Source organism: Lissotriton helveticus, chromosome 4_1 (genome assembly GCF_964261635.1).
Source record: "Lissotriton helveticus chromosome 4_1, aLisHel1.1, whole genome shotgun sequence".
In the NCBI taxonomy this organism is placed as follows: Eukaryota; Metazoa; Chordata; class Amphibia; order Caudata; family Salamandridae; genus Lissotriton; species Lissotriton helveticus.
Genome location: NC_136063.1, coordinates 2,072,453,725 through 2,072,597,903, shown reverse-complemented (window position 1 = coordinate 2,072,597,903; position 144,179 = coordinate 2,072,453,725).

Sequence of the window (144,179 nt, the reverse complement as noted above, 5' to 3'; positions counted from 1 at the left end):
CTGAATTATGATATGTGGAGAGTCCTTGCTGAGACTGCAACGCAGGGCGTATTTTTGTTTAATTTATTGCACTGAAATCTGTGTCTTTTATGTCAAATATTGTGTGGTCTGTGCTCTTTTAAAATCAATAGACACAGAAACGATCATTTATCTAAACACTACCCTCTCCTAGCTCAAAAGAGCAGCCTTACCTCAGTAGCTCGACCTTAGCCAGTCAGTCTTTCAGCTACAGTCTGTAAAATATTCCATGAATTCTACCTTAATAGTGTCCCAGTATTTTGCAATCTTGGGTTTTCTAATAGTCGCAGTTCATTTATTTTGCGGGTTTGTAGAGCGCTAGAATAAACTCCCAAGGGAGTATCTCCGCGCTATCTGACTGCTGAACCTGCAGGAGATCGAATTCCCTGGCTCCAAACTAGTTCTTAGACTGTGTGGTTAGACCTGAAAGAAGAACGTCTTCAGCTTTTTCCTGAAGGCCAGATGGTTTTCAAGCTGCCTAAGCTGGAGAGGGAGACCATTCCATATCCTCGGTCCCCTCACAGACAGAGCCTTACCCCTTGCCTTGCCCGCTTGATCCTAGGAATCGTGAGAAGCATTTGGTCACTGGACCGTAGAGCACGAGAAGGAACATACGGCACAAACTTGTCTGCCAGATAGGAGGGACCCAAACCATGAAGTCCTTTGTGGACCGTACAACAGATCTTAAAAACAACTCTCTGACGGATGGAAAGCCAATGAAGCCTGGCAAATAGAGGTTTTGAAGGTGTTCTCGGAGGGGCATTTAGAACCAACCTGGCTGCGGTGTTCTGCACAACCTGTAACCTATCCAGGTCCTCCTCATTAGCTGACAGCAAGAGACCATTACAATAGTCAAGACGACTGATAATCAAGGCCTGGACCAGGGTCTTTCTGATGGTGTCTGGAAGCAATGGAAAAACTCTGCGCAGCAATCCAATGGTCCGAAAGCAAGATCCAACAATGTTGGTAACATGCTGCTTCAAGCTGAGTTCTTGTTCCAGACGTACCCCTAGGTTCTTGACTGTTTGCTTAGGCTCGGGGACTGGTCCTAGATCTAAAGGCCACCAGTCAGGAGCCCAGCTGATCTTAGCCTCACCGAAAAGCATAACCTCTGTCTTTGAAACATTGCACTGCAACATATTCAAAGACATCCACTGGGAAACTGCTCTCATCCCCTCAGAGAAAGAATGTAATACCTCTGGAGTAAGATGGTCAAAGGGAAAGAGCAGCTGGGTATCGTCAGCATATGACACTGGGCAAAAACCAAAGGCTCTCAGGATATTAGCCAGGGGGGCCACATAGATGTTGAATAAAGTAGGGCTCAAACAGGAGCCCTGTGGCACCCCCTTAGTAATCCTGGTCTCCTCGGATCGGAAATTGCCCATGGTGACACATTGGGTCCGATCCGAAAGAAAGCTCTTTAGCCAAGCCAATGCCATGCCCCCTAGTCCACTCCCAGTCAGACGCTCGACCAAAATCTCATGTGAGATGGTATCAAAAGCTGCCGATAGATCTAGCAGCACCAGGACAGCTGATGTTCCTTTGTCCTGGAGCATGCGTAGATCATCGGTAATCGACAGCAACGCTGTTTCCGTGCTGTATTTTGGTCTAAAGCCCGACTGAGATGGATCTAGGGCACCAGTATGTTCCAGGTGATTGGACAAGTGCTTATTGACGTGCTTTTCTATGAGTTTTCCCATGAATGGTAAAAGGGAAATGGGTCTCAGATTGGTCATGTCAGCCCATGCAGTGGCGGTGTTCTTGCGAATGGGTCGCACTTGGGCTCTCTTCCACTCCAGTGGGACACAGCCTGTGTCCAAGGAGAGGTTGACCAAACTTTGTATTTCTGGTGCTAATATGCTCCTCACTGAAACCATCACTCTCGGTGGAAGCTGGTCTATAGGACTCCCACTCTTTATAGTTGTAATGAGTCCCTCCACTTCAGCCAAGGTGATGTTAGAAAAGTTTGACAGAGTGGAAGCGATGATCTTTTTACTCGCTGGGACGACAGTGGGAAGAGTAACATGTCCAATGGAAGCAATGGAGGCATGAATCTTCTCATAGATGGTTTCAATCTTGTTCGTAAAGAAACAGGAAATATCATTGCAAAGTTGTTGAGATGAAGTGTCAACACTCTCACACGCTGCCGGCTTCAAGAAGGAGTTCAGTATTTGGTAAAGCATCCTCGGCGCATTTCCTACCGCCTCTAACTGTGAGGTAATATGCTGTTTACGAGCTGTTTGAATAGCTTTGTGATATGATTTTAATGCCCTCTGATACTCCAATTTATCTGACTCCAGATGAGATCTACGCCAGGTTTTCTCTAATTTTCTTGTTCTATGCTTCATAGATCTCAGGTCCTCTGAAAACCACACCTCCTGATTTTTCGTCGGGCGGGTCTTAAAGGTTTTCATAGGAACTATGTGCTCAATGGCAATGGTTACGGCCTTTTCATATCTCTCTAGCGCCGCATCAATGTTATTGGTTGTGGCATAATCTTGGATAGAGAAGGCATCCCTAAAAGGTTCATTGGTTATCTTGTGCCATTGTCTCCGTTTCATGGGGATCTGAATAGATCTCTTGGGAGTTGGTCCTATCTCAGGGATATAAAATTCTATAGTAAAATGGTCCGTCCATAGATTTACAATAGGGGCAGAACACTCAACTCCAAGGAGCCTGGACAAGATGAGGTCCAGAGTATGTCCGGCCCTATGAGTGGGTCCTTTATTACGTAGCAAAAATCCCAATGAAAACAAATCATTTAGGAAGTCCTGAGTCTCTTTTTCCTCCTTTAGCTCTGTGTGTATATTAAAATCCCCCAATAATAAAAAGTCTTTCTCGACATTAACATGGGGGGCCAATAATTCCATCAAAGTGTTGGAAAAATTGTTCATAGGTCCAGGAGGCCGATAGACCAAAGCACCGTTCATAAAACATTTAGGCGAGGTACTGATTTTAAAAACCAACATCTCCATCTCTGCTGAGCAATATTGCTCGAGAGTGGAGACCATGATATTGTCTTTATGCACGATGGCAAGGCCACCTCCCTTTTTTATGGGTCTGTCCTGACAGATAATTTTGTATCCCACCGGTATTCCCAAGGTAATAGTAGGTGCAGTGTGGGGTTTTAACCAAGTTTCAGTAAAGAAACATAGGTCAGGTTCAGCCTCCGAGATAAGATCCCATATCTGCATGTGATGTTTAGGCAGTGATCTAATGTTACATAGAAGGCATTTATTACGGGAACCGGTGTTGATAGGGGCAGGGGAAGCGGGCGTGACTAATTGCTCCAGCCGGAGCGGTGCATTCATACTCTGAAAGCGGCAATTTTTACATGAGAAGTGGCCTTCTAGAAATTGAACTTGGTTGCACACACAGTCTCCACAAATGGGTGTTTGTACATGGCGTAGTTCGGCAGCAGTGTATGATATCTTGTGCATGATGTTATCACTTACTGGTGCAGGGATCACCATCCTGGCCCCTGGCCCCGTCCTGTCACGGACGGGCAGCGCTTCACTGCGCGCGACCGCTGCGCGCTCGAAGTGACGAGAGGGCTAAATAGGCCCTCCCACTGAAGAAGATCAGCAAAAATGGTCAGGCAATTTAATCGATGTCTCTTCAGTAATTTTGCCCGGCGTTAAACGCCTCTAATACCTTACAAAGATTATCAAATAAAGAGGCAGGCGCTGGAGACAGGAAGACAGGAAACACGTTTTATTCCGACGGAGCAGAACACATCAGATCGGACAACAAGGTATCGTCTCGAGGTGCTCTCTGACAGCCTCTCTGAGACCTGGTCTTTTATACACTGGTTTATGACATGTGACCGTTCTTTATTACAGCAAAGACATTGTGAAGTATGAGGATGACATCCCCGGCACCCCCCCAGTTCCGGCCCACTCCAACACATGACAACAGTAGAGGCCCTTACCCCCCATACAACAGGAGGGGGCTATCACGCAGCTGAGTGTTTCGCCGATTCCTTTGGAATGTGTGTGCCTGATCGAATCTCAAGGGGTGGGGAGGTCATGATCAATAGTAGCTCCTTTGAAAAGGGTCGAGTGCATGCAGTAGTGGGCAATAAACTGTACCCTCAGTCAAAGGGATGACCAGCGGTTCGTACAGACAATCGGGCTCAGAGGAAGGGGTCATCAAAGGAGAGGTATTCATGGAAGGAAAGGATCAGTGTGATCAGTGTGGATAATCAGAAGGAGGTGTTGGTCAGGCGCGGGGTGTGATTCCTAGAGACAGAGTCATGTGGAAGAGGAGGGTTCATGACTTACGCATGTGGATGCGGGGTCAGCCAGAGTGCATGGGGGAGGCTTGCAGGGTCAGGGAAGTGCGCTGAGGATCGATCGTGAACAGGGAGACCATGGTACCTAAAATGGCTGTCGTGTATGTTCATACGTGAGTTTGCAAGATGGCGCAGATGATGTTCAGTACACGAACTAAAATTCCACAGTCCTCCCTTTTAACATGTCTCGCCAGCTTGTCAATTCGGATCTATCCCCATAAGACCACGTATTTCTATCTCATAGAGGGGGCTCATGTGTTCAGTTCGAAAGTCCAAAGTCTTAGGGCACATATAGTTAGAAATGAGTGAACACAAAGGTGGCAGACATTGAATACCTAAGCAGCATCCACACAGTACCACAACTGGTATCAGTATAAATGTAAACAATCTCCATCCCCAGTCCTTCAAAGTGTCCCAAAATCAGCTTCCAAGCGACCATCCTTCTTGCTCTTGGTGAACCTCTGAGGATAGTCTGTGGAGGTGTTCAATTGCTTTGTAGACTGAAGGCGAGTTATCTGGCACGTAGGTGCAACAGCTGGAGCCGATGATGCGGCATGCTCCTCCACGGTCGGCCAGAATCACATCTAGAACAAGGCGGTTTTGGAGAGCCACCAGGCGGACTGCCTGAAGCTCAGCCGTGTTGTTAGCAAGGATGCCAGCCGTGATGTTAATGGTTGTTTCTATTGCCTAAGTTAGGTGTCGGATAGCGCGGCTGTTTGCCATTGGTCCCCACAGAGGAACAAGTCCCTTTGCTGCATCCGGGAACTGTGCTCCGGTGGAGTCGGCTTGTTCAACATCTCCGGCGCGCTTTTGCCGGTGATGGTAGGCTGAGGCCACATACGTGGGAGGAAGAATGAAGGCGATGTAGCACGTACCCCTCCAACCTTTCGGGAGCCAGGTGTAAGCTTTGGTGCCACAAACAAAGTACATATTCGGAGAAGCAACAAAGGAAGGAGGATCAACTGAGACCAATGTTCTGGTGATGCGGCAGGAACTGTGTCCCACCAGCTGCGTTCCCTGGCCTTCGAGACAAACAAGTCCTGTGACATTGATGACAGACAGAGCCACGGTCAGGGTGGCAGCTGTTTGCTTCCGCAGGTGGGAGAAGGTGGGTCTGGCTGGATTGTGGAGTACTTGCACTTCAACTCTTTCTTTGGCAGGGATGTTCATAAGGAAGGCGGAACCTGAGACCGCAGGACAAATGGGGGCAGACGTTCTTCCTGTTTTGTTCAGCCAGAACCCATAGTAGAAGTGTGATACTGTCTGACCAGAAGCGGCGTTGTCCTTGTTGCTCTCCTGCAAGAGGATCAACCAGGTGAGGCAGGAGCCATGAACTGAGAAAGGAGAAGGGATGAAAGGTATAGAGTGTTCAGTGGCATGCGGGAGCAACCCACAGATCCAGCAGTTCGTGGCATTTGTAGCAAGGTTGTGCTGGTGCAGCAGTTGCACGAAGGAATTGTTCCAGAACTCCCTACGCCTCTCTCGGAGCTGATGCGAAAGGGGGATCAAGTGATGCTCTTTCATGGTGGTTGGCTGTACAGTGGCCAGCAATGTCTGGTGAGCGGGTGAGCTGTCCTCCAAGATCCAGAAGGAAGTCATGAGGAGGAGGCAAAAGAGGAAGACAATGAAGAAGGCGATTGTCTTTGATTTGTGCAAATTGTCAGTCTTTGGGTTCCTGTAGTGGGTATTTCCTGTTGCTTTCATTATCTTCTTATCTGGCGCTTCCATCATCTTCTGATCTGGCGCTTCCATCATCTTCATCTTCAAGGTGCTCGGTAGTGGGCAGAACCACAGACTTTGTTTAGCTTCTCTCCGGGTGACCCTTGGTTGTTTTAGGTCACCGTTCTGAGATTTTAACTTAGTCAGTGGCCTACTTAGCCGAAGCTCCCTCCTTTCGACGCAGGAAATACCCTTCCCGGGATGGCACAGTGGGATCAGAGAATTTTGCAAGTTCAAGTGCCTCGGTATCAGGATAGCAGTTCAGTGATGGCCGATCTTTGTTCAGGAGCTCTTCTTGGGTGTCGACGTTTTCTGTCGTGGCCAGGGTCGAGGAGACCTTCTTACAATGATGGGCGTGCAGCCAGTGCTTCTTTCCCTCCACTCGAAGAGCCGTCCGAGTGGTGATCAGTACTTGCCAGGGGCCCGTCCACCGGGGTTCCAGACTCTTCGCTCGTTGAACGTTCCGGACTAGGACGTAATCTCCCGGTTGGATATCGTGACCAGGGCCCCTGGAAGCATAGGGGATAGCCTGCTGCACCTGTTGATGAATGACAGTCAACGTTTTAGTTAATTTGCACAAATAATCTGACAACAGGACGTCGGGGACGTCGTGAATGGAGGTTGGTTTGGGGGCAGTCCAGAGGTTCATTGGTCGTCCAAACAACACCTCGTAGGGGGTCAAGTGGTGCTTAGTGGGAGTGGAGCGCATCGATAGCATTGCCAGTGGGAGGGCATCTGGCCACTTAAGCCCTGTGGTGGCCACTATTTTTGACAGTTTCAGCTTCAGTGTAGCATTGTGTCGCTCAACTAGGCCAGCGGATTGGGGATGGAAGACCGCATGGAACCTTTGTTTTACTCCCAGCCCCTTCAGGATTAGTTGGATAACTTCAGCTATGAAGTGGGGGCCATTGTCGCTCCATAAAATTCGGCAAAGGCCGTAGCGAGGGAAAAACTCTTTCAGTAGTACTTTGGCAGTAGTCATGGCTGTGTTATCACGGGTTGGATAGGCTTCCACCCATTTGCTGAAGGCGCATACAATGACTAGTACATACTTCAAGCCTTGGCATCTCTCCAGCTGGATGTAATCCATCTGAAGGACTTCGAAGGGGTGGTCGGGGGTCCCAAACCCTCCCCGGGGTACCACAGTTCCTTTCCCGGGGTTGTGTTGTAGGCAAATAAGGCACTGCTGGACCAGGCGTTTGGCTGAGTCGGAGATTTTGTTGTTGTGCCAGACTTTGGAAATGAGTTCAATCATGGGGGCAGAACCTATGTGTGCAGGGGAGTGTGCCATAGTCAGTATGGGGATCAAGTATGAGTCAGGCAGCAACCATTTGTTTGTGTCTTTTGTCCGCCAGCAGCCTTCGTCGTCCTTCAAACCCACCCGTGCCCACTCAGTCAGTTCGTGAGGTGTGCTGGCCGACTGGATGTCCCTAATCGTTTCCCTAGTGTCAGTCCATTTTTCTGCTTGTGACCAGGTCACATACATGCGGGTCGTCGTCCTATTCTCAGCTGTGGTTCGGGCAGTGATGTCGGCCAATGCGTTTCCCTGTCCAACTAAGTCCGTCACCTTCTTGTGTGCCTGGCATTTGATCACTGCTAAACGTTCGGGGAGGAGAACTGCTTCAATCAGGGCGGAGACTAGATCTCCGTGGAGAATGGGTGTGCCATGGGACGTCAGGAATCCCCTTTCCCTCCACAAGAGCCCAAAATGATGAACCACCCCGAAGGCGTACTGGCTGTCCGTGTAAATGTTTGCCGTGGTTCCTGCCGCTATGATACATGCTCGTGTGAGGGCGATTAGCTCTGCCGCCTGTGCGGATCGTTGTGTGATGCGGGCTGTTTCAACTACTGTTCGGGCTGTCGTCACCGCATAGGCAGCTGAGGTGGTGCCGTCTGGGAGTTTGATACAAGAACCGTCTACCCATAGTTCTCCATCAGGGTCTGTGAAAGCAGTGTCTCTAAGGTCAATTCTACTTCTGGTCTGTTCGTCCGTGAGGGTCACACAGTCGTGTATAGGGGGCACATCAGGGTCATTTTCAGGCAAGGGTAACAGTGTAGCAGGGTTCAAAGTCGTGCATCTCTTAAGAGTGATGTGGGGTGCAAGTAGAGTCAATTCGTATCCCGTCAGTCGTGCACTAGTCAGGTGTTGGGTCTTGGTCTGGTTCAAGAGGGTGTCAACTGCGTGGGGTACTAACACCGTGAGAGAGTTCGAAAGTACAATTCCCTCACTCTGACGGATAGAGACAGCAGCGGCGGCTACTGCTCGAAGGCAGGCAGGTAAAGCTCTGGCGACTGGGTCAAGAGTGGCAGAGAAGTAGGCACAAGGGCGTTGTTTGGAGCCGATGGGCTGAGTTAGAACAGACAATGCGCATCCCTCCCTTTCGTGAGTGAAGAGAGAGAAGGGCTTGGAGTAATCTGGTGTTCCTAGGACGGGTGCCGAGCAAAGGGCATCTCGCAACTCCTTAAAGGACGCTTGGCATTCGGGGGTCCAAGGGAGTGGGAAAGGAACATCTTTGGCCAACAGGGAAAGTAGGGGTTTTATGATGAGACTGAAATTTGGCAACCATTGTCGGCAAAAAGAGGTAAGGCCCACCAATGAACGGACTTGCTTCTGCGTTTTTGGGATGGGGGTGTCTAGGATGGTCTGGATTCGGTCGGGTGTAAGTTTCCTCCCTTCTTTGGACAGGAGATGGCCTATGTAGGTTACTTGAGGTTGACAGAACTGCAGTTTCTTTTTGGAGACTTTGTGGCCATTCTCCGCAAGAAAGTGCAATAGTTGGATAGTGGCTGTGATTGCAAGAGGAGTGGTGTGGGCCGCCAAAAGAATATCATCGACATATTGGATCAACACCACTCCATCTGGTAGCTGGACGGCGTCCAGCTGTCTTTTGAGGGCCTGGCTGTAAATGCTGGGACTTTCTGTGTAGCCCTGAGGAGCTCTACAAAATCGGTACGAACGGTTTTTTAAGGTGAAGCCGAAGAGATAACGGCTGTCTGGATGGATGGGGATAGAGAAAAATGCATTCTTGAGATCAATAACGGTGAAGGTGGTGGCAGTGGACGGGATGAGGGGCAGAATGGTGGTGATGTCTGAGACTACGGGGTACTGTGGCACTACCACTTTGTTGGTTTCTCGCAGGTCGATGATGAAGCGGTACGCTTTCTCATCTCCCTCACCTTGCTTCTTAACAATGGGTAGGATAGGGCTGTTGCAAACATTACTAACCACTTCCTCTACCACTCCTGCATCTACCAGGGACTGAATAATCGCTACCAATGCCTTCTCGCCTTCGGGCGATATCCGGTACTGTGGGAGTTTCGGGAGTATTGCATCTGGTCGAACAGTTATGTGTACAGGATCGATCATCATTCGTCCTACATCCGAGTCGTTTCTGGCCCACAGGTACAGGGGTAGGGTGTCAAGCAAGGTTAGGTCAGCATCAGTGATAGAGTACATATGTCGTGCGGGGCAGGATCTGGACATGCTTGGGTTGTCGTACAGGATGACTCGGACTCCATCTGGGGAACACCTAATAGTAGCTCGGAAATGTTTTAGTAGATCAATACCCATAATGGCGTCAGGGGAGTTGGAGGAGAGCAGAAATGTTGTGTCCGTGGGGTTGTTTCCTAGGTCAAAGGAGATAGGTACCGACAGGGGGTTAGTGGAGGGTGTTCCATCGACACCTATCGATGTAATGTGTGAGCCAGACAAGGGTGCCCTTGGAATCAGTCGTTTTGATAATACACTACGTGTCGCTCCAGTGTCTACCAAAAATGGAGACTTTGTACCCAGGACCTTAGCGGTGACGTAAGGACCTTGCTGGTCAACACAGAGCTCGACTGGATCCCTCCCTCGCCCTTGGCAATCCTATGCAAAGTCGTGAGCATTGTCGCAGCCGGACTGTTGGCACTGATTCTGTCGGGGGCGGTCAAATGTGTTCGGTCTGTCAGGTTGGTTACTGTTGGTGTCGTGGGTGTGTCCTCGTCCCTGCCCTCTTGTCCTGGGGCCATTTGCCATGTCCCTTGTCTCGTTATTCTTAATCGCTTCTCGGAGGACCGGGCATTGAGACTTCCAGTGGCCAAATCCTTTGCAAAACGCACACTGGTTCTCATCGAGGTCTGTTCGTGGAGCGCCAGGTGTGGGTGTACGGTCTCTAGGGGGTGGATTTCTAGGGGCATTTGACCGGTAATTTCTCCTATACTGCTCCCTTCCTCGAGTCACTCCCTGTAATTGAGCAATCATCACTCGTTCTTTTAAATCCTTTTTCTTTCTTTCAGTTGCCCTCTCGTTCTCGTTCTTTTGGTGTTCGTAATACTGAGCCATCTGAAGGATAGCTGCAGGTTTGGAGGCCCCCCAACTACTCTCGCTTGTCTGTAACTTCTGGGAGACCTCCTGTAATAGCCCCTTTACGTAGTTTTGCACGAATAGGTGTTGTCCGGTTGCGGTGGTCATGTCTTGGCCACTGTAGTCGGAGAACACTGTCTCAAATCGGGAGAAATATTCTGATACGTCTTCCTGGGGTTTCTGACGGCAAGCCGTGACTATCGACCAGTCTACCTTTCTCTCTGGGATCAATGTCTTTAACTTCTGCACTATTTTGTCCGGGAGTTCCAGTATGTCTTTTACAGGTTTCTTACCGGGCTCTCGCTGCCTATCTAGTTCACCGAGTTGATTCCAGGTATGTCCAAACAGATCTGTGTGGTTGGCCTTCCGGATTTGCTTCCACACGTCAGCCGGCAGACATAACCCAAAAAACAAATCAATGTCCGCTAGAGTCATTATGGTTGAGCCCAAGGCTGTACTTAGTTCGGTATAAAAGGCTGTCGGGTTCTTTCTTAAATCGGGCAGGGTTTGCCTAAAGGTTAAAATATCTTGTCGATCCCATGGTTGATAAACCCAGTTGTACACAACCCTCCCTTTTGCATCTGCGTGGTTAATATCGTCGTTTGTTCCCTGACCTCTTGGGGGAACCCAGTAGGGGGCGGCTTCTCTGATAGGCATCATAGTGTTGGCTACTTCTAATGGGGGCTCATCCGGGACTGAGACAGTGAGCTTAACCTCTGGTTTCTGTTCAGTGATGTGGCGGAAGACCTCAAGCGTTTGCATGAAGAGGTCCGTCACGTCATGCTCAGTCCCATCTCCAACATCGATCTTTCTATATAGAGTCGTCAGCTTAGCAGGACCCTTAGTTTGATACCTATCCTCATATGTGTTCAGAGTGTGGAAGCTGAACCGTAAAATGAAATGCCGTTTGTGGCTACCGGCATGTGAATTGCACATATCCATCGCATATTCTTCGCTCTCTTTCCGTTCTACCAGTGTCTTTGCTATCTTATCAATCCCATCCCGTTCGTCTTTGCTCAACCTATTTGGTCTTGCCGTTAGTTGCTTGCTAGTCTCAAGTTCATTTGATGTTGTTACCGATGTGGCTGGTGCGAAGGCCGTAAGGGCCGGGGCACTAGCGCTAGAGTCACCCTCGCCCGTGCTCAGGACTGGTAGGTGCTGTGCCAGTGGCTGGTAGGGGGAATAAGGAGGGGGCATGTAGATGATCGGAGGACCTAGCAGTAACTCGTCGTTCGCCCGTTGTTTGGAGGGCATCTCTGGGTAGAGCGTAGAGGGGGTCCTAACAGGGCATTGGCCTGTCGACCCTAATTCTTGCGTTTGTCTAACTTCCTCTCTCCTTTTTATCTCTTCATCTAGTTCCTTCGCTGCCAGGTGGGCTGCCTTTCGTAATTCTTTCCCTATTTTTGTTTCTTCTCTTTTTCTTCGTTGCTCTGCTTCTTTGCGCCACATGCCGATACTATCGAGCATAGTGGGTGTTGCCTTATTTATTCTAACAGCTGCTTCTAGCGCTTTTATTCTATGATCATCAAAAGAACCTATCAGTGGCCACTGATTTTTGGGGTCCCTTTTCGTATATTTATGCCATAGCTTACTATAAGCTATGGCGACTAGTCCTTTTTTAGTGAACATGTCCTTATTAGGGGTGCCTTCCAATGGAGCTGGATGGTTCATCTCTAATAAACGGTCCGGGTTGATCCAACTACTGACCAATGGGGAGAAGATAGGCATGACGGGTTACAACGGGGACAAAAGTCTGCACTACCTATCCCTCACTACTTCGCGAAGACTAGACAGAATATTTTTATTCTGCAGTATTCGCAAATAGGGAATACCCAAAGAGAGAACCAATATCGAACAATTAATGTTCGTTTAATCAAACAATCAGTGGCGAGAAAGAAATAGGCGCGACGGGTTACAACGGGGCAAAAGCCGGCACTACCTATTCTTCACTATCCGCAAAGGAGGACAGAATACTTTTTACCCTTCCCCGTTTGTAGACAGAGAATTCTCGAGAAAAACAATCCTCGAACAAACAGTGTTCGGGCAAACAATCAATCAGTGGGGGAGAAAAGATAGGCACGACGGATTACAACGGGGGCAAAAGCCTGCGTTACCTACCCTTCACTGCATGCAAAGGAAGAGAGAATACTTTTATCCCTCTCAGTTTGCAGACAGAGAATCTCCAAGAGAACCAACAATTCGAAGAGTAATACTAGTATTTTCAATCAAACAATCAAATATTTCTTAGTTTGTCGTGTTACACGACCTTACCCGGACCGCATGGACAGTTTCTTGTCTTCCGCTTCCAGCGCCCGATCGTCCTCTACTCTCTGCTGCTACCGTGGCACTCCTGATGGTTCCCAGTCAGGACCGAAGATCACTCGGGGAGAGGTCTGCTCGGAACCAGTGAAGTTCAGATGATCGGCTGTCAGACGAGGGTCTATTGGACAGGAGCTCTTCCAATCGTTGCAGTCGTTCACTCTGTCGTTGGGACCTCTCCCACCGGATCCACGTGTCACTGATGGGCCCCACACGTTGGGACGCCAATTGAAGAAGATCAGCAAAAATGGTCAGGCAATTTAATCGATGTCTCTTCAGTAATTTTGCCCGGCGTTAAACGCCTCTAATACCTTACAAAGATTATCAAATAAAGAGGCAGGCACTGGAGACAGGAAGACAGGAAACACGTTTTATTCCGACGGAGCAGAACACATCAGATCGGACAACAAGGTATTGTCTCGAGGTGCTCTCTGACAGCCTCTCTGAGACCTGGTCTTTTATACACTGGTTTATGACATGTGACCGTTCTTTATTACAGCAAAGACATTGTGAAGTATGAGGATGACATCCCCGGCACCCCCCCAGTTCCGGCCCACTCCAACACATGACAACAGTAGAGGCCCTTACCCCCATACAACAGGAGGGGGCTATCACGCAGCTGAGTGTTTCGCCAATTCCTTTGGAATGTGTGTGCCTGATCGAATCTCAAGGGGTGGGGAGGTCATGATCAATAGTAGCTCCTTTGAAAAGGGTCGAGTGCATGCAGTAGTGGGCAATAAACTGTACCCTCAGGCCAAGGGATGACCAGCGGTTCGTACAGACAATCGGGCTCAGAGGAAGGGGTCATCAAAGGAGAGGTATTCATGGAAGGAAAGGATCAGTGTGATCAGTGTGGATAATTGGAAGGAGGTGTTGGTCAGGCGCGGGGTGTGATTCCTAGAGACAGAGTCATGTGGAAGAGGAGGGTTCATGACTTACGCATGTGGATGCGGGGTCAGCCAGAGTGCATGGGGGAGGCTTGCAGGGTCAGGGAAGTGCGCTGAGGATCGATCGTGAACAGGGAGACCATGGTACCTAAAATGGCTGTCGTGTATGTTCATACGTGAGTTTGCAAGATGGCGCAGATGATGTTCAGTACATGAACTAAAATTCCACACCACCCTCAACTGGACCGCTAACCGCCTCGGCGGAAGTGTAGGCGGCGAGTATTTCCTGTCCCACAGCCTATCGGTGAGTGCGTGTCAGTGAGCAATTTCAGTTTCTAAATAACAAACAGCTTAAAACGCTGACGCATCAACATGAAATTAAGTGTGCCTGAGAAATCAACACTCTGAAATCAACACATCCCGTGTCATATATAGCCCCAATTTAAAAAAACACTAAAATCGCTAAAGTTCTCGAGTAACAGATTTAAAAGCACAGTTTGTAAAAACACAGTTTGTAGTGTTGGAGCAATTCGGCTAGCGTCAAGCAGTGTAAGAGAGCACTGCCACTGCCCCCTCTTACCGCAATCGGCGGCCGGCTCCTCGCTGCCTAAATAGGCCCTCCCACCCTCAACTGGACCGCTAACCGCATCGGCGGAAGTGTAGGCGGCGAATATTTCCTGTCCCACAGCCTATCGGTGAGTGCGTGTCAGTGAGCAATATCAGTTTCTAAATAAAAAACAGCTTAAAACACTGACGCATCAACATGAAATTAAGTGTGCCTCAGAAATCAACACTCTGAAATCAACACATCCCGTGTCATATATAGCCCCAATTTTAAAACACTAAAATCGCTAAAGTTCTCGAGTAACAGATTTAAAAGCACAGTTTGTAAAAACACAGTTTGTAGTGTTGGAGCAATTCGGCTAGCGTCAAGCAGTGTAAGAGAGCACTGCCACTGCCCCCTCTTACCGCCTTCTTATTTCACTTCTCTACTTCCAAATATCACTTTAAAAATGATAAACGAGTAAATTGGCTCGAGCTGGGGAGATGTTTCTTTCTGAGTTTCCTAGCTAACTTAGTGGGATGTTGTAAGGCTTCATTCAGCAACCATAGGCTGCCCCTCAAGACAAGAGTTTGAAGCCCAGAAGGAGTCTTGGCTTACAAAACAAGGGATGCACGCATCTGTTGACTGGGCCACTATTTCAGTCCTGTGAGCCACTGACATGATGAAATAAGGCAACACAGTAATGTCACCACGCAACCATAGACTTTAATGCATCCACAGCCACAGATCCACTTTTGAATGCAGGCGCAGTGGTGAAGAGGGTATCTTTGTCTATGAGGTCATTATGGACTCTGGGTCAAGTTATTTCTTTGTTACCGAAAAATTAGTTCTGTATGAGTGAATGTGCTATTTTAAGACCTTTTATACTTTAGTGTTGGTGGTGTATTCTTGGGGAGGAGTACCCTGTCTCCCGCCCCCGCACAGTTTGCCCTGCATCTCTTTTTTAAAGTGCTCTTCAGAAGTTAATCTTTCCAAAGGTCTTTCCTGTTTTGCTGTCAATACCCTGCCACAGGAAACACAGAAGGTTGCTTTCACAGCCCAAACACATTAAAGAATGGCATGTCTACCACTGAATCACTATAGATTCAGAAGCAGACAGGTGAGACTGGGGTGAAAGGTAGGAGTCATATTATATCCCTGGGGGGCCCATGATAAGTGAGAGGCACTTAAGAATGGGTGGAACAGCTCGTAGGGTCAAGTGCATGAAGCTTTTGGCTAAAGATTGGATGAATTATTGCATTTTACTAAGGATGGATAGTGTTTAAGCAGCTAGAATTTAACAGGGCAAATAATTTGGCAGATTTGGTAAAATATGATTTTGATGTTTGACAGACTTCACAAGTCAATCAGGATTCAAGCACAGTACCTTACAAATCTATCTAATTGGAAATTGAAGTGTATTTAGACCAGTATTAACTAGACATCTGTGCCAAGAGAGTTTAATCAGACCCTCAGGGCCTAATCCAAGTAGAGTGGTGTTTGAAATTTGCTGTTTCCGAGGGGCCACCCCAGGTTTTTGTCTTCTGCTGCTGAACCCATTTAATGTTGGCCATAGAACTCTGTGCACATTGCCCCTGCTTAACAGTGGTGAAGTGTTTGCACACTTCAATTTAAACTTGGTAGAATTGGCATGCACATCATTGATATATTTTCATTTTTGTATATGTCTCTAGCATATGGTACTACCTGTATCAGGGGCCTGTTAATGAAATGCTACTTAGGGGCTAAAGCACTCATTATGCCACCCACTAAAGTAGCTCCCTAAAACATGTCTAATACCCGCCATTGCAGCCTGTAGGACAGTTTTAAACTGCTATTTCGACCTGCAAAATAAACCTTTTGCCAGACGTAAATCTTCCTTCTTAATTCACATAAGTCACATGAACTAAACCACATTAAGATAACTAAAAAACAATATTTTTTACAACTATATAATTGAAAACGATTTTAACAACAATGACATTCTTAACAATGATGTTAGTTACCTGAAACAATTGATATTCTTGACAACTATAATTCTGTATCACAATTTTTCTGTCTGACAATATTTATTCTCTGATGTTACTGTATCCCGATACTTACAACTTGATATATTGTCCAAATACCACTTATGCTTTAGTGGAGTTGCTCTGTCTGACCTATACCTTTGATTTAACAAACTGCTCTGCTTGTCCTGTCTAAAATATGCTGCTAATGGAAACTCATGGTTTAGGAAAGCTTGCTTACTGGTTCCGCAGGTGTGGTTTAGATAAGATGTCTCTTTCTGGCCTAAACTGGTGGTTTAGAGATGCATGCATTACTTGTCATACAGTTCAGGGAAGACTGCTGCTCTGTCCTGCATTTAGGGCCAAGCACATATTATATTTTGTGCTTGTCATTTAGGCCACATTTAGACCTGCCTACTCTGTGAATAAGAGAAGACCTCTGGTCCCTCTTGAAAACTCTGCTCTCTGAGCACTGTTACAGGCAGTACCAGTGTGTGTTGGTAGGCCTGGTTGGCAGAATGCCAGGCGGGGGCTGTAACTTTCCACCATCATGTTTACTATTACTGTAGTGAATACACATGCTGCCTGTCCCATGCTCACTGTGCCACAGTACTCAAGATATAACTCACTGAGGACCAACTACACCACAATCAGACTGGAGTTATTTGTGCTCCCATTCAGAGAAGAGCTGTGGCAACAAATGATGAACGGAATGCTGAATGAATCCATTGTTCTTTTGCTCACTACACCACCCTAGTGTGGACCCAGCCATATGCTAGTTAGTCTTGACACTTGTCCTCATGGGAACTGTACAGCCTGAACTGCCAAGCCAGGTCCTCCCGGGACCGAAAACAAGCATCCTGGGACCGGTTACGGGGTAACACCCCTCGTCTGCTAGGCTAGCCTGAACACGGTAGCACAGTGAGCAAGATCTCTATACTAGGATGAATGTTTGGCGTTGTTTAACATTCTGTCCATCAATTGTTCTTTTTGCATTTGTCGCCCCAAGTGGGATAGTTATGCCCAGACATGGGTCCTGTACTTTCCATGCCACTTGAGTCAAGCCAGCCTGGCCAATGGGGTGAAACCCTGAAACCGGTCCCAGGATGCTTGTTTCTGGTCCAGGGAGGACTTGGCCTGGCAGTTCAGGCTGGACTGTTCACATGGGGAGCAGGGCCAAGATTGATTTGCATATGGCTGTGCTTAAACTGGAATGGCATGGGGAGCGAAACAACAATCAACTTAGGCCCAGATCTCTGTACTGGGGTGAATGTTTGACATTGTTCTACATTCTGTCAATCAATTGTTCTTTTTGCACCCATTCAGGGGAGGCCTGGCTTCCCAGTTCCTGCTGGACTGTTTTATTGGAGCAGGCCCAAGGCTAATTTGCATATAAATGGTCTCAGTCTGGGGTTGCATTGTTGGTGAAAAATGATGGGATTGAAAAGTGACCCTGTGTAATTGCCAGTGGATGAGAGATTTTGCTAGCATTTCACCCATCACCTTTGTGTTTTCCTTAGTGTAATGCCCTAAGTGAGATCGGTATGCCCAGACGTGGATTCCATGCTCACCATGCTATAAGCCTTTAGCTATAACTCACTCAAAAGACTCAAGTAGGCCACAACTCCTCTGAAGTTGCTTATGTTCCTGTTCAGATGGGAGGTGGCATGTGAGTTTAGGCAGGACTTTTCCTACTAGAAAATGATCATGGTTGATTATACAGATAAAAGCTTGTCAGCAACCCCCTCTTCTGTTATTCTCTCTCTATTTTATTCTTATTCTTGCTTTCTGTTCTGTGAATACCATTCAAACCTCCGACCATTTCCCTCCTGCTTTTATAGTATAACAAGTAGAAACCATATCCTGGGGCTCTGATGACTGGCAATGAAAGAGGGACGGGCCTAAATGAGTAACACAAAGTTTCATAACAGGCCTGAGCACCTGAAGGACAGACGTGGCAGGGGGAAACTTTTGTTATATGACTTTCAGGGCCAGTATCCTGTCTGTAAGTTTCGTTTTGCCTTTACTGTTTAGGAAGGGGTAGTTTTGTCATAAGTGCATCAGGTGCAGTAGCACCATGGCTGCAGCATGCGAGGAGCATGCAACTCCCTAATCACAGTTGTCCTCTACTATTCAGCTGGAGGGCCAGAGGACATATTTCTTTCTTGCACTGGGGCCCATGGCACCTTGCTCAGGAACTGCTTCACTTTTGCTCTAAAGCGCATCTGTAGTACCAACACAGATAATAAAAAACAACAGTAGGACTCAAGATTCTACTTTTGACCACCCCTCACTCTTCTTTCTTTTGTCCAGCACCCCACAAAAAAGGTACACTACGACTTCACGTTATATTGTAGACTTAAAGTAAGAATCAGATAGAGAAAGTGCATTCTAAAAAGTCTTGAAAAGGTGCACAAACAGGACACTATGATCTATGGTTGTTACAGTTAGAAGTTGCACACTGGTAAGGAGAACCAGGAAGTACACAAGAACAAGTTACATGAATATGAACCTAACCAGGAGCTCAGCCCCCAGCTGGAGCCCTAAAATTCAACACACAGGGACACACCACTCACACCATTGACCACAACCACTCTACATACCTCACAACATTTCAAACCAGGGTAGGAGAGAAAACATGGTACCATACATGGACCCCCTCATTAAGGACAGTAGAACAACAAAATTAATTGGCGTAAAACGAAGTTACGAAACAGAACATAATGGCCAATCTAAACGAGGACAACTTATTTAACCCATGTAACACTGGAAAATAATTATTGCAAAATACTTATAAACCAAGTATACATTGTACTTCACTGTGCTCAAATCTAGATTCACAATACAGCTCCCGTCCTACCATACGGGGCACATCACTGCACACTCACACATGAAAAACGCAACAAATAACCCTAACATCAATAGTCAGCATAGGAATAATACCAAATGGAGTACTCACACTTTATGTAAAGAATGCAGGGGCAATCATCAGCCCTGTAGAGAAAGCACCCTCAATTCAAGCACCACAAGCGCATTCATCTCAGTTGACTAGGCGCCTGCCACGAAACAGCACAATGGTCATCACACACCCTAACCATAATAGCTGAAAAAGTAAATAAGCAATGAGGTGTATTGAAAACGCACCACACACTCTCTATTATTAACATGAAAAAGGCTCTCCCAATAAAATTAAAAAATATGCATTCAAACTTCACCTACAGCAAATGTTCTACCTCACATTAGTGGTGCACCATGCACAGTCTCACTGCATTACAACACAATTAACACAGCACACAGCAGTACTCTATTTGTAAAGAGCACATAGAAAATACACAGCAATGTCATAGTGATATATAAACACATAAAAAAGCATTGTGCGTCAAACATTAAGCTCTGCAAGTTAAGTGGTCATGTGACACTAAACTAAACTTGGCTTTGTACATGTAGAGTAATAATGCAAAAACTGAGGTCCACATATACCTGCAATTGCAAAACTACTACATAGTTTGTTTTTTTGGTAGCTTTATATAGCGCGAACTCGACCCAAAGGTATCAGAGCGCTTTACATGAGCTCATTCCCCTCATCAAATTACAATGCCATCACAGTAAATCCATTCAATCAATCAATCAATCAATCAATCAGGGGTTGGTAAAGTGCAACTACTCACCTGTAAGGGTCCCAAAGCACTGGGGGGTGGCGGCTCTGTTGAGTGCTGGGGTCACCCGAAGAGCCAGGTCTTGAGGTCCTTCCTGAACTGGAGCAGTGTGGTGCTTGCCGGAGGTGGAGGGAAAGGTTGTTCCAGGCCTTGGCTGTGAGGTAGGAAAATGACTTAATTCCTGTTTTGGTCTTATAAATATGAGGGACAGAGGCCAGAGGGAAGTCAGCTGATCGGAGGTGTCTTTTGGGTGCGTGGAAGGAGAGGCGGTTGTTGAGGTGTTAGACCTGTTGGCCCTTTGGGTGGTCCCTCCTATTATTTATTTATTTTGTTCCCTTTTTGCCTCCTAACCTTTTTTTTTTTTTCATGTCCACTGGAATTTTTAGTGTCGCCTTTTCAGGGCTGGGTGCCATTTTTATCCTTAAGGATTATTTTTCTGAGGCCTAGGTGCCTTTCTGACTGAATCCACAGGACCCACAAAATGGTGGCTTACAACTGCCACCTGTCTGGTTACCTCAGGATCTAGGGCCATAGGACACTATTAGGAAGTTCCAGAACCTTCTGGCTGGTTCTAGTAGCCAGAGGCCAGCCTATAAAAGACCAGATCCAGGGCGGCCATTTTAGGAGAGGAGAAGAGCTAGGAGTGGTCAGGAGTGGAGGCTACCTGTAGGGAGGGAGGTGCGCTGAAAAAGGAGAGTTGTCAAGTTCTGGATCCTCTTGCCTTTTCCCCTGATGCTACCCCCTACTAGTTGACCGAGCCCTGAACCCTCTAACCTGTTTGGGAACACTCATTCCCATTACGCTTTTTGAGGGAAACCCCGTGACAGACCTGATGGGAGGGACCTCTGACCAGAGAGAAAAGGAGGGTGGAAAATAGCCGGATTGCTGTGGGCTAAAGTTTTTACGATTCCCACCCGGGCTCACCGTCACTCGGTTGCTGCTCGGAGTTAGAGGACTTTAAGTCTGTCAAGTTATCCCCCTATGCCCTAACCTGAATGGAACTGCTGACATTGAGCGAGTCAAGGAAAGGTGTGTGCTAAGTAATCACCACCCATGCCCCCGGACTGTGCTTGTCAAAACCCGGAGAAGGTGTAACCCTACCTTAGGTCGATTGACCCGCTGAGGTCTCCCTGCTGGGCTGTGCCTCCGGTGTGGACTGGCAGCGTCCCCGGACCCCGCTGGGAAGAGCTGGCGATAGATGAGGGGGCCTGGTTCTAGTGAGCAAAGTGTCAGTTCCCCCTGAGAACGCAGCGCAGGAGTCCGTGTATTCTGACACCCAGCGAGCGCCGGAAGAAGGGGGTGGGAAGCTGAGGAGGCCAGACCGCGTCGCACCCGCCCTCTCTGACGAGCGAGTGGCGGGCGGGACATCAGGCCGAGAGAAGTGCTGAGTGAGGCGGTGCAACTTCGGCCCAGTCAGCTGTTAGAATTCCGCAGCGTGTGGGCTGGAGACGAAGCATCGCTACAGAAGTACGAGTGGAGCTAGCGGACAGGGAGTTACCCGGCCGAACTCCGGTAAGACTGTGAAAGAGTGGGAGGGAGCCCAGGCGCGGAGAGGGACTCGCTGCCACCATCAGAGTTGAAAGGTTCGGCTGGAAAACACGGAGGAGTGTAACAGAGACTGGGGGAAGGTGTTATTAATTGTACTCCTTTTGCCCCGGTTTCTTAAAGGAGGGAAATCATTTGTCAGGGTAACGCCCATTATGTGAGAACTGCCGAGTACATCAGGCTTGTTGGCGTAACTGAGAATAACTGTCCGTTGGAGTTAAAGTCCTGGAGGAAGCAATTACTAAAACAGCCTAGTAACTGGAACTGAGCTACTTCAGTGTGTGTAGAACTTGTGCATGTTAATGTTAGAAGTCTAGGCATGGTAACAGAGTTCAACAGAACTGTCTAGAGTTTAATTCTCTTTCAGATAAACAGAGGGGGACTTGCGATGTGAGTTTGAATATATCATTCATCTGTAAATGAAATGTGTTGAACCAGCAAGGTTATTCAGAAAACTAAAAATTAATGAAGCTGGGAAAAATGATAAAAACAAATACCTCAAATGTACTGTTTGATTTCTACGCAGGATATTGATTTTGCAACCAAGAAAGATACAGGAAACTGACTAAAAAGGAAATATAAAGATTTTCTACTTTTCTAAACATGGTGTGGTGATTCATTTTGAGTGAACGGGCATTGGGTTACTACATGGGTGTGATGCAAGTGTACCACTATTGCCTTGGAGAAGGCCTTGTCCACTTAGTGCCAGGCTACCCTATGTGGACTGAGAACGCCAGGTCTAACATGAGGTATATAGGTTCGGTGTTGTGAAGGCCCTTGTATGCTTGTGTGAGGAGTTTGAAGGTTATTCTTCTTTAGACTGGGAGCCAGTGGAGGTCTCAGAGGTGTTGGGTGACGTGACTGCAACGGGGGATGTCGAGGATCAGTCTGGCTGCGGTGTTCTGGATAGTCTGGAGTTTGCGAAGGAGTATCTTGTTGATTCCAGCGTAGGGGGCGTTGCCGTAGTCCAACCTGCTGCTGATGAGAGCGTGCGTGACAGGTTTTCTGGATTCGGATGAGATATATCTTAACGTTTTTCAAAGCATGTAGAGGGTGTTAAAGCAGGTTGAGAATACGACTTTGATCTGGCGGTTTATTGTGAGTGATGAATCTAGTATGATGCTGAGGTTTCGTGCCTGTTCCGTCAAGGTGGGAGGATTTCCTTGTGCTTCGGGCCATCAGAAGTTATCTCATGCGGAGGGAGTGGAGCCAAGTTGAGTTTCAGACAGCTGTTTTTTATCCAGGTGGCAACGGCTTTCATCCTTTCTTGGAAGTTGTTTTGGTTGATTTTGGGTTTGTTGGTGAGGGAGAGGATGAGCTGGGTGTGGTCAGCATAGGAGACGATGTTGAGCATGTGGTTCCGGACAATGGTTGTGAGGGGGGCCATGTAGACGTTTAAGAGGGTGGGGCTGAGGGAGGAGCCCTGAGGCACACCACAGTTGGTGTCTGTCGGTTCTGAGAGGTAGGGAGGGAGTCTGACCCACTGAGTTCTGCCGGTGAGGAATGAACATATCCAGTTGAGGGCTTAGCCTCGGATGCCGGCATTGTGGAGTCTGGTGGCTAGGGTGCAATGGGAAATGGTTTTGAAGGCAGCTGAGAGGTCCGGGAGGATGAGAGATGCAATTTTGCCCTGGTCGAAGAGGGAGCGGATGTTGTCGGCGGCGGCGAGTAAGGCGGTCTTTCATTAAACTGAACGATTAGTCTAAAACTAATAGAAACATCCAGCAATATTAGCACTGCAGAGAAGTAAAAGCTTTTAAACACATCTGTTAAATAAAATGGGGAAAAAATCCTTTTGAAACATGTAGCCTGGCAAACAACAGCACATTGCCACATGTGAAGGAAATGAAAATCCGTTACCAGCAGAAAATGAAAACTGATGCTATCCAAGCCCATGTTTTTAGAGCTGAACAAAGCGGTTTTCTTGCTCTGATGATGACAATCTGTGATGATAATGTAAATGAGTAGTCATTCTGTGAGGACAACAAGGTTGTTCAAATTTAATTTCTCAATGAGGCCTAGGAACAGGCAACCCTTCTCACTTTCACTGGCCCTCTCTAAGGAAGTGATTACAGGGAGAAGACATATAGAAGCATCAAAGCACTGACCACTCCCTGCAGAAATCCTGACAGGGTCGTGGCAAATTGTATGTTCTGGGTGTCCATGCACAACAATAAATTGCCCTTTCTCCAGGAACAGGTGAGAAAATCATACAGCAGCTGGTCCAAACTCTGCAATTGCACATTTGAAAGATAATTGAAAAAGTACTCAAAAGAACGCTTGCACCGCCCACCAGTGTTCCTAAATGCCTGTGACTCAATTTCAGCAACAACTCCTGGTCTGGCCCCAGGATGCATCTTCGTCTTTATGGGCCAACATTCATGCACAGGTAAACAGTGCCCGAGATTTCAATGAACAGCAGCACTTTTCTTGCAGAGCAACAGTGTTGTTCGCTTCTTCCTAGGTGTTTTCATACCTGCCTAGGTTAACCTTCTCTATGCTGATAACATATATATGTAAAACTGATGCCTAGTCTGGAAAAATGTTGCAGCTTGGCGAGCACAGGTTCCAATCTTTGAAGCTGGACAGAACTGACGTGCTTAGTGATCTTGGGTGTATTTGAGCTTTCCACTCTCAGCATTGTTTACGAATCCCAACACAGCACAAAACTCATCTGAACTCCATTGCCACTCCTGAGTCCCTGCAACACACAGGACCTCCCTCTGCATTGTTTACATCAGCACTCTCTTCCAAACTCACTCATCACGCCGATGTGCTGGGTCCTGGGCCTGATGTACACTCTTGACACAGAAGCTGGACCAATTTGGGGCTGCCAATTCATGTGTCCCTGGTAAAGTTCCTTCTTCAGCTTGGCAGTTACATGGTTCTCCAATTTGGTCTCCTTTATACCCCTTTAGTATTCACTCATCACATCTGTGACATTTAGATGTTTTAGCACTGGTAAGGCGACAGAGGAACCAGGGAGGGGCAGGTATACCTAGTTCAAGTTCAAGTTCAGGAATTTGTATAGCGCACTACTCACCCAGAGGGTCTCAAGGCGCTTGAGGGAGGGAGGGTGTATTATCTATCGAAAAGCCAGGTTTTTAGCTGTTTTCTGAAGGAGAGGTGGTTCTGTGTAAGGCGGAGGTGAGTGGGGAGAGAATTCCACGTTTTGGCCGCTAAGTAGGAGAAGGATCTTCCTCCCATGGTGGATTTATGGATGCGCGGAATTGCGGCGAGGGCTTGATTGGATGATCGTAGTTGGTGGGCGGGTGTGTAGAAGGACAGTCGTGTGTTGAGGCATTCGGGTCCTAGGTCGTAGAGGGCCTTGTGTGCGTGGGTAAGGAGACGGAATGATATTCTCTTGTTGACGGGGAGCCAATGGAGGTCTTTCAGGTGATCGGAGATGTGAGCTTGACGGGGAATGTCCAGAATGAGTCTGGCTGAGGCGTTTTGGATGCGTTGAAGTTTTTTCTGTAGTTTTGCTGTGGTTCCGGCATAAAGGGTATTTCCATAATCCAGTCGGCTAGTGACCAGTGCGTGGGTGACTGTTTTTCTTGTCTCAGTGGGGATCCAACGGAAGATTTTTTTGAGCATGCGTAGGATGTTAAAGCATGAAGATGATACGGCATTGACTTGTCTGGTCATCGAGAGGGCGGAGTCAAGGATGAAGCCCAGGTTACGTGCGTGATCTGTAGGTATGGGAGCTGTACCCAGGGCCAGTGGCCACCATGAGTCGTCCCAGGCAGAGGGGGATAATCCTAAGATGAGGACTTCTGTTTTGTCCGAGTTTAGTTTTAAACGGCTGTTCTTCATCCATTCGGCTACTTCTTTCATTCCTTCGTGTAAATTGGTTTTGGCTGTGTTTGGGTCTTTGGTGAGGGAGAGGATCAGCTGGGTGTCGTCTGCGTAGGAGATGATGTTGAGGTTGTGTTGTCGCGCGATGGATGCGAGGGGACTCATATAAACATTGAAGAGGGTGGGACTGAGTGATGAGCCTTGTGGTACGCCGCAGATGACTTTGGTGGACTCTGATATGAATGGGGGGAGGCGGACTCTCTGCGTTCTTCCGGCGAGGAACGAGATGATCCAGTCCAAAGCTTTTCCTATTATTCCGACGTTTCTGAGGCGATGTATGAGGGTGCTATGGCAGACCGTGTCGAAGGCGGCGGAGAGATCAAGTAGGATGAGGGCAACTGTTTCTCCGTTGTCCAGTAGCGTTCGGATGTCGTCTGTAGCAGCGATGAGGGCGGTTTCGGTGCTGTGTTTGGCTCGGAAGCCGGACTGTGAGGGGTCGAGGGAGTTGTTGGTTTCAAGGAAGGCGGCGAGCTGATTATTGACGGCTTTCTCGATGACTTTCGCAGGGAATGGGAGGAGTGAGATGGGGCGGTAGTTCTTAAGTTCAGAGGGGTCTGCTGTGGGTTTCTTCAGAAGGGTGCTGAGTTCGGCATGTTTCCAGCTTTCCGGGAAGGTAGCGGAGTTGAGGGAACAGTTGATGACATCGCGGAGATGTAGTGCGATGATGGAGTCTGCTTTGTTGAAGATGTGGTGGGGACACGGGTCGTTTGGTGAACCTGAGTGGATGGAGTTCATCAGGCGGATGGTGTCTTCGGTAGTGATTGGGTGCCAGGCGCAGAGGTTGTGAGAGTGTTGTTTTGGTTCGGGGGTGGATGGAGTGGTCTGTTCTTCGGACTGGTTTTCAAAGCTGTTATGTATGTCGACGATTTTGTTGTGGAAGAAAGAGGATAAAGAGTCGCAGAGGTCTTGGGAGGGAGTGATGTCGTTGGTGCCGGCGGTGGGGTTGGAGAATTCTTTGACGATGTTGAATAGTTCCTTGCTGTTGTGGGCATTGTTGTCGAGTCGATCCTTGAATGCTGATTTCTTGGTGGATCGGATCAATTGGTGGTGTTTGCGGGTGGCGTCCTTGAAGGTGGTCAGGTTGTCGGTGGTTGGGTCTTTTCTCCAGGATTTCCCGAGGGTACGACATAACTTCTTGGATTTCTTAAGGTCATCGTTGAACCAGGGGGCCTTTTTGCTACCTTGTTTGGTCTGGTGGATTTTCAAGGGTGCTAATTCGTCAGCGCTGTGGGTGATCCATTGTGTGAGTTTGGTGGCAGCTTGGTTTAGGTCCGATGATAAGGCGGGAGGGTTTTGGTTAAGCGATGTGAAGAGTTGGTCAGCGGTGATTTTGTTCCAGTTTCTTCGAGGAATAGGTTGTGGGGGGTTGTGGGTTGTGGACTTTTTGTAGTTGAAGTGAACGCAGCTGTGGTCCGTCCAATGGAGATCTATGGCATGATCGAAGGAGATGTGTTTGCTGGAGGTGAAGATAGGGTCTAGCATGTGTCCGGCTAAGTGGGTGGGGGTGTCGACAAGTTGTTTGAGTCCGAGATTGGCCAGGTTGTCCAGAAGGGTGTTGGTGTTGCTGTCGTTTTTATTTTCCAGGTGGAAGTTAAGACCTCCCAGTAGCATGTAGTTCTCGGATGTGAGGGCATGTAGGCTGATGAAGTCAGTGATGTCTTCGTTGAATTGTGTGCGGGTCCCTGGTGGCCTGTAGATGAGGGTGCCTCTAAGTGTGGTCCTGGGGTCGGTGTGGATCTGGAAGTGAAGGTGTTCAGCGGTCGCGAGGTTATCGTCAGAGCTGGTTGTGATGCGGATGGTGTTCTTATGGACGATGGCGATACCTCCTCCTGTTTGGTTGATGCGGTCTTTTCGGATGATTTTGTAAGCGTTCGGGATGGCTATGGCGATGTCGGGTGCTGATGAGGCGTTCATCCAGGTTTCTGTAAGAAAGGCGACGTCTGGCGATGTAGTGTCGAGTAAGTCCCAGAGTTCAGTGGCGTGTCTATGGACCGAGCGGGTGTTCATCAGGATGCATTTCAGGTGGTTAAAGTCGGAGTTGTGTTTGGTGGAGGTGGATTTGGTGTGGGTCCTGATGCAGGTGAACTTGCAGGAGTGGCAGGCGAATGGTCCATGGGTGAGTCCTGGGGTAGCTTTGCAGCATTGTGGTGTGCGGCCGGGGTTGAGGGCAAGGAGGGTACCGGCGTCATACATTATGCGGGTGGAGTGGGTTTTGCGGGGACCAGGGGGTCTGGCTCTGGGCGTGGTCCAGGCGCGGACGGGCGTAGACGGGCTTACCTTTGGCGCGCCTTCGGCACGCTTGGGGCGCAACCGCTGCGCGTTAACACTGCGCGCAAAGGCATCTGTCATAAGTGGATAGTGGAGGGCGAGGGGCGAGGGAGGAGCAGCTGGGAGGCGGGGGCGGGGCGGAGGGCCGGGCTACGATACACAACAACAACAAAATGGCTGAAAATGAAAAACGAAACAGGGCGAAGTTGTAATGGGCAGAGGCACAATTGGGCACAGAAGAGTTATCGAGCAGTGCGATCAGTGGGGTGCAATGTGCTTCACTGTTCGTACCAAGCAGCTCCTAATGATAATAGTATGGGCAATGAGAGCACAACAATGCAGCGCTAAGATCTCGGAAAGCAAGCACAAGCAAATTACAATAATAGAATTTAGATCCAGGCAGAGCGAGCGATGCGATGCGCAAATCAGCTGATAGCAGACAGTAACAATGCAGCGTAATAGCGCTACGATACCAGGGTCCAGGGAGCGTGGGGAGCGACCGCCTCTGAGCGACTCAGGAGGGTCACAGGGCAGGCAGGGACGGCACGAAACTACCACTATCTGTGGGAGGGAGGAGCAGCTGGGAGGCGGGGGCGGGGCGGAGGCCCGGGCTACGATACACAACAACAACAAAATGGCTGAAAATGAAAAACGAAACAGGGCGAAGTTGTAATGGGCAGAGGCACAATTGGGCACAGAAGAGTTATCGAGCAGTGCGATCAGTGGGGTGCAATGTGCTTCATTGTTCGTACCAAGCAGCTCCTAATGATAATAGTATGGGCAATGAGAGCACAACAATGCAGCGCTAAGATCTCGGAAAGCAAGCACAAGCAAATTACAATAATACAATTTAGATCCAGGCAGAGCAAGCGATGTGATGCGCAAATCAGCTGATAGCAGACAGTAACAATGCAGCGTAATAGCGCTACGATACCAGGGTCCAGGGAGCGTGAGGAGCGACCGCCTCTGAGTGACTCAGGAGGGTCACAGGGCAGGCAGGGACGGCACGAAACTACAACTATCTGTGGGAGGGAGGAGCAGCTGGGAGGCGGGGGCGGGGCGGAGGGCCGGGCTACGATACACAACAACAACAAAATGGCTGAAAATGAAAAACGAAACAGGGCGAAGTTGTAATGGGCAGAGGCACAATTGGGCACAGAAGAGTTATCGAGCAGTGCGATCTGTGGGGTGCAATGTGCTTCACTGTTCGTACCAAGCAGCTCCTAATGATAATAGTATGGGCAATGAGAGCACAACAATGCAGCGCTAAGATCTCGGAAAGCAAGCACAAGCAAATTACAATAATACAATTTAGATCCAGGCAGAGCGAGCGATGCGATGCGCAAATCAGCTGATAGCAGACAGTAACAATGCAGCGTAATAGCGCTACGATACCAGGGTCCAGGGAGCGTGGGGAGCGACCGCCTCTGAGCGACTCAGGTTATTCAGGAACAAGTTAGAGGTGTAGGAACTCCAGCAAGAGATATGATATAACCCACTCAGCTCCCAGCTGTAGACTGTTACTTCAACTGACAGGGATAGAACATACTTGACAACAAAGGGAGAGGTAGGGAGAAGGAGACACTCTCTCAGTCCCCAATCAATTGCGTATAAACAAGAAAAGAGAGGTCAAATCAATCACTCGCTCAGGCTAAGTGAGATTTCTAGAAACCACAAATTAAGGAGACAAAACAAGATTACCACACCCGGTTTGGGTGGTAAAGAAAGCCCTCACACACTGACCTGGTCAGTGTCATGCTTCATCATCGGGCCCCACCAAAAGAGGCCGAATGCCTCTTTGGTGTGCTACGACGCCAGAAAGACTGCGGAGCTGGTTTGTGTGTGGAGGGCGTGTTCTAGTTTACAGTGAAAAATTAAAAGTGCCTAAAAAAAGGGTATCAAAAACAAATTTTAATGAATGATCCCTAAGGCACACAGCAAAGAGTATTATGTGTCTGTATTTTAAAGCCAAGGTTCAGGGTTGGTTAGATACAGAAAATACTCAAATATCTCATAGTCAACATGTTTCAGCCATAAGGGTGGTTATTACCAAGGCATTCGTCAGGACTAAACCCCGGCGGTATGGGCTCTCTAATCACCCACCCTAACCTGGGGACGTGAAAGTGAAAATTACAAAAGTGAAAAAAGTGCGTAAAAATGTGGATAGAGTAAAATACTCATTCCAAAAATACTCCGTAAATTTGGAGTGTCACAGCACCTGTAAAATGGAAAACAAAGACAAACAGAAGACAAACATGAACATTATTGCTATGAGCCTTCCTAAGTTGTCAAAGTGCTCCAAGAAATGTGGCTCAAGTGGTGTTCCCAATATAAACATAGATTTTATGCACCATCCAGCTAGCCCCTAGAGGATGATAGCAAAAAACATTGGGAAGTGATGTGCTAGAGGTGTGCTATTTACAAGAAAACAATATTGAATGGGGGGGATTAAAAACACGAATGTGTGTACTCCTTATGAAGGGATCAATGGACCTCAAAGGTCTGTGCCCCTCAAGTTGATATTAAAAGATATAGCTCTCACTTTCAAAAGGGGCGCTACTAGCACCATGGGTCTCGGGAGGGGGTCGGAGCGACCTGGCACATCCTAAAAGAAAGAAATGGTACAGTTGCAACAGCCTGTGCACAAGCGGGTACTTAGCTCTGTTAGCAGACGAAGCATCTTCGTTTCCAGTGGTTACTCACGCCCTCAACGCTCACGACCCGCTTCAAACCTAGTTGGTGCCTCAATACCAGACCCCGTGGATGGAGAGCCGGGGCCGGTAAGCTTGTTTTAAAAGAGGGTCGGTCGCGTATGCGACCTGCTTCCGGGTGGGCGTGTCCAGCCGAGAGCGAGGCTTGAGACGCAACCGCCCACCACGGAGTGCTCCGTCTAAAGTCACAACGAGGCTTGGATATCGGTGGGCATAAGTCCCTCGGGGTACTGAGAACAAACTGTTTTTACCGCGCTATTGCCACAAACAATAGTTGTTACAAAAGCGCCAGATTGTTATAATATTTTAAATATTCAATATTCCGATATTCCCAATAGTTTGATATTTTGAATATTTTTAATGTTTTCAATATTCCTTAGATTTAATTCCGTAGGCATAATTCACAAATCACTATGTGGAAGGTTCACAGCTCTACCTTCGGGCAGGCGCTAATGACACTGTGATGATATATAATCAGGCTCTGACTGTTAGGACTGCAATCACCAGGAATAGCCAGCTACAAATGAAAGTCTTAGGGAATACAATTGCTCATTCAGAATAGATGGACCATTCCCAGTACTTCATGAGATAGTTGGTCAGAATTGGCAATACTATTCTCAAGATAGATTTAATTCCGTAGGCATAATTAGCAAATCACTATGTGGAAGGTTCACAGCTCTACATTCGAGCAGGCGTTAATGACACTGTGATGATATATAATCAGGCTCTGATTGTCAGGACTGCAAACACCAGGTATAGCCAGCTACAAATAAGAGTCTCAGGGAATACAATTGCTCATTCAGAATAGATGGACCAATCCCAGTACTTAATGAGATAGTTGGTCAGGATTGGCAATACTATTCTCAAGATAGTATTGAGCTCCAAGGGATGTCATCATTAAGCCCATTAACATTGGTGCCCAAACGGTACACCCAACGTTGCTCCGAATGACATGAGGTGGACGGTAATCGAGGTGGTCAAAGGCACAGCCAACTTAACCAGTAGACTTTTTGAAAAGGAGCAACGTTGGGTGTACCGTTTGGGCACCAATGTTAATGAGCAATTGTATTCCATGAGACTCTTATTTGTAGCTGGCTATACCTGGCTATACCTGGTGTTTGCAGTTGCAGGTTAGGGTGGGTGATTAGAGAGCCCATACCGCCGGGGTTTAGTCCTGACGAATGCCTTGGTAATAACCACCCTTATGGCTGAAACATGTTGACTATGAGATATTTGAGTATTTTCTGTATCTAACCAACCCTGAACCTTGGCTTTAAAATACAGACACATAATACTCTTTGCTGTGTGCCTTAGGGATCATTCATTAAAATTTGTTTTTGATACCCTTTTTTTAGGCACTTTTAATTTTTCACTGTAAACTAGAACACGCCCTCCACACACAAACCAGCTCCGCAGTCTTTCTGGCGTCGTAGCACACCAAAGAGGCATTCGGCCTCTTTTGGTGGGGCCCGATGATGAAGCATGACACTGACCAGGTCAGTGTGTGAGGGCTTTCTTTACCACCCAAACCGGGTGTGGTAATCTTGTTTTGTCTCCTTAATTTGTGGTTTCTAGAAATCTCACTTAGCCTGAGCGAGGGATAGAACATACTCACTAACAGGGTCAGACTGGCAGGTCCACTGGAATCATGTGATTGTGCAAGTTTGGCAAATTGCGCATAATTATAGATTTGCCGCATTTGTCACCCAATCTAGCATCTGCGACACAATCTGCAGGTTTTAACCTCAAAGAAATATGTTTCTAGCTGAAACGGTTCACAAGTTACTAAAAATGCAGCGACAAGTGTTGCTGCGCACTGGAAGAATGTTTGTAAAATTAGACTGCTCACCTCTCTGTTGCTTATTGCTATATTTGGGTGTTGAACTAATACTATTGCGGTGTAACCAATGCACAGACAGTGTTAAAAAGTTGACCAAGCATTAGAAATGCAATATGTCTTGCATTTTTTAGAGTTACAGCTATTGGCATAGCTCAACAGCTAACGGACAGAAATTGCCACTTTGCTGGTGCCAAACAGATCATTGCTCAATGAAACGGCCTGAAAGCTTAAAACAATGCTGATAGCCTACAAAATAAAAAGGCAGATCACGATGACCATGAGGAACAGAGGATGTATTGGGATGGCCAACGCAAGCAAACAATGAGTGAAATCACCTGAGCATGACCCAAGCATGCAAAGATGGGAGAATCAGACCCAATGCACCAATAAAATAAATCAGTATTTCTAAATGGCACAACAACGAACAAATGGTAATTCATGGGCATGTCAAAGCTCATAGAGGAGATAACAGCAGGTCTTGCAGATAGCGCATGCACACTGCATAGGCTCGACCTAAAAATGACTAAATATTAAAGTAATACTATTAAACCCCGAATTTATAAAGTACAAACTAATCCCTCTTAAGGGTCTCAAGGCGCTGGGGGCCGTTGGGGAGATTAAGAAAGCTATTGCCAAGAGTCACATGATACTGAGCTGAGCAGCCGCCCATGCTGGGGATCAATCTACGAGCCCCGCACTCCGTACTCAGCCACTATGGCCGCTGCGCCACACCTCATTTACAAAATGTGCTACATTATGCAGCATTATTTCCCTTTTCTTGTTGCATAATTTGGCCGTATCCTGATGCATAATTTAAGTGACCTTGCCTATAAGGCAGTCAGGCAATGTCCAATGGGCTGGTCTGACAGATCAGCAGTTGGGCTGTTTTTTAGCAGTTTCTGGGTCTCTTTTATGGTCTGCTGGGTTGGGGTTTACTGTTGATTTCTCTGATATTATCGCAAACATTGCATGCAGCAAACACAAATGCATGCAGTCTCCCATATTTGCAAAATACCCATACAGCCTGTCTTTATAAGTTCAAAACTGGACTGATTAGGCAAATGTAGGGCACTTTACTAACCATCAGGTTTGCTAATGGGAACACTTTTGATTTGAATCACTGGCCTATTTTTGACCCATTCCGATCCTACACACTAATACCATAACCCATTCTACATGATTCACAACATTCTACATCAGGCTAGGACAGAAGTCAAGATACCATAATAGACAGATAATAATGTTTAATAGCAATGCAGAGACAGTATATGCAACAAGTTGAATTACCATACAGTGCCCCTTCTTCCTCAGCCCATGCAGCTGTCAACTGACTCCCAAATAATCTAATGCAAAACAACAGAATGATGGAATTCTTATCTTTTCTCATTCCTCCCAGAACATGCCCATATCACAGGAGTACTGAAGAGAAACAGCGATGGGGAAGATGGGCAGGAATTGGAACAAGTATTGGCATAACCAATAGGTCTCGCCTTTGGGACCTTATAAGTGTTTAGCCATGCAACAGTTAATGTTGTTGCACCAAGGATATTGTGCTGGATAACTAAACACTTATAAGGTCCCAAAGGCGAGACCTATTGGCTATGCCAATGCTGGTTTATTTTGAGAGGGAGACTACCAGCACTTCTCAAGAGAGATGTAATACTTTTAATTGAAGAGCACTGCCACTTCTCAGAAACAAGCAGGTACTCTGTTACACTTATATTTTTCCATTTCAAGCCCTTGTAACACCTATTATATACTGTGTCTGGGAAATGTGAGGCAGGATATTAGCCAGGTGATGTTGTGTGAGTTGAAGAGTGTGTGGTTACTTCCAGTTCTACAAAAGTGCTCATTTAGGGTGCTTTTCATGACTGGATTGAAGGAAAAGCAAGCATTGTTTTAAGTGCATCTTTCTAGAAAGGCACTCTACGGACTGCCAGATTCTTAAATGCCCTAAATAGAATGTGCTCAATAGTATTTCTCTGTCTTCCAGGAACCTTCATGTTGTAAACAAAGTCTGCATTTCCAGGTGGTTGTCAGGCAAATGGATGTGCGCTTTTAAAACCTATTCTGAGAAGCCTTCGCCGGTTGCCCATGGCAGCAGTAATTCCATTTTAAGCTCTAATCTTAGTGAATAAAGGACGACAGGAGAAAAGTCTTCATGTAAAAGAACAATGCTCTCCCTACTTGATGAGTGACAACCTAAACCTTGCCACCCAAATACCCTACGTCTTGTGTAGTTTTATAAGGGGCTGCGTGCATGGGTTGTGTTTGGAAACCAGGAATGTCTTCCCTCCTGTAGCCGACGCTAGAGAAAATGGCATTGATTTTTCAAGTTATCAAAAGCGTCTACTTATTACAGTGATGAACTGTAGACTTATTCATTAAATCGTCAGCATGTGCATAAAGCCAATTACAAATCTCTGTGGGTCTGTGCAGAGCTACTTCGTTGTTCTAATACACATAATACTGTTTCTATGATAATTCAACATCTGCTTTTGTTTCATATTTAAACTTCTTATTCCTGTCACCTAATAGATCACAGAAAGCTTTATTGGAAGTTTTTAACCCATTTTGTCACCACGAAGTCGGTATGCCACTTTTCGAGATGGTGCCTATATTTGAACACACAGGAGATTATATTCAAAGTCTTCTATGGCCTGTGGCCCACATAAATGGATGAGTGGTTTATATCTGGTTAGAGCATGTTTGTTTTCCAGCAGCAGCAGCGGAATTCTTGTGTGAATAGAATCTTGAGTTTTGGAGTGAACATTTCCTCAAAAGAGGGTTTGGTCCTTGCTTAAATGAGAGCTACCATAAAATCGAAGTTTTAATATATACCTGCATTTATATCCTCTCCACAGTATTGACTAACAGCATATTGTCAAGCGGAGTTAAGAGTAGTAAATCAATACTTCCTTGTATGTGCTTACTGCTGATAGGTTGGAAGTGGACATGTGCATGTTGATATTCTTGACCTTGATGCTGGGACATGCAACCATTTAACATCTCTGACTATTGTGCTTATGATGACCTTGATGCCCTCCCTTTCCTTTTTATAAACACACATACCCATTGAAACCCATTTCCTACAGACACAACCCACACACACCAAAAATGCACACATGGTTAACATGAATTCACAGTACTGCGCAAGCATGTGACCATCAGACCATGCGTCTAGAGGAGCAGTTCAAACTGCTCAGGTCATGGAGTTGTAGCGTCTGAGTCTTTGAAACCATTTGCACAAAACTGCCTTACAACATGAAAATCCTTTACGAGCATTTTCACAAGATCAAATCTCATTGCACATATGAAAATGCACACCTGCTTGATGAACTTTTCCGCATAAGTAGGTCTGGGTTAGAGGAGGAAGACATACTCTTAGGAGCGTTGTATTTGATCAGCTTAAGTTAAAAAATTAGAAGTGCACTCAAGTTTAAAACTTACTGGTATTTACAAAGATCTTCATGGCGTTTGCTATCCTGGATGCATATGCGATAATATTCCTTCAAAGAGCACGCAAAAAATATTTATAAGGTGGACATTAAGTGATGGTGGGCGCCAATATTTCATAATGAGGTGGCCATAGAGAACAAGCATTGACCGCGCGGCCGCAAAAGTAACGCCGCTCGGCAATAAAAAAAATAAAAACCGCGAGTAGTGCGCACACGAGTGGTGTGCACGTGAGTGGTGAGCACACGCACACGATGCGCAAAAGTGCTGTGCAAGTCGCACACTCTTGTGCTCATTCTAGAAAGTTGGTGGCCGGCAAGGTAGCGCTTTTTTAAGCAACTACTAAATGTATCGCAAGATCAGCGCATGCGCTGACTCTAGCGAGACCCAAAAAGGCCTAAGGCCGGCAGGCATGAGAACAAAGTGCCATGTACATATTTCTGCTAGCTGTTGATTTTCCTATGAGCAAATTAATAAACGGACTCTGCAGCTGTGAAGTTTGTGGTTTAGCAAGATATGTTTTTGTGAGAGATAAAAAAAAAAGTTAGGGCTACAAGGAGGAAAAGGATGACCTTAAAATGACTCAGAACTGGAAAGACAGGAGGTGGAAATTGCATGAGTGGCATGTCCTGTTCGCATGTTGGAACCACCTACTTTGAGTCCCTTTCGACATAAGATATGCAAATGATTGCCTAAAGATATACTTCAGTTGAAAGAAAGTTCAGACACTACCGGCCTGATTCTGAGTCGGACAGAGTTTTTTTTTCTAATGGGAGGAGCACACAGTGCTCCAACCTGATGGAAAAAAAGTTACCTTTCCTACACCTATTCCCCGCCCGCTCTTCCTCAATCGCCAACTCACCCACATGCCTGCGCATACATTTCCAACATGCTTAGAGCAGATGGCAAATGTATGCAGCAAAACCCCATGACATGGAGCATTCTAGATGTTTTTTTCTGGAAAAATGGGTCCCACACGTTAATTCCCATTCCAAAAAAAGTGGTTCATGCAATAATTGCTGCCCCAGCTCCCGTAAACAAAGAACAACTCATGCCCATCGTCGGAATACTATTTCAAATGTATCAAACATTTTTTAAACAAAACAAAAAGGTTTAAATGAAATGAAATAAGAAGAATATTGCTTTTAACTTGGGTAAACATAGAAAGAAAGAAAGAAGGAAAGAAAGAAAGAAAAAATGTGGAAGGGAAGCAAAAAGGGAAGAAAGAGAGAAGGGAAAAGGAAAAAGAAAGCATAGGAGACAGAAGGAAAGAAAGAAAGAAAGAAAGAAAGGATGAATGAAAGAAAGAAAGAAGGAATAAAAAAGGCTAAAGTGAAATATGATAAGGGAACAAAAGAAAGAGAGAATTAAACAAAATGAAGGAACACAAGAAAGAAACAAGCAAACAAAGAAGGGAGGATGAGAGAAAGCATCTAAGAAAGATGACAAGAAAGTAAGCAGACAAGAAAGAATGGGAAAAAAAGAAAACAGAAAGGAAGAAAAAGAGATAGAAAAGAAAAAAGAAGGACAGAAAGAAAGAAAATGAAAGCAAAAGAATGAAAGTAAAAAGAAAGATGAAAGAAGGAAAGGGAAGGCAAAGAAAGGGAGAAGGGAAGAAAGGAAGAAAAAAGAAAGATAAGGAAACAGGGAAGGAGAGAAAGAAAGAGAAGGAAAGGGGAACAAATAAAGAGAGAAGGAAAGAGAAAAAAGAAGGAACGAAAACAGACAAGAGTGAAACAAGACACAGGAACAAAAGAAAGAAAGATGGAAAGAGATAGAAAAGAAGCGAGAAGTAAAGAAAAAGAAAGAAGTTAAGACAGAGAGAGGGAAGGAAGGTGAGGAAGAAAGAGAAGGAAACAGAGAAGGAAAGAAACAAAAAGAATAACAAAGGCAAAAGTGAAATGAGATAAGGCTGCAAAAGAAAGAAGGAAAGAGAAAGAAAGAGATGAGGAAAGGAGGAAAAAAAAAAGATGGAAGGAAGGAAGGAAACAAAGAAAAAAGAAAGGAAGGAGGAAAGAAGGAAGGAAGGAAGAAAGAAAGGAAGGAAGGAAGAAAGGAAGGAAGGAAAGAAAGAAAAGAAAGAAAGGTAGCAGAGAAGCGAAGAGAAAGGAAGAAGGAATAAAAAAGGCAAAGGTGACATAAGACAAGGGTGCAAATGAAAGAAGGAAGGAAAGAGATAGGAAGAAAGACAGTAGGAAAGAAGAAAAGAAAAAGAAAGAAGGAAGAAAAGAGGAAGAAAGAGAGAGAAAAGGAATGTGACAGAAAGAGTACAGAAAAAGAATGAAAGACGGTAAAAGAAAGAAAGACACCAGAGGATAATTGAACATAGAACAGTTTCTAATGGACACAATCTGGTATTGTGTGAAATAGCTGCAGTCAGAAAAGCAAAACACTGCAAAATGAATTTACAACAGAATTGGCAAGAGATAGGTTCTGCTAAAGATGGAATGCACATTAGAAGGGTCCTGCTATCACATCAGGCTCTAAACACAAAGGCAACACTAAAGTAATTCTAAAGTTAAAAGATAAACAATAGAACTGAAGGGAACTAGCTTGTGTGCCGATGTGATCTTTCTGAGACAGCAAAATGCAGTCGCTCAAAGGGAAGTTAACTAGAGGCTTAAGAAAGGCTCACCCGCTGCCTCATGCTATATGCTGTAGTGGACAGAAGCAAAATATGAATGACACAGTTAAAGACCAATGGATGAAGACAAATGGCAGAAAACCCCTATATGTAAGCATATTATACATATTTTAATAAAATCAAAAGGTATTGGCTAAAATGGACACCCATGTTAATGCATTAGTTTCATTTTGTTAAGTCTCTTATAACGCTGCAAAGGTCTTAGGACACATGGAAGCCCCTTAAACACCATTCTCTGCAAGCCTTAAGATATGTTTGGAATTGTTTTTTGTAAGTGTGTCTGCATTGCTTAAACCTGAATTTAGATACATTGTTGCCCTAACCAATTACTATTCAAAGTGGTTCAAATGGAAATTTATTGGTGCAGCCAACACTGTTAATGTTGTTAAGTTTGAGCAACACACTTTTGCTAAGAAAGTATGTCCAGCAGTCATCAATGGTTTTAGACTTGGCATTTTTGGCATGGTTCCCTGGACTTTTTGCCTCTACCGCCTGTATTTTTGAAGCTGTGCTGGATTTCATCTTTGATGGCTTAGATGCTTTGGGAACTTTGCCACTGCTGATCAGTGTCATAGTGCAAGTGCTCCCTTTGTAAATTGTTAGTACAATTGGTTCTCCCAGATTAGCATATTTGAATTACTGATAAGTCCCTAGTGAAGTGCACTGCGTGTGCCAGGGCCTGCAAAATAAATACTACTAGTGGGCCTGAGCACATGAGTATCCCTTAAAAGGTATCTCAGACCTGCCACCGCAGTGTTTGTGCACAGTTTTAAACTGCCATGTCGACCTGGCAAGTGCACCCACATGCCAGGCCCTGACCTTCACTTTTCTTTCCTGTAAGGCACCTCCTATGGTGTGCCCAAGGTATCCACATGGGCAGGGTTCAGTGTTTGTGAAAGGTAGGACAAGTACCAGTGTGTGTTAGACATGTCCTGATAGTGAAGTACATTGTATTTCGTTTTTCACTATCGAAAGGCTACCTGCCAAATAGGATAACATGGGACCTATTTTCCATTGGGACAAGATAGAGAAATAAAGTTTCGGCTCTCTGAACTCGGAATTTAATAACCCATCTTTTAGTAAAGATGGTTTTTAAACTGCGTGTTTGAAAATGACACTTTTAGAAAGTAAAAAGAACAATTGAAGGACAGAATGAAGAACAATGTCATACATTCACACCAGTACAGCGATCTGGGCCTAAATCCATTGTATTTTTGCTCCCCATGCCATTCCAGTTTGAACCCAACCATATGCAAATCAGTCTTGACCCTGCGCCCAATGGGAACAGTACAGTCTGTACTGCCAGGCCAGGTTCTCTGTGGACTGGAAACAAGCATCCTGGTACTGATTTCAGGGTTTCTCCCCTCATCAGCCATGATAGCTTGACTCCAGTGGCATGGAGAGCACCGGACCCATGTCTTGACATACCCGTCCCGCTTGGGGTGACAAATGCAAAAAGTACAATTAATGGACAGAATGCAGAACAATGTCATACAACCACCCCAGTACAGAGATCTGAGCCTAAATCCCTCACTTTTTTGCTCCCCATGCCATTCCAGTTTGAACCCAGCCATATGCAAATCAGCCTTGACCCTGCGCCCAATGGGAACAGTCCTGTCCGAACTGCCAGGGCAGGTTCTCCCTGGACTGGAAACAAGCATCCTAGGACTAGTTTCAGGGTTTCTCCCCTCATCCGCCATGATAGCTTGACTCCAGTGGCATGGAGAGCTCCGGACCCACGTCTGGTCATACCTGTCCCGCTTGGGGTGACAAATGCAAAAATAAAAATGAATGAACAGAATGCAGAACAATGTCATATATTCACCCAGTACAGAGACTGGGCCTAAATCCATAGTTTTTTTGCTCCCTTTCCATTCCAGTTCGAACCCAGCCATATGAAAATCAGTCTTGACCCTGCGCCCAATGGGAACAGTCCAGCCCAAATTGCCAGGCCAGGTTCTCCCTGAACTGGAAACAAGCATCCTAGGACAGGTTTCAGGGTTTCACCCCTCATCAGCCAGAATAGCTTGACTCCATTGGCATGGGGAGCACAGGACCCACGTCTGGGCATACCCGTACCACTTGGGGTGACAAATGCAAAAAGAACAATTGATGGACAGAATGCAGAACAATGTCATACATTCACCCCAGTACAGAGATCTGGGCCTAAAGCCATCGTTGTTTTGCTCCCCATGCAATTCCAGAGAGGGCCTGGCTTGGCAGTTCGGGTTGGACTGTGCCCATGAGGCAAAGGTTTGAGCTTGATTTGCATATGCTGGGTCCAAACTGGGGTGGCGTGGTGAGCAAAAGAATGATGGCTTAAACCCAGATCCTTATGACTGGGGGTGAATGTTTGCATTGTTCAGAATTCTATCGATCAATTGTTTCTTTTGCACTTTTAGAAAGTAGGCATTTTCTTGTCTAACCATTCTGTGTGCCTCTGCGTGTTTGTATATTGACTGTCTGGTTTTGGAGTGGCAGGGACTGGGGATGTGCATTCACAGTAGACAGCCACGTGGGTGGTTTGTGGTGTGCCTGGCCCTTCCTAGATAACTCAGAGCTGAGCTGGATGGGGCTTGGTTGCATTTAGAGTAGTGGGAGGAGTTTTCCTTGCACCCGAATAGGCCTGTCTCCCTTGTACATTGCTGTCTCCCCCCCCCCCCGTGGTCATATTGCACCACTTAGGACAGAACTGGTTTGGACTGGGCTCAGAGACCCTTGCACAAAGAAGAACAAAGAGAAAATGGGGTATAGGTAGTGGACCTTAAAGCCCAGAACGTTAAGTCACTTTTGGACTCAAGAGGAACCGTTGCCAAGGAGAAGAGCTGGAGAGCTGTGAGGAGGACTACTACCCCTTTGCTGTGTGCTATGTGGGGTTTGCCCGAAGTTGCTGCTTCTGCCAAGGAAAGGACAAAGACTGGAACTTTGTTGTGAACCTCCTTGAAGAAGATTGTCCAAGGGCCTGTGTGTGCTGGCCTTCTGTTCTGAAGTGTCAGGGACACAAAGACTTCACCCCCAGCTCCCCTGAACTCTATTGCTGAGGGTTTTGATGTGACAGGAGGTACCTATTCTAGTTTTGGGCCTCTGGAGGTTGTTACTGCTGTTGGGAGCTGGAAGAAACCTAAGAGAAGCAAGAAAACCTGTCCCCGACGCCGTCAGTGACGCCTACTGTGACGCCGCGACCTGCACCGAAGCCAGGGGCACTGCTCATGAAGTGCATGATGCAACACCCAGCCTGCACCGCAGCTCCGACGAGCGTGGATACCTGCTAACACCTACAGTTATTGGCATTTCCCAACCCCAGCACTCGCACTGACTCCATCATCACTAGCACCTGCATCCTGTTATTGCGGCGAGATAACCACTGAGAGTGACTCCACGAACTCGGCGACTAAGTATCGTCACCGGAACTGATGCGTCACCACCAACGCAACCGACTTCGACTGTCCTATATTCAACACGTCGCCTCATCGCGGACACAACGCCTTTCCTCCACGCGGCAGCCAGTGAGCCGGCCTCGACCTCGGTACCCACAAAGTCGGCACCATACTATAGATTTACTGCTGTCACATCGAAATAGTCCCAGTTAGAGCTACTTGTTTTCTGCAAGCTTTATTTTTGCAATAATTGTTCTAAAGTCATATATTGTTACCTGTGTTCGTTTGGTACTTGCACACGTTACAAACTCACATACAACGGGGTAAACAACATGCCCACCCACCAGACACAACAGCACAACTAACTGTGGGAACCTGGGTTAGCCATTCACGCAAGCCATCAACGGCATGGCACCTCAGCCACACAATAGCAGAATGTGGGGAGAGGTGGGAACCAGGCATGTGCGAAGGAGGCAAGTGACCGATGAATGGGAATGGGCACAATTCCAAGTGTGTTGTGGATGTGAGGGCCAGACTACGCTCGAGTAGGTCACACATTTGGAACTGAGTCTTGATTTTTCTATGGCAGAGTACATAGCATTGCACGCAAGGAGAGGTGAAAGAGGATGATGTGTGTCAGTCAGGAGGAAAAAAGGATCATCGTTACGGAGGTGATCGAATACTACCGACAACTGCCCTGGTGTCACTAACTCTGTGCATCGCGAGCCAATGACACGTGACTGTGGGCCACTGCTGACCACTGCTCCAGCCTACACTGCGGTCGAGTAGGTCACACATTTGGGACTGAATCTTGATTTAGCAATGGCCGAGTTCATATCATTGTACCGGCATCATCGCAGACTGCATCCCCTTCCAGCCCCGGTGCCACTAAATCTGTTCCCCGACATTCATGGACACTCTATGGTTGGACTTTGGTGGCGTCTGAGTCTATGGACCAGGGGGTTGTCTTAATCCTCATGTAGCTGATACTGAATTGGTGGTGAAGACAAGGCTGTAGCATTCCACTCCTCAATTTGCTGCTTCCGGACAACTTCTGCCCTCTGCATCATGATCTGGAGGACACCTTCCACTGTCCCCCGCAACCCTCCGCCACATTCACCTCGGACATCGATGAGGACCTGCTCAATCCGAGTGGCCCTACCTCAGTGCACCGCAAGTCACCGTCCTGTGGCCGTGTGCCGGTGCCGGTCGCAGTGCATCCTGGGCCACTAACTCTGTGCAGCTCAAGTCAGGGACCCTGTCTTTTGAGATATTCAAAGCGTTCTCTAAGACAATGGCCTTGGGGTTATTGATGCCATGTGTGTGTAGCCCTGTGCTGTCCGCTGCCTCCAGCCTCAACTGCGGTCCACCACGGCTCACACATCAAATCGAGTCCTGACCGGCCCATACGTTGACTCACCGCAGGAGGCACACGCCACCACCCCCAGGACCACCTCCAACTGCCAACAGCCAGAGTCGAAACAGTCATACTGGTAGACTAACGGAGTCGCTCACACCTGTCATGGATGCCATCATCTGCCTAATACCCTGCTTAGCACTCCAGGTGCTACTAACTCAGGGCACCACAACCCATGGACCGTTACAGATGGATTTTTTTGCTGTAGAGAGGTTACGCAGCAATGTCACCTCAGGCAGTGTGGGAGACCTGGGACGATGATGAGGAGGATGATGCAGGTGTAACACACCCCACTGCAGCTGCATCAGGTATATCCCGCAGGGACACAATCCTAGACAATTCATTCACATGAGCACACTCATCTCAAGTGCCCCAACCTCAGTGCACAGCAACTCACGGACTGTTTTGTTTGCATATTGGGTGTCCTCTGTGCTTGCTCCGGCTACCACCATGATGCTTCGCAGTTGTTTATGTTATGCTGGTGTTTTCTGTTTCCGTTTTAATAGTAAACACTGTTCAAGTTGCTGCCAGCACCAACCACTCCATGAGGGCTGGCTTACACTCACCCCACACACATCCAGCACAGGCGACACTGTACATGTGGCCCTGCCAATAAAGGAGCAGGGCACACATGCCCGTAGCCTGTTCCACATACTATCTGCGTGTGTCCGTGTGGTCATAATGTATGCATGAGGGACCCGGGCCCTAAAACATTACTATGTGCCGTGTACAGCGGATGCAACCATGTCACTGCAGGCAGCGGGTTAGGGTTCGGACATTTAGCTTTGTCGTCACCCATGCAATACTTAAGAGTTGTGGGCGGTGCCGTCGTTCACAGGTCCAGCGTGGGTGTGTGACTGATAATTGCGGGGCTCTGAGCATGGTTCAGTACAGAAAATGTGCACATGCATGTGTCTCTGTCGCAGTATGCGTCTCCTTTGTGCTGTGTAGGTGGCTCATGAAGGGAATTAGATACCACGTATGTGATCTAGTTAGTCTTCCATGGGTTTGTACCCCACCTGCACCTGTTCGGCCACCTCATTTTGGCATTATAACACCTGGCATTGGAATGCGATGTGTGCCTCGGTGAAGTGTTGGGAGTCAGCCGTGCTGGCGGGTGCTTCCTGCTGAGTGGTCTGTTGCAGGGGCTGGGTTCTCCTCTATGTTGCTTAGCTGCCCTGGTCCTGGTGGTGGGTTGCGTGGGGTGTCCATGGGCTGTTGTAGGGCGTGGTGTGGTGGTTCACTCCAGCATCACTGATGAGTGGTCTGCTCTGCTCTGCTCGAGGTGTTGTGTGTCCCTCTGTAAGGTGAAGGGGAGATGCATGTGGACATTGTGTTGACATGTATATTGGCGCATTGTTCTTGTTTACATGCAGATTGTATGACAGTGTACATTGTGACTGTTTGTGAGGGGCTGGATTTTGATGAGGGACAGTGGACATTTGGACTACATGACGGATGTGAGGTTGTACGCGTACATTTCCATCTCACAGTTTCCAGCTCTGTCAGATGTAGTTGGCCTGTTTCTGCGCCTGTGCGGAACCAGGTGTGTCCTCTGTTCTGCAGTGTCGGGGTTGCACATTGAACCTCATTGTCGTCAATGTGGATGTGCTGTTATTGCTATGTGTGTGTGCTGCAGTGTGCTAAGGGGATCAGGGACATGATCCAGGGTCATTGTGGGTGTGCAGTGTGCTACACATCATTGTGCATGTGTGCCATTGTGCCCATCTCCCCTGTCCCCCGAGTCCCTGGTCATTACTCACCCTGTTGAAGTTGTGTCAGGTCCTCTCGAGCTGTGTCCAGACTCCCAACTCCTTGCACAGTGTCCACACAGATGACTGTGGCCTCTGTTTCCTCAAGCTCCTCCTTTGGCACTGGACTCCCACCTCCTGTCGCCGTTGCTGCCTTCCTGTTGGCAGCAGCTTTGTGCTTGGTTTAGATTTTTACATCATTCCAGCGCCTCTTGGCTTCCTCCATTGACCTCCTCGGCACTCGGACTGCATTCACGGTAGTCTAATTGTGAGTCAGTTGAAGGTAGTGTTCTGTCACCTCCGTGACGCTGATCTGGTTTGCCTGCCGACTACACCCGTCTTACTCCCCCTCTTCTCCTTGGCCTTCCCTGACCCTGTTGTTCCTTGCTGGTGGTCTGTGAGGCTTGTGCGATTCGCGTTGACCTCTGCACTCGGTCCAGGTGCATCCATGTTGCTACGCATTTTGAAATGTTTTTGGTGTGTTTTTCTGGTTGCTTTTATAGTGCATTTTTGCCACCTAACATGTGGGATTTGTAGGCCTGTCGCTGGTTTTCGGTGCTTTTTGTATCACGATTGGCCTCATCGCTACTTTTTCTGCATTCGCGTTTTGCATTTTTGCGGTGTTGCGTTGACTTTATTGCAGACATTTGACGTGTTGTCGAGGGCCTATCGCATGGTGCCTCCGTGTTGTGAATACTTAGTTAACATGGCGTTATTTTCCCGTGATAGACTGCGATGTTGAAAGTTGCTTTAAGCTAATTTTGCGATGGTTATTACGCGTTCTCGAGAATATCCCCCTCAATTTTTTTAAACTGGTGAGGTGTCCATTTGGGGTGGTATTACTGAATTAGTGTGTGCTTTGAATGCAAATACTTTACACATTGCCTTTGGGATAAGCCTATCTGCTCGTGCCAAGCTACCAAGGGGGTGACTAAGGGTTATCTAAAGTGTGTATCCCCCTCGCCCTGACTAGAAACAAGACTCCCTACTTGAACAAAGGTGTATACCTCTGCTAACTAGAAACCTCCAGTTCTAACAATTGGTTACAACAAAGTGGAGATGATATCTTTCTTAACACCTTATGACATTGTTAATAAACACATTTCTTTATATCATCCGGAGGTCAATGGCATTGTTGGAAGAGTAGATAGATGTTCAAATAATGCATTTGGCTGGCTGTTTTATTTAAACTGGGTGCATATCATTCTTTGGAATCCATAACTTTGGCCTACAGAACACACCTACTCAGTTACTAAATGTTATTCCTTTTCTCTAATGAGTGGTAGGTTGCCAGCATTTTCAATATTGCCAGCCTGAATGCAAACTAAGACTTGCAAATTGATCAATTTGAGACGCTTTGAAATTAAATGTCTTGTCAACGGGTTAAATCTAATAACAAACTGTATTATGTTAAAAATATCTTGGAAAGCTTATGCATTTGGAACTGGCCAATGTTGTGAAAGCTAAAAGAAATCTCAAAATTATACCAAATGGGAAACATCGTTTTCTAATCCCAAAATGGCTATCAAAATTGGAAAGAATTATCTGTCCCTAGATGATGGTAAATGGTGGAATATCAACATAGTTTGCAAGTTACATGGTCAGTCTCATGTCAATTTAAATGATTCAAAACAACATGATCAATATTATTTTTCTTGTATTATGTAAGCACAATGGCATTAGTGTTGCTATGAGAGAGCACGACTCAGCACAGAATTTAAATATAGATGTTCATCTGCCTACACCTACTGTTTTGAAATACACTAAACAAAAATACATATTCTTACATGAGCGAATTCAAAGATGGTTTTACTAATCCATATTACCTAGCCCAATTGTCTTATATTCTGTCCTTAAAATTTCTGTCATATTTATGGTACAACTTGTATTAGTCACCACAGCACTCCACGCAGGCAGATTTTATTCACCCCAATAATATGCTGCTATGAATGGAGAGTGTCATTTAAGTATAAACACGACCGTATAGCTCTAATTGTGATGTCATTTTAAGGTTTTTCTTTTTTTCTAAGTTGTATGAGTTGGCTATTTTTCTCTTGCTGTTAAAATTTTCAAAAAGGTCCAGACTATCAGTGTGTGCAAATTGTGCTTGTAATTATATGCTGAATAATAATGACAAAGTTTATTCAGAGAGCAGATTCACAAATCTTTACAACCCACGTCACTGTAGTAATATTAAATAAAAAAACGGTTTTAAAAAAGAGTTAAACGTTAAGCAAACTTACTGCTTTAAAGGTTCATGTATCATTTGTGTGCTGTTGTTACATCTTTTCATGCATGTGTTACTAGTTAACCAAATATGGATCTTACTTTAGTAGACTTGGACTTGACAAGTTATTTTTTAAGTCCAAGGTTCACCAAAGGATCGGACAATAATGGTCAATCAAATATAATGGTATTTATAGAATGTATTTGTTTATATACAACTATGTTTATTGATAGTTATTTAAAACCATACAATAAAAATTATCATACAACTGAACAATTATTAGCTCATCTATATGTCAGCTATTTTCTTGTTTTAGTTAATAGATTCATAGTTAGGGCCCTAGTATGACTTTGGCGGTCGCCGCCCCGCACACAGGAGGACCGACAAGGCCATGGTGCACCCACCAGCCGGATTCTGAGTTGAATCCAGGGAGGATTGACGGTGCGGCGGCCTTCTCACAGTGGTGGTATGTTAGGCTAATAGGAAATGAAATGAAAATGAAATGAATTCGTACTTGTATAGCGCACTTATACCCTGAGGTGTCTTGGCGCTGTACGCATACCGCTGTGGAACCCTTCCTGGCTTTTCCCTGTGAAATGCCCACTCCTGGGCACCCCCAAGGTGAAGCCCGGCATCCCAGCACTGTTGGGGCCGTTGTGGAGATTAAGCAAGCTATTGCCCAGAGTTGCAGAGTGGGAACAATGATTAGAACAGGCACTGAGGCGAGAATTATCAGGTCCGAGGAAATTGAGCCCAAGACCCGCCGAGGCTGGAATTGAACCCTGGTCCCGGGCCAGGCCTCTGCATCAGGGTCTGCCGCTCTAACCATTGAGCCACACTTCTCCACAGGAGAGTCTAACATGGAGACTGCCGCCGTGAGAGCGCCTACTGCTCATTCATTCACGGTGTGGCATGCACCATGTTATGAATGCCACACCGTGCAGGAATAAGGGTGAATGTTTAGGGCGCAGAGTGTGTGCCCTCTGCACACACCCTCATGTCCAGATGCAGCCAGGGGCCCTGTCAGGCCCCCTTACCTGCATCTCTGCCACACTTTTTATTGCAGGCTCCCCGCCATGAAAAGTGCAGTGGACAGACAAGTCATAATATGCTCAGCAGAGCCGGCATATGTACACCCAGTATATTACTTCCCCCTGCCCTGTGCCTCCGCCGCAGGATCCTGGATCTCAGCGGGGGTCCTCTGGCAGTCTGAATGCCACACTCGAAATACTATGGAGGAGAAATATCTTCATTTCTCTTCATTTTTCCTCTTTCTATGTGTGATTGTTTTTGTGCAGGAAGGTTTCCCTAACTGCACAAAAATAATCATCACCGCAACACAGGCATCTTTGCACCATGGTGTAAAGGTGCCTGCGTTGGCACACAACAGTCCATTGTGTGCCGGAGCAGGGGAAAAGGACAAGAAAGCGCCATATTTAATAGATACAGTGCATTTCTGACCTCTTCTTTTGCCGTAGGGCAGCGCCGCAGGAAGGCCTGCGGCGCTGCCCCATGGCAAAAACTGATAAATGAGGCACCCAGAGTGTAAACTCCTCATTATCCAGTGCAACTTTTTAATGCAAATGCGATATAAAGTGGCTGCAGTTGGCACCTTGTTGCCAGAGTTGGAAGTTTTACAGATTGTTGTTATCCTTGGTAGCCAACAAAAGACTGAACTTTATTTTCAGGAGGAATCCTCTGAGGATTTGAGACTCTTACATTTCCACTTTGACTTTTTCTACGAGAGGAGTGAAAATTACCATCACCTTGTACAGACTTTGATCTTTTTTCCTTTTGGACATGTATGGAATTAAGGTATGGACTTAGGTGAGGACATGATTGCTTATTCTTAGTTGAACTCTATAATACAAATATGCAGTTCTTATGTTGCAAATTATGAACCTGGGTCATGACCATATTGGTGCATGCAAGTGAAGAATGTTGAGGTCAGTCCTTCTTTCTCCCCATGCATCCCCTCATCTCCTTCTCTACAGCTCAGAAGTGAACCCATGTGTAAGGGGAAAAGAGAAGGATGCAGTGGTGGCCGGCATTGGTAAAAGCGGTGGGGGGCGGAGCAGGGTGGGGGGAGTTAACAGACGACGGGATAGGTAAAATTAAATAAAACCACTTAACTTTCGCTCGCTAGATCGCCGACTTGGCAATGTGGCAAGCACAAGGTAAGTGGTTTTATTTTTTTTTTTATTTAATGTTACCTATCCCGTCATCTGTTGACTTCCCGCCACCCCGACTCACCTCACTGCTCTTACCTGTGCCGGCCGCCACCGGAATGATGTGAGAGGGAAAGGGAGAGATAAACTCATTCCACCAGGTAGCTGGTTGGAACATCCAGGCTGGAATGACAAGAGTGGCAAAACCAATGATGGTGGCACAAAGTGTTGAACAGTAGTTGAGGGACTGCATCTTTCCTGCCGAAAGATAAGGATTCCTGTAAGCAGGAAAAGTGCAGTAAACATCCACACTGAATTGTTCGAAGTAATATGGCATTTGACGTGCACAGTGCAGAGTGCAAGTATACTGTGACTGGCCTCCGGCACAACAGGAGTGCAGCCTAAAAAAACAAATGATTACGAAAGTACACTGCAGAACAGGTACTGAGAAGTCTAAAAGCAAGGATATAGAGAAGTAATAGCACAAACAAATATCAAACTTCATGAGGACAGGGACTTAGGGAATCTTGGGCAGAGAAATCAATAAAGGTGATGGGATGGAATGCAGGGTGCGCACTGAAGCATAAGCGAATGCATAGCTATAACAGCTGTTAACAGACACCTGATTATGCACATAGAAGCTCTTTTTACAACTGAGCCTGTACTTATCTCAAAAAGTTACTGTAGGAAAGTAGGATCTACTTTCATGGTCATCTCCACTTTTTGCTGGTGTCATTATGTTGTATTACTAGTCTGACTGGGAACCTGCTAATCAAAACCCCAGTATCTGTGCTTCTTCCCTAAATTGGACATGGTGAGCACTTCGGTACCCCCCCAGACAGGTTACTAAGGTAACCTTGTAAGTCCCTAGAATATGGTAATAAGTTACCCAGGGCATAGGTGCATCAGGAGTGCCCCATGGGCTGAAGCATGTATCAGGCCACCCCTGGGAAAACACTCAAATTGTGATTACATGCCTGCCATTGCAGCCTGTGTAAGCTGGTGATAGCTCCACTTACGACAGATATACGTATCCTTGTATCTGGGGTAATCGCACTTAAAACCTATATGTCATACCTAAGGCAGGCCTTTCAATCCTGAAGGCAGGGTGCTCGATTATAAGTATGAGGGTGACCCGGCATGAGCAGGACACCGCTACAGCCGCCGGAGTCCATTCTCCCAGGTTGTAAGTGCATCAGCCATTACGATATATAGAGTGGCCATGCATCATTACATAATGGCTATCTCTAAACTGGCTGTAACAACCCTTGTCGTGTTTGGTATCAAACGGAATGATACCCCAACACAGTAAACAGTGTTGGTGTTATGATTCCATGCACTGTAAAGCTCCTCCGGGAGCCCCTCAGTGCTCCCAGTACCAGTGCTCTAGACCTAGACAGCAAACTGAGGCTCCTGCCAACCAGAGACACGATTCTGCCCTCCTGCTGCTGAGCCAAGCATGAGCAGGAGAAGGCAGGACAATAGGTTTCCTGTCACAGGGAGGTGACCAACTTCCAGACAGGACTTAGTGTATTGGGACAGGGTGTGTGCACTTGCCAGCATCATTAGACTGCTTCGAAGGGCACATTTGGTGCCCTCCTTGCATACACCAGTTGGAACAAGTTCAGAGTGCCATAGGCTCCTGCTCTGGGGCAAAACTGGACAAAGGACATGGGAGTATCCTCCCCATTATCCAGCCTCTCCTCTTGGGAGGGACCCCTGAATCATCCCAATCCTTTTCTTAGGGTACTTAAGGGCGTACCAGATTCGTCATGGGACAAGATTCAGATACAAAACAACGTCTTCTTCATCCGTCCGGGCACTTTGAACTTCTCTGGACTTCACTTTGGGAACCGACACTGCAACTGAGAAGACTCCTGTTGCTCCTGGTCTTGTCGTCCTGCCAGTCTTCTGCGTTGTCGGTGCCAGTGCTCCATACACGTTCTTCTACCTGTTTGTGGACATCCAAGACACTCTAAGGAATCTCCCTTGAAGTGAAGGAGTCAATTACCTCCATCTGCAGGTATCACAATGAAGCTGTCCATTCTTCTGTCCATGAGCTCATACGGTCTCCAAAAGGTTCAGCAACACAGGTGGTGGTTCTGCTACTTTCTCGAGGCCTGCACTGTCTTCACAGCAAGTTTGAAGCCAGTATCCCTCGTCAGAACCACTGTAGCAGTATCCCTGAGCACCACATCAACTTGCTGTTGCCAAGGCTTGTTGACTCTTTTCCCCAGAGTTCTTAAGGCTCCAAGAAGCTCTAGCCTCAGGCATCTCCTGCGGCCAAGATCTTTGCCTGCACCACATCCTCTTCACCGTGAACTTTATCCTTTGGTGAGTTGCTCGAGGTCCTCTTGCGACTCCTGTGCCTTCAGCCCGTGGGTCCTCATGAGGGTCTTCTTTGGCTCCAGTGGGCTCACCTGCTTGCTCAGGACCTGCTCTGACCTACCTGCACATGGTGAGTCACTTGGATCTTGCTGGTCCCAACACTGCACCTTTTTCGACTACTATGCTGGATGCCGTTGGCAAGGCTTGTTGGTGCTCCTGTCGGACACTACCCCCTGGCTCTTGATATCCGATGTGGGAAAGCTTGTGAATGGCTCTTGGTTGTCCATAGCATTTCCTGGTCCATACAGCTGCAACTTCAAGGGCACTGCCAACTCTCCTGTATCTCTGACATCGATGAGCATTCGTCCACAGTGCCTCCTGGTCACTCCTGAGTGGCATAGTCTCTGTCCCTTCTGCTTGCAGGTAATTCTCACCTTGAAGCCACCTTTGGGTTCCACTGGACTCCTTTGGCTTCTTCGCCAGTGGCATCTTCATTAAAGTCCTGTTGACTTCCCGCCACCCCGATTTCCAACCTATGCACCCGGCTTCCCTGGTGTAGGTATCCTGGTTCCTGGGGTATCCACAGGTGGGGTGACTCTCCAACCTTCCATCTTCCACAGGGTCTCTTCAGGGTCCACTGGGAAGGATCCGTCTTCTTTAAAACAGCAACCACGACTTACCCATTGCCTTGTTTTGAGCATGCAATTGTGCTCCCACTCTGCACACGGCCTCCGTGGGGTTCCTTGGTACTTACCTTAATGGTTCCTTGGGTCCCCAGCTCTTCTACATCTTCTGGGTCCAGTCCCGACTTAAGTGGTGGTTCACATCCTACTATTGTAGTACATGATTTGGTCTCCCCCTGGAGACCACTGTGTATTTGTGATACTTAGGTGTTCTATTATCAAAGTAATGTGTGTATTGTGGTTAAATCTCCAGGTAGTAGATATTGCAATGTGGTTGTGAGTGTTTATAGGAAATACCTATTTTGATAACTACACTGTGTGTTTTTTTTTCACTTAACCTACAGCAGAAGAATAAGTACTAGTAAAACGGGAAACATCCATTACAACTCAGTCATTACAATGATGTACCTTTACAACGCAACTGCCTTTACATCGCATGCCATTACAATGCATGCCATTACAACGCATACCATTAGAATGCATTATAAGGTAAGTAATGGAGATTTTTTTAGTATTAGGGTGGCTATAGGTTTTGGGGTACATGGGAATATAGTTTTTACCCCTACACTATCCAACACTTTCCTTACTGTTGCACTCACTGGAATGGTAATAGTAATTTTTGCCCCTACACTATCCAATACTTAGTACATTTTACCCATACACTATTCAACAATTACCCTACTGTTGCACTCACTGGAGTGGGGATAGTATTTTTTACCCCTAGACTACCCAATACTTACCCTACTGTTGCCCTAAAAGTATTATGCATTGTAATGGTATGCATTGTAATGGAATGTGTTGTAATGGAATGCGTTGTAATGGTAGTTTAAAAAAATGCGCTGAAATGGCATTCGTTGTAAAATCATGCAAATTAATGGTAGTTGCGACGTAAAGACTGCGTTGTAAAAGCATGCGTTGTAATTGCATGCGTTGTAATATCATATATTCCTGTAAAACAAGCTGCTTTACACTCCTGGACAAAGCATAAAGGCTGCTGTTCTCCACAACTACAACTTAGAGAGCTTTCTGAGGTTGTCTAAGACCACTAAAATCGCCATAAGTGTTGTCTGGATTAGTGCAGGTTGCTACACTTAAATAAGTGTACACCATATACTAAGTCAGCCTCCTGCAGTTACGCACTATGGCCGGCCCAATCAATGTTGGTGTAGTTTAACTAATCTATGGTGTCCTGGAAGAACTAGTCCTATATGCATGTATTTTCCACAGCTCTATTCCCCAACCTCTCTATGCATGATGTCATTGAGGTCTTTTCCGGGCTACTAAATCTGATGACCTGACAACCTGCTATGACAGTAAACTATTGGAACCAGTTAGATGCATTTTCAACGGAAACCCCACCTGAAGAAACTGGTACGAATACGTTTATTATATGAAATCTTTTTTGTCAAATTTTTCTGCAAGAATGGCTTTCACCAAGCTGTCAAAATTAACTTGGTGAAAGTCCTTCAGACAGAAAAATGCATTTCTTGTGGTTGGTTTTGTTCTCTTTTGCAGGGGAAAGCCTTCCCCTTAACCCTCCTCACCTCCTTTTCCCATTAATGTGCCTTGCACTGCTGCACTTCCCTTTCAAATCTTTTTCTAAGTTCTGTATCAAAACCCCACCATACAACTTTCCCCATCCCATACATGCACCGCCATCCTTAGACCCTCCCACCTTTACGTTTTAAATTGGTCTCGCTGTTCTTTTCTGTCTTCAGCATCATCTTCATCTTTGCTTTTTATTTGTATTTACCTATCGGTTTGCGGTAGACATAAGCGAAAGTCTACTGTAATAGGTGTAATTTTCCACTAAAATATTGTATTTTTGTGTAAACTATATTTTATAATTTTTACATTTCTTCAAAGTGATGTGCATAAGCCTGATTTCATGTGGCTGACTTAATTCGACACATGATGGAATTCCATTGAAATCACAAAATGAATTCCTGTAGAACTGAAGGTAGTGGCTATAGTAGGGATCCATCATCCACAACTGAAAATTGTTTCTTGTTTATGAGGCTGTAACAACCAGAACCCATATCCGTGAATATCCGGTAGAATCACTGGGGTTCCCTTCATCCAGCTGAGCCATTCATAATAAACCAATTGTCAAGTCGTGGCTCAGAACATCGTGGGTCATTTTTCACAGGCTTGAAACTACAAAGCGGAGCGTGCTCTGACCTGGGGTGGCAGCCTTGTGCATTGCTGCGAGTCTCGGCTATGACTGGACCTGGCCGGAGGAGGCGAGCAGCTTGATATCCTTTACTGCTGTCGAGACTGGTCCCACAGCGCTGCTGGGCCGAGGGATTGGCCCTTGGCCTTGTGAGTGGATTGACAGCCAGGGGCCATGCCGCGGCTGTACTGCACAACCTGAGACCTCCTGAGTGGAGTAAGTCCTAGAAAACGTGCACCAGACTCAGGTAGGGTTAGAGGCAGTGCTCGGCCCGAAATGGATTTTTGCATGGTGCTTGCACTGCGGCATTAAACACAACAGCCAGGACCTGAGAGGCAATAGGTGATACTAGATACTAGGCAAGCTCATATCCTTGTGAAAACGGAGCGAGTGAGCGAGCGAGCTGAGCCGAGCAAGAGCCGCTTCAATCCTTTCCACGCCCTACACGAGGCCGGAGCCGCTGGGCAGTTTCGTTGCGGCTGGAGCCGCCAAGAGCCTCCAAGGAGCCCCGGGAGCGGCTGGAGCTGCCATAGATCTTTTGGCCCGGCTAGTACCCGGCAAGTACCCGGCGGCGCCTTCGTCTGCTACCGGAGCCGCTGGGCAATCCTGAGCGCGGCTGGGGCCGCCATACGTACAGAGAGAAAACAACACTGGGTGTGGGCTTCCCACAGTAAGGCCAAGCCTCCTTATCAATAAGCAACAACACAAAAGCCAATACTGCCAACTCTAATTTACGCAAGGATTTACTCTACACCAAGAACTAAACTGAGTGCGAGTGTAGACAGGTTTGTCAGGAATAAATCTTATTTATTATTCACCAATTTTTCAACATACTTGTTGGTTAGGGTTCACCAAACAATTGACAACAATTTATCAAAAGACAGACACTACAAAATACAAATTGTCCACACTCGCACTCAGTTTAGTTCTTGGTGTAGAGTAAATCCTTGCGTAAATTAGAATTGGCAGTATTGGCTTTTGTGTTGTTGCTTATTAGCCATACGTACAGAGGCACGGAGGGGGAGCCGCTGGGCGTTTCTTCGGCATTTGGAGCCGCTGGGTGCTTTTTCCGCGGCTGGAGCCGCAGGTCAATCCCAGGTGCAGCCGGGGCCGCAAAGTGTCTTCAGGCAAGGCGGGGGAGCAGCTGGGCTGTTCTCTTTGAGGTTGAAGCCGCTGTGCACTTCTCTTGCGGCTGGTGCCGCCTGGTGGTGTAGGGTGCGGCCGGTGCTGCCAGACGCTTCTGGGAGTGCCGAGGAGCCGCTGATCGTTCCCCCCTGCGGCCAGAGCCGCCATACTTTCTTTTGGCGTGGCGAGGAGCCGCAGTACGTTTATCTTTGCGGATGGAGCCGCTGGGCTGTTTAGGGTATGGCTGGAGCCACCAAACGTCTCCTGGCGCGGCGAGGAGCCGCTGGGCATTTTTTACTGCGCCCGGACTCGCCAGGCACTTACCTTGCCGCCGGAGCTGCTAAGCGGCTTTGGGAGCGGTGCAGTGAGGAACCGCTGACCACTTCTTCTTGCAGTCGGTGCCACAGGCCATTTTCCCAAACTAGCTCTGGACCAGCAAAGAGTAAAGGAAAGGAAAGCACACCCTTCTTTTTTCCTACCTAAAAAGACAGAGGTAAGACTGAGGAGACAGTACCTTACATCTATCCTCTTCCTACTTCCACCTCACTATCAAACATATAACTTATTATATTGTTATATCCAGGTCATGTTCCTCTATAACTGTACGAACAGTATAAATTGTGTTAAATCTACTGTACTTGCCAGATAATATAGCCTTCCTCTCCTGCAATGCTGGAACTCCCCCCAACAGCAACACCTATCATAATTTTATTGATCAGTAACATGAGGCGGTGAGAAGTCAAAGGCGAGGAGTGAGAGTCTTGAATCCAGTCCGAGGTCTGCTCCCACAGCCACAGTTCAATCTTACTCAGGCCCATTACAGTGAGAAAGGGTCACAGACAGACCATCTCTCGCAGTATGGCTTACAAAAAATTGAGAGCACGTACAATATTTATGAAAAGACTAGGAACCGAACAAGCAATAAGAAGGAGTGCCAGAAAGATGGTCTGCCCTAAAAACACCGAATCGCTATCCGGAATAACGAAATATTTTTCAAAACAAAACACAAAGGAGCTGAAACAAACTCAAAGTTCTCAAACAAAAGAAGAAAAAAAAGAAAAACTGGAGGTCATCAACAGTATGGTGCGAGAAAAAATTTCAAACAACAAAAGCCTGGAAGAATCAAATATTAAAATCTTAAACACAGAAGCAGAAAAAGTAGATGATCAACAAAACTTGAAAAATTTAGAATTTGATATCACTTGCCCGACATAAGCTTGAAAGACCTGGTTATTAATATGGTACAACAAAAGGAGAAATCCAAAATTCAGAACAGCACCCCACTAAAACAATTTGACCCCGAAGACTCTTTTTCACAAACGCCGGATTTCCTATTCTTAAAATCTATCGATCCTTCCAATGAAAAAACCCCGGTGTCCAAAGCCCTAGTCACACTGGAAAGAATCTTAGAATCAGTTCTTTCTCATCTAGGGAACATCTTGGAAAACTCCGACCAGATGTTGGACACCCAAATAGGAGTGCTAAAATATCTGGTAGAGAAAAAAAGGAGGAAACAACTATTAAAATTACCACTAGCTGGAGAAGTCGAAGAACGACCAACAGAGGGACAATTCCCCACAATACAACTCCTTCCTCCATCAGAAGCAGATCTTCCGTGAAAGGTTGATACTGCAACTCAAACCGGTCGATGCAAACAAAAAGAAAAAAATGAAAAAAAACTCATACAATCAAACCTACTCATTAAAAAAGCTTTTTAAGGAACCAAAAGAGTCCAAAACCAAAGTACAGACCACAGCATACTACCCAACTTTTAATAAATTAAATTTAAAAATCCCATCAAAAGGATTAAACACGATCAAACAAAAAACAATAGAAACCTCAAAAAATATGTCCCCAGCCTCCTCTACCCGAGAAACAACAGTAAAAAAGAGGAGATCAAATATAAACAGCCGGAAGCGGGCAACGAAAAGGGAAAAAAGAAGGTTTGCTAAAACAAAAGATTCGAAAAACAAGATTTCCAGAAATGCTACCATCTAACCTTATGACCTTAGAAAAGAAGGAAGGACAAGTAATTAACCTCATCATGCAAGAGAGTGATCAGTTTTTGACCTTAAAGGCACAAACGGTAAACTCTTTATCTCTAAATCCCACCACTCCAAGTTTTGTCCCAACAAACACAGAAAGAGAAACAAGGACGCAAAAGGAAACCCAACTACAAGCTTTACCGATTAGGAAGATTACTGATCAATCGCAGAAAAATCTTACATGCAGACTGGAAATTACAAACATATTTCCCTCGGGCGAAGATCGCCCTAAATCGAGAAAGAATAATAAATCTTCTTCATAGGATACAAGCATTAAAGGCATTAGCAAGAAACGACATAAAACGAATATTTTTTCCAGAAAAAACAAAAACCACGACAGCTGTAGCAGAATTTTGGTCGCCAGTCATTCCGGCAATCATATTAAAAGAAATAGAGACCCTTCACAAATGCGGATTCGACGTGGCCCCAGAAAAAGGGATAAAAGGACAATCTTCATAAACCCTATTAATTGGACATCAGCAAGTAGAAACAATACAAAACTGCAACAACTAGTCAAATCTTTACAAAGAAGGCATTTCAGTCTCAATCACCAACGGAGTGAGGAGAAGCTGGACCAAGTATTCCTCAAAGCAGGAAAAAACAGCCACCGAAAACACATGGGCATGGATAGCAGAGAATCTTAACAGCAAAAAACAGGGACAGGAAATTAAGCGCCCCTTTTAGCAACGGTTTAACCATCTATTCCTGGAATATGGCAGGGAAAACCCATGAAAAATTAGCAATAATTATGCATGATCGTCCAGGGATAGTGGCTCTACAAGAAACCTGGGCAACCACAAATTTCGACCACCCTGACTATTTCGTATATGACATCCCAGCGGAACCGGTTGCCCACGAGCATGCAAAAGGCGGGATTGCAATTCTTCTATCCGAAGAATACTATTGGGACCAGGAAATCATCTCTATGTACTCTAAGAATATCCAATGCATAAAGATCAAAATTGGGTCAGATAGGACCAAAAGTTCGAACAAAATGCTCATCTTTAACGTCTACATTCCCCCAGGAGCAAAAATGGATGCATTAGCCCTAAGCATTCTTGAGGATATCGAAAAGGTGGTTAAAGAACAGGATTTCTCGCTAATGTTCCTAACAGGCAATCTAAATGGGCACATTTCTAACGACTTATTGGGGAAAACGGGAGTCAAGAGAAAAAGAACAAGCACTGGCAATACCCATACCACAATTTCCCCCAGGATGCAAATCCAATAAGAAAGGAAAAATTATTCTAGCAAAGCTTGCTATCCTGAACGGAGTTATTCTAAATGGTAACACTGAAGGAGACATCGCGGCTTCCTATACAAGAAAGGGTGGCTTGAATGCTTCAATTCTCGACTACATGATCTGCAGTCTAGGCCTCTTTGGATCAGCCCATCAACTCAACATCAACTTCGAGACAGGAAGCGATCATGCAATTTTACAATTAACAACAGATTTAGATTTGAAACAAACATCTCCAGTGCATATAATGGAAGTGCAAAGTACAGCACTGGTAAACCCGGCTCAAGGACGGGCAATGTGGAATCCCAGAACTTTCGATAGAACTATTCAAATAATTGAGAAATTAAATTTATTAAAAAATATCCACTTTACAAATCCAATAAAAAACTTCGAGGCAGTGGTTAAGAAACTGGTTCAACTGTTGCACGAAAGCACAAATCATCGAAAGACAAAAACACAAAACTGAAAAAGATGGAATCCAGATTCCAGGGCAACGGAATTAAACAAACTAATCAGGGCACCATTTTTGCACTTCTCTAATACAAGAAAACTGGAAATTAACAATCTAAAAAACCGGCGTAGAAGAGAAAAAGTAAAAGAAAAACAAAAGATACAGGACAAAAAATGGGTGGATTTACAGATAGCAGCGAAACAAAATGACAAACGTGCCTACTGGACCATAATAGCGCTAGAAACGGGAACAAAAAAACGACTAAATGCAAATCCAGTACCACCTTCAGAATGGAAAACATATATAACCAAACTATACAAAACAAATCAAAACTCTGATTGCGACTCATCAACGCAAACCAATAGAGGACAGGAAAAAAACACCCATAACGAGGCCCCATCATCACTCCAAATAGAACATTATATAACAAAGGCAAGACCATCGGCTGCAATGGGTCCAGACCAAATTCCTACTAAGGTCCTTAAAAACAACCCGAAGGAGTGGAGTAAGATCTTAGCATGCCTCTTCAGCCATATATTCAGAACAGGGGAAATTCCAAAGTCCTGGAAGGGAAGCATTGTAATTCCAATCCATAAGGAAAGGCTCCAGGCTGCTCCCCTGTAATTATCGGCAGATCGCTCTCCTGGACGCAACAGGGAAAATCTTCGCGGCAACTGTCTTAGATCATCTAAAAGAGTGGGCATTTTCAACTGGCTCCATACCACTTAACCAAGCTGGGTTTAGATCTAAACACTCGGTCACAGATAATATCGCAGTTTTTCAAACAATTCTAGAAAAATATGTGACCAAAAAATCGCAGGTAGTGTATGCAGTCTTCGTCGACTTCTCGACCGCTTTTGATAGGGTTGATCGAGCCAAACTTTGGAAAAAACTTCAAAAAATGGGAATCCCACAAAATCTTCTCCATCTAATAACATCACTGTACTCTGGGACATGGTGCCAAGTCCGAATGGGGAGGGAGAAGGTTCTTACCCGCCCAATATCTACTCCAAACAGCCTGTGTCAAGGGTACCTTTTAGCTCCCTTACTGTTTTCTCTATACCTGAGCGACCTACCGGAAAACCTTAACCAGGTCAATAACTTCCCCCCTAAGATTGCAACTTTTAAATTCCACTGTATGATGTATGCAGACGACAAAGTTATCTTAGACCTGACGCCATTCGGTCTCCATAGAAACCTGCTGGCACTCACCGAATATACTGACGAAAACTATTTAATTCCAAATGCCACTAAGACAAAAATTATCCCATTCTCAGGAAAGAAGGGCTATGTCAAATATAATTGCACTTTAGGGGGAAAACCATTGGAAATCGTTAAAGAATACATATATCCCGGGAGAAGTTTTACTCAGTCCCTGCACAATCTCCCTCACTTGCAAAAACTGGGTCGAAAATCTGATGTCCACCTAGGGGCCCTACAACGACTTTATTCCTCCACTGGCCAAAGACACTTCTCTTCTCTTTTACAGGTCTCTAGTTCAAAGATCCCCTCCGTCTTATCATATGCAATAGAACATATTCCAATCAACGAATGGAAACAAATCGACATCAAAGAAGGGAAAATCCTTCGGAAACTAACCAGGATGTCGCAAGCTGTGCCGGTCCAAACTCTTCGGCTAGAATTGTCGCTAGTCAGTTCCATCGCTAGAGGGATCACAAACATATTAAGATGGGCATATAATTTGGTTCACGCTGATCAAGGAACTTTAAGAGCTCTTTTAAAAATTGAGACACTTGAGCAAGAATCTCAGAAGAATGTGTTTTGTAACAACCTATTCACTGCTTTTAAATTATCATCTGTTACTTTGGATATGTTAAAATCTTGGTCACCAGCTCAACTGAAACTTTTCTTAAAACATCTAACACCAAGGCTAAGCATGAACCTTGACATCCAACATTGTTCTGAATTCTCAACGTATAAACAGTTCGCGGACACAATAGTTTTTTAAAAAATGCAACAATATATCCTTTTCAATTTAAATCATGGAGTTAGACGATGCATAATTCAACTACGGTTTGGGATACTACCCCTGAAATCCTATACTTTTAAGTGGTTCCCAAAAGAAAGAGGGTCAAATCTCTGCAACTTATGTCAAGGTGGGGTGCAAGACTTAGAACACGTACTTTTTGCCTGTCCAAATAAGTCGGTAGTAGCAGCAAGGAACAGATATGTAACACCGCTCAAAACAAAATGTAATATTAACTCTGTCCAGAATCTGATTCCCCTCTGTAAAGCACCACCTAACGAATTTGTGTGTATTAACATGTACAACTTTTTAAAATCATTTTTAATATTATATTAGATCAACAATTTTATTAGTAAAACTGTAATTTTTATTGCAAAACATTTGTTGTTCTCATTTCAATAGGTGCAGATTGGACACTGGGGCCTGCAGGGTCCCGGACTTAGACTGAGCCCACTGTTAGACCCTACTTGCTCGAGGAAGGCCAGACCCACAAGGCGAGTCAGTGGTTGGAGGTCGGAAGGTGCCAGTGCTGGGGCCAGTTATTAGCCGGACTGCAGGGTGAGACTAGACATGCGAAGAGTAAGTGGTGGGGCTACAAGTGACGCAGCATCACTCCCTATTAGATCTTTGACTGCTGATGATAGAACCCCCTCATGTGCCCACCTGCAGATATTATTACCCTGGGATCCCCTCATTGTACCTGATGAATAAAAATCCACACCTGCAGGACCCCATTGCTGAATATTGTAGTATAGCACCAGTCGAACCAGAAATACTTGCTGCTGGCCACCCTTGTAGCATAGGGTTACCCCAAATAGATGATTCCCACCATTGCATATGCTCCAGCTGATTGTGCTGCTGCATCGGTAAAGTGCTTAGCAGCTGAAAACCTGTTAGACTGTCATTGTCCCCACCAATTCAGGATCCGATTTGGGGGAAAATTATCAAGCTAAACTTACATTTGAGCAGAACAAACAGCATAGCTCACCCTCCATGGACCTCTTGGGGGCAGCCCTGGTCTGACGGCCGACAATCCCATCATCCCAACACTGCAGATTTAATTCTAGGATTGCAAAAAAGCCTGCCTATGGTAGATGGTACAAAAGGGGGTGGTGATGGACGGAGCATCTGAACCAATCAAACACTCACACCCAGTCAAAAGATCTGGGTTTGATCCATCACCGTTATTTAGCCAACTCTGCCACCCCAGTTCAGACATGGCTATATGCAAATCAGTTTGACCCTGTGCCTCATGGGAACAGTCCAGCCCAAACTGCCAAGCCATGCCATCCCTGGACTGGAAACAAGCTTCCGAGGACCGGTTTCTGGAAATCCAGCCGTCTTCAGCCCGGCTTGCTTGAATCCAGTGGCAAAGTGAGGAAGGGACTCATGTCTGAGCATACTCTGCCACACTTATGGCGGCCAAAGCGGTACAAAAGGGGGTGCTGATGGACGGAGCATCTGAACCAATCAAACACTCACACCCAGTCAAAAGATCTGGGTTTGATCCATCACAGTTATTTAGCCCACTCTGCCACCCCAGTTCAGATATGGCTATATGCAAATCAGTCTGACCCTGTGCCTCATGGGAACAGTCCAGCCCGAACTGCCAAGCCATGCCTTCCCTGGAAAGGAAACAAGCTTCCGAGGACCGGTTTCTGGCATTCCAGCCGTCTTCAGCCCGGCTTGCTGAATCCAGTGGCAAAGTGAGCAAGGGACTCACGTCTGAGCATACCCTGCCACACTTATGGCGGCCAAAGCGGTACAAAAGGGGGTGGTGGTGGACGGAGCATCTGAACCAATCAAACACTTACACCCAGTGAAAAGATCAGGGCTTGATCCATCACCGTTATTTAGCCCACTCTGCCACCCCAGTTCAGACATGGCTATATGAAAATCAGTCTGACCCTGTGCCTCATGGGAACAGTCCAGCCCAACCCGCCAAGCCATGCATTCCCTGGACCGGAAACAAGCTTCCGAGGACCGGTGTCTGGCATTCCAGCCATTTTCAGCCCGGCTTGCTTGAATCCAGTGGCAAAGTGAACAAGGGACTCACGTCTGAGCATACCCAGCCACACTTATGGCGGCCAAAGCGGTACAAAAGGGGGTGGTGATGGACGGAGCATCTGAACCAATCAAACACTCACACCCAGTCAAAAGATCTGAGTTTGATCCATCACCGGTATTTAGCCCACTCTGCCACCCCAGTTCAGACATGGCTAAATGCAAATCACTCTGACCCTGTGCCTCATGGGAACAGTCCAGCCCGAACTGCCAAGCCATGCCTTCCCTGGACCGGAAACAAGCTTCCGAGGACCGGTTTCTGGCATTCCAGTCGTCTTCAGCCCGGCTTGCTTGAAACCAGTGGCAAAGTGAGCAAGGGACTCACTTCTGAGCATACCCTGTCACACTTCAGGCGGCCAAAGCGGTACAAAAGGGGGTGGTGATGGACGGAGCATCTCAACCAATCAAACACTCACACCCAGTCAAACGATCTGGGTTTGATCCATCACCGTTATTTAGCCCACTCTGCCAACCCAGTTAAGACATGGCTATATGCAAATCAGTCTGACCCTGTGCCTCCTGGGAACAGTCCAGCCCGAACTGCCAAGCCATGCCTTCCCTGGACCGGAAACAAGCTTCTGAGGACCGGTTTCTGGCATTCCAGCCGTCTTCAGCCCGGCTTGCTTGAATCCAGTGGCAAAGTGAGCAAGGCACTCACGTCTGAGCATACCCTGCCACACTTATGGCGGCCAAAGCGGTACAAAAGGGGGTGGTGATGGACGGAGCATCTGATCCAATCAAACACTCACACCCAGTCAAAAGATCTGGGTTTGATCCATCACCGTTATTTAGCCCACTCTGCCACCCCAGTTCAGACATGGCTATATGCAAATCAGTCTGACCCTGTGCCTTATGGGAACAGTCCAGCCCGAACTGCCAAGCCGTGCCTTCCCTGGTCCAGAAACAAGCTTCCGAGGACCGGTTTCTGGCATTCCAGCCGTCTTCAATCCAGTGGCAAAGTGAGCAAGGGACTCACGTCTGAGCATACCCTGCCACACTTATGGCGGCCAAAGCGGTACAAAAGGGAGTGGTGATGGACGGAGCATCTGAACCAATCAAACACTCACACCCAGTCAAAAGATCTGGGTTTGATCCATCACCGTTATTTAGCCCACTCTGCCACCTCAGTTCAGACATGGCTATATGCAAATCAGCCTGACCCTGTGCCTCATGGGAACAGTCCAGCCCGAACTGCCAAGCCATGCCTTCCCTGGACCGGAAACAAGCTTCCGAGGACCGGTTTCTGGCATTCCAGCCGTCTTCAGCCCGGCTTGCTTGAATCCAGTGGCAAAGTGAGCAAGGGACTCACGTCTGAGCATACCCTGCCACACTTATGGCGGCCAAAGCGGTACAAAAGGGAGTGGTGATGGACGGAGCATCTGAACCAATCAAACACTCACACCCAGTCAAAAGATCTGGGTTTGATCCATCACCGTTCTTTAGCCCACTCTGCCACCCCAGTTCAGACATGGCTATATGCAAATCAGTCTGACCCTGTGCCTCATGGGAACAGTCCAGCCCGAACTGCCAAGCCATGGCCTCCCTGGACCGGAAACAAGCTTCCGAGGACCGGTTTCTGGCATTCCAGCCGTCTTCAGCCCGGCTTGCTTGAATCCAGTGGAAAAGTGAGCAAGGGACTCACGTCTGAGCATCTGAACCAAGCCGGGCTGAAGACGGCTGGAATGCCAGAAACCGGTCCTCGGAAGCTTGTTTCCGGTCCAGGGAAGGCATGGCTTGGCAGTTCGGGCTGGACTGTTCCCATGAGGCACAGGGTCAGGCTGATTTGCATATAGCCATGTCTGAACTGAGGTGGCAGAGTGGGCTAAATAACGGTGATGGATCAAACCCAGATCTTTTGACTGGGTGTGAGTGTTTGATTGGTTCTGATGCTCCGTCCATCACCAACCCCTTTTGTACCGCTTTTGGCCGCCACAAGTGTGGCAGGGTATGCTCAGACGTGAGTCCCTTGCTCACTTTGCCACTGGATTCAAGCAAGCCGGGCTGAAGACGGCTGGAATGCCAGAAACCGTTCCTCGGAAGCTTGTTTCCGGTCCAGGGAAGGCATGGCTTGGCAGTTCGGGCTGGACTGTTCCCATGAGGCACAGGGTCAGACTGATTTGCATATAGCCATGTCTGAACTGGGGTGGCAGAGATGGCTAAAGAACGGTGATGGATCAAACCCAGATCTTTTGACTGGGTGTGAGTGTTTGATGGGTTCTGATGCTCCGTCCATCATCACCCCCTTTTGTGCCGCTTTTGGCCGCCACAAGGGTGGCAGGGTATGCTCAGACGTGAGTCCCTTGCTCACTTTGCCACTGGATTCAAGCAAGCCGGGCTGAAGACGGCTGGAATGCCAGAAACCGTTCCTCGGAAGCTTGTTTCCGGTCCAGGGAAGGCATGGCTTGGCTGTTCGGGCTTGACTGTTCCCATGAGGCACAGGGTCAGACTGATTTGCATATAGCCATGTCTGAACTGGGGTGGCAGAGTGGGCTAAAGAACGGTGATGGATCAAACCCAGATCTTTTGACTGGGTGTGAGTGTTTGATTGGTTCTGATGCTCCGTCCATCACCACCCCCTTTTGTACCGCTTTTGGCCGCCACAAGTGTGGCAGGGTATACTCAGACGTGAGTCCCTTGCTCACTTTGCCCCTGGATTCAGGCAAGCTGGGCTGAAGACGGCTGGAATGCCAGAAACCGGTCCTCGGAAGCTTGTTTCCGGTCCAGGGAAGGCATGGCTTGGCTGTTCGGGCTGGACTGTTCCCATCAGGCACAGGGTCAGACTGATTTGCATATAGCCATGTCTGAACTGGGGTGGCAGAGTGGGCTAAAGAACGGTGATGGATCAAACCCAGATCTTTTGACTGGGTGTGAGTGTTTGATTGGTTCTGATGCTCCGTCCATCACCACCCCCTTTTGTACCGCTTTTGGCCGCCACAAGTGTGGCAGGGTACGCTCAGACGTGAGTCCCTTGCTCACTTTGCCACTGGATTCAAGCAAGCCGGGCTGAAGACGGCTGGAATGCCAGAAACCGGTCCTCTGAAGCTTGTTTCCGGTCCAGGGAAGGCATGGCTTGGCAGTTCGGGCTGGACTGTTCCCACGAGGCACAGGGTCAGGCTGATTTGCATATAGCCATGTCTGAACTGGGGTGACAGAGTGGGCTAAAGAACGGTGATGGATCAAACCCAGATCTTTTGACTGGGTGTGAGTGTTTGATTGGTTCTGATGCTCCGTCCATCACCACCCCCTTTTGTACTGCTTTTGGCCGCCACAAGTGTGGCAGGGTATGCTCAGACGTGAGTCCCTTGCTCACTTTGCCACTGGATTCAAGCAAGACGGGATGAAGACGGCTGGAATGCCAGAAACCGTTCCTCTGAAGCTTGTTTCCGGTCCAGGGAAGGCATGGCTTGGCAGTTCGGGCTCGACTGTTCCCATGAGGCACAGGGTCAGACTGATTTGCATATAGCCATGTCTGAACTGGGATGGCAGAGTGGGCTAAAGAACGGTGATGGATCAAACCCAGATCTTTTGACTGGGTGTGAGTGTTTGATTGGTTCTGATGCTCCGTCCATCACCACCCCCTTTTGTGCCGCTTTTGGCCGCCACAAGGGTGGCAGGGTATGCTCAGACGTGAGTCCCTTGCTCACTTTGCCACTGGATTCAAGCAAGCCGGGCTGAAGACGGCTGGAATACCAGAAACCGGTCCTCGGAAGCTTGTTTCCGGTCCAGGGAAGGCATGGCTTGGCTGTTCGGGCTGGACTGTTCCCATGAGGCACAGGGTCAGACTGATTTGCATATATCCATGTCTGAACTGGGGTGGCAGAGTGGGCTAAAGAACGGTGATGGATCAAACCCAGATCTTTTGACTGGGTGTGAGTGTTTGATTGGTTCTGATGCTCCGTCCATCACCACCCCCTTTTGTACGGCTTTTGGCTGCCACAAGTGTGGCAGGGTATGCTCAGATGTGAGCCCCTTTCTCACTTTGCCACTGGATTCAAGCAAGCCGGGCTGAAGACGGCTGGAATGCCAGAAACCGGTCCTCTGAAGCTTGTTTCCGGTCCAGGGAAGGCATGGCTTGGCAGTTCGGGCTAGACTGTTCCCATGAGGCACAGGGTCAGACTGATTTGCATATAGCCATGTCTGAACTGGGGTGGCAGAGTGGGCTAAAGAACGGTGATGGATCAAACCCAGATCTTTTGACTGGGTGTGAGTGTGTGATTGGTTCTGATGCTCCGTACATCACCCCCCCCTTTTGTACCGCTTTTGGCCGCCATAAGTGTGGCAGGGTATGCTCAGACGTGAGTCCCTTGCTCACTTTGCCACTGGATTCAAGCAAGCCGGGCTGAAGACGGCTGGAATGCCAGAAACCGGTCCTCTGAAGCTTGTTTCCGGTCCAGGGAAGGCATGGCTTGGCAGTTCGGGCTGGACTGTTCCCATGAGGCACAGGGTCAGACTGATTTGCATATAGCCATGTCTGAACTGGGGTGGCAGAGTGGGCTAAAGAACGGTGATGGATCAAACCCAGATCTTTTGACTGGGTGTGAGTGTTTGATTGGTTCTGATGCTCCGTCCATCACCACCCCCTTTTGTACCGCTTTTGGCCGCCATAAGTGTGGCAGGGTATGCTCAGACGTGAGTCCCTTGCTGACTTTGCCACTGGATTCAAGCAAGCCGGGCTGAAGACGGCTGGACTGCCAGAAACCGGTCCTCGGAAGCTTGTTTCCGGTCCAGGGAAGGCATGGCTTGGCAGTTCGGGCTGGACTGTTCCCATGAGGCACAGGGTCAGACTGATTTGCATATAGCCATGTCTGAACTGGGGTGGCAGAGTGGGCTAAAGAACGGTGATGGATCAAACCCAGATCTTTTGACTGGGTGTGAGTGTTTGATTGGTTCTGATGCTCCGTCCATCACCACCCCCTTTTGTACTGCCTATGGTAGATGGCAAGTTCGACTACCAGGTCATATGAGCTGAAGGGATGAAAGAACACATGGATAACCAGGCAGAGAAAATGGACATATAGAAGTTCAGAAGTTCAGATGTGAGGATTGCTTGACCTCAGAAAACATGAAGCTAACATCTATGGAGAAACAGCTAATGCTCATCAAAAGCTAGCATGAATGAAGACTTGGAGGTGGGCTACTGCATATACACCATGCACATATTAGGTGTGCTGGATAATCAAATACCGTCAAAATTGATCAATTTGTTGAAAATCTACTAGTTGAACTCTCTGGAAGGGAATACTTTTTAAAAATATATGTAGTTGAGCATGCTCATTGGGCCCCATTGAAATACTCACCGTGAGGAGTGACTGCACATCCTATATTGCACCAGGCTTAAACTTAAGAGACTGGGACATTGCCTTTTGACTAGGCAGAGAACAAAAAACTATCTACACTACAATTTGACTCTTCTTGGATTTCATCCAGTCTGTGTGGGAGGTGTGACGAGCCTTCCTGACAATCAAAAGAACACTGCAGGAAGCGGGTGTCTCTTATGCAATTCTCTACACTACCTGCCTTTGGAAGATATCACACAGAAAATCTCATGTATCAAGTTTCTCAAGTATCTGAATTCGTCAAGAGGCGAAGTGCCAGGACAACCTCACCCTCATGTGGGCACACCACACTGAGGGGGGTTTCAATGAAGAATCATAACTGCCCTGTTAATATGCATGGACCGGGTTGGGTGAGCACACAACTATTCCCAACCCAAGTATTAGTCAATTCTTATATTAAGTGAATGGTCTCTTGATGCAGGCTGTACACAATGTAATGACTCAGTACGTGTGTAATGGGCTCAGCTGCTGTAGTATTAGTGTTACATCATGTTGTGGGTAATGGAGGTAGTATCTCTGGTCAATTTGGTAACTCTGTGGGAGGTGGGTAGGTAGGCAAGGATTAATAACATGGATGTTTCATTGCTGTACATTATGGCAAGGGAGTCACTCTGCAACTGCATAGGGCCAGATATACCTACATCCTGCGACCCCCAGGCATTAATGTCTGGGTCAGAGCGTTATCATTATAGTAAGGCCAATTTTATCACATGGAACATTAAAGGTTTGACAAATATCGTAAAGCCAGACAAAGACTTGCTTAACTCGACAGAAACCATTTTCAATTACCCTCAAAATTTTCTTCAAGATGGTGAGAATGCTGTTTACCCGTATCTTACTTCTACTCCGACAATGTTGGGAGTGTAGTGACAAAGTCTAACATGGCGACACATTCTTCAGTTTGGCTCCTGCCTGGAGATCAAAATGTCTGAAAAATCCATAGTGAATCCAGATTTGCAGAGTAGCTGGAGACTGATGATATCACCGGAGGACTTCGCCATGCCTACTGCTTTGGAAAAGAAGAAGTTTACTTGGCAGTGGCTGGACAACGACAGGATAAGGCCTCCTGCACGAGGCGCAGCCGGGCAAGCAGTGACGTAACGAGACTTGAGGGGACAAAGTACATGCGGGGGTCCCCCACGCTCTAGACCCAATCAGGAGCTCTCAGGCCAGGGTCCCATCACCCCTGCACAGTGCCAGCAGTAGGGGCCCCATGGAGCTCGCCCCCCCCCTGCAGCGCGTGAGCTAATGTTACTGCACTGGGTGCATGCCCAGTAGAGGAGTGGCAAAGGGACTGTTGCATGCAGGGCCTTCCACGTCCCAGTGCCTTCACAGACAGATGTGAAAGTGGAGCCGAGCCGCTCCTATTGGAGACACTGGACTGGTGCATATTAAAGTGAAGCTTTTGCCACCAGTTAGGGGGACGAAATGCCAGTGGCCCACTGCTAAATACTCATATGTGAGTATCTCTTCTGACTGCGCTGAGAACCATCTCTAAACTTTGCCAATGGGCATCTGACCACTGGGGCCACGATGACACAGATCCCTTCCTGCACCCGCATGGTATTCAAACTTCCTTGCTCCTTATTGTTTGAGGACCCATGGTGGCCCCTGTGGAAGTGTAGACATCAGTCCTTGGTTGCATTGAGGTGGGCCTGACCCTAAAACTGATGGACCCCAGATGGGGTGTAACAAAACAATGGCCCTCTCTGGCCATCTCAGAAGGGGGTCTAACATGGCAAACGTAACACTCTTCTGCTTTGGCACTGTCCAGACCCTGGGCCACTGAAATCCATCTGCTCAAGAATCCCGATACACAAAACTAAGCTGTCCTCATTTGGCCTGCCTGGAATCCATATTCCATAGGTCTGTTGTGTGTCTTAGCCAGAGCTAAGAGAAAGGCCATATGTGCCTATAGATTAGTAAATCAACACAAGCTATCATTTTGAGTGTGACTCTAAGAAGGCCTCCTCTACCATTTCATTTGTGCACTGCCCTGGTGATCTGCATACTACTGACAGTCCGGCCTTCAGGTCGCAAAGCACTGGACAGGATTCCTGGACTGATTTTCCTGCCTCTCCACCAGGTGGATACAGGCAGGTTGGTGCAGAAAAAAGTGATTGGGGCGATCACAAAAGAAACCTTCTCCTCCCCCACACCAGTGGTCTAATTTTTGACAACAAAGTGACTTCTAACTTGGAAAACCTACATGTCTGCGAATTCCTTAACGTTAACACTCAGAGGTGCACTGTCCATCATACTTCAGCACAATCTACTTTGGTTGTCTAACCTAGCACTGGCAACTGACTGACCTATCCAACATGGGGAGGACGAAACAAACGGAGGCAGATGGCTCGTTATTGCAGGATATGTCCGAGGCTGAGTCAAGCACTCCCTTGACAATGGAACCTGACTAATTGGATCAAATGCTATAGGTCATAGAAACCTCTAGGACTTCTTTGCAAAGTAAAGTGCACGCCATCACCATAGAAGTCAACCTACTGCATGATGAACATCACAAATTGGTGGATGGCATATCGTAAATGCAGAAAATGATCCTTCAACTGTGTCGCAAGCATCAGACTTCCCCCCAAAAATGCTGGCTCTAACAAACCGGGTACGCTTTCTTGTAGGCAGAGTTGTAGATACGGAAGGACGTTCCTGACGAAGCAATATCCATATTGTTAGGATGTTGGATGGTGCAGAAGGATCAGCATGGAAGGATTTTCTGGAATCCTGGATTAAAAGCTTCTTCCCGGCCCATTGTATGCCGGCCTTCTTCTAGAGGGGGGAGATGGCCCAAAACCCCCCTACCCAACATACCCCAGGTAAGCTCTCTGCCCGAAACCAACAGTCATCAGAATACTCCACTTTTGAGACAGAGACGATGTCCTCAGGGCAGCCCAGCAGGTGAGGAACCTTGAAAGAGAAAATTACCTCATTCTAATATTCTCTGATTACACCATGGCATTCCAAAACCAACACGCCTCCTTTTTGGTGGTTAAAAGGAAACTTGGCAACCTTGGCATGCAGTATTCTCTACTCTTCCCAGCCAAACTGAAAACAATAATGGGACAGAAATCCTAGGGGCTTATTTATAAGCCCCTTGCGCCACCTGTGCATCACTTTTTGTGAGGCTTCAGTGACGCAGGAGCCTGCTCCATATCTACCAGGCAGCACTAAGCCACTTTTTTGGCTTAATGTTGCCTTGTAAGTATTGTTCCCTTTAACACAGTTTTCTGCATTAAAGGGGAGTGCAATGGGAGTTGCTGGGGGCGGTCCAAGCAACATCCATTGCTTTCTGACACTGCCCCAGGCTTATTGTAAATCGTAACTCTGGGGAAGCGGCAGAAATTAACGTCTCCCCAGGGGAGGCATAAAGGGGGCACAATGATGAGAAATATCTTTATTTCTCCTCGTTTGTCCTTTTTCTATGTGTGCAGCATTCTGCAGCACACATTGAATGAGGAAAAAGCCTCTTGTGATTGTTTTTGTGCAGGAAGGTTTCCCTTCCTGCAGAAAACTAATCATCCCCGCAACGCAGGCACCCTTGCACCATGGTGCAAAGGTTCCTGCATTGACGCACATCAGCCCATTTGCACCAGCACAGGGGAAAAGAACCAGAATGCGCTGTATGTAATTGATACAGTGCATTCCTGCCCTTTTCTTTTGCCGTAGGCCAGCACAGAAGGAAGGCCTGCGGCGCTACCCTACAACAACATCTCATATATGAGGCCCCTACTATTTTACTGACTCCGTAGATGCCTGAGACAGAGTGAGTCCTAAGGCTGTGCTTCTCAGCCTGAACATGGATCGTGTTGGACACAACATGAGGTCAGCGGAAGCCAACACTGCCCTAGAAAGCGTAGTATGTCGAAACCCCATGCAACACCACTGTCCCAAGAGAAGACCCAGGATGAATGAAAGTCCACACTCTGGAGCTCACATATTTCTCCTCCGATAAGACAGAAGTTGAAGATGCTCCATCAACATCAACTTTTCCCCAGTACTCTTGGGAGACCATTGGGGTTGCCCCCCTAATGTGACTCCACAAACCACAGATGAACTTGTGAATACCTAGCTGTTCATAATAACAGGTATCACTTGTTGATCTGATAAAAACATGTTCTCAATCAATTGAGAGTCAGACCACCAGATGATCTTGCAAATAGGCTTCCATCTTGGGCCCATCTCCGTTACAGCAAACTAACAGCTAAGAGAAGGTCCCTAGGAAAACCATACAAGGAGGAGGTGTTCTTACTTCAATGCTTCAATGCTTCGACTGGGCAGCGTACACTGCTTACTCTCACTCAGAAGCAGAGAAATCAGAGTGCCTCCTAGCCAGGTTATTGAATGATGAAACATAACATTCACCTATCACAGAGCTCCAGGATTAGGGTGACCATGGTGTACTCTCAGCAAGGCATTTGTCAGGTCCTGCATAGGTCTTATAACTGATTGTACAAAGTGGAAGCAACCCCCGTCCCAACCAGACTTTCTTGACAATCTTGATTTTTCTAAAGTGCAAGTAGAAGAAATAGCTGGTCCTGTCACAATGCAAGAAATCACAGCTCCTATAAATGATTTGGCTGTTGGTAACACTCCTGGTACAGGCAGACTCCCAGATTTAATTTTGTAAAACAGGCAAGACATTTAGCCCCTAAAACATATTCAACTTTATGAAGAAGCCGTAACAGAGGGCGCACAGCCACAAACTGCCCCAGACTCAAGAAGAGATCCCTCTGGTCTCATTCCTGAAAAAAGGGTAAGAATCAACTGATCCCGCCTCTCACTGGCTGATCGTTATTCTAAATGCATACTTCAAAATTCTTCGTAAAATCTTATTATATCAAATGCAAAAGGTGCCTCCCCAACTGGTCCACCCAGACCAAAGTGGATTATTTCTAGGAAAAACAGCTTTCAAAATGTCAGACAGCTGTTCAACATCATGGAACCTACCCTACTGGCGTGCCCCATGCCGCAGCCCTTATTTTCGACCTGGAGAAAGTGTTTGATACTTTACTATCGAGATACCTTTCAAGATGCTACATAGATTTGGTTTTGGGAGGTGCCTGATTCAGTTTCTTTATATGACCCTTGTGGCTCAAGATAGACTCAGCAGGCTCACTTCTGCTACTATTAGTGTGGGTAGGTGTATCAGATAGGGATGCCCCATCCCCCCTCCTGTTTGCACTTGCCATAGAGCTACTGGCAGTAAGGCGGCTACAAGTGGGGGTTGAATTTGGGTCTACCTCCCCTAGGAGGCATCTATGCTATTTTGTTTTATGTGGACAATTCCTTTCTTTATCTGTGAGACTCCCATTGGGATTTAACAACTATTGCGAAGAAACTAGACTTTGGGGCAGTGTCCAGACTTTTTCTCAATAAAGGAAAATCCTGCCTATTTCCTCTACCCTTTTGTACCACTTTGTTCGCCATAAGTTGGCAGGGTATGCTCAGACGTGAGTCCCTTGCTCACTTTGCCACTGGATTCAAGCAAGCCGGGCTGAAGACGGCTGAAATGCCAGAAACCGGTCCTCGGAAGCTTGTTTCCGGTCCAGGGAAGGCATGGCTTGGCAGTTCGGGCTAGACTGTTCCCATGAGGCAAGGGTCAGACTGATTTGCATATGGCCATGTCTGAACTGGGGTGGCAGAGTGGGCTAAAGAACGGTGATGGATTAAACCCAGATCTGTTGACTGGGTGTGAGTGTTTGATTGGTTCAGATGCTCCGTCCATCACCATGCCCTTTTGTACCACTTTGTTCGCCATAAGTTGGCAGGGTATGCTCAGACGTGAGTCCCTTGCTCACTTTGCCACTGTATTCAAGCAAGCCGGGATGAAGACGGCTGAAATGCCAGAAACCGGTCCTCGGAAGCTTGTTTCCGGTCCAGGGAAGGCATGGCTTGGCAGTTCGGGCTGGATTGTTCCCATGAGTCACAGAGTCAGACTGATTTGCATCTGGCCATGTCTGAACTGGAGTGGCAGAATGGGCTAAAGAACGGTGATGGATTGAACCCAGATCTGTTGAAAGGGTGTGAGTGTTTGATTGGTTCAGATGCTCCGTCCATCCCCACCCCCTTTTGTACCATTTTGTTCGCCATAAGTTGGCAGGGTATGCTCAGACGTGAGTCCCTTGCTCACTTTGCCACTGGATTCAAGCAAGCCAGGCTGAAGACGGCTGAAATGCCAGAAACCGGCCTCGGAAGCTTGTTTCCGGTCCAGGGAAGGCATGGCTTGGCAGTTCGGGCTGGACTGTTCCCATGAGGCACAGGGTCAGACTGATTTGCATATGGCCATGTCTTAACTGGGGTGACAGAGTGGGCTAAAGAACGGTGATGGATTAAACCCAGATCTGTTGACTGGGTGTGAGTGTTTGATTGGTTCAGATGCTCCGTCCATCACCACCCCCTTGTGTACCACTTTGTTCGCCATAAGTTGGCAGGGTATGCTCAGAAGTGAGTCCCTTGCTCACTTTGCCACTGGATTCAAGCAAGCCGGGCTGAAGACGGCTGAAATGCCAGAAACCGGTCCTCGGAAGCTTGTTTCCGGTCCAGGGAAGGCATGGCTTGGCAGTTCGGGCTAGACTGTTCCCATGAGGCAAGGGTCAGACTGATTTGCATATGGCCATGTCTGAACTGGGGTGGCAGAGTGGGCTAAAGAACGGTGATGGATTAAACCCAGATCTGTTGACTGGGTGTGAGTGTTTGATTGGTTCAGATGCTCCGTCCATCACCATGCCCTTTTGTACCACTTTGTTCGCCATAAGTTGGCAGGGTATGCTCAGACGTGAGTCCCTTGCTCACTTTGCCACTGTATTCAAGCAAGCCGGGATGAAGACGGCTGAAATGCCAGAAACCGGTCCTCGGAAGCTTGTTTCCGGTCCAGGGAAGGCATGGCTTGGCAGTTCGGGCTTGATTGTTCCCATGAGTCACAGAGTCAGACTGATTTGCATCTGGCCATGTCTGAACTGGAGTGGCAGAATGGGCTAAAGAACGGTGATGGATTGAACCCAGATCTGTTGACTGGGTGTGAGTGTTTGATTGGTTCAGATGCTCCGTCCATCCCCACCCCCTTTTGTACCATTTTGTTCGCCATAAGTTGGCAGGGTATGCTCAGACGTGAGACCCTTGCTCACTTTGCCACTGGATTCAAGCAAGCCAGGCTGAAGACGGCTGAAATGCCAGAAACCGGCCTCGGAAGCTTGTTTCCGGTCCAGGGAAGGCATGGCTTGGCAGTTCGGGCTGGACTGTTCCCATGAGGCACAGGGTCAGACTTATTTGCATCTGGCCATGTCTGAACTGGGTGGCAGAGTGGGCTAAAGAAAGGTGATGGATTAAACCCAGATCTGTTGACTGGGTGTGAGTGTTTAATTGGTTCAGATGCTCCGTCCATCACCACCCTCTTTTGTACCACTTTGTTCACCATAAGTTGGCAGGGTATGCTCAGGCGTGAGTCCCTTACTCACTTTGCCACTGGATTCAAGCAAGCCGGGCTGAAGACGGCTGAAATACCAGAAACCGGTCCTCAGAAGTTTGTTTCCGGTCCAGGGAAGGCATGGCTTGGCAGTTCGGGCTGGACTGTTCCCATGAGGCACAGGGTCAGACTGATTTGCATATGGCCATGTCTTAACTGGGGTGACAGAGTGGGCTAAAGAACGGTGATGGATTAAACCCAGATCTGTTGACTGGGTGTGAGTGTTTGATTGGTTCAGATGCTCCGTCCATCACCCCCCCTTTTGTACCACTTTGTTCGCCATAAGTTGGCAGGGTATGCTCAGACGTGAGTCCCTTGCTCACTTTGCCACTGGATTCAAGCAAGCCGGGCTGAAGACGGCTGAAATGCCAGAAACCGGTCCTCGGAAGCTTGTTTCCGGTCCAGGAAAGGCATGGCTTGGCAGTTCGGGCTGGACTGTTCCCACGAGGCACAGGGTCAGACTGATTTGCATATGGCCATGTCTGAACTGGGGTGGCAGAGTGGGCTAAAGAACGGTGATGGATTAAACCCAGATCAGTTGACTGGGTGTGAGTGTTTGATTGGTTCAGATGCTCCGTCCATCACCACCCCCTTTTGTACCTATTTCCTCTAACAAGGCATACTTTCTCATAGCATTCAACTTGGACAAGACATAGCCATATGGGATGACTCTTATGAAATTTAATGGAGGGCAACCTCTCTAGAGTGGTATGCTCTCTCAGGGAGCGGGTGGCCTTCTGGAGAAAACCTCTGCTCTCTGGTATGGGAAGAATCGCCATCTCTAAAATGATAATGTTTTACCTTGGCTCCCATATCACTTTGAAAATATTCCAATTTACCCCACTAGCCTCTTTTGAAATTTAGACACCTTCGTGGGGGAGAATATATGGTCTGGTGGACGCCAAAATAGTAGCCAATGCTAAATGATACTTACCAGTGAGTCAGGACGGCCTAGGTGCACCAATTTCGAGTTGTTTACTTGGCAGCACAGCTGCAATGGCTATCTTGCCAGCAGTCAGGCCTTTATCTGAATAAGACAGAAGCTGGCACCCATCATATACGCCTAGTGGACATCTGCTTGCTGGCATTGCAAGAAGGCAAACTCAATCGTAGCTCCTTCAGTTTGGTTTTGATGGCACACAGGTGCCTCTCTCCTGCCTGGACGGATTAGTGGCACAATATTGATGTAACAATATCATTTGACACAAATATTGTGTCAAAAGTATTGATTACCAAATTTTGTGTGCATATACTTATAATTATAAGTAGAAAAATATTGGAAATAAAATATTGTTTAACACTAGCATCATCCAAAAACATGCAAAAATATAGTATTTTTGAATATATATATATATATATATATATATATATATCGAACACAATTCTGGCTCAATTTCTCGTGGTCCTCTGGCGCTCTCTCCACCGGTGTCGGGCTACTAAGCAGAGCCCCGCTTTCCAATTATTGCCACAAATCCCTCAGAGAGAGGATTAGTCCGCACTCACAAAGAGATTCTTCCCAAGTTACCTTTATTCGTCAAGGTTATTCAGCAATTCGGGTTACAACACACCAACGCGTTTCACAACACACAGTTGCTTGTTCACGGTAAGGTAACATTTACCCCAGCTCCTCCTATATTCTTTACAGGGCGCGCCAAAAAACAAACAAATTAATGCTGACCTCACTTCCTGTTGCCTTGACAGGAAGTAGGTTGGGAAATGTAGTTTTTGATAACTTTTGCGTTTTTCAACAATCACCCATGAAACGTTATACATTTGCTGCCCACAGCGTTCTTATCAGCCGTGATTATGTACATATTTACAAATATATTCACTCATATATTACTGTTTGTCTGTTTGTCAGTATTCGGTTATTTATTTTCACACTCGTTTATATTTTGGTATACACTGGTGACATCATGGTGTTAATTAATAACGCTCTCCGGTGAGCAATTTCATTAATGCATAAGGTGTCCAGATTACGAAAATCAATTCCAAAGAAACCTTTTTGCCCTCTAGTGGGCTTAATAACCATCTTAATGCATTTAGTGCCCCTATGTATCTGTATAAAAACTATAAGCCATTTCTTATCATTGCTAATTAAGCTACGAATTGCACTGACACAGTCTCACTATTATCATCATTTCATACTCTAATTGGCCATATTTCATCATTGTATTACTGATATACCATTCATGAGTCAAAAAAAGTCATTGTTCTTATTACTACATTCAAAAATATAAATTTTTCTTAAAAACCGATTTTATCTCTGTCGCTCTCATATCTCTGTTCAAAAGATTATGCTACTCATATCTCCAAATGTACCCACCCACCTAGGGGGGAAGGAATCAAGGTCGGGATTATAAATGTACATAAAGTTCTTCGCTCTGATTCAAACCCCATGGGGTCATTGTTCGAAAATTCAGTATTTGCCTCGATTCTCTGCATCTCAATTGCTTTTCCTGGTCTCCACCCCTTTCATGTGGCAGGATGCATTCTAGAGCATATGTTTTTAGAAGTTTCCAGTCGCTGTTGTGAGCCAACTCCATATGTTTTGCGACGACATTATTTCTGTCTTTATTCGTGGTCGCCCTGATGTGCTCAAGAATGCGTTTTTTAAACTCATTTTTGGTGCTACCAATGTACTTTAGTGAGCACGGGCACTCAATCACATAAATCACATGGGTGCTCGTACAGTCAATTAATTGTCTTATTTGCCACATCTTTTTGTTGGGTAGCATTACTTCTTTTTTGTTTATCGCAATCTGACACACTTTGCAGTGTAAACATTTGATAAATCCTTTCGTATTCAACCATTGAATTCCTTTTTTCTTTTTTGTGTGATCATGAAAATGGCTTTGTATCAATCTGTCTTTTAGACTCCTGGCTCTGCGGAATGTGACTAGGGGATGATTACCCATTATTCTCCCAGTTGTTTGGTCCAATTGTAATATTCTCCAATTCTTCCTTATTATATTTACAATTTGTTTCGATTCTCTGGTATAATCCAGAATCAATCTCACCTTTCTTTCATCAGATTGTTGGGTACTACTGTTCATTTTTGCATCTTGTTTAGTCGTCAATGCCTCTTTTCGATTTTTGTTGTTGGCTCTTTGCCATCCTTTCATTATGACTTTGTTGTTATATCCTCTATTCTTGAATCTATGGGCCATTGATTTGCTTGTTTTGATCCATTCCTCCTCTTCTGAACATATCCGTCTCAGTCTTAGGAATTCTCCATAAGGTATATTTTCTTTCACCGATGGTTTGTGAAAACTTTCAAAGTATAGAGTTGAATTAGTCGCTGTTTTTTCCTATGGAGGGTTGTTTCAACCTTATTATCTCGAATATAGATCTCCGTATCCAGGAAAATTGCTCTCTCCTTGCTGATCTGGTAAGTGAACCTTATGTTTGATGTTGAAGAGTTCAAGATTTGGAAGTAAGCTTCAAATTCCTCTTTTGTTCCTTCCCATATTATTAGAAGATCGTCTATGTATCTTGTCCATTTGGCAATTTTTTCCACATAGAAGTCATTATCCGTATGCCATGCAATTTGTTGTTCCCACCAACCCATGGTGATGCAGGCGTAGGCAGGACTGAAAGAAAAACCCATGGCACAACCCTGGGTTTGTTGGTATATTTCTTCGCCAAATAAGAAAACATTTTGGGTTAAACAAAGTTCTATCATATCAATCAACATTTGATTATGACGATTGAATTGTATATCACGCTCCTTAAGAAAAAATGCACATGCATTTAAGCCAATCTGATTGTCAATGTTTGTATATAAAGATACAACGTCCATAGTAACCAATAGGAAATTAGGTTGCCATGGTAAGTCCTCTAGATGTTTGAGGAGGTCCGTTGTATCTTTTAAATATGAGCTTAAGTTGGTCACAAAAGGCATCAAAAAGAAATCTAGATAGTTGGCCACCGGTTCCATTAGGGATCCTTTTGAGGACACAATCGGTCTCCCTGGTGGTCTAAGGGGATTCTTGTGTACCTTGGGGAGGAAATATATCGTCGCCATTTTTGGGTGTTCTGTAGTTAAGAATTTCTTTTCATCCAAGTCAATTAGATTTAATTCACTCCAGATATTCAGTTTCTGATCAAGTTTTTCTTTGAACACTTTTGATGGATTTGTTTCCAACTTTCTATAATATTTGGAGTTGTTCAGTTGTAGGTGTGCCTCAGTCACGTAGTCTTTTGTATTTAAAATAACAATGTTTCCGCCTTTATCGGCGACCTTTATTGTTATTGTTTTGTCATCTGTTAGATTTCTCAATGCAACTCTTTCTTCTTTCGATAGGTTGTCCTTATATTTGGCGCCTTTGATTTTATAGATATCTTTAGTGACCGCCTCCTGGAATAGATCTATCTTATTGCCCTGTGGCAGTTGTGGATAGAATTTCGATGGTACCTTCATTCCACTTAGGCCAGCTCCTTTTTGTGATATTACTCCAGATTCAGTAATCATTTCATTATCATTATCAGTGTCCAAATTAGTTAATGCTACCAACGCTGGGAGGTCCCCTGTTGTTAATTCATCTCCCCTACTTGCAGGATCCATGCGTGTCTTTTTTCTTTGTTTGGCATAATTAGCCATTTTCTCATTATCTTCAAAAGTTTTGGCCAACTTGATTTTCCTGATATATTTATATATATCGATTCTGGTTTGTGCTATGTTCATTGATTCCGTTGGGCAGAAAGTTATTCCCTTTTTCAATAGAGATATTTCATTCATTTTGGTATACACTGGTGACATCATGGTGTTAATTAATAACGCTCTTCGGTGAGCAATTTCATTAATGCATAAGGTGTCCAGATTACGAAAATCAATTCCAAAGAAACCCTTGGATATTGCCCTAGCCAAGATCAAAGAGAAACTGGCAGAATTGGAAATAGAGTTAGCGACTTTGGAATTAAATCCGGAACAAACGAAATTAAAAGAGGACTTGGAAAAATATGTGAGTAAACATGAGGAGGTAGTCAGGAATAGAAAACAGTCCAAATTCCAACGCGACGAGGAGGATTATGCAAATGGGTGCATCTTTACATACGCGAAAAAATATGATTTCTTCAAAAATCAAGGAAGTAAGGGGGCAACGTATCAAAGTGCATCTAGTGCAACATCACTAATATCCACTGGCACAAGTGAGGAAGGAGCAGAAAACACAAATCAAGCAAGCAGGGATTTTTTAGGGGATATGAGACTGCTTCTTCAACAACGAACGTGGGAGTTCAATCAGAATCAGGGGACAAGAGGAAGAGGCCGAGGACGCAGATGGGTAGCAAAATCAGGAACATCTCAAAAACAAAAAAAACAACCCGAAGGGGACAAAGGAAAAAATGGCTCAGAAAAAGTGGGAACCGAAACAAGGGCCATGCGTCAGAGGAGACAGAAATAATGGACACAATGGAGGGAGAACTAGTAGTCCTTAACTTGTCTAGTAGGAACATCGATGAGAATGAAATATCTCTATTGAAAAAGGGAATAACTTTCTGCCCAACGGAATCAATGAACATAGCACAAACCAGAATCGATATATATAAATATATCAGGAAAATCAAGTTGGCCAAAACTTTTGAAGATAATGAGAAAATGGCTAATTATGCCAAACAAAGAAAAAAGACACGCATGGATCCTGCAAGTAGGGGAGATGAATTAACAACAGGGGACCTCCCAGCGTTGGTAGCATTAACTAATTTGGACACTGATAATGATAATGAAATGATTACTGAATCTGGAGTAATATCACAAAAAGGAGCTGGCCTAAGTGGAATGAAGGTACCATCGAAATTCTATCCACAACTGCCACAGGGCAATAAAATAGATCTATTCCAGGAGGCGGTCACTAAAGATATCTATAAAATCAAAAGCACCAAATATAAGGACAACCTATCGAAAGAAGAAAGAGTTGCATTGAGAAATCTAACAGATGACAAAACAATAACAATAAAGGTCGCCGATAAAGGCGAAAAAATTGTTATTTTAAATACAAAAGACTACGGGACTGAGGCACACCTACAACTGAACAACTCCAAATATTATAGAAAGTTGGAAACAAATCCATCAAAAGTGTTCAAAGAAAAACTTGATCAGAAACTGAATATCTGGAGTGAATTAAATCTAATTGACTTGGATGAAAAGAAATTCTTAACTACAGAACACCCAAAAATGGCGACGATATATTTCCTCCCCAAGGTACACAAGAATCCCCTTAGACCACCAGGGAGACCGATTGTGTCCTCAAAAGGATCCCTAATGGAACCGGTGGCCAACTATCTAGATTTCTTTTTGATGCCTTTTGTGACCAACTTAAGCTCATATTTAAAAGATACAACGGACCTCCTCAAACATCTAGAGGACTTACCATGGCAACCTAATTTCCTATTGGTTACTATGGACGTTGTATCTTTATATACAAACATTGACAATCAGATTGGCTTAAATGCATGTGCATTTTTTCTTAAGGAGCGTAATATTCAATTCAATCGTCATAATCAAATGTTGATTGATATGATAGAACTTTGTTTAACCCAAAATGTTTTCTTATTTGGCGAAGAAATATACCAACAAACCCAGGGTTGTGCCATGGGTTTTTCTTTCAGTCCTGCCTACGCCTGCATCACCATGGGTTGGTGGGAACAACAAATTGCATGGCATACGGATAATGACTTCTATGTGGAAAAAATTGCCAAATGGACAAGATACATAGACGATCTTCTAATAATATGGGAAGGAACAAAAGAGGAATTTGAAGCTTACTTCCAAATCTTGAACTCTTCAACATCAAACATAAGGTTCACTTACCAGATCAGCAAGGAGAGAGCAATTTTCCTGGATACGGAGATCTATATTCGAGATAATAAGGTTGAAACAACCCTCCATAGGAAAAAAACAGCGACTAATTCAACTCTATACTTTGAAAGTTTTCACAAACCATCGGTGAAAGAAAATATACCTTATGGAGAATTCCTAAGACTGAGACGGATATGTTCAGAAGAGGAGGAATGGATCAAAACAAGCAAATCAATGGCCCATAGATTCAAGAATAGAGGATATAACAACAAAGTCATAATGAAAGGATGGCAAAGAGCCAACAACAAAAATCGAAAAGAGGCATTGACGACTAAACAAGATGCAAAAATGAACAGTAGTACCCAACAATCTGATGAAAGAAAGGTGAGATTGATTCTGGATTATACCAGAGAATCGAAACAAATTGTAAATATAATAAGGAAGAATTGGAGAATATTACAATTGGACCAAACAACTGGGAGAATAATGGGTAATCATCCCCTAGTCACATTCCGCAGAGCCAGGAGTCTAAAAGACAGATTGATACAAAGTCATTTTCATGATCACACAAAAAAGAAAAAAGGAATTCAATGGTTGAATACGAAAGGATTTATCAAATGTTTACACTGCAAAGTGTGTCAGATTGCGATAAACAAAAAAGAAGTAATGCTACCCAACAAAAAGATGTGGCAAATAAGACAATTAATTGACTGTACGAGCACCCATGTGATTTATGTGATTGAGTGCCCGTGCTCACTAAAGTACATTGGTAGCACCAAAAATGAGTTTAAAAAACGCATTCTTGAGCACATCAGGGCGACCACGAATAAAGACAGAAATAATGCCGTCGCAAAACATATGGAGTTGGCTCACAACAGCGACTGGAAACTTCTAAAAACATATGCTCTAGAATGCATCCTGCCACATGAAAGGGGTGGAGACCAGGAAAAGCAATTGAGATGCAGAGAATCGAGGCAAATACTGAATTTTCGAACAATGACCCCATGGGGTTTGAATCAGAGCGAAGAACTTTATGTACATTTATAATCCCGACCTTGATTCCTTCCCCCCTAGGTGGGTGGGTACATTTGGAGATATGAGTAGCATAATCTTTTGAACAGAGATATGAGAGCGACAGAGAAAAAATCGGTTTTTAAGAAAAATGTATATTTTTGAATGTAGTAATAAGAACAATGACTTTTTTTGACTCATGAATAGTATATCAGTAATACAATGATGAGATATGGCCAATTAGAGTATGAAATGATGATAATAGTGAGACTGTGTCAGTGCAATTCGTAGCTTAATTAGCAATGATAAGAAATGGCTTATAGTTTTTATACAGATACATAGGGGCACTAAATGCATTAAGATGGTTATTAGGCCCACTAGAGGGCAAAAAGGTTTCTTTGGAATTGATTTTCGTAATCTGGACACCTTATGCATTAATGAAATTGCTCACCGGAGAGCGTTATTAATTAACACCATGATGTCACCAGTGTATACCAAAATATAAACGAGTGTGAAAATAAGTAACCGAATACTGACAAACAGACAAACAGTAATATATGAGTGAATATATTTGTAAATATGTACATAATCACGGCTGATAAGAACGCTGTGGGCAGCAAATGTATAAAGTTTCATGGGTGATTGTTGAAAAACGCAAAAGTTATCAAAAACTACATTTCCCAACCTACTTCCTGTCAAGGCAACAGGAAGTGAGGTCAGCATTAATTTGTTTGTTTTTTGGCGCGCCCTGTAAAGAATATAGGAGGAGCTGGGGTAAATGTTACCTTACCGTGAACAAGCAACTGTGTGTTGTGAAACGCGTTGGTGTGTTGTAACCCGAATTGCTGAATAACCTTGACGAATAAAGGTAACTTGGGAAGAATCTCTTTGTGAGTGCGGACTAATCCTCTCTCTGAGGGATTTGTGGCAATATATATATATATCTATATATATATATATCTATATATATATATATATATATATATATATATATATAGATATATATATATATATTGTTAGATAGAACTGGGGGTCTCTTGTTGGCAGAGGTAGCTAACACTGTCCACATGGGGACCATTGCTTCTAGTCAGGGTAAGGAGAAAACGCTCTTAGATAACCTCTGCTCATCCCCTGGGTAGCTTGGCGCGAGCAGGTAAGGCTTATCGAAGGCAATGTGTAAAGTATTTGTACCAACACTCACAGTAACACAGTGACAACACCACAAACTGACTGCACAACAGTTTAGAAAAACAAAGGTATTTTAATCTAAACTACACAAGACCAAACCGACAAAAATTCAACATACACAGTTCAAGAATATGGTTTCAAAAGAGTTCTTAAGGTTGCGTTAAAATAATCCACAGGTGCGTCACGTTTTAGCCAACAGTACCTTTAGATGCGACAAAGTTCCAAGTGAAAAGCTGTAGCGGTGAAAAGCAAGCGATGCGTCACTCCTGAGACCCTGGGGAGGCGATGCGACAACCCCACTGGACGCAGCAGGCGTGTTGGGGTGACTCCGGTCTGTATGGGTGGGATGGAATACCTAGCGTGGATTCCGGTGCACAGGTTTCGGTGGAAGCGGCTCGCAAAAGGTACGATGCGACGATCTTCGGGGCGGCGACGATCTCTGGTGCGGCAACGATGCGCGGCTCAGCGTCGATCTTCTCTTCTCGCAGCCCCTTGATGCGAAGGCTCTGCGACGACTCTCGCAGCGACGTGATGCAGTCAGCAAGTAAGCAGTGCGGCAACTCACCCAGTGACAGCAGGCTCTGCGACGATACTCACAGCGATGATACTCTTCCTGCACCGGTCTGGTGCGTCCCGTAAATGAAGTATACGACGGCTCTGGCAGCGGCAACAGGTGCTGCGACGATGTCGGCCTTCGTAGCGGCGGGAATTTCCTCGCACTGACGGGGATGCGCACCGCAAGCGAGCGATGCGATAAACTTTGCAGAAAGTTCTTTAAAGCTTGGTTTCCAGCTTCCCAACACAGGTACCACTTCCAGAGGCACCAGAGATGGGCCAAGCACTCCAGGAAGGACAGAACTCTCTCGGCAGAGTTCAGGGAAGCTGGGGGTGAAGTCCTTTTGTTCCTGGGACTTCTTAACAGGGAGCCAGCTCTTCTCAGCCCCTTGGAGATTCCTTCAAGCAAGGGGACACAGCACAAAGCAAAGTCCTTCCCCTCTCCTTAGCAGCAAAGCAACAGCAGGACAGTCTTCCTTCTTCAGTTTCAGCTTTCTCCTTGGCAGAGGTTCCTTCTTGATTCCAGGATGATTTAATTATCTGTAGTCAGGGGTCCTGTACTTATACCCCTAAAAGTCTTTGTTCTCTTTGTGCAGGAGGGCTATGAGCCCGGTCTGAACCAGTTCTGGGTGTTCCTTGAGCACTTTGTTTTCCTGGCCTCTCTTTTCCTTTCAGAGAGAGGGGCAGGGTCGTCAGCCGCCCAGCAGGAGGTGGAGCCAGCATTGTGGAAGGCAGGCACAGCCCTATTCAGGCCCAGGTGCTACCCCCTCCCACCACTCTAGATGCAGATGGAGCTATTCAGCCCAGGGATGGCCCACTCAGCCTCTGGGAGCCACCCAGCCCCTGTGACTCACAAACCAGACATTCAATTCACAAACAGGCCAAGGCACACAGAAAGGTCAGACAAGAGAACAGCAACTTTCTAAAAGTGCTGTTCTCAAACACAGGATTTAAAAACAACCATTCCTAAAAGATGTGTTATTAAATTCTGAGTTCAGGGATACCAGACTTTTATGTCCTATCTTGCTCCTATGGGAAGATATGTTGATAGCCACTGTAGCCAGCATTCCCCATGATAGCCTATGGGGCAAGATAGCTTTACAATAGTGAATAACGAAAATGGCTGTAATTCACTACCAGAGCATGTCACCCGCACTAGTACATGCTCTACCGTTCACATACACTGCACCCTGCCCAAGGGGGTACCTTGGGACTTCCGTAGGAGTGACCAATGTGTACAGAAAGGGAAGGGTTAGGCCTGACCAGGAGGACATGGCAGTTCACAGACTGCACACAGGCACTGCGTCGGCAGGCCTGAGACACCATTTTAGGGCTACTCATGTGGGTGGCACAATCAGTGCTGCAGTCTCACTGGTAGCATTTGTTATCACCAGCCCTGGCACACTCAGTGCACTTTACTAGGGACTTCTTGGTGACACAAATATGTCAATAATGGATAACCAATCACAATAACAATTTACACAGGGAGCATTTGCACTTTGACACTGATCAACAGTGGCAAAGTGCCCAAAGCATCTAAACCAGCAAAAAACGAAATCCAGCACAGCATCAAAAATACAGGAGGTAGAGGCAAAAAGACAGGGAAAACCACGCCAAAGATGCCAGGTCTAACATTTATATATTGTTTAAAATAGTAAATCCTAAACATTTTAGTATATACATTTAATCTCATGTAAATTACATGAGTTCCACTAATATTAAAAGACTTTAAATATAAATACACCATTATATAAATACACACACACACACATATATGCGTTTGTCTGTGTGTGTGTATATATATGTATATACATATATATAGAGCAATTTGTATTGTCAACGCTCCGTCCATCACTACCTTTGGTTTTTCTTTATACATATATATATATACATATTTATACACACACCTACATATATTGTAACACAGTTATTAAAAATATATTTTACGTTATACATTTTTTAATAACATTTTAATGTACTACTGTGTATATATAGATATAAATATATAGCTCTGATATACACATACAATCTATCTATATAAATATATATTTAAATAAAACGTGAAAATTATTAAACAATCAATTACAAAATATGAAATAAATTACTAAATAAATAAAATCATTAAAACATTTAAATTAAAAATGTAAACAAATAATCAAAAATAAAATTATTTTTTTTTACCAATAATAGGAAATGTTTTGGAGTCAGGGAATATTAGATGTACAATTCCAACTCAAGTTTATGCAACAGTAGGGAAAGTGTTGGTCTTCAGAGGGGTTAAATATATTATTTCTATTTCAAACAATGCAACAGTAGGGAAAGTATTAGACTTGGGAGGGGATAGATTTAATATTCCCACTCCAGTCTGTGCAACAGCGGGGAAAGCGTTGGACTTTGAAGGGGTTAAATTTACTATCCTCACTCCAGTCTAAGTAGCAGTAGGAAAAACTTTAGATTTTGAAGGGGTTACATTTACTATTCCCGCTCCAGTCAGATTAACAGTAAGGAAAGTGCTGGACTTCGGAGGGGCTACATTTACTATTCTTACTCCAAACAGCACAACAGTAGGAAAAGTGTTCCCCAAAGTCTTCCGAGAAAATTGGTACCTCACTTGTGTGAGTAGCCCTAGTGACCGTGACAGGAAACGGCCCAAAACGCAACGTGGACACACCACATTTTACAGTGAAAAATCGCCCTTTTTTTGCAAAGTGCCTAGCTGTAGTTTTTTAAAGCTAGCTCTGCCAGCACCTAGGGAAACCTTGCAATCCTATACATTTTTTAAACCTAGACACCCAGGGGACTCCAGGATGGGGTGACTTGACTGGCTCTCACCAGGTTCTGTTACCCAGGATCCCTTGCGAACCTAAAAATTGGTCCAAAAAAATTAATTTTCCTCGCATTTCTGTGGTGGAAAGTTCTGAAATCTGTGGGGATCTACAACATAACACCCACCCCATGTTCCCCAAAGTCCTGTGAGAAAAATGGTACCTCACTTGTGTGGGTAGGCCTAGAGACCGTGACAGGAAACGGCCCAAAACGCAACGTGGACACACCACATTTTACAGTGAAAAATCGCCCTTTTTTTGCAAAGTGCCTAGCTGTAGTTTTTTAAAGCTAGCTCTGCCAGCACCTAGGGAAACCTTGCAATCCTATACATTTTTTAAACCTAGACACCCAGGGGACTCCAGGATGGGGTGACTTGACTGGCTCTCACCAGGTTCTGTTACCCAGGATCCCTTGCGAACCTAAAAATTGGTCCAAAAAAATTAATTTTCCTCGCATTTCTGTGGTGGAAAGTTCTGAAATCTGTGGGGATCTACAACATAACACCCACCCCATGTTCCCCAAAGTCCTGTGAGAAAAATGGTACCTCACTTGTGTGGGTAGGCCTAGAGACCGTGACAGGACACGGTACAAAACACAACGTGGACACACCAAATTTTAACAGTGCAAAATTACCCTTTTTTTGCAAAGTGCCTTGCTGTAGTTTTTGAACCCTTGCTCTGCCGGCACCTAGGGAAACCTAGCACACATATGCATTTTTAAAAACTAGATACCTAGGGGAATCCAGGATGGGGTTACTTGACTGGCTCTGACCAGGTTCTGTTACCCAGAATCCCCTGCAGACCTAAACAATTGTCAAAAAAATCCCATTTTCCTCACAGTTCTGTGGTGGAAAGTTCTGGAATCTGCGTGGATCCACAAAATTCCACTCACCCCGCGTTTCCCATGGTATGCCAAGAAAAATGGCACCTCACTTCTGTGGGTAGGCCCAGTGCCCACGACAGGAAACAGCACAAAACGAAACGTGGACACAACACATTTTCGCTTTCAAAATGGACCCTTTTTTGCAAAGTGCCTAGCTGTAGTTTTTGAACCCTAGCTCTGCTGGCACCTAAGGAAACCTATACATTTTTTAAAACTAGACACCCAGGGGAACCAAGGATGGGGTGACTGGACTGGCTCCCACCAGATTCTGTTACCCAGAATTCCTTGAAAACCTAAACAATTGTTTAAAAAAACACATTTTCCTTGCATTTCTGTGATGGAAAGTTCTAAAATCTGCTTGGATCAACAAAATGCCACCTACCCTGCGTTCCCCAAAGTCTTCTGAGAAAAATGGTACCTCACTTGTGTGGGTAGGCCTAGTGTTCGCAACAGGGAATGGCCCAAAACACAACATTTTCACAGTGAAAAATTACCCTTTTTTTGCAAAGTGCCTAGCTCTGTGTGGTCACTTGAGCACTGAGCACTTTATCACTACAGTTCTATAATGTGTTTATTTTTTAACATTGACTAATGTCAATATAATATGCTTCTTTAAAACTAAATTACTGGGTACCTTGTTTTGTTCATCTCTCGATCTAGATTTGGTTAATTGCTTTTGCTCTTTGAGTGATACTTTGATAATTAATGATGTTTTAACATTCCCTCACTTGGAACCCTGTAGTTTATTCATATTGTTGTGCGAAAAAGGCACAATGACGATATCCAGTGTCTCTGTGTCCATGTCCCTTTCCACGGGTCTACTTCTAGCTAACATATCAACAGTGGGTTCGAATAAGTATGGAAGCACAGATCACTCCTGTTGGATCCAGATTGCAAGGTTTGTGCTTTCAGAATACATTCTGACACATTGGTAAGATGTCTAGTATTGTTATGTTGCTTCTCTCAGTAATCATGCATATTAACAAGCATAACATCTATGAGCTCAACCATACCTTTTGAAATTTAGGAAGGATCTAAAAACGTGTTTTTTCTCATTGGACCAGCGGGTTGGTACCCCGTAAAAGATGGTTTGCTCTTGTATTTTATTATGTATAATTCTGACAGTTCTTGCCAATAGCACCAAGGCACCTATTTCTTGGTATAAGCGTGCTTTATAAACCTTTTTAACATAACATAAGTTCTTACTCTACAAAGTTTGTAGCTCAGCTTGGTCAAGACCAATCGACCTCAGGTAGACCATGCCGTTCCCACAAAAAGGCCTAAATATTAGACGCTCAAGAGTGAGACCACTTTTGGAGTTCCTCAAAGACCAGTATTACTGTTGAGGCCTGTGCAGACTCTGCAAGTGACAGATTCAAAACACAGCTGGGCTGACTCAGCATTTCATGCTTACGGAGTCAATAAATTAAGAACTATTAAGTTGGGTTGTAGTAATGAATCGGGCATTAGCTAATGCTGTTTTAAAATAAACATATCATATAGAAACAAAAAATCACTGAAAAAATCACTGTGCATGTATTGATAATATGTGCTAATGACTCATATATTCAGATGTATGTTTCAGGTACCTTGATGATTGTGTAATGGAAAAGATTTGGCTCTGCATAACCAACAAAGTTGGTTATGCAGAGAATTCTCAGTAATTGAATTGTGCATCACACACCACAAATGACATTTGAACATCATACTGCTAACCTACTCTGTATCATTGGTGCAAAATGTTAAACAAGGTGTTGCATTCTGCACTGTTCAACTGTGGGACATTTACATGCAAAAATATTTTATACATATTTAATGACAGTGTATATCTACCAAAACACACTTCCCTTTGAATGAAGATCAAAAAAGGACAGCAAAGTGTCCAAAGGACAGCAAAGTGTCCATCATGTCAACTGGGAGCCATTTCAGGACTAAGGGTGGTGGTGACATTATAAAAAACCAGGAGATATTTTTTCACCAAAGCTTAATTCGAGCTGAGATCACAGATGTTGCTATAGTCAGGGTGCTGTTATCTGATATCTTTCTAATGGTCACAGGTCTGCCTCCCTGCCGAAAATCTTGCATCATTTTCCTTCACCTTCATCTCTATGTATAGGTTGTAAGATCACTTGGACATGAAAAGCATGTGGACTACTGCAGATTGAAGCTGTCCTTTTGTTCGGAAACGTTTTACTTTGACTACCTCACTTCCATCCGCCATCATCTGAATCTTCTTCCCACAGGTTGTACGACGGTACCACGCAGGTAAATACATTGCATGCCTTTGCCGCACATTTTTAATCATGTTTGTTTTTACTGCGAATATGCATTTACAACGCATACCAATACAACACAATGCCTTCAGATTTAAAAACAATGTATTTGTGGGGGAAGAACGCCCACCCCCCTCAACTTACCTTAAATGCGTGGTATTGGCATGCGTTGTAAATGCATAATCCCGGTAAATATATACTTGCTATAAAATGCGTGGTAAAGGCACAACGAGGTAAAAATCTCGTTGTAAAGGCTGTATCCCCTTCCCAAGAGCAGCTGCATTTAGTTGGTCCTAATGTCAATTTAGAGGCTGCTCATCTGGGGACTTCAGCAATGAAGGGGTTCACTGACTCAATGAACTAGACCCACATGAAATCAACGAACCTTACAAGGTGTAGCTCCCCATTGAAGTATCCTGTAAAACAATATTTAACAAAAATCCATTTAAACATTAACTGCATACTTTAAGCAGCTAGCGGGCGATTGCAATCTTGAAATGACAAAAAGCACAGCATTGGAATCAATACCTTAGTTTTTTATCCTCAAAACCTTCAGCAGGTGTTGACACAGATGCTTCAGTGTGTTTTTCACACATTTTGTTTGTGAGGTTACAGTGTGGTTCGACCTCTCTTTTGTAATGAATCTTACAGAGAATTCTCAGTAATTGAATTGTGCATCACACACCACAAATGACATTTGAACATCATACTGCTAACCTACTCTGTATCATTGGTGCAACATGTTAAACAAGGTGTTGCATTCTGCACTGTTCAACTGTGGGACATTTACATGCAAAAATATTTTATACATATTTAATGACAGTGTATATCTACCAAAACACACTTCCCTTTGAATGAAGATCAAAAAAGGACAGCAAAGTGTCCAAATAATTTGTCCTCGAAATGTCATCAATTTCACTTTTATCCTTTACTACCCCGATAAATACATGTAAAGTTAGTAAAGCTGATGTGTCTGCATGGGATAATGTGAGGTATCAAAATGCACACATGGATCAATGCAATAAAGAAGTAAAGTAGTAAATAAATGAGTAAATCCCCTGGAAAAATGAACAGAATCGTGAAAACTGAAATTGGGAATAGCACCAAACACTGACAACAAGCATTTCTAAGTCCATAGGGTGTGCCTATGCAAGATCCATTGACTTTGTCAATATTTTTACACATGTTTCCCAGCAGCATGGCCTAGCGATATGGTTCTGGTGTGAACATGGGCTTCTATTGGAATTCTCCAGGGAATATTGTCAAGCGCACTATCGCTGCTTTAGCGGCAGTTTTCTGCTGCCAAACTGGCGATAATTTTATCGTCGTCCTTGATAATATGCCCCAGAGTTACTTACAGGCGCGAGTCTATTTTGCTCTCAACTCACTGTTTTGTTGCCCAAATGTGTTGCAATTTAAAGAAAGACGTCCCTTCAGCTGCTTTCATATTCTGCCCGAGTGTGTTAGGTTAATCACAGGATTATGTATGGCATTTTTAATTCTCCGTAGTGTACTTTGTTGTTTCAGCCACAAAAGCAAAACAAAACAAAAAGGCAGCTTTTAATAGGACCTCTGACATAGCCACAAGCGCCCCTGCCTCACACCTGAAACAAAAGGTTTTAACAGCATCCAGCCATTTTGCTTTTCCAACAAGGTGTACACACAGCACATACATACTGCACTGTGCTCAAATAATCCATAAAAACAGAGCTATTTAACCCACCAACAAATCTCACAAGCACTGCACAAGCCAGCATTCCAGGCTTCTGACTAAATCACTCAGCAATGGGCAGCGATGGATAAACTCAGGAGCAAGCAGAGCTGCTTGTAGAAAGATGACCACACTGACATTCCAGATGTAAACATGTGCAACACTTCACCCCCTAGGTAGTGACCCAGTAGAGCCCAGTAGAGCTCTTTGCAGATAAAGGCTCCATCACATTTCAAATGTAAATGTGTGCAACACCACAATCCGTGCACACCAGCAAATGCAGATGAACAAGTAGATGGCACTAACATTTCAGATGTAAATATGTGTAACACCACAGCCCATGCACACTAACAGAGTACAGATCTTTGCAGAAAGATGACACCCTGATATTCCATATGTAAGTTTGTCGAATTTGTGTATAGTAACCTAGAAGAGCTGACTTTAGAAAGGTGGCAACACCAGTCTTTCAGATGAAAACATGTGCAACGCCACAATCCGTGCAAATTAACTGAGACGAGCTATCAGCAAAGGTACCCACATCAGTATTCACCAGTAAGTTGTGCAAAACCACAATGAGAGCAAAGAAATCCAAGTGAAGTATGTCCAGAAACAGGACATTTACATCCCACATGTAAATATGTGCAGCAACACAATCTTTGTATGGTAATCTGAACTCTCAGCAGAAAGAGGACTGACTGCAGATGCATGCCAGATGTCAAAATAGGAACCGCCACACTGCAAGTATAATAGCAGAGCAGAACTTCAGAACAAAGACTATACTAACATATCAGATGCAAACGTGCAGCAATGCTATCCCTGCACAATCAATCAATCAATTAGTTAGTGGTTTATAGAGCGTGCTACTCACCCATGAGGGTCTCAAGGCTCTGGGGAGGGGAGCAGATCCGGGCCAGTCGAAGAGCCAGGTCTTGAGGTCCTTCCTGAACGTGTGGAGGGTAGGGGAGCATCTGATGTTGACTGGGAGCTCGTTACTGGTTTTGGCTGCGATATAGGAGAAAGCTCTCCAGCCAGTTCTGTTTCTGTGGATGCGGGGGATCTCTGCTATGGCAAGGTCACCGGAGCGGAGGTGCCTCTTGGGTACGTGGAAACATACTCAGTCGTTGAGGTATTTGGGTTTGATGTTGTTGAGGGATTTGTGGGTGTGGGTAAGGAGTTTGAAGGTGACCCTCTTCTCGACGGGGACCAATGGAGGCTTCGTAGGTGTTGGGACACATGTTTGTGGCGTGGTGTCCCTAGGACGAGCCTGGCAGCGACATTCTGGATGGTTTGGAGTTTTTGTAGAAGAGATTTATTGATAGGAGAATGGGACTGCAGAGCTGGCAACAGTAAATGGCAGACCCAATGAATATGCCTAAGTCTTCCAATACCCAATAATTCTTTATTTTTTTGTATCATAATTGTTTACTGGAATAGAACCATACAGCATATGTACATTTTGGAAGAGAACTACACAAACAATAAGCAATACATGCAAGTTGGGTGGGGAAGGGTATGGGGAAAAGGCACGTTACACATACAACTGATGAAACCAATATTCCAAGTGCTGGATATAGCCCTAGATATCAGGTGTCAAAGAGCCAATGGCCAGAGACCCACTTGGAGGAGGGGTAGGAGTGGAAATCCAGACAGCCAGTCCCTGTGGGGGGGAGGATGCACCCCTTATAACTAGGTGGTGTGGGCAGTAGGGTTCGTGGGGGGGTGCACGCTGGAGAAGGGGAGGGACCCCATAGAACCAGGTCAGTGCATTTCATGGCACACTGTCGCGAGTGGAAGGTCGATTTCCCCGCAAGAATGCATAAAGGGTGATCGTGATTGCTGCCGTGGGTCCTCACATCAAAGGGGTCATTATACCTGCGTGGAGGGGAGAAAGGGGGCGAGAGGGGGAGAAATGGAGGTGGCATGGAGGAGGGTGAATAGGGGACGGGGGACATGCTGGGGGGGTCAGAGTAAAGGGGGAGACCAGGAAGGAGGCGGGGAGGGTCTAGGAGGAGGCTGGGGAGGAGCAGGGGGCAACGAAGAAAGCACGAAGGGAGGCATGAGTGGGTGGATGGAGAGGGGGCCACGAAGGAGAGAAGAGGCAGGGAGGTGTGACAAAGGGGGGGGAGAATGGCAGTGTGTGGGTGTCAAGGGTGGGAAGTTCTAGGGTCTCCCAAGTGTACGTCGAGAGTCATCTGCGCAGCTCGCGAGTATACTGGCCTTGGAGCTCAGGGTGGAATGCAATGGGGGAGTTGTAGTGGTATCCCTCACTTCAAGGATCATCTCGTAAAAAAGGATCCCACGCCTGCATGCACACCTCTGCTTGGTCCTGCAAATTGTAAATAACATGCTCATGCGACGCTGTTTAGATCATATCCACTCTCCAATCCTCCTGAGATGGGAGCACAGGCGACCTCCACTGTCAGAGAATACACATTTTGGCCATGGGCAGGGTCGTGTGAAGGAGACGTCGCAGTGGGCAACAGATGTCTGGAGAATCCACTGTGTTCTGGGAGAGGATGGTGGAAGGAGTGAGAGGGAGTCGCGGTGGCATGGGCACTCCCAGGATGTCCCCAACATACAACCAGAAGGGCCCGATCGAGGAGTACTCTCAAAGGATGTGAGTGAGATTGCAGTGGGCATTTGCACACCTCCAGCATTTCGCATGTGGCAGGAGTCCCCTCCTGTTCAGTTTTGCAGGTGTCCAGTACCAAATCGTGGACCATCTTGAAGAGGTAGAACTTTAAATGGGCTTCCCGGGTATCAGCCCAGTCCTACTCTTCGTGAGTTGTCTGCAGGTGAGCCTGCTATTTGGCACATAGGCTGTGGAGAAGAGGATGGGAGAAGAGGTGGCTTGTGAATGTGCTGTAGAGACCTGACATCACTCCCTTGTGACAGCCCTACATATCAGGTAAGCCACCACTGCCAAGGGTGGAGGCCAAATTTCTCTCTCAGACAATGGAAAGACTTTAGGTCTCCGTCAAACAAGACTTGGTCCAGGGTGCGTATGCCAAAAACTTCATCCAGTGGGACTAGCGTAGAGCCTGACCCGCAAACCGTCATTGCCCCACAGTGGCACTTTATCATGCAAGCGCGAGCCCACCCAGAGAAGGCAGTGAGTGCGCAACCAAGCCTTTTGCATGGTTTGTAGCACAGGGTGTGAGAAGTGTGGCTGAAGGGTGTGGTTCCCAAAGAGTAGGCAAAGTCCCTTGACAAATGACCAGATCTGGGAGTTGATGAGGCGTAAAGTGGTTAAAGGCACCAATACAGGCAGCATACCCAACGTGTAAGTGAAGTGCAGCACTGTGAACATCCTCACCACCTGCACTCTGCCCCACATGGAGAACCCTATAAGGAACCACTTCTCGAAGTCCAGTTTCATCTGGGCTATCAGGGGGTCCAGAGTGTCTGAAACCAGCCACCCAGTCCTCTATTAACCAGTATCCCCAAGTATTTGAGATGGGAGGACTTCCAGCAAAAAGGAAAGCTGTGGATCGCCGCCTTCGTGTTCCCAAGCCAGAGTGGTAAGGCCTCGCTTTTATCACAATCTACTATGTAGCCACATAGGGCTGAGTAGCCATCAATGACTTCCAATAGAGCCAGCAGGGAATGGTGAAGATCTGTGAATATGAGCAGAACATCGTCTGCGTAGAGATAGATTTTGGATAGTTCGCCCGCGAGGGAAATGCTCACAATGTGTGGCAAATGACGAATAGTGAAGGCCAGAGGTTCCATGGCCAAATGGAATAAAAGTAGGAGAGAGCGGGTTTCACTGGCGGATGCCCCTCCACATTTGGAAGGGGTCAGAAAAGAACCCCTGGCAGTTAACCTGGGCTGCTGGGCAATCATATAGCAGCGGCACCTTGGCGATAAATTGGTCTCCCAGGACGAATTGCTTCATGGTGGCAAAAAGGTGTGCCCACTCGATACTGTCAAATGCCTTTCCGGCATCCAAGGAGCGGGCCACTGTATCGACTGGAAGGTCCTTGGCTGCCCAAAGGGTGTGGGCCAGGGTGCAAATATGATTTCTGGAGGAGCAACCCGGTAAGAAGCCAACCTGCGTGTAGTACATCAGGGAGAGAAGGACTTTGCCAAGACGTGCCGCCAAGATGCTGACAAGTATTTTGATGTTACTGTTAAGCAGCGAGATAGGTCTGTAGCTATCCCATAGTAAAGGGTCCCTTCCAGGCTTGGGTAGGAATGCAGTCACCGCCTTCTTGAAGAGGGGTCCTAAGGAGGCTGTTCGCTCTGTTGACGACCTCCTCACCTGACCACCTATAAACTTCGTAGCCATCCTCTCCCGGGACTTTGTGACAGGGCAACTTGGAGATGGCCAACGCAATCTCTTCTTTGCTGATCTCCCCCGCTATTAGTTCCCTACCCTTGTCCAACAGGCAGGGGAGGTCTACACTCTCCAAGAAGGTGGCCACCTGTTCCACGCTAGCCGGCCCCTCCGGGGTGTACAGCGTCTTGTAAAATGAAGCAGACTCGTAAACGATGTCCTGCGGGCGGGTGAGAACCTCCCGGTTGCTGAGCGTATGCCAGCGATGGCCATGGCGGACTCCCTATACATCAGTTGGGCCGCCAGTAGGCGACCCGCTTTCTCCCCCTGCTCATAATACTGCCAATAAAAAGGCTTTGGATCTGGAACTTGCAGTTCTACAAAGATGTCAACTGCATATGCTCAACTCACTGGTCGTCTTACTCTTTGTGAAGTTAACGCTAGAAGTGCTCAAAACAACATAGCAGATGCAGGTGAATTTATACACCCACCCACAGAGTACTAAAGTTGCACCTCCGCTGTTCTTTGGCAGAGCCATGGCGTAGTCTTTACTGTGCAATATAACTCCTCCACATCCAGCCACCTAAGATTAGCTGTACAGTGCGTGCATGGAACACCAATACTGCTGCTTCACATATAAATAAAATCTGAATAATCATCTCTAAATGAGGTTGTGTCTTGCGGGGTGAAAGAAACAAGGGTGTATGTGAGTGCTTAAGAGTTGCCTAAGTGCCTTTTCAGTATGGGGGTTTTTGTCAAAACTTCATCGTAGGGGAGTCTGTGTCCCCTCGGACAACAGAAGTGCACCGAGCATGCCCAGATATACCATCCAGCTGAAGTCTTCTTTGTTAATCCTACCAGAAAGGGCTGAAACCGGGACTGTTTCCATCTCGTTGGTAACTGGTACTCAGGTAAAGCACGCCTATACTTCCAAGTCAAATTTGTGCTTTATATATACATATATATAAAAGAACCCCCTGCCAAAAAAACAAAACCCAAAACACAAGAGAGGCCCAGGAAGGCTGGGAACAGCAACAACATATGGGGGGGGCAACACAAGAGAGAAGTGAAACCTAAACAAGAAACTCTTTCCTCCAGAAGCAGATTTCACTGGGCTCAACTTGGATGGCTGGGCTCTGGCGTGCGGGCGGTGCACGCCGCGTGTGCAGGTCCCGTGGTGATGTCCGGAACCGGAATGGGAAGCAGAGCATGGATCTGACTAACTCCTTGTCCAAGCTGCGGTGCATTGTACTGAGCGCCGAAGTTCGGAGTGTGAAGCCCAGCCCCTGCCCACCCCTCAAGTACTGCCTCCTCCTGCCCACCGGACAGCCTCCCTCAGCACCACCCTGCACAGGGAGCACACCATGTACAGAGGAAATCACGGCCAGATCACTGGGCAAGGGAGTAGACCCCACAGCCTACCTGCGAGATGAAGAGGAGCAGAGCAGAGCAGACGGAAGGGGGTAAGAAGAGTCAGCGGCCACAAACATTGTGACAGCGACTGTACAGAGGAGCGCGCGAGCAGGCACAAAAAAAATCCACAAGGGAGTGAAAGGAGTTAAACACAAGCAAGCTTGAAATAAGTGCCGACATGAGGAGATTAAATAAAAGGCATTGGGAAAATAAAAAATCATGCAGCTCCGAAGCATGCTTGAATTGCATGCTGACACAAGGAGATTAAAAAAAAGGCGCTGGACAACAAAAACAAAACAATGCAACCGACAAGCACGCTTAAAATGCATGCAGCCCAGAGGAGCCTAATAAAAAAAGTTCCACCAAAGCAGATGAATGGGAGTATTGGGGCCATGGGACACTGATAAGAGAAACACACAAGGAACAACAGGAAATGGTATGCTAAAACCAATAGAAATGAAGGAAAAGTAACTGGCATGCACACAAACAAACAAAAAGTAAGGGCGGTATTTAAGACCCTTTTAAGATTTATATTAAATACAATAGATTTCACAAGCATGGTGCAAGCAGTGTGCTGGTGAAATCTAAAACTGACCATCATATATTTGAGGGGGTGGAAACATTGATACTAATAGGTAACTATCATACCACACATGAAGAAGATGAAAATTAATTATGGCAATGCCATGTCTGCTGTGTCACCGCCATGAAGTGCTTTCTGCAGACCTTTTGGCTTTGCCAGTGCCCTTTTTGTTTGTGAAAGGTTTTTAGACGGAGGCACACACTGTACAAAAACAAGCATTCTCTAAAAGTCAATATATATATGGTATTAAGTAAAAGCCCCGTTACACATGTAATCCCTGGCACTGAAAGGGACTGCTTCATGTGTGGATGTGCACATTATGAAATAACGCAGTACCATCGACAGAGTCAGGTAAGTCAATGGCTGAAGTGGGCTTTCCCTGTGCCCCTTCCTATATGCTATTGTGAGTGGAAGCAAAATGCAGATAAGACTACAACAGACCAATGAATGAAAATCCCTGTAAGTATGTATAGAAGATAAATATATATATATTTTTTATTTTTTTATTTTTTTTATTGGTATTTGCAGGTTGCAAATTACATATACTGACAGACGTTTTGAATAATATTCGCCGCTGTTTTAAACAAAAAAAGACATAAAAACATAGAACATAAACCATCTAGTGGAGGCGGTTTGTTTGACAGAAATAGAACCAATTCAAATTAAGGGTTGGGGTTTTGTTTGACCTCGGCGCTTCTACCGGGGCTATGGGTTTGATTGGTTTTGGCGCCCTCCTGATATGTTGTTGGTCAACTGGGGTCAGTGGTCCTGAGGAGGTATTCTCTGTTGGAGGTAGAGGTGTGACTATGGTGGTTTGAGGGTGTCCATGTTCTTGTCCAGTTTGGACCACATCGCAACAAAAGTTCTTGGCTAATGTCAGACCTAAAAACAAATGAATCACTATGAGGGGTTCCAGAATAGCATGTACTTTTTTTTTCTTTTTTTTTTTGCAATTTATGTAGCAGAGCGCAATGCTCTTTTGGGTGTATTAGTTGACAAGGCTTTTTTTTAAAATTCTGGCCCCATGCTGTTCCTGGCTTTGTAGGTGATACATAACGCCTTGAATTTAATACGACTCCTAATTGGGAGCCAGTGCAATTGTCGGATCATGGGGGAAATGGAGGAAAATTTTGAAGTGTTTGTCAGGATTCTGGCGGCGGCGTTTTGGACAAGTTGTAGCTTGTTCAGTACTTGTTGTTGGGCATTTAGGAGTAATCTATTACAATAGTCAACCTTAGAAAGAACCGAGGTTGACATCAGGGTTTTCCCTGCACTGGCTGGCAAAAATGGTAGTAATTTCTTAGTCATCTTTAAAGTATAAAAAGATGCTGAGACTACCGCATTGACATGGCTTACAAATGACAACTTGTTGTCAAATAGAACTCCTAAATTCCTGACTTTGTTGACCGGGGTTGGGGGAAGGCCTAAGTCAGAAGGCCACCATGTTGGAGACCAAGACGGGGTCAGACTACCAAATATCATGACCTCCGTCTTGTCTGAGTTTAATTTTAAACAATTATGGTCCATCCAGGAACTGATTGCCATCATACCATCCTGAAAGTTGGCCGCAACTGTTCCTCCGTTATTATGAACAGCCAGTACCAGCTGGGTGTCATCAGCATAGGATGTTAACCCAATACCGTAAGATTTAATGACCCTCGCCAAGTCCGACACATAGATGTTAAATAGCGTCAGACTTAGCGAGGATCCCTGAGGAACACCACAGGGTAAAGTGAAAACAGGGGAAAAGAAGTCACCCAGTTTAACTGATTGCTCACGGCCAGAGAGAAAGGATGACAGCAGTGATTTGGCTTTGTTCTGAATGCCAATCTTTCCGACACGGTCGATCAGAATGTTATGATCGACCGTGTCGAAAGCCGCAGACAAGTCCAGTAATATTAGGACTGCTGCACCTCCTTGATCCATGATCACTCTGATCTCCTCTGCCGCCTTTATTAGGGCAGTTTCAGTTCCGTGACCCTTCCTAAATCCAAATTGGGTCTCATCAAGAAGATTATTCTGGTCGATATAATTGGCCAGCTGATGGTTCATGATCTTTTCAAATATTTTTGATGGAAAAGGAAGGGAAGCGATAGGTCGATAGCTTTTGGGTTCTGCAGGGTCCAGGCTTGGTTTTTTTTTAATAAGGGTTTAATAATGGCTTTCTTCCAAACCGTGGGATAGGAACCTGAACAGAACAAATGTTTGTTAAGATGGGAGCTATTAAATCAGTCACTGGTTTTATTATCATAGGAGGACATGGATCCATTGGTGATCCTGACTTGATAGTGGCCATGATTTCCTTTATCTGAGAAGGGGTGGTTTGAGTAAATTCCGATAAAACTGTGGGAGTGGGGGAGTGATTTGTGTTTGAGCTAGGGGGTTCTGAGGTTAGTTTTGAGGAAAAATTAGCATAGATGTCATTGACCTTAAGTTTGAAAAAGTCTGCCAGTTCATTGCAGAGATTTTGAGTTGGTTCAATGGTGGTACACATGGGTGGAGTGGACAGATTCGAAACCACTTGATAGAGTTGTTTAGTTGAGTTTTTTGCTAACTCTATTTGCTCCGTGTAGTATTTTTGTTTTTCTATGATTACTCACCATAAATGTGCTTCACAGTTATGTTATGTTATGTTACTAGGCCCGTATAAAGCGCACGGCTATTCCATGGAGTGTCCCGGCGCTGAGAAAGAAACCAATGACAGAACAGTTCAGGCTCGCACAAGACATCTGCTCTACTGTAAGAAGAACAATTCCCAACAGGTATCAATTGGAAGACAGTTTCAAACAGTGTATGCAATATGCATTACAAAAGGAAGAAGAAGGAGTCTCTGCAATTTTTTGAAAAACAGGGGTATTATTCACCACTTTAAAGAGCAAGGCGGGTCTATTGCATGATAATACAGTTAAACAGCACTGTACAGATCAAATCGTGTGACAACCCGGAGGCACTTGGTGAAAGGTGATATATACATAAATATATACAGTGAGTGGTAGTGATAGTGCAAGTGCTGGGGTGAGACAGCGTAGTCGGCGTGTAGTGACAATTGGTGAAATTTACAAAGTAATGGCTCCAAGGATCAAGTTGCAATCACTTAAAACAGGAATGGGTCAATTTTCCAGGAGTACAAAACATAGTGAGCGCCATAATAATTTAAGCTGTGTGGTCGACGGCGTTTCGATCCCCGTCAGTCGGGATCGTCATCAGGACTGGGTTGTCGATGAAGCAGTGATGTCCACCCAAGGCAGAGTCGTGCGGGTGGAGAGGCGGGTATTTCGGGTCCAATGCTGGATAGCAATTTGGAAGGCTTGGATCAGAGGGGGTTGCCGACGTCTGAATGAATTAGGACGTCGGAGCGATGAACACTATCGCGGAAGGCTGGAATACTTCCCGCATTCACTGCGAACACCAGCCTTCCGCGATAGTGTTCATCGCTCCGACGTCCTAATTCATTCAGACGTCGGCAACCCCCTCTGATCCAAGCCTTCCAAATTGCTATCCAGCATTGGACCCGAAATACCCGCCTCTCCACCCGCACGACTCTGCCTTGGGTGGACATCACTGCTTCATCGACAACCCAGTCCTGATGACGATCCCGACTGACGGGGATCGGAACGCCGTCGACCACACAGCTTAAATTTTTATGGCGCTCACTATGTTTTGTACTCCTGGAAAATTGACCCATTCCTGTTTTAAGTGATTGCAACTTGATCCTTGGAGCCATTACTTTGTAAATTTCACCAATTGTCACTACGCGCCGACTACGCTGTCTCACCCCAGCACTTGCACTATCACTACCACTCACTGTATATATTTATGTATATATCACCTTTCACCAAGTGCCTCCGGGTTGTCACACGATTTGATCTGTACAGTGCTGTTTAACTGTATTATCATGCAATAGACCCGCCTTGCTCTTTAAAGTGGTGAATAATACCCCTGTTTTTCAAAAAATTGCAGAGACTCCTTCTTCTTCCTTTTGTAATGCATATTGCATACACTGTTTGAAACTGTCTTCCAATTGATACCTGTTGGGAATTGTTCTAATTTGCATTATACACCCATCCCAACGTGGTTTATGGGTCCCCTCCTGTTAGTCTTACACTACTGTAAGAAGAGCCAGGTTTTTAAACCTCGCCTAAAGCTGAGGAGAGCCTGTGCCTGACGTAAGAATGGCGGCAGGCTGTTCCAAAGCTGAGAGGATACCACTTGTAAGGAACTACCACCCAGGCGGGAACGAGAGAACCTTGTAATGACCAAAAGCTGCTGGGTGGAAGACCTCAGTGTTATAGGTGGAGCATAGCTCTGGATTGTATGCCTTAGGTATCGGGCCCCTATATTGTTGAAGGCCTTGTGAGCCAGTACCACGGCTTTGAAGTTTGCCCTCTTGCGCACCGGAAGCCAGTGCAAGGACTTCAAGTGAGGGGTCATGTGTGTCCTGAGGCCTACCATGAGTATAGTTCTTGCCGCAGCATTTTCTACCACCTGTAGTCGACCAAGAAGGTAATCAGGGGTGCCTACAGACAGAACATTAACATAATCTCACCGAGACATGATCAATGCTGGGATTACTGTTTTCCTATAGGGAACTGGGAGTGGTGGAAGGAAGCTCCTCAGCATTCTCAGTAGGCCAAAGCATGTGCCGGCCACTGCTTGGAACTGGTACTTCATGGACATGTTCATGTCCATTTTTACTCCAAGGTTTTTAATGGTGGTAGCTGAGCTTACAGGGGATGACATATTCTGTGGCCACCATTTGCACCATTCCTCACCTGGGTGATGTCCAAAGAAAATAATTTCTGACTTTTCAGAGTTGCACATCAGTTGGTTCTGTTTAAACTAGGCGAACACCTTTGATAGGCAGATATTTATCTCACTCCCATTCAAGGCCATATCCTTTTCGCAGGTGAACAGTAACTGTTTGTCATCTGCGCAAGATATTACCTTGGATCTGTATTGTTCTGCCAGAAGTGCCAGGGGGTGTTAAATATAACAATCAATCAGAGCATTTATATAGCGCACTACTCACCCGGAGGGTCTCAAGGCGCTGGGGGGAGGACACTTCCGCTCCCGGGTCCGCTACTGCTCGAACAGCCAGGTCTTGAGCTGCTTCCTGAAGGCGAGGTGGTCCTGGGTCAGGCGGAGGTGGGTCGGAAGGGAGTTCCAAATCTTGGCGGCCAGGTAGGAGAAGGACCTTCTTCCTGTGGTGGCTCTTCGGATGCGGGGGACGGCGGCGAGGGCGTGGCAGGTCGAACGCAGCTGGCGTTTGGGAGCGTAGAAGTTGAGGTGGCTGTTGAGGTATTCTGGTCCTCGGTTGTGTAGGGCTTTGTGTGCGTGGGTGAGGAGCCGGAAGGTGATTCTCTTGTTGACCGGGAGCCAGTGCAGGTCTCTCAGGTGTCCGGAGATGTGGCTGCGGCGGGGGATGTCCAGGATGAGTCGTGCTGAGGTGTTCTGGATCCGCTGGAGTCTTTTCTGGAGTTTGGCGGTGGTTCCAGCGTAGAGGGAGTTGCCGTAGTCCAGACAGCTGGTGACGAGGGCCTGGGTGACCGTCTTCCTGGTCTCTGTGGGGATCCATCGGAAGATCTTTCGAAGCATGCGCAGGATGTTGAAGCATGACGAGGAGACGGCGTTGACTTGTCTGGTCATGGAGAGGGAGGAGTCCAGGATGAAGCCCAGGTTGCGTGCGTGGTCTGTTAGTTTGGGTGCGCTGCCCAGGGCGGGGGGCCACCAGGAGTCGTCCCAGGCGGAGGGTGAGGATCCCAGGATGAGGACTTCCGTCTTGTCTGAGTTCAGTTTCAGGCGGCTGTTCGACATCCATTTGACTACGTCTGTCATCCCTTCGTGTAGGTTGGCTCTGGCGATGGCGGGGTCGTTGGTGAGGGAGAGGATCAGCTGGGTGTCGTCGGCGTAGGAGATGATGTTCAGGTTGTGCTGGCGTGCGATGTATGCGAGGGGGCTCATGTAGACGTTGAAGAGTGTTGGGCTGAGCGAGGAGCCTTGAGGAACGCCGCAGATGACTTCGGTGGCTTCCGATCTGAACGGGGGGAGGCGGACTCTCTGTGTCCTTCCGGCGAGGAAGGAGGTGATCCACTCCAGTGCCTTCTCCTGGATTCCGACGTTGCTGAGGCGCTGTACTAGGGTACGGTGGCAGACAGTGTCGAAGGCCGCGGAGAGGTCCAGGAGTATGAGGGCCGCTGTTTCTCCGTTGTCGAGCAGGGCTCGGATGTCATCGGTGGCTGCGATCAGGGCGGTCTTGGTGCTGTGGTTGGCCCGGAAGCCAGACTGCGAGTGGTCGAGGGAGCCGTTCGTCTCGAGGAAGGCGGCCAGTTGCTTGTTGACGGTCTTCTCGATGACTTTGGCCGGAAACGGGAGCAGCGAGATGGGGCGGTAGTTCTTGAGGTCGGTTGGGTCTGCTGATGGTTTCTTGAGTAGAGCGCTGAGTTCGGCGTGCTTCCAGCTCTCCGGGAAGGTGGCGATGTCAAAGGAGGTGTTGATGATGTCCCGCAGGTGGGGTGCGATGACAGCGTCGGCCTTGTTGAAGACGTGATGAGGGCAGGGGTCTGTCGGAGATCCGGAGTGGATGGAGTTCATCGTGCGGATGGTGTCTTCGGTGCTGATCGGGGTCCAGGCGCGGATGGTGGTGGTGGGGGCGGTGGTTCGGTCGTGGCGTGCGTAGGTTGAGTGCTGAAGCTGTTGTGTATGTCCGCGATCTTGTTGTGGAAGTAGGAGGCGAGGGAGTTGCAGAGGTCTTGCGAAGGGGTGATGTCGTTGTTTCCGACGTTGGGGTTGGAGAGCTCTTTCACGATGTTGAAGAGTTCCTTGCTGTTGTGTGCGTTGTTGTCCAGTCGTTCCTTGAATGCGGTTTTCTTGGTGGCGTGGATCAGCTGGTGGTGTTTTCGGGTGGCGAGCTTGAGGGAACAAGGGAACCCACAAGGTAGTAAGGACCCTGGGTGTCAACTAGCTGTGAAAAACAATTGGTCCTTCAAATTCAATAGCAATGAATATAGACCAGAATTAGTACTATACTGTGTTAAAGATGTCCAGCTGTGCATTAGATTTAATGGATCAAACTGATTGGAAGTGGTCACAGAAAAAGTAATCGTTAGGGACACAGTCCTGTATCCTACAAGAATGAAGAAAAAGACATTCACGAATGAACACACATTTTTTTCAGGTAAAACTAGATAAAAGCTTTTCGCCAATATGAATAATTGGGGCAAGCTTTTAAGGTAATGCACTTGTTTCAACAAATGAGTTTAACATGCAACCTGTTTAGAAAGTCGACGACGTTTTGAGCCATAACTAGATACATGGATCCTCATCAGGACAAGGAAATTTAGCAAGCCTGAAATTATACACTGCCAGTGGAAAAATTAGAACGGGGAAGGAGGCAGGAGAAAACATTAAAAGCATGTAGGAAAATGAAGGAAAAAGAAACGTCCTAAACATTATCCACACTGCGAAATGGGTGAGACATGTGATTCGGCGGTGACAGAAAGAGGGTGTCATTGATCTATTTTGTAACCTAACCAAGAAAAGGTGCCCTCAAGTTTGTGTACCTCGGCTGATATATTGCGTTGAAATGTGGACCGAAGAACTGAGTAGTGACCACAATCCTTGTGTGAGTGTGCAAGAGATGTGCATGCCATTAGATTATGGCCGCGCAGAGAGCAAGCAGAGAGTGTTTGGGAGGGCGCTTACATTTGGAAACCGGGAGGTAGTGCTCACGATATTGAAGAGCCAATGGCCAGGAAAACAGAATTCATATGGTCGCTAGAACCGTGGCTCTTACTTATGGCTGCGCAGGAGGCAAGCAGTGAGTTTTTGGAAGGACGCTTGCTCTAGAAAAGGGGGGCCAATCGGCCCCCACGCACACATGGCTGGGCCCGCCCCCCCCACCCCCTTGCTGCCCGACCCTCGCTGGGCTTCGCGTCCCGCACCCCCGCCCCGGAAGTGGTTGTTACACTTCCGGGTCGGGGGGGCGGGGCTTCAGACTGGAGGGGTTTAAGAGCCTGGGGAGCGCGGGAAGCGGCCTCTTTGTGCCCGCGCTTCCCAGGCTCGCTCCTCGCCCCCACCGTGGGGCCGACTAATTTTTTCTAGTTTAATTTTTTCAGGTGGCCGGACGCGAAGACTCGAGCGGCATTCTCCGAGGCCCGCGAAGGAGACGTGGTCATCGCGACGCTGTGGAGGCGAGGCACGGACGAATCGAAGCGGGAGTGTCCTCTTTTGGTCGGCTTCTCGTGGTGAACGGCGTCTAGTCGTGAGGGGGAGCATCCGGTGAAAGGCACAAGGCGCGCCGCAGCTCTGGGACGCCAGCGGGATTAAAGGTATTGTGCGGGGCAGGTGGGTGCTCGTCGGCGGTTCCCGAGAGCGGCAAGCAGCTGGGCCTGCCTACGTGATACCGGGCAAGTTTTTCTCGACCACTAGACCTGTGTTTGGAAGCTAAACAGGCCCAGCTAGGTGCCGGAGAGCGGCCACACGCAGCTGGGGCTGCCTGCATTATACCGGACAAGTTTTATCGACCGGTGACTGGCTCTTGTCCCTTCTTGTTGGTGAGGCTAAGCAGGCGCAGCTAGGGCAGGGAACGGAGGGGAGACCAGAAAGGGGGTGGGATATTGATAATCAAACATTGCACAATTGTGGGAATGTGGAGGGGAAAAGGCCAAATGATATCGTTTTAAGAAATACAGGCAGAAGTACATGCAATTAATCAGGGTAATACCTGGCAGAGTGTTTGGCAATATTGATATATGCTCATGCAGCTCGAGTTGACCTGGTTTTTTGTACATGTCCAAGTGATGCTATTGCTATGATCTGTATGACACTGCCTGTTTTTTATACCAGTACATTGATCTTCAAGATTCAGTACGTGATATTTGCTTAAATTTGCGGGGCTTGTCTTTAACATTATAACCATTGGCGGCATTGTTTCAATTTTGTGGTACAGTGTGGTTTTAAGAAATATTTGTGTCTATGTCTGCTGGCATCAGTTGGTGGGTGATTTATGCTGTGATATAGCTGGAACTGGAATTTTTTCCCCGCTTATGATTAGCCACAATTCGGTTCTAACAAATTTTCTCTCATAGGGGCTCAAGACCTGAACTCTGCGGGCAGGGCAGCTGCAGAGGGCATTTCGTTGGACGGTTTCTGGCGGCCAGCTCATGAACCTACAACAGGGTCAGGTACGGAGCACGGTGTGCTCACAAGTAACATATTGTGTAGTGTAGGGTGTGAACAGGATGTCTGCAAGACGAGGTTCAGGGAATCCGAGTGTTGGGCGGATGTTTCAGACAATGATGCGCAGGATGTCCGCAATGGATAAGCGCTTGGGGAAGGTTGACAAGTTGGGTAAGACCGTGGCGGAATTGGGAGCAAGGGTGGATGCCCAGGCAGGCCCATCGGGAAGGCCTAAGCGGACGATAGTACCCCCCCAAACCGAGGGGGGAGTTTGAATCGCCGCCCAAGCGTGCCAGAACCAAGAAGGTGGTGGGTCGCCCCCCGAGGTCTGGGGAGGATGGGGGGTCCCCGAGTCCAATTCCGAATATACTGCCAGTGACACCTACCACCCCTCAGCCCCCTGCGGGCGTTCCGGTCCCTGCTCCAGTAGGTGTGCCACCTGCACCGGTCATGCCATCCACCGCCCCGGTCCCCATGGGTATCCCGCTGCCAACTGCGCATGCGAGTACCCCGGTACCAACTGTGGTCCCGCTGGTCTTGCCCGGGCCAGGGCCAGTGCCACCAGAATTGGCGGCACAGATAGCGGCAGTATTGCCTTGGTTGGGGATTGGGGGAGTTTTGCCGGCTACAGCAGACCCCACGGCAGAGGCGCAAAAATTGGTAGCTCAGATATTGATGGCTAGTGGTCAGGGCAGTACGCCGGGTACAACAATTTCTCCCCAAACAGGTACAGCGAATACTGGGGGAGCAGCCAAGACAGTGGACTCTACGCAACCCAATGAGAATGGTAAGGAGGTTGCACTGCCAGTAATGGGCGAGGGCTCGATACCCTCCAGGGGGGAGTGTCTAGCACAGCATGTATCCCAGAGTGTGAAGGAGTTAATTTGGGCAGACAAGTATGTTAATATCTTTTCATTGCTATTCGATAACAGGGAATGGGAGTATGCAAAATCACAGAAAGATATGATGTTGCCTAGCGAATGGAGATCACAACTTCACAAACTTAGAGTGGAGGAGACACTCATAAACTGGCTCAGGGCGTTTTCTGTGTATAGTGCAGTGATTGGAGAACGATTCCCAGGTATGCAATCGGTTATGGCCTGCTATCAAAGCAGGATTACAATGTACCATGAGAATCATGGGGGGGATATATGGAAGGAATACGACATTGCCTTCAGGAAATCCAGTTCGACAGGTCTTTGGCATGGGACAAGGTGGATTCTATCTCTTGGCATTCCCAGTTTGAGAAGGGTCAATCTGCCAGCACTAGTGCTGCCTGGAACAAAGGTTATTCCCCCAAGCCCCAACAACCCTCTCAGCAGCCCTTTCGACCAGCGCAGGGGGGGGAGATGGGTACAAAAAACAGAGGTAATGCGGGCGGAAAAGGGGTGTGTTGGGATTTCAACAGGCGGACGTGCAGCAGAGCACCGGGCACTTGCAAATTCAGGCACGCGTGCAACTTATGAGGCCATCCTTCCCACCCAGAATCGACATGCAGGGCAAAAGGCAATGGGTCTGGCAACAGAGGGAGGAGGAAACCAGAATAGCAAGATACATCCCATTATTGCACATTCTCCTATTTTATTGACGGCTATGATCCCCTGGCTCAATAGGTATCCTAATCCCGCTTCTGGGAGGATGTTACAAGAGGGTTTCACGCATGGTTTCCGAATTCCGGCTGGGAGTTATATCGGGACACCACAGTGCAGGAACCAGTTATCAGTGCTGGCCAATCCCAAGGTGGTAGCTAACAAAATTGAGAAGGAGCTGCGCTTAGGTAGGGTAGCGGGACCCTTTAGTGGCGTTCCGGCACAGAATTTTGTCTGTTCACCTTTAGGAGTAGTGCCAAAGAAGGAGAAGGGCGAGTACAGGCTCATACACAATTTGTCGGCACCTAGGGGCCTATCTTTGAATGATGCAATAGATGAGTCAATATGTAGTGTGAAATATGCTTCGTTTGATCAGGCAGCGGATATGTTGAGGAGCTTGGGCCCTGGGGCACTGATGGCCAAATCAGATGTTGAATCAGCCTTTAGACTTCTCCCAGTGCACCCTGCGGACCAGCGCCTGTTGGGTTTCTCCTTTGAAGGAAAGTATTACATGGATAAGTGCATGCCCATGGGCTGCTCTATCTCGTGTTCATATTTTGAACAATTCAGCTCTTTTCTCGAGTGGGCCTTCAGACAATCTTCAGGGCACCAGTATGTCAAGCATTATCTAGACGATTTTCTTTTCCTGGGGCCGGTGGGATCACGGGAGTGCGCGTCAGCATTGCAGGAGTTTTGCGTGCTCATGCATACTTTTGGGGTCCCGCTGGCACAGGGGAAAACGGTAGGGCCACTGACGTGCTTGGAATTCTTGGGAATTGAATTGGATTCAGTGGAAGGCTGCTTTAGACTACCCATAGATAAGATTCAAAAATTCAAGGCAACCCTTGAGCTATGCTTGCAGTCAAAGAAAGTCACTTTACAATTGTTACAACAGACAGTGGGTCAGCTGAACTTTGCATTGAGGGTGGTTCCCATGGCACGCCCGTTTTCCCGCTCAATCGCACAAGCCATGAAGGGTCAGCGGGAGAAACACCATCGTACACGGCTATCTGCTGAGGTTCGCCAGGATATGGGGATATGGATTGCATTCCTGGAGGACTTCAATGGCAGAGTGCTATGGGGCGCCCCCACGCTGTCCTCAGAGGACTTAGGTTTATGGACTGACTCTGCAGGCAGTGTGGGGTTTGGTGCAATCCTTGGCAAGAAGTGGGGGGCGCAAAAGTGGCCCGCCTGGTGGGAGGAGGCCGGGCTGACTATGAACATCGGCTTCCTGGAGCTCTTCCCAATCTGGGTGGCAGTAAAAGTGTGGCCGGAGGAATTGGCCAACCGCTCTGTGATTTTCTGGTCGGACAATATGACCGTGGTTGGATGCATCAATCAACAGGCGGCGAGGTGTCCATTCATACTGCGCCTGATGAAAGAGATTGTGCTGTGTTGCATGACATTGAACATACATTTCAGGGCCAAGCATGTCCCAGGGGTGTTAAATAACGCAGCTGATGCCCTTTCTCGCTTTAAGATGCAGGTATTCAGAGATCACATGCCGGAGGCAGAGGCATCCCCGGCCCATTTCCCAGCGATTCTCTGGCTCATTGGTGCCCCCAACTACACGACCTCGTGGCAGCCAGCCTAGCGCCAAAGACAAAGACAGCTTACGAAGGGGCGTTCAGGTCTTACTGTAATTTTTTGGGTCAGGGTTGGGAGAGCGAGTGGAACCTAGAGGTTAGTTCCAACAGGTACATGAGTGCATTACATAAGGAAGGGCGCACGGCGGCAACAGCTAGCAGACACAAGGCAGCAGTCTCCTTTTTCGCACGCGCCAAGGGGGTAAGGGACCCAACAAACAGCTTCCAAATGCAGAAAGCATTGAAAGGATGGCGGTGCTTGCAGACTCCTTCCGCCGATGCTAGGAAACCGATTGTCAGCGGTACTCCTCGCTCTGCCGGACATATGTAGTTCTACAGACGAAGTGGTTTTGTTTAGAGCTGCCTTCTCTCTGGCGTTTTATGGGGCTTTTAGGGTAGGCAAACTGGTAGCTGCCAACAAGCTGGATAGGGGGGGCGGCCTTTAACTGCATGATGTCAACGTAAGGGGCGACACAATGCGGGTTCACATTAGGAAATCCAAGACTGACCAGGAGGCTAGGGGGGAAGGCCTGGTGTTACACCGGGCGCGGAACAACCCGTGCTGCCCAGTGGCACATGTGGAAGCACTGATGGGGCAGCGAGCGGAGGAGTCTGGGGGAGCATTGCTAATGCATAAGGATGGTACCCCCTTGACCAGATTTCAATTTCAGAGGGTCTTAGCTATGAGCGTGAACAAGGCAGGCTTTAACCACAGGGAATTTGGGACACACTCTTTCCGGATAGGAGCGGCCACGGAAGCCACGGCTCGAGGCTTGAGTACAACTAGTGTGCAAAGGATTGGGAGATGGTCCTCGAATGCATATAAGCGTTATGTGAGGCTGCACATGCTGTAAGGGTCGGCCGCCACCTTTTCTTACGCCTGCTTTTTGTACGGTTTATTTACAGTTTCTCGGGCCTGTGACGCAGGACGGAAACTGCACATGGATCACCACAACCATCCGTCAACATCAAGGAACCGGCAGGAGGACACAAAGAAGAATGTGGTAGTGTGGATAGTTGGTCATTCATATGTAAAACGTGCTAACGCCCTTTTCCTTGCAGGAACGGGTAGACGGAGGGTAGAGAGCGAGGGTTGTATGGTCTCCTTTCACGGCAGGGGGGGCCTTCGCCTCAGTCAGCTTAGGGGTTATATGGCTGAACTACTCAAGAGACACAGCTCACCTCCCTCAGTGGTGATCTTACATCTGGGGGGGAATGACTTAGCGGATCTGGGGAGAAGGGTCCTCCTGGAAGAAATCATAGCAACAGCAGGGTGGCTAGCAAAACTGTTACCAGGTTGCACTATTGTATGGTCCCAGTTGATACCAAGACTGCAGTGGAGGGGGGGGACTCAGTCAGCGCGTTGAATAACTCGTTAAAGAGGGTCAACAATAAGCTGTACAAGCTATTCAGAACGCCGGTCCTTCAGACCATACCTCATGGGTGCATAAGGGGAGAGCAGTTCTACGTGCGGGACGGGGTCCACTTAACGGAGTCAGGGAATGCCCTATTCATAAGGAACATCTTAGCATGGGTAGAGGGCTTTGCGAGGGGGTATGACCTTGTTTGTTAGGGAGTGTAGTCTTTGGAGGGGGCCAGATAGTCGGCCAACTATGCTGGCTTGTGGCGGTAAGGTCATAATCGGTGAGCAGCAATTGAAGGTCCTTAGGGGGGGGCGGTCCCATTCACGAAAGGGGCCGCCCAGGGGGAGGGGCCACTGGTCTCTCCCAGAACTTCAGGGGCAAGTATCCATCGCTTGGAAGGGTGCGGGGGAGGGAGTTTACGCTTTCCTCAGGCTGGTAGCCACCCCTCACATACACTATGACATCATCAAGGGGCGCGAGTGTAAGGGCCCTCCTGTTATGGTTAAATGGAGTTCAGGGAGCGCACGAGGGTAAACGGGCCCGAGTTGCGCATGCGCATCTCGGACGTGAGAGCGTAGCTGGTAAAAAGGATCTGACACCGGTTAGCGACCTTGCCGTAGGACCAAAAATGATTAGAATGCAAAGTAAATTTTTCAGGATGTTAGATTCGGTTAGGAACCATGCTGTATTAGCTACTTGTTAAGGTTAGCCCATCATATCATGTCCGAAATTGATGTAAATCTAATGTTCTGAAATTTGCATTTAATAATCGAGTAAAAGTTTTATTTTATTAAAATTTTTAATTTTGTTTCATATTTTAATAAATACGGCCAGGGGGTCTCAGATCCCCTGACTTCCAAAGAACTAGGTGTTGACTTGTTCAATGGGTAATGTGATTTGTGTGTTAGGGCGGGGGGTGGCCGGCAGTCCCAGACCATGTTAAAAACCGGAAGGGATTGCATATGGTATAACAGAACCAATGGCAACTAATTTGGTGCAACGTTGGAAAGGTTCCTGGAATTGTGAGAAGCATAGGAAACAATGGGTGAACAGTGACTGAAGCGTTCGGTTGGTTCTAAGTGAAATAAGTAGTTTACTTGAGAGCAGTTGTTAACACAGTGCGCCGATTCGGATGGATTGAGTAATGAAACTAACCTGAATCGGAAGCGCGGGACGATTGGGGGGAAGGAGTCCAAGTGGGTGGAGGGTGGAATGGGAGTTTCTGGAAAGGAATAAGGGAGTTTTGAAGTGCTGTCGTAGTTGGGACAGGGTAGCGTGACGAAGGAATTGAAGGGTTGCGCTTACCTAGCTTTATCAGACGTTTGACAAAACCGTGCGGATGTGGTTTGAGAAAACCTGTCGGATAGTTTACGGCGCGGCCATGGGGATGCAGTTATTTAATGCCGGAGGGCGTCCGTGGGTTTGCAATACGCTGGCTCCTTGACGATCACAATTTACAGCCATGGGAGTAAAGCTATGGTATCACCTGTTTTTTTAAAATTGCTAAATAACAATTTGCTCATGTCGCAAGTCACTCAAATGTCTGCTCACCACTTCTGTTCAAATCCGCCCATCAAGTGTTGCCATCAATGCCAAATCCCTAGAGTCTGTGCAAGAGAAGGGCATTGGGCACGGTAATTAAAGCCGTGGAGAGGTCTAGCTATATCAATAGGCCCTTGCCTCCTCTGTCAAGTGTAGTTTTAATAGATTCGGAGACTTCCAGTAGGGCTGTTTCCTTACTGAAAGTGGCTCTGTACCCAGACTGGCTCGAATGCAGTACATGATTGGCAATGGCGTAGCTGGGGGGGCGGTCTTTCCCAGGCGGCACTAGTTTGGGGGCGTCAGCCTTGCGACACTGGTGGCCCTTGGCGGCGGCCGCCTTTATAATATATTTGGGGACATTCACTGACACTACTGTCAATCACTGGCAGTAGTGTCAGTGTCCCCAAATATATCATAAAGGCGGCCGCCGCCACGGGCCACCAGTGTCTCAAGGCCGACGCCCCGAAGGTGAATGATGTACACAGTACATACACCCACCACCCCCCACACGAGCTTGGAGCAAATGCACACGTGACGTGCAGTTGTGTGACGTGTGTGAAGTACTGTTTGTGGGTGGTCCCAGGGCCTTCAATCTTGTAGCGTGAAAGCGCTACCAATGATGGCCCTGGGCCTAATTTTTGGCCATGCCCCGCGCCGAAAACGTCGCAGTGACACATCACGTGCACCAGAGGGCCGCTTCCCCACTCCTTGTTATGGCCCCGCTCTTGAGCAAGTGATTCTGCTCAGTGAAGGTGCTACAGCGCGGCTCCAGAAACCATTTCTAATCAACACTCACCATTACCCTGAAACCTTTAAACACACAAATCATGCATCAGTGGGGACCATAACAATGCGCATTTACCCTGTTCACTTACACTTGGCTTCAAGGCTCTGGTGAATCGCAATGGAGAAACGCTGTAACATTTAGGTGGAGCGTCTAAACCTATTTAACTATTCATTATTTACCCCTGCAGATTTAAAACATTTTACCATGGTTTTATTCAGACTTAAATTTTTCAGACACACCACCATAGTGGCAATGGATCTACTAGAATGAAAATTAGGCGTAGGAAGAATTCAAAGATCAGCTCTTACTTCTTCATTTATCTCATTTTTATTCAAAGCAAAACTTTATCATGTCTGATATTTAGGCATTAGCAAATCTTTATTCAGTAAAATCTTAAACTTTATTTCAAAATGATCATTTTATTTAGAGCTCAGGAAAATCGCTTTATTTTAGAAAACAGTTAAAGATTAGCAAAGAACAGATAGTTCCAATTTCATTCTCTCTAACATCCCTAACTAACACCCTCATCTTATCCTTCAGTCCTGCAAAGCAAACAAGGAAAACAAAACATTAAAGTGCTTACATCTAGGAATCGGTCAGCAATCCGATAGAAATTGGAAAGGCGACCTCAACTAGACAAAAACAGGGGTTTTTATACCCTATTTCTCCAACTTAATCTATCTAAATTGTATCTAACATCTCTAATTCAAAATTTCATTGGACAAAATCGGGGTGGGTGAGCATCATCTCACCCTTAAGACATAATTTTCTCGATGGTTCAGTAAGGAATAAAGGGTCTTTGTTTAGGACAGTCTTTGGCCTAACCATTTCCTTGAGTGGCAACATCAAGCAAAATTCTCATGATCTCAATGTTCAGTCGCCCAGGTTTGGCACCCATCCTCGGTTCCGGGCCACATCAGCCTTGAACCTCCTCGAGCACAGGCAGTTCACTCTGACTTGCAGGTTTTGGCGCGCCTGTGCAGTTCAGCTCTTGTTCACAGTTTACCCCAGAAGCCATCTTTGCACAGGCCTCAGAGGCCACTTTTGAAACTATCGTGAAAATCGTGAAAACAAACACAGATTTATGTTAATTATTGAATTTAAACCTATTCTGTTTACCTCCCACTTAACTAATGTTTCTCAGTTAGTTGTTACCTAGCAAATAAGCCACATAAATGCATTTTATACTTACATTTCGACCTCTCCACCACATAAATGAATACAATAAGCACATTTAAATTGCGTTGTGATTATTTTCCAAGCTGTGCATTAATTCACAACACAAAAACAATACATATTAGCTGGCTTTATTTGCATCATGCAAGCAAGTTAGTTCTCCCCGTGTGTAATAATAAAAATAATGTGTGCATTTTACTCTATGGTTTGTTAATTTTGCAAAACATGCAATCAGTAAATATTATTGTTATGGCACATTAACTTTACGAGGGGTACACAAAATTTTGTGTTTGCCACCTCGCTCCATCAATTCCCTCATCTGGTGATTCCATCACCAAATAACCCTCAAAATTTTGATACATTTAGCAGAACATGTTTCAACTTCTTTTTGTTAATATCATCTATAATTTTGTCTCTTTTTCTTTCGAATTTTTGAAAACCTTTTCCTTTACTTCTTCCATTTCTATCTCATTCTTTTCTCTCATTCTTGCCAATCGTTCTTCATTCCTTTTCTTTATCAAATTTCTGAAATCTCTTCTACCTTTATATATACAACATAACCTTATCATAAGGATTACTACAACTAAAACTGTTATTGTTATTAGTATTTTACCTATAATTGAACTACCTATTTCTTGAAACCAGTGCTTAATTGCTGAAAAACGTTTACCCAATCTTTCAAGGACACCTTCAACCTCCAGTGGTTCAATTTCTTTATGCAAATCTGTAATATTTATAATATACTTTTCAATGTTTTGACTTTTATCTGGAATATAAGTACAACAATGTTGAACTTTCAATATTCCACAGACTCCTCCCTCTTTTGCTAAAATTATATCAAGGGCAAGTCTGTTTTGCAGCATGACCATAGCTCTCATAGCAACCATTTCAGTATCTACCATTAGGAATCCTCCTGCTGTATCTGTTGATAATTTCTCAACTATTGTGGACAATTTTCTGATTCTATTTGCATTAAACGAAATTCCCACTGCTGGTATCAGTGCTCCAAATACATCACCTATTATTTCTAACACAGTCTCTCTTCTTTTTCTACTTAAAACTTTACCTATCTCATGCTTTCCATTAGTACCTCTATCTACATGGAAACATTTTGGAAAGACCAAACCCACATAACATGTCCCATACCAATGGTCTGGCAGTCTATAATAGGCTCTTTTCCCACATATGAAATGAATTCCAGGGAAAACAGGATCATTTCCTCCTTTAAATCCTCAACCCCCTATAATTCTATAGGTATCTTCACATTGACTTGCACCCACAAAAAAATTGTCATACATTGAATTGTCTCTCCTAATACAAAATTTTCCCAACATTGGTGCGTCTATATTGATTGCCACATTCACATTTTTATCCTCAATGTTCTCATCATCAAATGTGTAATATTTTGACTTTGCATGCTTCATTTTCTCCTTTCGTTTGTAAGCAATTCTCCTTTCCTCAACCATGTTTAAGAATACCTTTTCTTCAACTCTCATTTTACATGTCAAATTATTAGTAAATGCATACTCATGTGTTAACTCATCTACTTCTAGAAAATATTCTCCCATCACGTCTGCATGTTTTCTTTTATTTAGTGTATTGTCAATCTTTAATTTTGCAAATATTTCATCTACATTGGAGTAATGATACTCCAGTTTCCCAGTCTTATAAAACAAACTTGCAATTACACTACAAGTAACTCCATATGTAAGAGGAAGGTGATGATAGGTCACCCCTTCTGACACTGATGCTGGCAACTTTACACAAACATAACAGTCATCAACATTCATCGTTTTGATGTGCTCCAGCAATAACTTTGAAAAGGTATTTTTAGTGTAGTCACTAATAGACCTATCTTGATGCAACTCTGGCTTGTAAACATAAGTCTCATGCACTTTTTCTTTCTCATTTGACTTACTTGAACTCACATTCGGTTTTAATTTTGTTAAATTAGTTTGGAAAGGAATCACAATAGCTAAAACTATCCATAATATAATCATCAACCCCATGCATATAGTGAAACACCTGCACCATTTTCTAAAAATAGAACATTTCGTTCTGTGATTATTCATTGCCATTTTCTCTAACACTGTTTCTTCGACCTTGTGTCACCTATAAATTTCACACCACTTAGCACTCTAACAAGTTTTCTTCGACCTTATGTCAGTTTCTATTCTAACTTATACTATAATTAGATTTTCTAACAAGTTTTCTTCGACCTTTTGTCAACTCCAACCTCTTCTATATTTACAATTCTATCTCACAGGACTTCAGACTTTTTACTTTAATATCATATACTTTGAACACCTATCTTTTCTCTTAGATGACCTTTTTACTCACTTTTCCCAAATGATTTTGGGTCATACAGATTTTCTTGACTGCTATTTACTTCAACAATTGGTGGAAGAACAATATATGTCCACTCAGGTGACTTGTACCTCTGATTTGGACGTCTTACTGTTTTAAGCCTTTGGATAGTCTCTATTTTCTTTCCCAATATTTCTTTCTGGCTAGAGATCTCATTCACTTGGTCTTCTTGCTCTTTTGCTTTGTTTACTATTTTGAATTTTAATTCTCCAGCTCCTTTAGGCCAATTGTCTCCTTTGCAGACTTGCTTAGTCTTCGGCTCTACACTGTTATGCTCCACTCTCCAAGCTCTTTTTCTTGTGCTTTTTCTTAATGGAGTCTCATCTGTACTGTCATCAGTTTCACTTTCAGTGTCTTCTACTGTATCATTTATTATGATTTTCACAATGTCTTTGTCTTCATCAGTTTTAGTTTTCTCTACTGTTACTCTGTCAGGAACTCTCTCATAACTGGTACTTGGAGTCTCATTCTTGTCGTGATTTACTTCCTCTTCCCCAGTTTCAGGATTTCCGTTCCTACTTCCAGAGTTTTCAGTTTGTGTTTCAGTTTTCTCTTTTTCAACAGCTCTCTCTTCACTTTCTTTTGCGTCTTTACTGGTGCTTGTCTTTACCGATTCTCGATCTTCAGATTGATCTTCTGAATCTGGTATTTCAACAATCTCCCTTTCACCTTCACCTTCTGACGCAGAACTGGCTTCTGATACTTCCAGATGTCAAAGTTCTTGTCGATCTTCAGTATCTGGATCCTTTTCTGGTTCACCTTCAGAATCAGAGTCGGTTGTGCTTTCACCGTTGTATGGGTATTCAGGTTCAGGCACACGGATGGTGTGACTAGCATGAACCCACCTTTCCAGTCCGGCACACTTAACTGCAGTAGTACTGACCAAGATCACTTGACGTGGTTTTTGCCACCTTGGTACCAAACAATTCCTTCTGCGATGAACTTTCACTCGTACCCAGTCCCCAGGGACTAGATCATGAGAGAGAATTTTCTCTTTGGTATTTGATTCAGTTCCCACCTGGTGGAGCACAGAAGTTACTACATCAGATAGATTCTTGCAGTAATCCAGAATGATGTCATCATTTATAGTTAGTAACTTATTAACCCTTCCCGTCAAGATTTCGTGAGGACTTAATCCAGTTTTTCTGTCAGGTATGCTTCTTATTGTCATTAACACAAGAGGCAAAGCATCTGGCCACTTAATTCCTGTTGCCAAACACATCTTTGCAATTCTATTTTTAATTGTTCCATTCACCTGTTCAACTACTCCTGTAGCCTCAGGTCTAAATGCACAATGTAGCCTCTGGCGAATGTCCAGAGCTTCACAAATCATCTGCATTAAATCATTTTGGAGATGCGGGCCTCTGTCCGATTCAATCGTGACCGGGAACCCAAAACGTGGTATTATCTCACGCAAGAACAGTTTAGCAACAGTTATTCCATCATTTCTTCTTGTGGGGAAAGCTTCTACTCATCGAGAGAACAAACAGATTATCTCAAGAACATATCTGAGTCTTTTGCATGGAGGTAATTCAACAAAATCCATCTGAACTCTTGTAAATGGGCCACCCTCCAGTCCTATGGTTCCCAAACTCACAACAGTTTTTCTGTTTGGATTGAATTGCTGGCAGACCAAGCATCTTTGACACAAACTTTCAGCAATCATTCTGAATATAGGATTATACCAAGTCTGCCTAAAGAGACGAATCAAAGCGTCCCTTCCAATATGTGCTTGACCATGGTACATTCGGGCCATATCTGAAATCATGCTATCGGGCATTACTGGTCTTTTATCTTTGTAAACCTAAATTTCATCTTCCTCCCTTTGTCTGCAACCTGATTTTAACCAAATATCTTTTTCTTCTGTTCCTGCCTCTTCCTGCATCTGCTTCACTTCCTGACAAGTTTCTACTACAGTGGTTAGCAATAAAGGACTTGAAACATGTTCTTCAGTTTTCTCTCCATTGATTGAAATTTGATTTTTGGCACAATGTTTTGCAATTGCATCAGCATAACTGTTTCCTCTGGTGATATAATCCTCACCTTTCCTGTGGGCGGAACATTTTACCACAGCCAATTTTTCAGGTAGCTGTATCACATTAATCAAGGTTTTTACAAATTCTGCATTCCGAATAGGTGTTCCTGCAGAGGTCAAATAACCTCTTTGGGACCAGAGATGTCCATAATCATGAACAACTCCATAACCATCAGTCACTATGATTACTTTCACGTCTTTTCCCAACTCACATGCTTGTATCAAAGCAATCAACTCCGCTATTTGAGCAGAATGAATTCCTTTCAGACAAGATGCTTCCAGCACTTCTGCTACTGTACAAACAGCATATGCAGCACTTAGAACACCACTCTCTGTTCTCAAGCATGATCCATCCACAAACATGACAAAATCTGATTCGAGCAAAGGTTCATCTTTAATGTCTGGACGAGGCTTTGTACAATATTCCAGAACATCCAAACACTTGTGATCAAGCTCACCTTTCACTTCTGCTACAACTGTATCAGGTAACAGTGTTGATGGGTTGACATTCACACATCTTGCAATTGTCACATTCTCAGCTCCCAAAATTATCTTCTCATAACGTGTCATTCTGCTGTTAGTCATGTACTGAGTTTTCGCTCTTGTGAGGAGAATGTCCACTGAATGAGGTACATAGACTCTCAAAGGAAATCCCATCACAATTCCTTCACTTTGCTCCAGATTTACACTGGTTGCTGCTACTGCTTTCAGACAACCTGGCAAAGCCTTTGCAACAGGGTCCAAAACAGCTGAGAAATACGCAATTGGTTTTCTCATTATTCCATGCCTCTGAATTAATACTGACAGAGCACATCCTTCTCGCTCACTGCAGTACAGTACAAATTCTTTTTCATAATCAGGCATTCCCAAAGCTGGTGCTTCACACAATTTAGTTTTGAGCTGTTCGAATGCTTCCATTTCTGTTTTGGTCAAAACAATAGGGTCTCTGATATCTGCCTTTGTCAGTCTTTGCAATGGTTTTGCAATCAATGAGAATCCACTTATCCACTGTCTGCAATAACCCACCATTCCTAGGAACATTCTTACCTGTCTTTGAGTCTTAGGGGGCTGCATTCCTTGTATCATTTTAATCCTCTCAATTGTGACCTCTCTGATTCCTTTTGCAATCTTGTGTCCTAAATACTGTACTTCTTTCTGACAAAACTGCAATTTTGATGGAGACACTTTATGTCCCTCCTCAGTCAAATGAGTCAATAATGCCACTGTATCAGTTACACAGGCATCCTTTGTTTTTGTTGCAACCAAAAGATCATCAATATACTGTACCAACACAGATTCTCCAGGCATGCTCAAATTTTCCAACGATTTCTTTAGCAGATGATTAAAAATCGATGGACTCTCAGTGTACCCTTGTGGAAATCTACACCATGCGAGGATACGATTTTGGAAACAAAACGCAAAAATTGGTTGGCTTTCTGGATACAATGGAACAGTAAAGAACGCATTGCACACATCAATCACTGTGTACCATTCTGCATCATGTGGTATTTGGTCCAAAAGCACTGCTGGATTCGGGACAATAGGACAACATGGGACAACAATTTTTTTACTTTTCTCAGGTCCTGTACAATTCTAAATGTTCCGTTTGGCTTCTTCATTCCCATAATTGGCGAATTACAACGACTACTCTCAATTTTTCTTGAAATCCCTTGCTCAATAATTTTGTCAATCACTGGAGTAATCCCTTCAATTACTTCTGCAGTCATTTTATACTGGGGTATATTCGGATAATTTGCACCTTCCTTTATGCATACTTTCACATGATCAACTCCTTTCATCAAACCTGTATCTTTTCCAGTGAAATCCCATACACTTTCTTTCACTGCCTCTTTCAGTTCAACTGGAATTTTCTCTTTATCAAAAACAGGAAACAGTTTGTTTTGTTCTGCCTCAATCATGAGCATTGTCAGTTTGTATAAACTATCTTCATCTGGAGTCTGCAATTCTATGCCATCTGGTGAACAGTATATGACACAGTTCATTTTACACAATATATCCCTGCCTAACAAATTAACAGGACTGCTGTCACACACCACAAACCGATGCATATCTTTATATGTCCCAATCTCTATTTCAACTGGTTTTGTCCAAGGAGTATTGATTTGTCTGTAAGCTACACCTACAACGTGGATTGTCTCACCCGAGAGAGGAAGATTTTGAATTTCCACTGATCTAACAGTAGAACGGGTAGCACCAGTGTCCACTAGAAAAGTTATTTCCACATCATTCACCTTTCCGCTCACAAATGGACCTGATTGATCTACCTCAAGAGTGGCTCCAAGCACACACTCTTCTTCCTCCCTCAGGCACCGTCAGAAACTTTCATCCGGCTCAATGCCATTCTCTTCTTGCAACCAATATTGAGGACACGCATTTACTCTTTGAGGTCATTTTACCTGCTCACCACCGCTGAATCCTGTCTCTGCACTGCTGATTCCCACTGTATGGCAGTGGTGGTTGCGGCACCTGACTTTGCTGATTTGCTATCTGCTATTGCTACGGTTGCTGCTGATTTACCTCAAACTGCACCTGTGGATTCAATGATGTATGTTCCCCATTAACTCTAAGTGGAAATTTACACTCTCGTTTCCAATGCCCTATCTGGCCGCAGTTGAAACATGGCATTTTCTTTTTCAATTCATCAATATTCCCCACCAATTTAGGTTTACCTTTAATCCCACCTTGATTCCCTGCATTCTTATTCTCCATCTGTGCTACTTGTTGTTCAGCTACTTTTACTTGTGTCCACATGGCTTTCTTTTTCAGCTTCTTTTGTTTGGCATCAATCTCCTCACTACAATATTTTGCTTGTCTCAGAACCTTATCTACTGAACTCGACTGCCAATCCATCATGCTATGTCTAATCATGTCTGAGATTTCTGGTCTTAATCCATATACAAATCTATAAACAAAGTGACTCATGTCTTCCTCATTTAGTTCCTCATAACCACTGTACTGTTTGAAAACTAACAACAACCTTTCATAAAATGAATGCACAGTTTCTTTCGGCTCTTGTGTTGTTCTGTCTATCTTTACCCAATCAGTTTCTTTTGGAGGTATTTTGTTTTTCAACCATACTATCACTTGCTTGTATTTCCTCATCACTTCTGGTGAAGGAGCTCCCTTTTTTCATCTCTGGGATACTCCTCCCTTGGCTAATCCACAGATATTTTACATTCTGTCCATAAATCTGTTGGTACCACTATGTCAAATAATCCATCTAAATCAATCCACAGTACTTTTGCCACTTTTACAAATCTGTCAACTTGTCGATACCATTCTACTGGCTTCTCTCTCAATCTGGGGAAATCATTTGTAAATGACAATATATCTTGTCTGCTACAAGGCACATGTACAAATCCTCCTCCAGGAATTTCTCTCATAGGGAATTCAGTTGCCACTTTTCCTTTTTCTCTAATGGGGAAAGCTAAAGTAGATTTATCACTATTTTCTTCTTTCTTCTTTGCCCAATTGACTCTCCATTTGCCTACATTACCCCATTTGCACAACAACACAATCAAATCTTGTATCTGAACTTGTCTTCCTGCATTGTTCATATTTTCAATGTCTCTTTCTGCAAAATCTACTCGATAAGATTTCAGCAATGACTTTATTTTGGAAAAGTCTATTCCACATTCACTTGCCACTTCTTCTAATTGATCGTACATTGTCTTTGCTCTCCATGTTATGCTTTTACATAAAAACATGAGCTCATCATCCTGATAAGATTTTAAACTGACAGTCCCAATTGTTCCAATTATTAATTCTTCCATATCTACCTTTAATGTTGACACATCCAGCACTTTTATATCCTGCTCTTTTAATTTTAATGATTTTATCCATTCACTCAACTCTTTTTCTGATGGTCCCATGGGTGTCTGCGTTAAATCTATTTTATCTGCACTTTTCTCTGGAGTAGCAGAATCAGATTCTGCTCCTGTTGGGTATCCGCATGACAAATTTTGATTAAAAGTTAACTCTGGTGGATTTACACTTATATTCTGCCTTATTTCTGATAGATCAGGACAAGTACTCTCTTTTGCTCTTTGTAAACTTTGTTGTAATGGAATGGTTAATCTAGGCTCTATTATTTTCTGATCTTCAAATACCGGTATCACAGGTCCTATTGTTACTGGCACAGTTGCAGCTTCCATATTCCTAGTAGGGTTCTGAATCAATTCATGTGCAGAACGCTCATAATCAGACATATTTGGCTGTTCATTACTTTGTCTTTCCGCACTTAGTACAATTCTGTGTGAATCATTACTTTGTACAGGAGTTCCTGTAATTCTAGCTTCTCCTATCGGTGTACTCGGGACATATCTTGTTTCTACTCTTTCAGGAAAATCTCTCAAATTTGATGGTTGTCTTGGCGTTTCATTAACTTTTTCTTCTGCCATCGGGGCGTTTGGGGTAGTCCATGAAGAACTTGGCTGATATGGGGGTGGTCTCCTATTTAATATTTCTTCTAAAACAGCATCCTCTGATTCACTTTCACCATAGCTTTGATTTCCCAATTCTGTATTCTTTTTCTTTTCTGTACTTTTTCGTCCCTCATATTCTTCAACCAATCTGACGGGAAACATGCCATCACACATACTTCCATCAATCCATCTTCGCATTCTAGACTCATGTGTTTCTCCCCACAAATCTCTGCCTCTACCTCTCGGTCTAAGATGCCTACTCAACCCCTCAGTTTCCATTTGATGCATCTCATCTTCCCACTCAACTAACTCCTCAAATTGAGTTGGTCTGGGTCTCGGTTCAAGTTTCATCATTTTGTCTCTCAAATTTCTCAGAATAGCCAAATCAAATGATCCTCCTTCCGGAAAAGCTAACACACTGATAGAGCGCGCGAGGTCACCCGACCAATAATTTCGCCGCTTCCGGCTTCGGGCCCATATATTTCAATTCACCATATACATTGATCAGGTGACTTCACGCTCTACTACCAATTTGTGTGAATTCCCTTCAGTTATTCTTTAGCGTACCCGACTTACCATCCACCGACACGGGTACCTATGACCACAATGGATCAGGGAGCTAGCTGTAAAAGGAAAGGCAGCAAATTACAAACCCAACCAATAACATTCAATTTATCTGTAAATGACCACGGACAACTGGAAGTTTTAAAATGTTTATCTAAAGTTCGTTTTCGGAAAGCATGAGATTCACAAGAATAAGACAATCGATAATCAAGATAATGAAAAGTACATAACTATAGAGAAATAAAGTCAGGGTAATCATGGAAATGCTAATATGAGATGCAACGGGAATATACTGTGCATTTAGGGCAAAAGTCCTTTAGACAATTTAAGTAAGGAGGTTCTAGACCATATCAGAAAATGACAAACCGCAATGCAAAATATAATTTCTAACAGGTAGGGTAACATGGGAACACGTTACGAAATAAATGCAATTGACTTTACGTTTTCAATAGTTGCGGAAAGCATGGAAAATTAACATATGCAAAGGTGTGTCTTTATTGAAGCAAAAGACAGAAAAATAGAAAGGTGCAAGGTTTAAAGAACTTCAGAGCAATATTTACCTAGACTGGTGTGGAAACCAAACCCTGGCCACGGGTCAGTTAAGGACAGGAAACCCTCAAGGAAGGATACCCCTCAATGGACAGCAGGTGCAGAATGGACACCCAGGACAGGACAGGAAACCCTCAGATTAGGAATCAGGACAGGACCCTCAGGACAGGAACCCCTCAGGACAGGACCGCTCAGGACAGGACCACACCCGCAGTTTGGAAGCAACGCCTGCGCTCCACCCTCACTGCAGCTATCGATCAAGACCCCGATTGGGTCAGCGAACTCCCAGCAAAAGTGCTCCGCCAGCACTTTAAGGTTTAGTAAAACCTTAATCTATGGTCAATTTCGGACAGAGTGCTCCGCAGCTCTCTGTATCTTCAGTCACCTATTGAGTGCGTTGGGTCAGTGACAGGTCAGCTAAACCAGACAAGTCGGACAATTTCCCTAGGTGAACCCAGGGTAGTTATACTGTTTTGGGGCAGTGTACCACCCCCCAATGTTGCAAAGTGTCAGAATCCCTCAATTTGGATTGGTCCTAAGGTAGGATTTGGGTAACACACCAATCAGAACACACTATTTGGATGCCTACTTTGCATCTCTGGGTACCGCCTAGCGAGATTGGGGTTCTCATGAGAAAGTCCAGGGAAATACAATGACATATTAACATTGTTTCAGAATAGGGACACATGACTCTGTCCTGCTGAGTTCGCAGGTCAGTTTCTCAGGAGCATCTTGCCCATCCTTGCCAGCTGGCTGAGTTCCACCGGCCAAGGTTGACATTTCCCCAGACAGACGGTCCTGCGCAGTAAGGACCTCCAAGATGGCTTTCGGCTCAGTCAGACCCCCATTTCCCGCGGTACATGAAAAGTAAGCGAGAACAAATTAATACATAGAAATAACGATATGAAAACACATCATTGGTTTTGTACTTTCAACTTATCACTATAAAAATATACTTATGCAGTCTAAATGTTAGCTACATATACACAGGCACAAGAGCAATGGCACGAGCAGTACCACGTTATTGCCAAAGCTATGTATTACGCATGCGCATCTTTTCCCTCCAAGCCTGCAAACACATCAGGACACGTGAGTGTGACTGACGCATGCGCAGAAGCTATTTAAAAGCAGCGGCCATTTTAAAGACTCGGATTAATCGTATTAGAAATACACATGTGCAAGCTTCATCTATTACGTTCAAACATGAAATAAAGATTAGTAAGACGTACAATTTATTACTTGATTACACATGAGCGAGGTTCATGACTAAAGCAAATCGCGATGCGAAGCTTTGCTTCATCAATCCCCTCTTTGATGATATTTACTATCATCACAAAATTAAATGGAACCAGATGCCAACTTCTCACACCTTATACATCTCTATCTCTTCCAGCAAGCGATTCAATTTCTCTTTTTCATCTTTGGTAGGGTGAGAATTCTTCACCCTTTTGTATATCTGATTATTCATTTCCTCTAATTCAAGCTCATCCACACTTCGTTTCACTCCCCTGGCATTCACTTGATGCTTTCTGGTGTGTTTACGACACTTGCAACAGACAAATATGAAAAATAGGATAAGACCTATAATTCCAATTGGCATCAGTACCTTGAACAATAAGCTTTTACCTAAGCTAGCAAACCAATTACCTACATTTGAGAGACCATCTACCAGTCTCTTCCAGGCACTATCAACCTCAAGTGGTTTGAGTTCCTTTTCCAAATTAGTAATGTTTTTCACATATCTTTTGAGCTGCACACTTTTGTCCGGAATATAAGTGCAACAATGTTGCGCCTTCAACATCCGGCAGACTCCGCCCTCTTTTGCTAATAAGGTGTCAAGAGCAAGTCTGTTCTGCAAAACCATTGATCTGATCGCAACCAGTTCGGTATTGACCAGCAGAAATCCATGAGCTGTGTCAGTAGACAACACATCCACTATAGTGGACAATTTGCAAATTCTGTGAGTGTTCAGAACCACTCCCACTCCAGGTATCAGTGCACTGAAAATACTACCCATTATTTCACCTACGCTTTCTCTTTTACTACGCACTAAGCCATTAGTATTTTCACTGCTTCCAGCAACTTTGTTCACATGGTATATTTTCGGGAAGACAATGCCAAAGTAGCAGCTTCCATACCAGTGATCCGGCAATTTGAAATAAGCCTTGTCTGCACATATATAATAAATTCCAGGAAACACAGGCTCTGACCCATTTTTGAAACCCCATCCTCCAATTACCTTGTAATTATGTTCACATTCACTGGAACCAATGAAAATGTTATTATAGTAGCTAGTCTTCTCGCGGTGAAGACATAGCTTTCCTTTCTTTTCAAAATCCAGCAACAGAGCAGGACCCGCCCCACCATTTGAGGTGCCTTCCATGTTCTCAGCCCATTTTGGCCTTCTCTGTGTTTCGTCATCTGCCTTTCTTTTTATTTTTATTCTCCTCTTCTCTGCCATGTTCAGGAACATCTTTTCCTGCTCACGCAAAGAACAGGTCAAGTTATCTCTGTGTGCGTCACCTATGTCTATATTACCTATAGTCAGAAAGTATTCGCCCATGTAGCGAGTAACGTCACTTTTGGTATGTACAGGATTCAGGTTCCCACGTATAGGGAGTTCAGAAAAGATCACGTCATTGTTAGAGTAATAGTACTGTAACGGTCCTCTTTTGTAAAATAAACTTGCTAAAATGCTACAGGATATTCCATATGTCAAGGGCAGGTGATGGTATGTCACGCCTTCAGCCACAGAAGTAGGTAGCTTCATGCAGACATAGCAATCTTCAATTTCCATAGTCTCTACATAGTGTATTAACAAGTTTGCGAAAACATTTAAATGCGTTTTATTCTTTACTCCATGATAATGTAGTCCTCCCTCATCTGATGCTTCTAGGTCTTGTTTTGTTTGTCTGAGTGCTCTCTCATGTCTTGCTACACTTTGTGTTGTCAGTTCTTCTGTCTCAGTATTTACAATCTCAGTAGGATCAATATTAGTATTTTTGCTCACTGCAAAAGGAATGAAAACTGTTAGTCCTATCCAGAGTAATATCACTATAACTATACTACATACACATACTTTGCAGCATGTTTTGCAACGACTGCAACTAGGTCTACCATTCACGCTTGAATCAGACATTTCGGCTCAGAAGAAGTTTTCTCGACCCCTCTTTGTGTCTTTACACAAGTAGCTTACTTTGTGCAAATTCACGGTGGCTCGTCTTCTTCTTCGGCAGAGTACTCAGGGACGGGGTCCCCGTCGCTCTCGTCAGTTATATCAAGATCTTCAAATTCTTCCAAAACGAGCGTCCATTCAGGAGACTTGTACTTTTTGTTTTGTCTTTTTATTCGATCGCTCCTTCTTTTGGAAGTGTCTTCTGGTTGTTCTGCTAAGCGAGCACTTCTCTTTTCTTCTGCACGTTTTTCTTCTACCGTTTTTATTCTCAGTCTCAATTTCTTTATGTATCCAGGCTCGATGTGCTTTCTTTTCTTAAGTCTTTTAGTTGGCACTGAGACTTCGTTCTCTTCTCTTGCCCTTTTATTTTCATTAGTTTGTGGCAATTCTGCTTCAGTTTCTCCCTCTTCTATCTGTCTGGTTCCAGGGCTAGCATCTATTTCTTCTGCCTGGTCACTAATCTGGCCTTGTTCAGGATAGTTTGGTGTTTGCCTTTCAAATGTCTCTGTTTCTGTTTCCTGAACACGTTCTTCTAATTCTATCTGATCCTGTTCAAGCACTTCGATCTCTTGATTTTCTTCCGCTCGAACTATTACGCTATGTCTAGTCTGTCCCTTCTCGACATCAGGAGTCAGTGGAGGGGTATCGATCACTTGTTCTGTCCCTGTCTGACCTTCTCCTTCCTCAGTTTTGATGTGAATCTCAAGATCCTGAGGTTCTTCGCCTGTGCCTTGCTTTTCCTCTCTAGTCCACTCTCTACCTTCCCGAAGTCGCTCACTTGTTCTGATCGGGTCTTCGGTGAGATCAATCAATGGTATCCATTCCTCTGGCCATATGCTCGGCAGCTCGTCTTCAGCTACTTCTGGCTCAACTTCTGGGACCCCTTCAGCAGGCTGGACTCTTGGTAGTTCATTGTCAACTATTCCTGGGCCAACGTCTGCTGATCCCGCAGGTTGACTGGTACTGGGCTGTACGTCGTCTGCTACTTCTGGTCTGGCTCCTGCAGAGTCCTCTGCTGGACGCCCTTCTTCTTCAGGCTCCTCGTCTGGTAATACCTTCTGGGTGTGGCTGGCGTGTATCCAATGTGGTACCCCTGCACACTTTACTGCTGTGGTTGTTACCAGGATCACCTGACGCTTCTCTCCCCACCTTGGTTCCAGGCAGCTCTTCCGAGTATGCTTCTTTATCTTGACCCAGTCCCCCGGGACCAGTTTGTGGAGAGGAGTCGTTGGATTGAGGATGGCGTCTTCTCCGATCTGGCGAGAGAAAGAACGCACTTGTTCACCTAATCTCCTGCAGTATTCAAGCGCCAAATCATCAGTAATACTCAACAGTTTGCTTCCTGGTACCCATGCTTGTCTCATCACTCTTCCCATCAGGATTTCATGGGGACTTAGGCCTGTCTTGCGGTCAGGAACACTTCTGAACCCCATCAGGACCAAGGGCAGGGCCTTCACCCAGGTCATACCAGATGCATCACACAGTTTTGCTAATCTGTTTTTGATAGTTCCGTTTACTTGTTCCACAATTCCAGAAGCCTCTGGACGATATGCACAGTGGAGTTTTTGTGCGATTCCAAAGGCCTTACAGAGTTCGTCGATTACCTCATTCTGAAAATGTCGGCCTCTATCTGATTCAATAGTGACTGGAACACCGAACCTAGGTATCAGTTCTTTCAGTAAACACTTAGCTACTGTCAGTGCATCATTTTGGGGAGTAGGGAAAGCCTCCACCCACTTTGAAAATAGGCAGACCATGACAAGGACATATCGCTTCCCTTCACAACGTGGCATGGTAATGAAGTCAACCTGTATTCTTACAAAGGGACCCCCTGACCTCCCTATTTTCCCCAGTTCCACCATTGTTTTCTTGCCTGGGTTCATCTTTTGACATGACAGGCACCTCTGGCAGAGGGACTCTGCTACCTTCCTGAACTTTTTACTGTACCAAGTCTGTTGGAACACTAGAATCATGGCGTCCCTACCAATGTGTGATCCTTCATGTATCAATCTCGCCATTGTGCTAAGTAAGTGTCTAGGTAACACAGGCATACCGGTTGGGCCCAAAATGACACCATCCACACGTCTTGGTCTACACCCGTCTTCCTTCCACTTCTCTCTTTCTTGCCAAGGTGCCGCCTGCTGCCACTCTTTCACTTCATCCCATGTAGGCACTTCTTCAAACACTTGAAGTTGGCAGCTGGTTCCTGGCCCCCCTCGTTTTGGATTTATGATATATCGATCTCTGGCGCACCACTGGGCCACTCGATCAGCAAAATCATTTCCCAGTGATACAGTGTCAATGCCCTTCTTATGAGCGACACATTTTACCACTGCCAGTTCCTTTGGTAACTGGATTGCCTCTAAAAGGTCTTGAACAACTTTTCCATTTCGAATAGGGGTACCTGATGAAGTCAGGAACTCCCTCTGTAGCCACAACTGGCCAAAGTCATGCACAACTCCATAACAGTACTGACTGTCAGTATACACTGTTATGCGTATGTTTTTCCCAATTTTGCAAGCTTTTATCATAGCGATCAATTCGGCTACTTGTGCAGACTTTATGTCAAATAGGTAACCTGCTTCTTCAATTTTAGTTAAGGAGACTACCGCATAGGCAGCACTCAGGCCTCCTTGTTCATGTCTTAGGCATGAACCATCCACAAATAATTCCTTGTCATGTACAGGCAAAGGTGTTTCTTTAATGTCTGGGCGTGGTTTGGTGTTGAATTCTGTTAAATCAATGCAGTTATGTTCATCGTCCTTCCCATCTTTCATATCCATTGGGTCGGGGAGCAAAGTGGCGGGGTTCAGAATACTGCACCTGACAATTTTTACATTTGCAGCACCCACAAGAATCCTCTCGTATTTAGTCAGCCGACTAGGGGTGAGATACTGTGTTTTCGTTCTGGTTAGTAAAATTACCACTCCATGTGAAACATACACAGTTACAGGATGTCCCATGACAATGGACTCACTCTGCTCTAAACTTGTACAGGTAGCAGCTACTGCTTTCAGACATCCTGGTAATCCAGCAGCCACTGGATCCAGGGTGGCAGAGAAATATGCCACAGGCCTTCTGGTTGTGCCATGTTCTTGAGTTAGGACTGACAACGCACAATTATCGCGAGTGTCACAGAACAGGGCAAATTCTTTGGTATAGTCTGGCATTCCCAACGCAGGGGCTGTACACAGACAATCCCGTAGTTTTGTGAAGGCTGTTAAGCTTTCATCATCCCATTGTACAATATCCGGTGTTCCTCTCTTGGTCATTTTTATCAAAGGCCTAGCTAGGACTGCAAATCCCAGAATCCATTGCCTGCAGTAGCCTATCACTCCCAGGAACATTCTGATTTCTTTCTGAGTACGGGGTAACTGCATTTTTTGAATTATCCTTACTCTTTCTGACGTTACTTTCCTGACGCCTTTCTCTATCTGGTGCCCCAGATACTTCACTGATTTTGCACAGAACTGTAATTTTTCAGGGGCCACTTTATGTCCCTTTTCACTCAGGTGATTCAGTAGGGCAATGGTGTCAATCACACAATCCCTATGACTTTTGGACGCCACCAAGAGGTCGTCAATGTATTGCACTAGGACAGAGTTTCCAGGCAGGACCAAAGTTTCCAAACATTTTTTCAAGATCTGATTAAAGATAGGGGGGCTCTCTGTGTACCCCTGGGGGACCCTGTTCCAGACGTACACGTGACCATTGAAGGCAAATGAGAAAAGAAATTTGCTGTCTGGATGCAAGGGAATGGAAAAGAATGCATGACATAAATCTATCACAGTGAACCACTCAGCATCCCAGGGAATCTGATACAGAATCACTGCTGGGTTCGGGACAATAGGGCAGCAGGGAACCACTATCTTGTTTACCTTTCTTAGGTCCTGCACTACTCTGTACTTGCCACTAGGCTTCTTGATGCCCATAATCAGTGAGTTACATGGGCTACTCATTACTTCCTGTATGATGTTTCCTTCTAGCAGTTTCTGTATTTCCAGGGTAACACCTGCTCTCACTTCTGCATTCATTCTGTAGGGTTTAGTATTGGGGTATACTGCATTGTCCTTTATTGCTATCTGTATGGGGTCCACGTTTTTCATTAACCCTACATCTTTCCCAGTAAAGTCCCATAGCTCTGGCTTCACTGCTTCTTGAAGTTCTTTGGGCAAATCCTGCATAGTCATTCGTTTAATTTCTGAGTCGGGTCTGATTAGCATCAATTTATAAATGCCGTCTTCATCTGGGGTCTGAATTTCATCACCCTTTGGTGTGCAAAAGATGGTACAGTTCATTTTGCACAGCAAATCACGTCCCAGTAAGTTCACTGGACTGGTGTCACAAACGACAAATCTATGCATTTCTTTAAAGTTTCCGATTGAGATCTCCATGGGCTCGGTAACAGGAGTACTAATCAATTGATTAGATACACCCACTACTTGGATGGCTTCTCCCGAGAGGGGTAGGTTTGGAACGTCCACTGTTCTCACAGCAGAACGGGTAGCGCCAGTGTCCAACAGAAAGGTGACATCATTTCCGTCAACCTTTCCTTCAATGTATGGTCCGGAATGGTCCACCGGCAAGGAGGCGCCAAGTACGCACTCCTCGTCCTCCCCTCTCAGGCCCCGTCAGTACTGGTCATCACAAAGGAAGGTATCTTTTAACAAATACTGCGAAGTTGCTGCATTTCTGTTCTCATTGCTTTCCCAGACTTCTACCTCATCACCCTCCGTAGATTTTCCCTTATACACCTGCTTTGGTGCTCGGGGCACTTGAATCGTTTTTACCTGTGGTTGAGTCTTTCTTGGTCTTTCTTTCTGCGTCTGTGGAGTTAAATCAGGTGTTTTGGGGTTATCGTCTGGCAAATAAGGACACTCGTTTCGCCAGTGTCCAATTTCTCCGCACTGATGGCAGGGGAATTTCTTCATAGCCTCTTCCCTACTCATTTTGGGACGGGGCTTACCTCCTCCCCCACCCCCAGGACCTTTGTTCTGAGTGTTTTTGGCCATCTCACTCAACTGTTTTTCCTGCTGTTCTGCGAGCTTCACTTGAGCCCACATAACCTTCTCCTTGAGAACCTTTTTCTTTTCTGCCATCTCGTCCTCACAGTATTTTGCATACCGTAGGACCTCATCTATCTTTTTGGATTGCCAACAAATTTTGTTATCTTTTATCCACTGACAAATTTCCGGTCTTAAACCATTTACAAACCTGTAAATAAAATGCGTCATATCCTTCATCTCGATGTTATCTATACCACTGTATGTTTTAAACACCTGCAACAGCCTTTCATAATAGGAGTGCACTGTCTCATCCCTTTCCTGCGTGGTTCTATCTATCTTGGTCCAATCAGTTTCCTTTGCGGGCACCTTAATTTTCAAATGCTGAATCACTTGTTCATATTTTTTCATCACTTCAATAGACGGTTCCCCTGTGTTATGGTCCCTCGGGTACTCCTCACTAGGCCAGGCAATGGCTATTTTACACTCGGTCCATAGATCTACTGGGACCACAATGTCGAAAAACCCATCCAGGTCTTTCCACAGGCATTTTTGCACCTTTACGAACCTTTCCACCTGCCTGTACCAGTCAACTGGCTTTTCACGCAATTTTGGGAAATCGTTAGTAAAGGACACAATATCCTGTCTGGACCATGGACCGTGCACATACCTTCCACCTGGTACCTCCCGCATGGGGCATAACTGCTCAGGTTTGTCTACTTCTCTCAACGCGAACTCAGGGGTCGTTTGTGTGGATCGAGCCTCATCTTTCTTTCGAGCCCACCTGGTTTTCCATTTTTCCGCATCTCCCCATTTTTGCAGAATTGCTAGCAACTCTTTAATCTGCAACTTTCTCCCTGACACATTCAGGTTCTCCATATCTTTGTCTGAGAAGTCAGCTCGGTAAGGTTTTTGCAAGGGCTTGGATTTTGAAATATCTACCCCCATACTAGCTGCAGTGTCTGTCAACTTTTCGTGGAGCACTCTGGTACTTCTGGTAAGGCTTTTACACATAAACAGCAACTCTTCTTCAGAGTAGGTATTTAATCTGTCTAATCCCACATTCCCTGCCATTAATTCCTCTATTTCTATCCTCAGTTTGTAGAGGTCTAAAGGTTTCGTCTGCGGAGTCTGTTTTTCTAATTCACGACTCCAATTTTCTATTTCTTCCGGGGTTACCAGAGAGACACTCCTAGTACCTGACGTTGACTCTAATTTGATTTCTTTCGTATTAAAAGGATTAGGCCTCTTCTGCATTCCGTTTCCGGTCTGTTTGTTTGGCAGGTCCAAGAACGCAACTTCAGACTCGCACTCACTGGACTGATCATCTATTATTATGGGTTCCTGTCTGGGTTGCGCCACGATTGGAGTAATAACTGGAGGGTTTGGACTTCCCCGATTGTTCCCATATAACGGAACCACTGGTCCAATTGTTACCGGGAGAGTCAAAGCCTCAGGACTGGTATTTAACTGGGAGATGTTCTGAATTATTTCTGTTCTCTGTTTAGCTAGAGCCTCTTGCTCCCTTTCGCCCAGTACTCTTCCTACTGCTCTGTCAGGTATTATCTGTGGGGTCAGGTGAGGGGTAAAACTCGGGGCAGTAGGATGCGTTTCACTTGGTCCTCCACCATAATTTGGTTTTGGGAACAAAGTTCCCGTGCCAAATGACCTGCGCTCTTCCTCATATGGAGGCTGTAAGAAGGGCTTTCCTGAACTTGATGGTTTTTCTTCGTTCTCATAAAGAGATCTGGGGAAAAAGACTTTCTCACGGGAATATTTTTCCTCCTGGCTCGCGGGCACTCTGGGATATATATCCCTTACCTACGCGCGTCCGGGACTCTCAAAATAGGGCGGTATCTGACAACCCCCTCCCCTACTTAGGGATCTGTCCTCCTCCTTAATAGGTGGACGTCGGGGATTCTCTCCTGCACTGGAAGGTCGGGCTCCCTCATTATAAGGGGGCGGACTTCTCGTAAAGATGTCATCTAACAATTCATCGTCTGACTCCCCAAGGGGCCCCCACTGTTTACTCTTTTCTGTCCTTTTCTCTCCCGCAGAAAGGTTACTTGCTGGCATCATGGGAAACAGACCCTCAACAATCATGCTCTGTCTCCACTGTTTCATCTTTTTATCCCTGGTTTCTTGTTTCAGCTTTGGGTACCACTTGGTCAGACCTTTGTCCATTCGGGGTTTTTCTCTTTCGAAAGCCTCAATCTCCCATTCCTCTAATGCCTCATACTGCGTTAGTCTCGGTCTGGGATGTAATTCATTCATTCGGGTTCTCAAATTAAATAAAATCCTACCATTGAAAGTACCGTCTAACGGAAAAGCCAATATTCCGTCATCTTTTGTGTACTTTACCCAATTTTCCAACCACACACAGGTATTGTACCCTCGGTCAAACATCATGAAAGAGGCGGGAGTATTGGGAGGTGGAACAATAACGCCCTCTCTGCTCTTAATCGGTTTGTCCGTTTTGAAGTAATTTTTCACTTTATTCATAAGGGACATTTTTCTCTTAGTTCCGTACATAATATCGTATCTATTGGCTTTCCACTGATCCCTTTCAAACCCTTGGTTTCTTGGATCGGGTCTAGTCTCCGGACAATACGAGTGCCACATACGATTTCTACGCTTAACTTTGTTTTCAAAGTGACCTCCAATCAGGAAGCGTTTTGCAATTCCGTGCGACCAATGCGGTGCACGTGTTCAAATATTTTCGACCAATGGGTGCGCGGCCTTTTCGCGAGGCAGTTCTCACGCTTCGGCGCTCACCCCTCCTTCACAATTCCAGCTCCGCTACCCGCCCGCTGTTTCTACCAATACCAGCGCGGCTCGGAGTGACGTCAGAGACGCTTCGCGGCTGACTCCCTCCCTTCACAAGGTAACGGAAACTTTCTTTCTTTCTAAAGTGCTCAGTGCTTGGTTATTTAACAACGAATACACATTCGCCACAGTGCTCAAGTGTCTAGACAGAAAAAGTTGATTTTACTGCAAGTAAACTACTCCCATTTACTTTTCACGCGCTGCGGGTAGATCTCTTCCGCCTACCCTTCACTCTAGCATCAGCGAACCTGTTACTTCCCTAGACCCATCCACTCTTCCGGGATATATCCGAGTCTAAGGTTTCCCAGCGGACCCCTTTGCTTTCACTCAAGCTCCGATGAACCTGCTACTCTTCCGATGTGACCCTTATTAGGTTACGCCACTATGGGAATTTTGCCAATGAACCTCGTTACTAACATTTATTCACACACGTATTCAGAAAAAACCCTAGTTAGTGCTTCCTGGTCCACTTAACCTGCACCTAACTTTCCTCGAGCCTGTGACCTCAAGGCAAATGGATTCTATTCACCACTTTGCCATTCAATTCCCCGGGGAGTTCTGACAACACTTAATGAGACGGTTCACAAACGCATGGATTAATACATATAACAATATAAGAACAAGAATAACAATTTTAAAACAATTCATAAATTTCAAAGGCAACACATTTCAAGAGAATGATCAGGTCCCTCGGAACGGCCGCTCTTATAGCAGCATCAATATACTAGCAGCTACCGACTTGACTAGCCTAACTAGTCCTACCTATCCTTTAACTAGTCCCTACCCATACCTCTGCTACCAGAAAAACTGATAGAGCGCGCGAGGTCACCCGACCAATAATTTCGCCGCTTCCGGCTTCGGGCCCATATATTTCAATTCACCATATACATTGATCAGGTGACTTCACGCTCTACTACCAATTTGTGTGAATTCCCTTCAGTTATTCTTTAGCGTACCCGACTTACCATCCACCGACACGGGTACCTATGACCACAATGGATCAGGGAGCTAGCTGTAAAAGGAAAGGCAGCAAATTACAAACCCAACCAATAACATTCAATTTATCTGTAAATGACCACGGACAACTGGAAGTTTTAAAATGTTTATCTAAAGTTCGTTTTCGGAAAGCATGAGATTCACAAGAATAAGACAATCGATAATCAAGATAATGAAAAGTACATAACTATAGAGAAATAAAGTCAGGGTAATCATGGAAATGCTAATATGAGATGCAACGGGAATATACTGTGCATTTAGGGCAAAAGTCCTTTAGACAATTTAAGTAAGGAGGTTCTAGACCATATCAGAAAATGACAAACCGCAATGCAAAATATAATTTCTAACAGGTAGGGTAACATGGGAACACGTTACGAAATAAATGCAATTGACTTTACGTTTTCAATAGTTGCGGAAAGCATGGAAAATTAACATATGCAAAGGTGTGTCTTTATTGAAGCAAAAGACAGAAAAATAGAAAGGTGCAAGGTTTAAAGAACTTCAGAGCAATATTTACCTAGACTGGTGTGGAAACCAAACCCTGGCCACGGGTCAGTTAAGGACAGGAAACCCTCAAGGAAGGATACCCCTCAATGGACAGCAGGTGCAGAATGGACACCCAGGACAGGACAGGAAACCCTCAGATTAGGAATCAGGACAGGACCCTCAGGACAGGAACCCCTCAGGACAGGACCGCTCAGGACAGGACCACACCCGCAGTTTGGAAGCAACGCCTGCGCTCCACCCTCACTGCAGCTATCGATCAAGACCCCGATTGGGTCAGCGAACTCCCAGCAAAAGTGCTCCGCCAGCACTTTAAGGTTTAGTAAAACCTTAATCTATGGTCAATTTCGGACAGAGTGCTCCGCAGCTCTCTGTATCTTCAGTCACCTATTGAGTGCGTTGGGTCAGTGACAGGTCAGCTAAACCAGACAAGTCGGACAATTTCCCTAGGTGAACCCAGGGTAGTTATACTGTTTTGGGGCAGTGTACCACCCCCAATGTTGCAAAGTGTCAGAATCCCTCAATTTGGATTGGTCCTAAGGTAGGATTTGGGTAACACACCAATCAGAACACACTATTTGGATGCCTACTTTGCATCTCTGGGTACCGCCTAGCGAGATTGGGGTTCTCATGAGAAAGTCCAGGGAAATACAATGACATATTAACATTGTTTCAGAATAGGGACACATGACTCTGTCCTGCTGAGTTCGCAGGTCAGTTTCTCAGGAGCATCTTGCCCATCCTTGCCAGCTGGCTGAGTTCCACCGGCCAAGGTTGACATTTCCCCAGACAGACGGTCCTGCGCAGTAAGGACCTCCAAGATGGCTTTCGGCTCAGTCAGACCCCCATTTCCCGCGGTACATGAAAAGTAAGCGAGAACAAATTAATACATAGAAATAACGATATGAAAACACATCATTGGTTTTGTACTTTCAACTTATCACTATAAAAATATACTTATGCAGTCTAAATGTTAGCTACATATACACAGGCACAAGAGCAATGGCACGAGCAGTACCACGTTATTGCCAAAGCTATGTATTACGCATGCGCATCTTTTCCCTCCAAGCCTGCAAACACATCAGGACACGTGAGTGTGACTGATGCATGCGCAGAAGCTATTTAAAAGCAGCGGCCATTTTAAAGACTCGGATTAATCGTATTAGAAATACACATGTGCAAGCTTCATCTATTACGTTCAAACATGAAATAAAGATTAGTAAGACGTACAATTTATTACTTGATTACACATGAGCGAGGTTCATGACTAAAGCAAATCGCGATGCGAAGCTTTGCTTCATCAACACCATCATCCTTGGTATAAGGTACCCAATTTCCCAACCAAACACACGTATGGTAACCATATTTCGTCAACATATAGGAAGCAGGCGTTTTCGGTGAAGGAAGTCTTTTTCCTTCTCTCGTAACTACCTCTTTGTCTTTTACGAACATGTTTTTCAGCTTTTTAAACCATGAAGATTTCTTCCTGTCATCATCATAATAGTAGTATGACATTTTTGGTAAACTTTACTGCTTTCAAAAGATCGCGTTTTATTCTATTGTTGATTCCGTAACACCAACCTATCACAGCGCTGTTCGCACTAATGCACCAGTTAGAACACGATACGTAACTATAGTGCTTAACCAATAGCCTTTGCTGCTTTCTGTGATGAACAAATCAACTCCTACTCTGTCTCGGTCACATGGACCAATCCCAGCACGACACTTTTGACGTCACCAGTGCTCCGGCTTCTGCAGCGCCGACTGACCCCTCCCTTACAGGGTTTTTTCAAGAAGCCGTATTACAAGATATTTTACAAAATCAGTTAATAACTTACACAAAACAAATCCACTAATCTGTTTTGCTAATAAAGTGATAGAGTTTTCAATCGCACAAGCATTCTGCATCCGGAGTAGACGACGCTTATCTCCTCAGAATTTTTAGACTCACCGATAAAGCAACACTACTGGCTTTACCCTTCTATCAGGCAATAACGATCTCGATTCTCTAGGAAAGCACATACAGAGATATTTTTCACCTCCTTAGAGACAATCCCAGAGTTTCCCTTGAATGCGTATTGCAATATCATTTACACACGTTCTTACGGAAAACCCTATTCCTATGTACATGAACTCTGTGTTACCAGTAGGCAGCGTGTCCACTAACCCATCTCAGAATTCCTCTTTTGTTAGCAAAAGAGAGACGCCACTCCCTTTACCCTTCAATCAAGCTCGGGTTAAGACCTATTACTCTCCCAGCAGTAAGTTTTAGTCAGGAAGCACGGAATGATCCCTATACTTGAAGGCTGAAATTTCATAGACTGTCCTCACTATACATTTATCCTTTCACACCTAAAGTCCCTAAACAGTGATATGCGACGATACCACCACATTATTCGGCGATACTCCTTCTTCGAAACAGACTAATTCACTGTCCGACTACCTTGCCACACTTCCTCCACCTGCAGACGGAGGCACTGGCTTCACCCTACTCTATGAAGCCTTTCCAGGACTACATGTAACGTAATTCTGTACATCAAACTCCATATAGTACTTTACCATAACTCTAGCTAATTTCCTTAGTAACTACTACTCTGCTACCAAGTTAATACTGCTACAGCGCAGCTCCAGAAACCATTTCTAATCAACACTCACCATTACCCTGAAACCTTTAAACACACAAATCATGCATCAGTGGGGCCCATAACACTGCGCATTTACCCTGTTCACTTACACTTGGCTTCAAGGCTCTAGTTAATCGCAATGGAGAAACGCTGTAACATTTAGGTGGAGCGTCTAAACCTATTTAACTATTCATTATTTACACCTGCAGATTTAAAACATTTTACCATGGTTTTATTCAGACTTAAATTATTCAGACACACCACCATAGTGGCAATGGATCTACTAGAATGAAAATTAGGCGTAGAAAGAATTCAAAGACCAGCTCTTACTTCTTCATTTATCTCATTTTTATTCAAAGCAAAACTTTATCATGTCTGATATTTAGGCTTTAGCAAATCTTTATTCAGTAAAATCTTAAACTTTATTTCAAAATGATCATTTTATTTAGAGCTCAAGAACATCGCTTTATTTTAGAAAACAGTTAAAGATTAGCAAAGAACAGATAGTTCCAATTTCATTCTCTCCTAACATCCCTAACTAACGTCCTCATCTTATCCTTCAGTCCTGCAAAGCAAACAAGGAAAAAAAAAACATTTAAGTTCTTACATCCAGGAATCAGTCAGCAATCGGGCAGCATCTCCGATAGAAATTGGAAAGGCGACCTCAACTAGACAAAACCAGGGGTTTTTATACCCTATTTCTCCAACTTAATCTATCTAAATTGTATCTAACACCTCTTATTCAAAATTTCATTGGACAAAATCGGGGTGGGTGAGCATCATCTCACCCTTACGACATCATTTTCTCGATGGTTCAGTAAAGAATAAAGGGTCTTTGTTTAGGACAGTCTTTGGCCTAGCCATTTCCTTGAGTGGCAACATCAAGCAAAATTCTCATGATCTCAACGTTCAGTCGCCCAGGTTTGGCACCCATCCTAGGTTTCGGGCCACATCAGCCTTGAACCTCCTCGAGCACAGGCAGTTCACTCTGACTTGCAGGTTTTGACGCACCTGCGCAGTTCAGCTCTTGTTCACAGTTTACCCCAGAAGCCATCTTTGCACAGGCCTCAGAGGCCACTTTTGAAACTATCGTGAAAACAAACACAGATTTATGTTAATTATTGAATTTAAACCCATTCTGTTTACCTCCCACTTAACTAATGTTTCTCAGTTAGTTGTTACCTAGCAAATAAGCCACATAAATGCATTTTATACTTACATTTCGACCTCTCCACCACATAAATGAATACAATAAGCACATTTAAATTGCGTTTTGATTATTTTCCAAGCTGTGCATTAATTCACAACACAAAAACAATACATATTAGCTGGCTTTATTTGCATCATGCAAGCAACTTAGTTCTCCCCGTGAGTAATAATAAAAATAATGTGTGCATTTTACTCTATGGTTTGTTAATTTTGCAAAACATGCAATCAGTAAATATTAATGTTATGGGACATTAACTTTACGAGGGGTACACAAAATTTTGTGTTTGCCACCTCGCTCCATCAAAGGCGCCACCACCGACGTCGGAGCGGTTTCTCCCTGCGAGCAATGAATTCCTGCTGCTCGTGACCCCAACGCCTGCAGCTCTGGCAGCGGTTACTTCGCCCTCCGCTCTGATGGGCGGTGCAGATCGGCATGAGCTTCGCGGCAATACACCGAGGGTACCTCAGGAATTACGGTAAGGAAGGCTCTGGGCATCCATCCTGGCACCTCAGGCAATGCACCCTTATTCCTACGACACAAACTGCCAAAGTGGGCCCAGGGTCAATTGAGGGCATGATGTGTGAACGTGTGATGTGCTTTAATGCTGTGAGTGGCTCTCTGCACCCGCGCTGCATTCCACATTTTATTGACAATAGGTTATAGGTTATCAGAGAGCCCCCTATGTGAGTTGCCCGAACCTCCTTCTGTTTTGCTAACTTAGGGTACATGAAGTGGGCGTCAGGTACATTAAGGTAGGGTCTTTTTATTTTAGCACATGTGATGGGGTGACGGGACAACTTATGGGGCCCGATAACCATAGAACTGAAGCAGTGTGTCACAATGCACGTGGGGTAATGTGATCTTAGGACAGAAGGAAGGATCAAACATGGCACAAACATGCCTTGTGATGAGAGGCATAGGGTGACCTGACATTACATGGGTAAAGAGGAGTCAAGGGACCTTGTAGGGGAAGGTTACAAATAGTACAAGCGTCTTCAGAGAACCTGCGATGGGGCCCTAGGGCTGGGGGCCACAGTGAAGATAGGACACAAGGATTGGAAGAGCACATGACACGAGGTCATATGGAAAAATGTACATTGGGTAAACTGGCATATGGGACAGTGTAACCATGGTAACAGTTAGTCATGGCGACGTAATGGCTGAATAAAGTGACAGAATGGACA